General features: G+C 40.0%; 3 protein-coding genes and 1 non-coding gene across 6 annotated transcripts; 2 read left to right on the forward strand and 2 right to left on the reverse strand.

Moving 5' to 3' along the window:
* Positions 1-2444: 2444 nt before the first annotated feature.
* On the forward strand, positions 2445-27243 carry LOC140465869 (phosphoethanolamine/phosphocholine phosphatase-like). The gene is made up of 2 exons (XM_072561739.1): positions 2445-2538; positions 20951-27243. The coding sequence occupies exons 1-2, from the start codon at positions 2527-2529 to the stop codon at positions 21716-21718; spliced, it is 780 nt and encodes a 259-aa protein (XP_072417840.1). The 5' UTR covers positions 2445-2526; the 3' UTR covers positions 21719-27243.
* Positions 27244-52447: 25204 nt separating this feature from the next.
* eftud2 (elongation factor Tu GTP binding domain containing 2) lies at positions 52448-102967 on the forward strand. Of its 2 annotated transcripts, XM_072561741.1 has the most exons (29): positions 52448-52520; positions 52591-52654; positions 55527-55634; positions 58375-58534; positions 59767-59845; positions 60405-60480; positions 60732-60797; positions 62292-62327; positions 62406-62496; positions 67390-67472; positions 69556-69722; positions 70764-70888; positions 73448-73511; positions 76139-76229; positions 76772-76907; positions 77668-77795; positions 78319-78512; positions 80264-80375; positions 86253-86393; positions 89418-89519; positions 89642-89724; positions 93581-93667; positions 93908-94034; positions 94997-95084; positions 97862-97980; positions 98317-98411; positions 99260-99413; positions 100243-100350; positions 102652-102967. In XM_072561741.1, the coding sequence occupies exons 3-29, from the start codon at positions 55536-55538 to the stop codon at positions 102745-102747; spliced, it is 2907 nt and encodes a 968-aa protein (XP_072417842.1). In that variant the 5' UTR covers positions 52448-52520; positions 52591-52654; positions 55527-55535; the 3' UTR covers positions 102748-102967. The 2 variants fall into 2 exon arrangements, with proteins under 2 accessions (XP_072417842.1, XP_072417841.1); XM_072561740.1 differs by lacking the exons at positions 52448-52520; positions 52591-52654 and adding an exon at positions 53795-53813.
* On the reverse strand, positions 63371-63444 carry trnas-gcu (transfer RNA serine (anticodon GCU)). The gene has a single exon. It is a non-coding gene; the product is annotated as a tRNA-Ser (tRNA).
* A 148-nt stretch (positions 102968-103115) lies between the features above and the next one.
* On the reverse strand, positions 103116-112143 carry LOC140465871 (HIG1 domain family member 1A, mitochondrial-like). 2 transcript variants are annotated; one of them, XM_072561742.1, is made up of 4 exons: positions 112023-112143; positions 106074-106175; positions 104919-105053; positions 103116-103394 (listed from the first exon to the last, which is right to left on the reverse strand). In XM_072561742.1, exons 2-4 carry the CDS (start codon positions 106165-106167, stop codon positions 103330-103332), a joined length of 294 nt encoding a protein of 97 aa, XP_072417843.1. In that variant the 5' UTR covers positions 106168-106175; positions 112023-112143; the 3' UTR covers positions 103116-103329. The 2 variants fall into 2 exon arrangements, with proteins under 2 accessions (XP_072417843.1, XP_072417844.1); XM_072561743.1 differs by lacking the exon at positions 112023-112143 and having other exon boundaries at positions 106074-106202.
* Positions 112144-144179: the final 32036 nt, after the last annotated feature.

A 144179-nucleotide genomic window follows, 5' to 3' on the forward strand; every position in this document is an offset into this window, starting at 1 on the left:
GGAGAAGCAAAGCTGTTCCAACTAGGGCCACAAAGTAACCACTTGACCTCTGGCTGCCTTAACATATGAGCTTCCTTGATCATGGCCTCTCTTTCCAATACTAGAGACTGTGTTCCAACAGCACCCTGACCACAGCTTCCTATCACCAGTGTTCTCTGCTGCTTCCTGTCTAAGGTGTCAAATTTGCCATTGCCTGGGCAAGAGGTGGATCTAATATGCTAATAGGAATCTGATTGAAATATGCAGGATCTCTTCCACAGTTGACTGTGGATGCTAATCTTAACCTGCAGTCTGAAAGTATCAGGACCGTTGTATGTGGGTGAAAACTACACTTCTTGGTTTGAGCTCCTTTTGGCTAAGGCTTGTATGAGAAGTAATGAGTATAACTGTACTATAATGCATGCTATATAGGCCCTGCAAGCTCAAATGTACTTCAGTAATTTCAGTGATCATGAATGGGGCACAGTTACAGGCTGCTAACATTGTGAGCTGGAGATATAAACTGCTTTGGGTGTAATGATATCCAGGTGTGAGCAACATTGTGTCTTGGACTTAAGTGACAAAGTCACATTCATTTCGCACAAGTACCAGACAAAGGGAAAGTATGCCATGAGGACAATGTAAACATTCTGCAAATGCATAGAGATACTGTAGTTTGCATTAGTTTGCAAAGCACAGAGCAGGGTAGCAAATGCCATGTAGCATAGAGAAAAAAAAATTCACTCATGGGTCCTGGGTGTCACTGGCTGGGCCAGCATTTATTGCCCATCCTTAGTTGCCTTTGAGAAGGTGCTGGTGAGCTGTCTACCTGAACCAATCTGTCCATGTACTAATAGTGGAGCAAAATGTCATTAGGTAAGGAATTTTAGGACTTTGACACTGAAAAAACAGCAATATTTCCAAGTCAGGGTAAGTGAGTGCGAGGGTAAGAACTTACAGGTGATGGTGTTCCCACTATCTGCTGCCCTTGTTCTTCTAGGTGGACATGGTTCATGGGTTTGTAAGGTGTTGTCTCAGGATCTTTGGCAAATTTCTGCAGTGCATTTTGTAGATGGTAACCTGCTGCTACCGAGCATTGGTTGTGCAGAGAGTGAATGTTCATGATGTGGTACCAATCAGGTGGGTTCCTTTGTCCTGGATGGCGTCAACACTCTTGAGTGTTGTTGGAGCAGCACTCACCCAAGGTAAGTGGGGAGTACTCTGCCACATTCCTGACTTGTGTTCGTAATCTTGGTGTACATATTATTTTGTCAATATGTTGTGGAGCAATAATTCATCTTGGATTTAAAGTGAGTCATATTTTTACGAGACAAAAATATATGACTTTAGAGAAATAATACTTGACAACAGAAGAGCATTCAATCATTAACATGTTCTTTCCAAAATGTGAGATCTGATCACTTTGATAAGGGAAAATAATTTTGGAGTTTGATGTAAATTGTGAGAAATCAGCATATGTTGGCAATCAGAGTTTTGGATGTCCCGTACAAGAAATACAAAGCTGCTAAGGAGGTATGGTAAATAATTAAAGAAAATTGTATATATTTTCTAATTAATTGGTTTCTGCGTTGTTATTATATACCTCTGGAGTAAGTGGTAATTGAACTCAGAGCTCCTAGCTCAGACAAAGGGTCAATACCACTGCACCACAAGGAAAATTCTATGTTAGCTTTCCAACAAGGGAGTTAGAGTAAAAGAACAAGGAAATCTTACTGCAATTGTATAGGAATTTATTACGACCATATCTGGACTACCAATATAGTCCCTATATCACAGGAAGGAAATATTAGCAGGGCTTTTGCCCGAAACGTCGATTTCGAAGCTACTTGGATGCTGCCTGAACTGCTGTGCTCTTCCAGCACCACTAATCCTCTATCTAAGGTTGATTGGCGTTGTCCTATGAGGAGAGAAGAAGTAGATTGGGCCTATTTTTATACGTTTAGGAAAATGGGAACAGGCCCCATTGGTTTTGAGAGGGCTTGACTGTGGATGCTGAGAGAAAGTGAGGGCTGCAGATGCTGGAGATCAGAGTCGAGAGTGTGGTGCTGGAAAAGCACAGCAGGTCAGGCAGCATCCGAGGGGCAGGAGAATCGACGTTGCGGGCAGGAACCCTTCCTTCATCAGGAGTGAAGATGCTGACAGGTTGTTTCCCCTAGCTGGAGAAACCTGGAATCACGGTGCTTAGTCTCTGCTTGAAGGTGAGGGGTGTGAGACGTCAATGTCTGTTTCTCTCCCCACAGATGCTGAATTTCTCTGGGTTTGTTCAAGCGGCTGTGGGCTTAAGTGATGAGTCAAAGGGAAGGATTGTCTGTAACAAACCCGCACCCCGCGGTAGCTCCACCTTCTGTCCCCAAGTCACTTGTCTCTCAGTTGTTGGGATTCCTATTGGTTATGTTCCTGGGCGCGTCACAAAAGAAAACCCCGCCTCCTGAAATAAGCAGTTTCCTCGAACCCGCTTCCTGGAAGTATCACTGTTACATCTTTGACAGGCGCTCGGTGCAAGAGGTTAGGTCAGAGGAACCTTCCATGCCAGTGTATGTATGTTCTCTCCCTCTCCCTCTCCCTATTCAATCGCCGTGGTTTCACACATTTCTTTTGAATACGCGGTAAGGAAATGTCTCTGCTCCGCGGGAGGTAGGAGCAAGCGGAGATCTCACTGTTCAATTCAAACTGTTTTCCTTTGTGTCAATGACACTCCAGCTGAGGTGCTTTTCTTTATATAAAAAAACAGAAAGGATTTTTCACCCGAATCTCATCAGTTTGGTTTTGCTGGGCTGAAGGATTGGCCGGTAGAGATATTTGTTGGCAGATTTGAAGGTCAGTTCCCAGAACAGTGGATGCGGGGTGTGGGAAGATGTTTAAAGTTTCTATCTTCAAGGTTAACAGAATTCCTGCATTGACGTTCATTTGTGTAACAGTTACAATGATTCCGCGCAAATTCTCCCCATCCATCGGAAGCTTTTTAACGAATGACATAAACGAGTGAATTGGTGAAGTATTCCGGTCGCGCCTTCTTCTGCCTTCTCCCTTCCACTGCCTGACAATTTATCACAAAGACAAACTGGAAGGAAGCTGCAATGTCAGTCGCGGATTCTGAGAGGCAGACTGCGCAGATGCCAGCTCAATGCTCAATGTGAAGGATTCCCCCACGGCGACAAGCCGGTTCCGGGCTTTTAATGTTTTAGAAACAAAACCTCCCCACGATTCCGCGGTACTCACACCAGAGTTGGGCTGTTGATTTGATGCTGAGTGGAGTGAGTGATAGAACAGGCCATTTGGCCCATCCAGTCCACACCGACCTTTCAAAGGCATTTCACCCAGACCCACCTCCCGTATCCCTGTAACCCTCCAGTTCCCATAGCTAATCCACCTAGCATGTCCACTGTGGGCAATTTAGCATTCCCAATCCACCTAACCTGCACATCCTTGGACTGCGGGAGGAAACTCACGCAGACACGGGGAGATTGCGCAAACTGCATAGCAAGCAGTCAGTCGTTCAAGGGTGGAATCAAACCCAGGTCCTTGGCACTTTGAGGAGCTGTGTTAGTCATTAAGTCACCATGTCACCCTTTTTGTTGTCGATGTCAAATCTTCCCCCAATCCCAGCACCCTTTTGCACTGAACCCTCACTTTATTCGAAACAGCTGTAGGATAATTCTTCAATAATCCATTTGTGTATTTCTCTAATCTCTAGCAATTTATTTCCAGTAACATAAGGAGCTGTGCTCCAGGTGGATACGTTCCTGTGTAATTTCAAGCAGTCCACTAAATGTCAATTAGAATTGTAGTGCATAACTTTCTTCCATAGAAAGGGAAGAATCCATGGAATTTTTGGTTATAAAAAAGAATTAACATAAGTGTCCACATATATCATAATATATGAAGTAGTCGGCACTGATGAAAAAAGACATTGATCAAAGCTTTTTGTCTTTCATTCATCTGGACGATTTGCAAGAAACACCAATGTAAAAGCGAAACAAAAATCCAGTGTGAGAAGAGAATTACCTTCTGTGTCAAAACGTTGCCCCTCAGACCCATTTTAAATCTTTTTCTTATCACTGTATGTTGACTGATGGTTAACTACCAAGCTTCCTTTAAATATATACTAGCCAAGTTGACTCTTGGTTAGTCATGGCATTGCCCTGGGAAATGAGCCAGAGAATTACTACCAGTATTTTGTTGAAACGTGCTCAGTTTGTACACATTGTTTCTGCTTCAAAAGAACAGGGCCCTGCATAATATTTCCACTGACATGCTGTGTCAGTGACTTGAAAACACAGATTATAGATAATAGGTGAAAAGACCTGGAGGAAAATGAAGCATAAAAAGTTTTTATTGTATAAGTTGTTAAGAATTGGAACACGCTACCTGAAAATGATAGAATAAAAAGATTTAATAGTGGTGTTCAAAAAAAGTCTATACATACTTTAACGTATTCTATAAATAAAAAGGGAAACAATAGGTTTATGAATCTAAATGAATAGCCCTCAAAGATCTGACAATTATTATGGTCAGAATGGACTCCTGTGCCATAAGATTTTGCATTAATGGTTTTATATCTATTCTGGAAGTGAAGCTTGCATTGCTCAACTTCAATTTGACGGAAACAAAACAAGAAATTGCTGGAAAAACTCAGCAGTCTGAACTCCACTTCTGAAGAAATGTCACTGGTCCCGAAATGTTAACTCTGCTTTCTCTCCACAGATGCTGCTAGACCTATTGTTTTTTTTCAATAGTTTCTGTTTTTGTTTATGATTTCCACCACCCACAGTTCTTTGTTTTTGAGTTTTAACTATTTGTGAGACAGTTAATCTTCAGTAGTTAGAATTAACTGTCTGCTGCTTTGGTGTGGTTGGATTGTTATGTTGCCTTGTGCAACACTCCTGCTCAATAAGACAGTTTGATGACTTTGTGAAGTTTGTACAGTCATAAAAAGTTACTTTGTTGACAAAATCCCAGGGATGAACAAACCGAGGTTTTAACAATGATTCCCCCACACTATAAACTGCAACAAAATAATCTAAACCAGTGTTTTCTTTTAAAAACATTAATTTATTGCTCACTTTTAGTGTGTTTGAATGCTTTCAAGAAGGTGTTCCATTTATTTCAGTGCCACACCCTTAACGTGGAATTAGCCTGTGTTATTTGCATAGAACCAGAAACAACAGAACTGTTGATTTATTGTTCCCTGTTGCGGCTGTACAGGACATTGGTGAGGCCACTTTTGGAACATTGTGTGCAATTCTGGGCTCCTATCGGAAGGATGTTGTGAAACCTGAAAGGGTTCAGAAAAGATTTACAAGGATGTTGCCAGGTTTGGAGGGTTCGAGCTACAGGGAGCAGTTGAATACGCTGGGGCTGTTTTCCCTGGAGCGTCGGAGGCTGACGGGTGACGTTAGAGGTTTATAAAATCATGAGGGGCATGGATAGGGTAAATGGACAAATTCGTTTCCCTGGGGTCGGGGAGTCCAGAACTAGAGGGCATAGGTTTAGGGTGAGAGGGGAAAAGATATAAAAGAGACCTAAGGGGCAACGTTTTCATGCAGAGGGTGGTATGTGTATGGAATGAGCTGCCAGAGGAAGTGGTGAAGGCTAATACAATTGCAACACTTAAAAGGCATCTGAATGGGTATATGAATAGGAAGGGTTTGGAGGGATATGGGCCGGGTACTGGCAAGTGGGACTAGATTAGGGTGGTATATCTGGTTGGCATGAACGAGTTGGACCAAAGGGTCTGTTTCTTTGCTGTACATCTCTATGACCCTATGTTTAGTTTTAAAACTGTCCTGTAGAATATGAAGCAAGTGTTTGACTTCATTCTGTAGCTCCAGCCACTGCTAACATTAGCAGTGGGAATCTTAATGCTGTCTAGTATACTCAGAGCTCCATCTTGAATATATTCCTTGCTCTGGAGTCCCTCCTCACTGTAATAACTTTTTATTCTTTTTTGTTTGATTTTGTTATAAGAAGTTTATCATTCTATTTGACATTTAGAATGGCATCTTCCTCAAGGTACCTTGAAGAAAAGGTATCCTCCTAGCTGGGTTTCTTGTCATCTATAAAATGCAAGAAACCTGATCGGCAAACTCACCCAGGAGCCAAAGATCTCATCAATTCCAAATGTGCGAAGCTGTCAAATAATTATTGTGACACTTCTTGTCTATGGCAATAGCTCCTCTTTTCATTCTCCTAAAGTCGAGAAAAACTAGAATGACCCCGAAAAAATAGGTAATGGAGTCAGCACTGCATTAATGTATACCTAATTTCCCTCAAACGTTATCTGAATAATACCATGAAATTGTTCATCTTGGAGGCAATATTTGTCAATATCCTTAAGAAATTGAACCCTCCCCATGCAATTGTTTAGCAGTTCATTATGTGCAAAGAACTTACTGTGGCAAGTCTCAAAATCAGGAAGTGCCATAAAATTTAATTATCTTATTACACACAGAAGACATGCAATTTTATCCTGATTTTTGATGAACTACATTTAGAAATGATCTTTGTGCTTTTGCTGAAATTATGGAGATAAGGCAGGTCTCTCTCTATCATTGTTCTGGACTCATTCCCAAGTCTTCTGGCAAAATAGTTTGGCAACAATCCATAAAACTGCTAAAGAAAGGTTCTTTCTTGAACGTATACATAGTCCTCTTTAGATTTTCCAAGATGAATGGCAGATTATGTAGATATCAGTATCTTCCACAAATATTGATGCCTACATGTGACTAAAACATTTTCTGTGATGAGCCATAACAGGGTTGCTTTATGTGGCATAAAATTTTCTTGAAGAGTAAAAAAGCCACAAGTACTGGAAGTCACCAACTTGAAACTATTGCAATCAGTTGAAATTTCTTTTTACTCTGGGTATTGAAGGTTTTACACAACAAAATGTTGGTTCCTTCCTCTTTGATTTGGAGATGCTGCTGTTGGACTGGGGTGTACAAATTTAAAAATCTCACAACACCAGGTTATAGTCCAACAGGTTTAATTGGAAGCACTACCTTTTGGAGCGACGCTCCTTCATCAGGATCTGATAAACCACAACCACCTGATGAAGGAGCAGCGCTCCGAAAGCTAGTGCTTCCAAATAAACCTGTAGGACTATAGCATGGTGTTATGTGATTTTAACTTCCTCTTTGAGTCATTGATGGACTAATCCTATGTTCATTAATTTTCTTTCTTTATTTTACTTTATGCTTTAAAGTCCCAGTTGAATTGATAAATAAATTAATTGAGAAGCAGCTGGAACACTTAAGGTAGGTTATGAAATGTAGTAATTGGTCAACATTGACTTTGACCTGAGAGTTTTTGTTCTAACTGTAGGCAATTGTTTTAGTGTACTGTTGTGCTACAGATTGTAGACTCAAAACAATGTGGTGAGCAAACCTGACTAGCAGTCACTTGCATTGAAGTCTACTTCTCAGTCAGATGATTTTTAATATTTGGATGATTGTCTTTGCCTAGCATGAAAAGGGAAGATTAAATATTTCCCAGATTATCCAATGAATTGTGTTTCCTCCACATGGTTATAGACTCCAAATAGCCCCTGAAGGCTCTGCTATATCTCTTCCCTATAAAGAACTAGAAATACAGGCACATTATGCATTTTTAGTTCAAACCAGTGGCATTTTGGATGATCATTGATTTAAAAAGTAATGGTATAAAAGCACTGTTAATATTGTTTGTAAGAAGGTTAAACTACAGAATTAAAATTGATGGTCTGTGATGGATGGTGCTACTGGAAATAAATAAAATATCACCAGTCAGTTTCTTTATTTCTACATTTTTTTCTGTATTCTATGTTTTAACAATTCACATTATTCCTACTGCAAGATTACTGTGCTTGTTCAAAAGCATCACACACAACACAAGGGAGAGGCAAAGAGTTGGCCACCTAGCCATGTCTGAATGAATAGCTGCGCAGGTTGGAGCTCAGACCATTGACAGTTTGTGTGTTTGTCAGTTTGAGAGATGGAGACCTGGGGGCCTCGTTACTATCTGATCACAGGAGTAAATGTCAGGTGGTCACAGGGAACAAAGCACTCACTCATGTTGACCTGACGTCAGTAACGATTGACATATAATCACTTAAAACACTCTCTTGCCTGAACAGTTCTAAATTATGCCATTTGTCTCCCACAAGACCTGCAAGTGTCTGACAAGAGAATGAGGGTTACTGTAGAATCCTAGATTCCCTACAGTGTGGAAGCAGGCTCTTTGGCCCATCAAGTCCACACCAAAGAACATCTCATCCAGACCCATCCCCCTACCCTATCCCTGTAACGCTGCATTTCCCATGGCTAACCGACGTAGCCTCCACGTCCCTGGACACTATAGACAATTTAGCATGGCCAATCCACCTAACCCACACATGTTTGGACTATGGGAGGGGACTGGAGCACCCAGAGGAAATCCACGCAGACACTGAGAATGTGCAAACTCCACACATACAATTGCCCGAGGATGGAATTGAACCTGGTCCCTGGTGCAAGCCAATGTGTCATCCATCTTTTTCTCACATCACGTTTTAAGCATTGCTAATTGCAGTTATGTTCTTGCCTTGCTTTCACTGTAAAATTTGACCCAGTGAAATTGTTAAAATTAAATAGTAAAAGCTATGTTAACATCATTGTAATTGACCATTTAATCATGTCGAAAGTGACAAGGTTCTTCTCCCAAGGGAGTTCCTGTCACACACACCCTGATGCATTGCAATTAAATGTAAAGATTGGCTCTGCCATATCATCTTTGATGGAAATTTTTTTGCGCATCAACCCCCACCCTCGCTACTCTCTTACATACATTCACACACATTAATGTTTGCCCCAAGAGAAAGGGAAACATCCATTTGATGTGTTGCTTTTGATCAGAGCTATTACAAATTCCCTGTGGCTGATATTTCCATTTCACTCAGAGCATAGAAATGTTGTCAGGTTGTATTTCCAACATCCACTCAGCTGATTGTGTCACACATAAGCTACTTTCTTTAAGTTCCCTAATAAAGGGTTGCCAGTAGTCAGTAAATGACCCAGTTCTGGTATGTTAAGCCTACTTATTCTTTCAAGTAAAGCATTGTTTAAAATTAGTACTGCGTCAATTTAGTGTTTAGATCCCGATAAGCAAGTTAGTATACTAAGTCAACTCTAGTCAATTATTTTCTGCCAATGTTGGTGAACTTTACTTAGTGCAATGCTAAACAAATTCTTCCTGACCTTTCCGCCCCCACCCCACTCCAGCCTATCACCCTCACCTTGACCTCCTTCCACCTATCGCATTCCCAATGCCCCTCCCCCAAGTCCCTCCTCCCTACCTTTTATCTTAGCCTGCTGGACACACTTTCCTCATTCCTGAAGAAGGGCTAATGCCCGAAACGTCGATCCTCCTGCTCCCTGGATGCTGCCTAACCTGCTGCGCTTTTCCAGCAACACATTTTCAGCTCTGATCTCCAGCATCTGCAGTCCTCACTTTCTTTTCTAAACAACTTCTGACCTAGTAGGTTGGCCTTTATGCAATTGAAGCCTCTGGTTCAAGATGCATCAGTGTCTGAGGAAAACTGGTGCTGGAAGCTCCTGATGAAGGAACAATATTGACATATATCTTATTGCTTATTGTTTTGCTGAGTCATTAATTCATAGGTTTATGATGCAAAGTGATGTCAATAGCATGGGTTCAATCTCCACACTGGCTGACACTGCCGTGAAGGACTCTCCTTTTCAAAGTATCCCCTCTCTTGAGGCATGATGACCCTCAGGTTAAACCAACCTCAATTGTCTCCCTCTAATGAGAGAGCAGCCCCATGGTCTGCTGGGAGTGTGGCGAATTTACCTTTCATACTCCACATAAGCCACCTTATGCCATAATTGCCTCTTCTTATCCTGCTCTCACATCTCTTGATTCCTTTTCCCCTTTATGGATGCATGAAGCTGTTCTTTAATTACTATTACAATCACTGCATTCTTTTTACTCTTTTAAAGATTTACTCTTAAATTATTTCTTTAAACTGTCAGCTGCTCTTATTGCATCATTCTGGTCACTCGCACAAGTAGAATCAGTTTCCCCCCCATCCATCCTCTTGAACTCTATAAATGTAATGAATTACCCCAGTCCTCTAGTAAGTATTGACATTCTCATAGAAATGGTCTCCAACCTCTTCAATCTTGCCTGACAGTTGTGCCCTCCAAATTCTACTAACATTTTTGTAAATTTTTTCCATATTCTCGCAAGTTTTTCAGTATCTTTTCTGCAGCAAAGAGACCAGGACACTTTATAAAACTCCACAGGTGGTCTAAACAAGGTTATTAACAGCACTTTTCTAGTTTTGCATTCTATTCTTATAAACCTTAGTACTTTGGCTCATCTCCGAGCCTGATCAACTTTGTTAGTTCTTTTAACAGTTTATGCACAGAATCTTAGGTATCTCTGCTCCTCTACCCCATTTATCTTCTTACCTTCTAATGAATAAGTAACCCTCTTATTTCTCCTATGAAAATAACAGTTCTTTTGAAATAATTAAAAGAATATATTTCCTCTATCAAGCACCAATTCAACTTGCAAGCTGTAAGATCCTTTTCTCTTCCTGTGTGGTTCTTTCAAAGGCTACTTTCATTTTCTAGCAAGCAACATCAACTGTTAATTGGGAAAGAGCACCAACACTTTATAAGAAAGATCAGGGTCTGGCTAACACTTTTTAAAACAATGTCACCAATTTTTAAAATCCAAGAAAGAACAGGGGTTGTTTTTTTTATTGCTTGTGATGATACTATGCCTTTGAGATCTATTTTTAATCTTTTTTTTAAGGGAGGTCTTAAGACAGAGGCGCCAAACAATCTGTGCAAAGTCACTTGAGTAAACAGTTTGTGAGGCCTTGAGGTCTTTTTTTAAAGATGGAACGATCCAAGCAGCCTAAATGGGTATAGTCAAGCTCCCACAGATCCAGGATTTTTGGGGTTTTGTTTTAGTTTTTTAGTCGCAGTTGCTGCTGGGATCTTAAAGATGTGGAAGCTGTTTTTTCATCTTTCGGTCACAGTTAAAAGCTGGGGTTCTCCTCCTACCATGAGAGTTGCGTGTGAAACAATCTGGTTTTCTGAATTTTCCTTTGTTAAAAGGCTGTTTATTGAATGTTACTATATTGGATCAGTTAGTTACTGTATCTATTATTTGATAAATCATTTCAATAGTGTTACAGCTAAGCCAATTTTCTTTATTTTCTTCTTTTTGTTATTTTTTAACTATGTCGTAGAGTCATAGATGTGTACAGCATGGAAACGGACCCTTCGGTCCAACCCGTCCATGCCGACCAGATGTTCCAGCCCAATCTAGTCCCACCTGCCAGCATCCGGCCCATATCCCTCCAAACCCTTCCTATTCATACACCCATCCAAATGCCTCTTAAATATTGCAATTATACCAGCCTCCACCACTTCCTCTGGCAGCTCATTCCATACATGTACCACCCTCTGAGTGAAAAGGTTGCCCCTTCGGTCTCTTTCATATCTTTCCCCTCTCACTCTAAACCAATGCCCTCTAGGTCTGGACTCCCCCACCCCAGGGAAAAGACTTTGTCTATTTATCCTATCCATGCTCCTCATAATTTTGTAAACCTCTATAAGGTCACCCCTCAGCTTCCGATGCTCCAGGTGTATGAATAAAGTGTGTTTTGCTTCAAATCTAGTAGTTTGACCAGTTGAATTGCATCTGGAACACAACACTTCACATTTGAAATAAAAGTTTAGGGTCTAGACCATCTTAATATATTTTGAGTGGGTTTGGTCTGGTCTATAATATACTGCACCAAGAGATGAGTGATTTCGACACTATGAACAAGGACAAGATAAGGTGAAGTTTATTATAGCTCTAGATATATGACTTGTTGCTAATAGTAGTTATATTAATTATGATGTTCAATTGATCATTAGGAATTGATCAACCATGTGGATTAATTTATTTAAAACAGTAAAACACATTATAAGTTATAAAACAGACATTACAACAAGCCAACTGATTCCAGTGTTTGCAACATCGTACATTTACACAGTACATGGAACCTTTCAAAATGACTTATCTTAAAGGAAAGGTACATATATACCATTCACACCCGCTCCTTTTTTCAATAGAGCTGTTTACAATAAAAGTAAATGTTTGTTTATATATCCAGATTTTGGGAGAGTGGTATCATCTGGAGGTATTGTGGATTTTCAGAGTCACAGTGTTATTATTGCTTGTGTTGTCATGTTTTTCTTTCATGGATTGTAGTTGCTCTTCCAGAAGGTTCTGAGCCTGACACACTATTGCCAGACTTTGCTCCAGATTAGCTATTTACTTATCTTTTTTCTCAAGCTGTTTTGAATGGTTCCTATCTTCTTGACTGTTATTGGTTTGTTTGTTAAGAGCTTCGAGCTTCTGGTTTAACCATGAACTAATTTAATTCTTCTGTTGATCAAATATATTTTTCCCATTGGTAACCTACTCTAATAACTGTCTGGCCTCTTAACGTTTTTCTTTTCTTTTTGTTTTCTTTGAAATCTGGAGCTCTCCTACCTGCCATGTCAGTCATTAGTTTCCTCTAAGTCCTACTCAAGTAGTTCCATTAAGGCATCATTGCTGGCATTTATTTATGAAAAGACTTTCAGCTCATTGTGTGGGCACTGCCTCTTTACGTTTTGTAGGTCTGTCGTTTTCCCCAATGCTTTTTCTTTGCTTTGAGCTCAAGCCAACGTTTCAATAAATGTTCCTGCTGAGCCTGAGCTGTTTCCTGTAAACTAATAATATTTTTATTGAATTGATGATTCAAAACTTGGAGTTCAACCTGCTTTCTTTATTTCTCCTCCTGGGCTCAATTCATTTTGTGAGTTGAGCAGAGATATCTGATATCAAGATGGTGTTCTCAAGTTTGGATTAAACCTGAGTTAGTTCAGAGTTTTCCCCTTGAGCTTTCATTTCTCTCTACATGTCAGAGAGTTGAGATTTTAGCTCCACTAATTCAACAGGAAGTGAAGTGTTCGTTCTTCTTTCTTCTTTCATTCTGCATGTGTTTCCTGAATAATCTGCAATGGTTTCTGTTGTATCTCTGATTCCATAGCGTGTTACAAGTAGGAGGTAACACGTGTTGGTGTATCTGCCTGTCTCTATTATCTGATATCTGGGTGGTTTGACAGTACTTTCCAATACAAATGATCCAGTACATGAAATTGGTAACCCCTGACATGCTGCATGTTTTACCTTTACTGATTTTTGTCTCTTGTCTTGAGAGTATATGTTGTTTATAATTCGCAGATATAATATATGGTCACTTGTGCCTATGTCAATAAGTTAGTAATAAACAATCATTGGTTTTCTGAGGACAGTTAATTAGAATTATTGCCAAAGTTCAAATAGTGTAATGATATTGATGTCTTCTAGGAGATTGACAGTGTGATACATGTACATGCCACTCTTTGTCTCCATGTGTATATTTTCGAGTTCTAATATGCAGGTCACTTCATCTCTATACATCCAGTGAGATGCCAGATGGTCTTTACTATATATTGAAGATAGTCCTTGTGCATGGTTTGTTTGGGTTGGCATATCGCTTTTTGTAGCTGCATCAGCCTTTTCCTTAGTGCACTGCCTTTCTAATGTATCTTGTAAAAATGATCAAAAGCTGGATATTTCCATGGTGTACGCAACTTTCACGTGTTGTTACATGTGGGAGTTCTAGTGATTGTGTCAAGCATCAAGTTTGTAATTAGTGACTTGTAAGCTTTGTCAATCTGTGAGGATTGCTTCATACTTATGTTCGTGCTTCACTAGTTCTTCGACACTATAGTTGTTTTTCTGGCAAAGCTTTTTGAAAAACATCCATGTGTATGGATGTGGTCACCATTTTGAAAATTCTGCTTGCTCACTTATCATCTAAAAGATCACAACATGATTTTTCTTGCATCTGCTTATCAAAGTAGATATGGATTCTGTAGCCTTGTGTTTAAGAGGCATGAATTTTAATCAATTGATGTGCAAGTTTAATCTGACTCTGAATTGATCTTCTAACATGTCCCGTATCTTCTGGGGTGTCTTAACTCTTCAGCTATTAATCCTGATAAGTTAAAAGTGTGGAGACTTTCATTCCTGATTGTTAAGCAAATCTTAATAGTTTGCTATTTTTCTGTATTAGACATACGTGAATTTAGACACCATAGATCTGAACAAACTTGAAATATCCTTAATTCTATTAGGAGGTTTGCTGTGTCCAATTTAAACAAAGGAATTTTATTCTGAGAATTCCAAGACTAGTACAAGAGAAAGCCATAGCTAGTGAGAATTAGCAGAAGAGTAAGAAACAGGGAGAATACTGTTTGGTTTGGAAATGATCCGGCAAGTAAGGTACCAATGAGGAATTAATAAAATGTGGCATTGGTGGGAGATGAGTAGAAGTCATTGCAGAGAGCCCAACAAAAGAATGAGAATAAAGAAGAACTCCCTTACTATTTATAACAATCTAATCAATTTAATATTTGGTACACTCACTACCTTTTATTATTACAGTAAAATCCAACAATAACTAATTAACCAACTTTACAAAATTAACAACTGCGCTAATCACTGAAGTACACCACAAAGCAAAGCTCAAATTCAAACAAAGATAATTTCTTCAGAAGCATGTATTGGCTGACTTAGTTGGTAAAAATATGTCAGTCAGTATTTCGTCGGGAAAAGTATGTCAGTCAGTACAGTATTTGGCTTTCTCAGTTTGCAACTCTCCATATATTTCTGTCATCATTTTCTGTCTCAGTTGATGTCTGCTTGTCTCGTTCTTATTGTCAATGGAGAACTTCAGTGATCTAATGAATGCATGTCAATACTGGTCATTGGCTAGTGATCTGTGACTACCTGAGGTGATGTTGTGTTCTACAGGATAGTATGGATAGTAATGACCTCTGTAATTTCCGAGACAGTGATGCAGACAAATGACTTGTGGCTTCAGGTCTTTCAGTAGATTTCAGAGATGATCTGCAACACTCTGCCTTCTGAAGCAAAACTCTTCAAAAGGGGTCCTGACATGATCTGTAGTGTCTGTATATCCTTGAGGAGAAGGAATAGGTAGTTCCTTTCCTTAGTTTGAACTAATTTTGATATTTCTCCGCTTCTTTTATGATGGTAAACATAGATTTGGTGCTAGGAAAAGCCATACTTGCTGCTGAAATACAATAGCTGTAGATGGACGAGAAGTCAATAAAGCTGGATTCTTGGCATTTGCCATAAATTGGAATGGCCTCCATTTTAAAAAGAAATGCTTGCTTCAGGATGACATAATGGTTGCATGTTTTGCTGTAGTTTATTTATGATCCTGTTTCAGCAGCTGGTAGTTGGAAGATGTGCAATATTTTACTTTTATGAGGATAATAACATGTTTTGGATTGTGCCTTTAACGTGAAGTAAAATGAAAGGGACCGACCTGTTCTGAAATCTGGCTGAAACTAAGCTTGGGTGATTTTATTTGTTAGAAATTGAAGGTGACTAAATTTGTTTTCCTGAGAAATAGATGCAGGGTCTTTATACTTAAGAGTTAATGGCAGCAGCTGCTGTGCTTATTGTGTGGATTGAATGAGCGTCTTCAAGGTCACAGAAGCTAGGTAAGCATGTCTGGTTGCAAGCAGTTATGCTTTACGCTGTCCATTTAGTTTCAAGGTGAGAATTGGACTCTTGAAGATAGCTAATCAATATTTCTACCTGGATATAAGGCCCATGTGTTTCATGTTGCCTTTGGAGATGAGCCTTGAAAGGGGAATGGTCCACATTATCCCTGAATTACTCAAAATATTAATCTGCCAGAATTCTAAGAGAGAGCTGCAATTTGAAGCAGGATGCTGTGGTTCGACAAGCAGGAATGCAGATGGGCGCTTACACTCTCTTATTTAAAAGACCGAGTTGATAGGGAGTTGAAATGATACTGGAAGATGGACCTGGCTTCATTCAAACTTACTTTTCATGACTTCAGACAAAAAAATCTGCCCTGATCAATGCAATTGGATAGGAGTTTTAAAAGTTTTTTTTCCTGTAATTGAATTAAAATATTGATATATTACAGTGATAGCCCAGTGCACTTTATACTAATACAATGGACCACAAAAAAAAAGCTATTTATAACAAGAGAATCCAGTCTTGTGAGTAACCTGATTTTAAATAAATAACAGAACATTATTTTAAAATAACTGTATATAAAATGTATATATTTAAAAATTTAAAGCTTGCGAAATGGTGCCTGTCCGTTTCAACAAAAATGCAGATTAATTTTAAGAACCCCCTTGAAGATCCATGAGTGAGTAGAATTTTGAGGGAAGAGGGGTTAGAACGTGATTTAATTCACTCTGAGTTTGGGGCTAGTTTTGTGGGGTGAATCAGCTTCTGGCACTTTTTTTAAAAAATAGTGCAAAAGCTAACAAATTTATTTTATGTTGATGATACTTTCCACTTAAAGTTCAATCATTTTTCTGTGCTTCTTTCCAACTTCAGTGAGGGCACAAGCCAGCAGAAAGCTTTAGCCTTGTGAACAGGCTGACTTGCACATTTAGTTACGTAATAATAACTGCACTTTTAAAGGGCTAACACATGGGTAACACTTTTTGAGACCTTTCTAAGACATATTAAGATCTTATGTCAAAATGTTTTTCTTTCTAGATAAGATACAGATTGACTTGAGGACATGTTATAATCTTAGATGAAAAATGTAGCTGGAAAATTGTAGCCATTTTACATTGGCTGGGGTGGCACGGTGGCTCAGTGGTTAGCAATGCTGCCTCACAGCACCAGGGTCTGAGGTTCGATTCAACCTCAGGCGACTGTTTGTGTGGAGTTTGCACATTCTCCCCGTGTCTGCGTGGGTTTCCTCCGGGTGTTCGAGTTTCCTCCCACACTCCAAAGATGTGCAGGTTAGGTGGATTGGCCACGCTAAATTGCCCATAGTGTTAGGTGCATTAGTCAGAGGGGAATGGCTCTGGGTAGGTTGCTCTTCGGAGGGTCGGTGTAGACTTGTTGGGCCAAAGAGCCTGTTTCCACGGTGTAGGGAATCTAATCTAATCTAAATCACTGATCCTCCTCAACCTCCCATAACTTAGAATGAGTTGATAGGCAACTCTCCCATGATATTGCCGATACTTACCAAAGGAATCTTCTTTAAATCCATATCTATCAAATTAGGTGCTGCCAATTCTTGCAAAGAAAAGAACAAAGCACTTTCCACTTACTTTGATCAGTGAATGGTCAGTGAACTATGGCAACAGCAAGGGTGTTAAGAGGAGTAGGGAAGAGAATAAAATTATATTTTTTCTTTGCCTTCTTCCAATATAAAGAGAATAAAACTGCAGTGCAAATAAATGAAGAAAAATTGTGGCAACTGCACTGAACTCATCAGATCAAACCAGCATGCTTCCCAACTACTTAATTGGAAGGCAGACTTCTCAAAAAAATGTTTTCCTCCTGTTTTGTAGAACTGTGGTTACACGTTGAAGGTAACGGCAATAAAATGGGATTATAACCCACTTGTTTCAACTAAAGGCTAGGACACCAATTATACCATTTTTCTTGCCTGAACTGCTTTCTTTTAAAAAGAATTGCCTAAAATAAATTTGGAGCTGTAAGACAAAATATGACATTTTTAGATAGAATACTGGGCAAATTGCCAAATGTCTCTGGGAGAATGCATAATTTGTGGACACAATGAATAAAATATTTGTTGTGAATTTATGTAGTAATGGAGAAGAAAATAACTATGAACTGTTGTGTTTTTTATGTCATTAACAAAATATTGTCAGTAAACCACTTATTAAATAGGCATAGAATTGAGACAATTTTATCAATCATGATTCCTTCTACTTTTTTTGAAAAAAAAGACTCCTAATAACACAAGAATAGCAATTTGTTGCCTCACTATATTGAAAACAAAAAGCAACCATAGAAACTATTCATGAATCAAAGGAGTTATGTGGAATCATTATGTAGCAATACCACTCCAAGTTGATTTAGAGCATGATCTTTTATTTTAGAATAAACAGTTGAAACTGTAAGTACAGCACAGAGATCAGTATTTTATATCCACAAAAGAACATGGCTCTAACTAATTTGATGTTTTTTAGGCTTTTTTTCATGTAATGCAATCTAACTGGAAAAGGTTGGAAATCAAACCGAAATGTTGAGGATCTACGTGTTAGCCCAAAGCAACTTGTCTGACACTCAGACTGGGGTGATTTTTCTCCTTTGGATATAGTCAACAATCTGGGCACACTCAGGACTAGTGCTAATTTTTCAATGTGCAATTGTGGCTTCGACTTCCACTCAATGTCACTAGCATCGCCACAAACATTACCATCTTCCATGAATTAATATAATTGAGCAGAGTTTTAGATGGTAATTTTTATTTTCATCATCTCTTAAAACATAATTTTTGTAATAAGCACTACTTAGTCTGTATTAATAAAATAGCACAAGGTTTTCATTATTACTTTAAGTGTCTATTCGGCAAGCAGTGAGTAACCTGATTTAAGGAACTAAAAATACATTTCCATATTGAATGTGGTTGTACATTAAATTGTAAATTGCAACAGCAATGAATAAAATTTGTGCCCGCTGTCAATAAAAAAGAACAAAAATAATTAAATGTAAACCTTATAGCTTTTCTGGATTGTTGGGTAATACAGCTATTGTTTTCAATATCCGTCAATACTCAATTTCCAGCTATTGACTTCATCCTTCTTCCTGGCAGCTGCTTGAGGTGATACCAGACTAGTCACAACCTTGGAGTCATGTTGAACCGCAAATACTATCATTTAAGACTGCATGCTTCCATCTCCATAACATTGCTCAATTTTAGACCCTACCTCAGATCCTCTGCTGCTGAAACCCTTGTTCCTGCCATTGTTCACTTTAGACATGTAAAGTCAGTATGCTTCAGGTGATCACTCACATGTTACCATTCATAAATGTGAGCTCATCCAATATTCTGCTGCTTGTTTCTTAACCCGTACCAAGTTCTGTTCACCCATCATACATACCACGTGTGTTAACCTATATTTAGCTTCTGGTCAAGCAACACCTTAACTTTAAAATTCTCATCCTTATTTTCAAATCTCTCCAAAGTCCCAACTTTTCTTATCTCTAAAGCCCTGTCTGTCCAACAACTCTTCAAGTCAGATATTTTTCATAAGTCTGTTCAGAGATGTGTTGTCACACGTCTGGAGCAGATGGGACTTGAACCTAGGCCTCCTGATTCACAGGTAGGGATACTACCAATGTGCCACAAGCACCCAATCATCCAAGGCACCTCTCATCCCTTAATCCTGGCCTCCTTGAGCTTTCCAGTCTTTAATTGCTGCACCATTAGTGATTCCCTCTGCATCTGTCCTAAAGTCTGGCGTTCCCTTCCGACATTGTTTTCACCTCTTTACCTCACTTCCTCCTTCAAGATATTTCATAAACTGATATCAATATATATAAAAATCATTGTATGTCTAATGAGGCATAGACAGCAAAGGACTTTGATATTTACAAGGATTTTAGTGCAAATATTAGCTTCCACCTTTCCCTGTGCAGAAACCAACACCCACTGGAAAAACGCAGTTCTTAAATAAAAAAGTGTAATGAGTATTAATTGCTGTCAATGACGCAGTAGTAGTGTTCCTACTTTGGGACCAGGTAGCCTGGGTTCAAATTTCACCTGCTGCAGAGATAACATCTATGAATAGGTTGATTCAAAAAATATCTATTTGAGCCCTAAAGGCTCCTGCATTTCTGATTCTGACAGAAGGCTACTTAAAATCTCCCTGCTTGTGTTTGATTATCTGACCTAATGTACCTGTAAAGTGACTTGGACCATATATTGTGTGTGTGTGTATGCATACATAAAGTCATTGTGTTATTTTTCTACTCTCTGCAATTTAAAAAAAAATGTAATATTTACTGTGTTTTGAACTTCAGAGCAGATTTACCATTGTGACTTATCAACAGTTTTATCAAAAATTCTACTTAAAAAATATTTTTAAGCCAAATGGCCATTTCTTTTTAATTGGTGGGGGTTGGGGGGAGTGGGGGGAGGTGGTGGAAAAGTGCAATGATTACAGTGACGGCCTATTGGATCTCATTGACCATGAGATCCTTGATTGGGGTTGTAATATGGGTCAATCAGGGAACCCTGGCTGATAGATATAAACAGGATTCAGAGAGTCTGCTCATTCCAGGTACTGGCTTTTAGCTGGCTGGTCAGAGTCCATTTACTGTGCACAAGTAAATAAAAGATGACTTAATGACAGGATACCAAGCAATGTGCTGTTATTTCAGAAAGGCAATGAAGGACGATTAGTCTCAAAAATATGTTTCCTTTGTTAATTTTTGCCTCTGCTGTGTCCCTTCTACTAAAGTGTTGATACTGCTCGCTTGCCATAAATAGTTGCAAGAGGACTGGATGGTAAGATGTTGGCAGAACAATATATTATTGTTTCAATGTGCCAGACCAGCTAAAAAGTGCTGAAAATAACATGATATGTGGTTGCAGTTTGAAAGTATCAGAATCAACCGGTTTGTTGAATGGGCTATTACACCTGGGTCTCTGCTCAGGTGCACGTAAATGATTCCTTGACACAATTTGAAGAGCGTGGATATTTACCGGGAAAATATTTATCCATCAACCAACAACAGCAAACAGATCGACCTATTGCCTGTGCAAATTAGCTCTTATATTTGTTTCCAATAAACAATACTAAAGTGGACTTAAACATGAATTTATTGCCTGGAAACAACATTGGAACATCCAGAGTAGAAAAATGGCACTGTCTAAATGCAAGGTCTTCATTGTTTCTTATATTTGATTCGTAATTAAGGACAGTAAATGGGAAACGTGACCCAGCACCACTGACACAACACATGATAATAGCCTTTTGACATTCTCTTAACAAATTAAATGCATTTTTGTTTGTTTGTTTTGCAGAAGCATTTTACCTGTTATCTGATAACTCTACATAGTAAAATGAAAAAGTTTCTGATTGTATTTGATTTTGATGAAACCATCATTCAACACAACTCTGATTATGTCATCCTCAAATGTAATCCTGACCAAAATCTTCCAGAAGAATTGCTGCAACCTCCTGAGGATGGACGCTGGACTGAGCATACGAGCAAGATCCTCCGGTACCTGTGTGGAAAGGGTGTCAAGGAAGAAAGCATGAGAAAGATTCTAGCTGAAACTCCACTAACTAAAGAGATGCTAACCCTATTTCAGTTTCTTAGAGAGTCTTCAGATTTATTTGAATGCATTATTATCTCCGATGCGAACACCTTTTTTATTAATAGCATTCTTCAAGCAAATGGCATAAGCAATGTATTCCAGAAAATATACACAAATCCTGCATGCCGTGACAGCACAAACACGTTTGTGATAAATCCTTACCATTCCCACCTGTGTCAGGAGTGCCCCAACAACATGTGCAAAAGACAGATCCTGCACGATCACTTGGAAGAACGCAGTGAAGAAGTTGAATTTGAGAAGATCTTCTACGTTGGTGATGGCAACAATGACTTCTGCCCATCCATAGTCTTGACAGCAACAGATGTCGTCTTTCCAAGGAAGAACTACCCTTTGCATCGGTTGATCTCCGAGATTAAAATGGCAGAACCCTCTGCATTTCAAGCTCAAGTGGTTCCATGGGAGTCTGCAGAAGATATACTGCTTTTCCTTCAAGATTGCGCAGGGCAATAGTACCACTCACAAATTCACGAAAGAGCTTCAAGAAGATTTTCCGTTTTATGGTTGCAACTTAAATGCTCTTTGGGAAGAAATAGAGTAAATTTGACAGTTAACATGCATGATTTCAATGCTTACTGAAATAATCAGGGCCTAACAGTTATTTTCCACACCCAATATTACTAGTAATTTTATGTACAGTAACATTTGTGACCAATGCTAAATGTGGATTGCCTTTGAAACCAATGCACCTGTTCTTGTTATATATAGATTACTGGGAGCTGTTTGTCTAATTATTTGTGGAGAGAGATTGTATCAGGACATGGTGGTATTGTTTCAAGGATATGTCACTGTACTTTCAAATCTCAAGGAGCTCTGTTTTAAAAAATGATAGATACAATCTGGAACATGTTTATGTATTCAGCTTTACAAACCTATTCATCACAGATTAATATAGCCATCTTATATCAGTGTGTGGTAATTATTATAATCTTTCCTGAATATGGAATGTTGAAAGGGGTACAATATTTAGATTTCTGAAGGGGAAAATATAAAATATAATTCTTCAATTTCCATTTCTATAATTTGTTAACTCAAACATTAAGTTTCCTCCGTCCAAAACTAAATGCAAAAACTATTTGAAATACCCAAATAAGGAATCACCTCAGAAATGCCAGTGAGATGCTTTAATTAAATAGTGGATGGGTAACCATTAGGGATTTGGGATTACTGGTGTATAATTCAAAGATTTTAAGCTTTCTATCGCATTCCTTGTTTGAACGGGACTTGTCACAAAATGTTTGGAGACAGAGGAGGCCATTCAGTCCACCATGTCTCTGTCTGCATAAAAAGCCTGTTCAGCCTCCTCCTGTTTCCCAGCTTTCAATCCATAATATGGCAGGTTACAGGATTTCACGTGAATGTCCAGGTACTTATTACATGCTACAAGAGGTTTAGATTTATTGTCATCACATGTACTCACGAGTACAATGAAAAGTTTACAACTCTCCACTTATGGTGTCTTCTTAGGTACAAGGTACCTACATGCACTACCTTTGGCACAAAGCAGAAAAATATTATACACTCTTCATTGTACTCTGGTACTTTTGTATTTGAGTACACATGACAAAAAAGTCAACAGTAAAAAAAAAGCCTCAATGTTTAAAGTTACAGTTCTTCTTACTGAAAATTAGAAAAACAAAGAAATATAGTTAAAAGTTCAACACCACAGTCCATAAGTGCCTGGCCATTCTGGGCTCGCTTTCTTCATGAGGCTTGACCTCCCCCTATATGTCCCCTACATTTAAGTCCAAGTGATTGATATGTAAGGGAAACAAAAGGACCTAGTTCTGTGCTCTTCTGAGAAGAGTTTTCCAGCCACAAATAAAATCTTGCTGCTTTAAATCTAGTTTAGTTTCACTAAACGTTAATCTAAACAAGTACTAGACTGGATAATGACTTGCATGACATTCAATTGTATTACAACAGAAATAAATAGAGTATCAGAAAATTTTCAAATTTTTATCAAGCTTGCTGATGCGTTATATGGAAAAGAAACAATTAGATAATTCTGCTGATTCAAAAGAAATTAACTGAGAAATTCTGCAAGACCTTTATGGAAAATGCTAAAATCAGGGAACATAACACCTGGAAGTTGCATTGGAAAGGAAATATTACTAATAAATTATTTAAAGAACATGAACTGCACTGTGCTGCTACTCTGGTGTCAGTACGTAATGTATACCAATGACACTGGATCTGAACTCGAAGTACGAAAATGTCTTGAATTGTACTGATGTCTTCTGCTAAAATAAAACAATCAGTCAAAGTTCAGACATTAAAATAGTTTTGCTCTTTAACTGCAGCTGTAAAATATAGTACTCCATATATATCTTCCAGGGATTGATGTATTTTAAGTTATTTAAAATGATAATTTCACCAGATATGCAGAGCACTACATTGTCAGAGCCAAGAGTTACACTGCAGGGTGAAAGTGTGTGAATACAACAAGACTAAAACTAGTTAGTTTGAAATAATTGTGAAGATGTATGTGCATTCTTTGGCAGTTGGTCTTAGTATCTTAAAATACTGCTATTGTTCATCTGATACCCTGTGTTACTCATTACTCACTGAGGTGCAAAATTTGTCACTGCGTAAATTGGACAGTAATCCTTTTTACCCTCTGTCCAATTTTCTTCCCCAATCCTGAAGAGGGGAGAGAGATAAATTGATAACATTTGAGAAGTTAATAAAGGAAATCCCTCCACAGAAAAGGCCCATTATAAATAAAACCATAAATAGTTACGATGGTAATCTGACTGCTGTGGGAAAACAATGTTGTCATGGAAACCTATGTTTGAGATAATAGCGATAAAATTATATGCATTCTTTTCATTTCTGAGAGACTGATGCATCCACGTCCAGCCAGGCTCAATGAATTTTAATCCAAGCCAAGTTAACATAATTCAGATCCCTCTGAACTTTTTTTGGGGTCCAAGCTTTGTCCTGAAATTGTTTAACACCTTTTTATAAACACGTATGTCTTGTATCATCTTTTCAAGCATCCGTCAGCTCACAGAACTGAGATTTAGAGAAATACATTGAAAGTGAAATGATTCATTTGGTTTTGTCATACTAACCAAAACAGCTCCTGGAATGTTGTGATCTTTATGGTTTACTCTTCTGGGAAGGCCTGCATGGTCATCTTGGAGTAGCATGGATGTGGCCTCAGTGCAATTAGAACCTGCTATGGGATAGAGACCCTGAATGTAAAAACTACAGCATGTCATTGCCCTACATCTCAGGAAGCAGCAGAGTTAATTTGGCTATAGCTACATGACACATTTATTTCTTGATTAAACTGTTTTATTGTTGATTTGTCAGGTTTATTTATTGACCATAGCTGATAAACAATTTATCGTTATTAGAAATTTTAATTCAGGAAATTATTTCTGTGGCTTAAGGGAGCAAACTGTGCCACTACAGGTTTTTACCTTAGACAATGAATGAGAAAAGAATATGAGAATTTAGTTCCTGTTGCAGAACTTTGCGCCTCTCCTACCCCCCTGCCCCTGCTGCCAAGCTTCTTGAATTTCTTTTATAGATACATCAAGGAAATGAGTGCTAAAGTATAACGTGGAGTGGACAAAGTTAAAAATCACACAACATCAAGTTATAAACCTGTTGGACTATAACTCGGTGTTGTAATTTTTAAGTTTGTGCTAAATTATGACACAGTTTTCAATATTATTATGTTTTCCACCATTCTTGTCTTTGCAGATATCAAATACAGGCCCATTTAATGCTAAAATGCAAAAGAGTGTTGCACTAAATTGTCCGTTTAGAGATGGATTCAGTGGGTCACAGGCTTAACTACCAATGATGGGATGGGCGAGGAGAACAGAATGCTCAAGGAGGAATTATTATGTTCCCCTACTTAGGAATTCACAATTCCTAGTCCATCAGTTTTGAATTTTTGGTGCTGTTCATGTAAACTTCCCAGTCAGATAACTAGATTTTAACACAGTTGCTGTCATGCTATGATTACAAGTTGTTGTAGTTAAATTACTTTCAAAGGATCTCTGATGATCTGTTGTCTGAGTGGAAGGGAGTCCTTTAGGAGACTTAGTAGATGGAGTTTTATTTGGATAAATGCAAGCTATTGTAGGACTTATACAGTTATAAATAGGGCCTTGGCTGATGTTGAAGAACAGAGAGACCGAGAGGTTGAGGTACAACATTTTTTGAAGTTTCCATCAAACATAGATAGGATGGTTAAGAAGGTGTTCAGCAAACATTTGTCTTCATTGCTTCGACCATTGAGTATAGGAGTTGGGACATTATTTTGAGGTTGTACGGGACATTGGTGAGGTCTCTCCTGGAGTACTCTGCCTAGTTCTGGTCACCCTGTTATAGGAAGGATATTATTAAGCTGCAGAGGGTTCAGAGGTGATTTACCAGGTTGCTACTAGGAATGAAGGGTTTAAATGAAAAGTAAATGTCGGACAGTAGGCTGGGCCTTTTTTCACTGGAACACAGGGGATTGAAGGGTAACCTTAGAGATTAACAAAATCATGATGAATAAAGATAAGATGAATGCCAGGTTTCTTTTTCCTTAGATGGAGGATTTCAAGACTAGGAGGCATCTTTTTAAGGTGACAGGAGAAAGCTTGAAAAAAGACAAGGGGCAATTTTTTTCACATAGCGAGTGTTTCATATAGAATGAAATTCGAGAAAGTAGCAGATGTGGGTATGCTTACAACATTTAAAAAAACATTTAGATAAGTACACGAATAAGAAATGTTTGTTGAGGAGGGGATATGGGCCAAGCTCAGGGAGGTGGGTCCAGTTATGGTCGGCATGGACTGGTTGGACCAAAGGGTCTGTTTCTGTGCTGTATGACCTATGAATGGCTGAATCCCTTGTTTTAAAAATCCTTGAAATGAAGTGCAGGTACAAATTTATTAAAGATTCCCTCTTTGATTACAACAGAGAGCTAACACATAATTACATTTGAGGGCCAGTGTAGGTGAGGACAAATTTACTCACACTGGCCAAATTACACACTCTTCAGCTTCCTGGTTCCCCTGAAACTCAGAATGCATTGAGAGTGTAATGCATATATTTGCAGAAATGTGCTTTTTAAAAATTTCTTACAGGAAAATTTGTTTTGCACTGTCTAACAGTTTGAGGGGGCTTGAGTCCATCTTGATCTAGTAAGAAAACAAATTAATTTTCGTGGTGGTGGTTCTGCTAAAACATACATTTTGTTTTTTAAAGTTGTGCCGATTCCACCTCCTATTCAATGAATCTCAGCGGAGGCAGTGCAATCAAACCAAAATGCAACTTGGTTTTATTCTAGAATAATTTTCACTTCAATGATATAGATTGTGCAGCTGTGAGTAATAATTTAGCACGTAGTTTCTATGATGGTAATAAAAGGTTGTAATATTTTCTCTTTGCACAATAAACTGACATTGGGGGACCACTCAAGTTGTCTGGTTTAATAGCTTGCGTTTGTAAACAGTATATGATAGTTCCAACCTTGTGACAATCATTTGCTTTTCATTGGTTATTAATACCATCTGAAAAATTGAAATAGAAATAGATGTGTGTATTATTGCAAACTTGAAGATAGAATTTTACTTTTAACTGTGCAACCCTTAGCTAGACACAGTAAAAATGAACACTTGCTTGTATTTTTGTTATAATCTTTACCTTTTAGCTTGCTTTAAAAACTAAATATAAAGTAGATATCAACAAATCAATTTGAAATGTGTGCTTCTGGGTAACTCTGAAGTTCACAAGTTAGATGTGGATTTCCTTGATAATTTTTTTTGGCATTTCTTTGTGGCTTGGCTTATTTCCACAATATGGGCAAAGTTCACTTTTGCTACAGCCATAATAATTTATCTAAAATTATAACTTGTGTTGTTAGCTTTGAAACAGTTGAGCAGTTAAGCTGTATTAGAATTTATTGTGAATATAATTTGAATTGTTTGGAAAAACTTAAATTAAACCACAGTTGATTTAACTTCAAATTGATTTCATTTCAGAATTTTTAAGTAATGCACAACTTTGTCAGCCAGTCTATAAATTAAGGAAAACATTTTAATCTGTGTATGTGTGATTCTTACCTTCATATACATTTATATATGGCAAAATTTACAAATGGCGATGAGATAAATGATAATATCTAGTGATCCTGTGGGTGAAGTGCACTTATGATGAGTGCTAGAAGAGGACACAACTGGACTTGCTGATTCTCATTATCAAAAAATTGAATGTGGCGATGACCATTTGGGCCAAGAGGGGGAGGGTGATTGGTGACCAGGCACTACCGCCCAGTGAGACCTCCTTTAGAAGAATCTTTTTTAAAAAAATTGTGATATTTGGAAAAATAAACTATTGCAATGTAAAACATTTTTATATTAGGCTTTCAAATTGCCAAAGAATTCACATTGTGTATTGTATTCTTAAATATCTGATACAAAATGCTCTAAATTTTAAATAGGAAGAACTGGGATGCTGCGGAGGCACTTTAACCATTAAGATGTAATAAAGTTTAGAATATGGCTGCAATTAAATTATTCTACAGTTTAGCAGTAATTAATTCTGGCACTGTATGTAAGTGTAACTTTTTTGTTGACTATTGCTTAGATTGATGCAACAGACATTATTAAAATTATAATCGGAAAAATCACTAGAAGTTATAGAATAATTTAGTAAACCGAGGCACTGATGTGGAGATCATCTCAATGTGTAAAGCAACTGAAGAATTAGTTCATAAATTATGAATGAAATTTAATGCTAATGCGAAAGAGGAAAAGGTTCTATGGAAATCTCAAATGATTTGTTGTTTTGGTATTATGTTGATAATGATCCCTGTCTAACTGATGTCAATAAATCTATTGGAACAAAATGGGACTCCATTCTGATCTGCTTTATGTAAAGCATTTCTGTTGCTTTTTTCTTATGCTCTTATTTCCTTCTTCTTGTGCTTCTCTTCCATACTACATGGTATGTAATCTTTCCTACCCTCAGCAGTAGTCACATTAAACTATGGCTTCTTCAGTGCTAGATGCTCATAGGGGGTCCTTAAGTTTTTCATTTCAGTATAATTTGAGAAAGCATTCAGCCTTCAAGCTTTATTTGGATTGAAACTGGAATAACTCCATAGAGGCTAATATCCCATTACCAATTATCCTTGACACTAATATTAGCTCCCTAGGAGCCAGCTCTCTGAGTGAACAGAACCTCTGACAGCCCTGTTTATTTTTTAAAAATCTTTTTTTCTTTTTTTTAATTAACCTCCCACTACTGCCTAAATGTGGTAGTGCTTATTCTTTCCCCAGCATCCATGTTGTGTGTGTGCAGGTGAGACAGTCCTGTTTATTTTTTTTCTGTTCTTTTTTTTAAACGTAGACAGTGTCTTTGCCACTGAGCCAGCTCCCTCAGAACCAGTTCTCAGAGTGAACAGAACCTCTGACATTTCTGTGTTTTTTTTTCAGAGCCAGCTCTGAGTAAGCAGGATGTTGGACATTTCTGATATTTTTATTTTTGTCTTTTTTTTAACCCCCACACTACCGCCTAACTGCAGTAGTGCTTATTTATTCCCCAGCACCCATGTTGTGTGTGTGCAGGTGAGACAGGCCTGTCTATTTTTTTTCTTTCTTTTTTGTCTTAATCTAGTCAAAATGCCTGATAGGGTTTCCCTGTTCCTTGAATTGCCTAGTAAAAACCAATAGCGTCTCAAATTTTGGCTCTTAATACCAAAAAAGCTGCCGGTCCACAAGCTGTCAGGAAAATTATTCATTGCTTTTCATCTGCCCCAACATCATTTGCCCAGAAAAACATAATGGCGTCTTTCCACATACTGGGCCCAGTCTTTGATGGCAGGGTCAAATGAGTCAAGCTTCTCAGATAACAGCATGATGCCAGAATTGCTTACTCCAACTCAAAGATGACTGTTGTAAATGAATTTCTTCAGTAGCATGCTTGTTTCTCATTGCAACTGCAATAACTCCACGGGGACCAGTATTCCGTCACCATGTCACCCTTTGTTTACACATGACAGGGGATCTGATTGAAACGTATAGGCTTATGAAAGGACTGGACACTCTGGCAGGAGGGAACATATTTCCGTTGATGGGGGAGTGCCGAACCAGAGGACACAACTTAAAAATACGGGGTAGACCATTTAGGACAGAGATGAGGAGAAACTACTTCACCCAGTGAGTGGTGGCTGTGTGGAATGCTCTGCCCCAGAGGGCAGTGGAGGCCCAGTCTCTGGAATCTTTTAAGAAAGAATTGGATAGAGCTCTTAAAGATAGTGGAGTCAAGGGGTATGGAGATAAGGCTGGAACAGGATACTGATTAGGAATGATCAGCCATGATCATATTGAATGGCGGTGCAGGCTCGAAGGGCAGAATGGCCTACTCCTGCATCTATTGTCTATTGTCTATTGACAAGTCCTTGACACTGATCCAGCTCCCTCAGAGCTAGGTCTTGGAATGAACAGAGCCTCTGACATTTCAGTTTTTTTTCTTTTTCTTAACAGGATGTCTGACCCTCCTGTTTATTTTTTTTTATTTACCCCCACACTACTGCCTAATTGCAGTAGTGCTTATTTATTCCCCAGCACCCATGTTGTGTGTGTGCAGGTGATACAGGCCTATTTTCTTTTTTTGCCCTTGACTCTAGTCCTGCTCCCTCAGAGCCAGCTCTCAGAGTGAACAGAATGTCTGAAATGCCTTTTTTTCCCTTTTCTGACCTTTCTGTTTGTTTTTTCTGTTTTTTTCCTTTTTAAAATTTTTTTTTTCTTTCCTTTACCCCCACACTACCGCCTAACTGCAGTAGTGCTTATTTTTTCCCCAGCACCCATTTTGTGTGTGTGCAGGTGATACAGTCCTGTTTTCTTTTTTTGTTTTCACTCCAGACCTCTCGTGATTGTGAATAGTTCAAATCAGATCTCCTCTTAGCATTTTTATTTCCACGAACAGTCGCAGCTGCTCCAATATATCTTGAGAACTGAAATTCCCTCAGAAATAACTCCACAGAGGCCAGTATCCTGTCACCAAGTCAACCTTTATTTACACATGGAGAGTCCTTGACACTGATCCAGCTCCCTCAGAGCCAGCTCTCAGAGTGAACAGAACCTCTGACACTCCTGTTTTTTTTTGACACTCTTGTTTTTTTTAATAATTTTTTTCCCCCACACTATTGCCTAACTGCGGTAGTACTTATTTTTTCCCCAGCACCCATGTTGTGTGTGTGCAGGTGATACAGTCCTGTTTTTCTTCTATTTATTTATTTATATATTTTTTCCTTTTTTTTTCCTTTTTTTTAACCCCCATACTACCGCCTAACCGCGGTAGTGCTTATTTTTTCCCCAGCACCCATGTTGTGTGTGTGCAGGTGTGAGACACAGTGAAAGACACAAGGTGCTCGAGTCTTTATTCAGTTACAGTCCTGCTTATATCTGTCAGCCAGGGCTTTCTGAACCAGATTAACAGCCTCATTCAGGGAACTTGTATTCTGTGAGGTCCACCTGGCTGATCTCTCCATCTCTCTCCCTCCTCTGAGTCTGAGGATATAGGCCAGTTCTTTTTGTTTTGTAGCTCCTCCTAGGATGGTTTAGCACGAGGTCAAGTTCCTCCAACTCTGTCTCGGATACACAAAAATAGCTCACTTCTTGCGCCCAGAGTATCACAGAAGAAATTCTTTCTCTCCTTCAGTGGTATAAGCATAGAGGTGGCAATGTCCACTTGAAATTCCAAAATATCTTCAATGCTTTTGGAGAGGGAGAACTCAGATTCTGAACAGTCACGGAGGCAATCAGGGAATCAGGTGTGTTTCGCTCCCACACCATTTGTGAGGTTGCAGCTTTTCATATGGTCAATGTGTTTGTTCAGGACCGTCACACCTCCTCAAACCTCAGACATCAGTGGACCTGACCTCACGTCGACTGTACCTCTCATCCATGCAGGGCCATTTCCGTGGTTCCTACATCAAAGTTTGACAAGCAAACTGTCTCTCGCTTAGCAGAATTTTGTGTCCGGCGTTAGCATTCCTGATGCCGTTTCACCCACCCACTCCCAGCTCTGGGAAGATCAGATTTAACCTGCTGCTGAATCTTCTTCCATTTCGCAACATTGCTGGAGCTATACCTGTGCTTGCATATAAGGGGTTATCCTATAATCAAATAGGATTCAGGACAGTTTGGTATCTAGTGAAGCTATAGGCTGCCTTCAAATTTTGGACTGCTCTTTGCTTGACCATTGGATGATGGATAGTATGGAGCTGTCCTTATATGTTGAATACCATTCAACTTCAGCAAAAACTCAAACTTTCTGCTGGTAAACAATGACCCATTATCTATGACCAACAGTTCTGGGAGTCCACATATAGTAAAACATGCACGCAGTTGTCCCCGTATCTGAATGAACTCTATGCACATCCAGCCACTTTGAGTGGGCATCCACAATGAGCAAGAACAGTCTTTGCATTGTGGGGTTGCCATATTGCCGAATGGAAAAATCAAATACAAATATCAAAAGTGGACATCCATGAAATGCAGTGGGCTAACAACAGCAGCAAATTTGTATGCTATCACAACCCCATGATCCTGCATATCTCTCATTCTATCATTACCATAACGCCATTCTACCCAAAGTGGTTTAATTGGGAATGTACAAAAATACACTAGAAGCAGCATTATGTATCCTGAAAGTGCCCAACGCATAAAGCTATAAGACAGGACTACAGGCATGCTAAACAGTGGAAGTAGCATTCTGATCAGTTGTGATTCCACAACCATTTTATGGAAGCTCTACAGTTATGTCACATCCAATTTTGAATGGTGGTAAACACTGAAGTGAGTAACAGGAATGGGAAGCTCTTTAATGATGGTAAAGGATAAGGCTGAAGATTTCACAATCACCTGTGGCCAGAAGTGCCAAATCCATTGTGTCCATTTCCTGAGGTGCCCACCCTTTCAGATCTGCAATGCCCTCTGATGTTCAGTTTAGCTTCTGCTAGGACCACTGAGATCCAAACCTCATTAAAGCCTTGGTCTGAAGACTGGGAAGAGCTTAATTCCATCACCATAACAAGAGTGACAATTTTTGACATCAAAAGTTTACACTTAACCAGGTACAGCATCAGGATGTCCCAGTAAAATAAAAGTGAGTGGGGATCAGGAGAAAAATATCTATTCATTAGTTGGATTTGTAATAGTTCAAAGCTAGATGGTTGTGATCATCTTAGCTCCAGAACATCATTGCAGGACTTCCTCAGGATGTTGTCCTAGGCCCTACAGTCTTTGGCTGCTTCAATGTTCTGCCCAGTAAGAAAAGGTCAGAAATGATGATTGCATGGTGTACAATTCCATTTATAATTGCTCAGACAAAAATGAAGTCAGCAAGGCCTGAATGCAGCAAAAGTGCTGAATGTAGGTTTGCTCGCTGAGCTGGGCAGTTCATTTTCAGATGTTTTGTCACCATATTAGGTAACATCATCAGTGCTTCATCCAGAGTGAGTTCAGTGAGCAAACCTACATCCGGAACCTCAACCTGAGCTCCAAATCTTCTCAAAACTTGCTCACAGCAAAAGTGGGATAACATTGGCTGACAGGTATGTTATTAGCCAAATATCAGTGACACCTTGCGTTTATTTGTAACTTGTGCCTATAATGTATATGCAATTAGTGAATCAAGTAGAAGGCAAAATATCCTCTTTACATTTAATGGCATTAGTACCTCTGATTCTCCCTTTATCAACATCCTAGGGGGTCATCAGTGACCAGAAAAATAATGTCAGCCACATTTGTGTTTTTGTTGGCTAAGTAAGGAGATCAGACGCTGAGTATCCTTAAACAAGTTACTCATCTCCTGATTCCCAAAGTATGATGGAATACTCCCCATTAGTTTGGGATGAGTGCAGTTCCCACAAGACTCAAACAGATCAACAACATCCAAGACAAGCAGTCCAATTAATTTGACAACTCAAACACTTCTTCTGCAGCCTGGCACACCGTGGATCAGATGTGTACTGTCTACAAAATGATCTTTTTTTTTACTAACTTGTGAGATGTGGGTGTTACTGGCTAGCCAGCATTTTGGCCTGTTCACACTTGTCCTTGAGAAGCTGATGGCAAGTGCGAGATGTTGTGTTATAGCTTATCTTTATTAACTTACTCACCAGCTCGTTATACTTCACTGCATTTTCACACCTTATCAGCCCTTGCTATAAGCAGTGTTTACCTCTGAATAAGTGGTTCATACAGAACAGTACCATCTCCATCAAGTCTCTATGAAACATTATAATATTAATCAGCCCTTACCAACCATCTCCTGGATCTGAATAGATTCCCCAATTAGTAAATATCTGTTAAATATCTTTTAACCGGGCCATTATCCCTTTAAGAAACTAACTGACAAAACAGCACTTCCATGAAATGGCATGAATGAATGAAACTCATACCATCAAATAGTAAATAAATCTCACAACCCAGCTGCAGTAATCAATTTATTCTTTTATTAAGTATAGGTACAATTTCTAATTTATTTAGAGCATGTAGGGCTGGTATTTTTACTAACATTACATAACTTAAAAGACAAAAGGACTAACCCCTCCTAATTTTGCACGTGTTCCGGACAAACACTCTTAATCCCATCAGAAGTAGGAGCCATAATTTAGTATGTTATAACCCATCTTCTGCCTCCTAGGACAGAAGCCTATCAAACCTTTGTGTATTATAGATTAAAAATGTCACACCATAGAAATGAGAATCTTAATATAAGTAAGAACTGTATTTCAGGATTCTATGTCGCCTCAAACTTGTGCTGTGATTGCTGAATAAAAAAGGTTATTTTCGCTGTTCACCGATTCCAGTTGTTATTTGAACACAATACCACACCAGCTACCTTCTTGCTGCAGTCCACGTGCTGCAAGTAAATCCGAAATGCCATCATGGAAGGAATAACAGGATTTTGATCCAGCGAAAGTGAAGGTATGGCAATATATTTCCAATTCAGGATGGTGAGTGGATTGAGGGGAACTTGCAGGTGCTGGTGTTCCCATGTATCTACTGCCCTTGTGGTTCCAGATGTAAGTAGTCATGGGTTTGGAAAATGCTGATTTAAGGATCTTTGTCAAATTTCTGAAGTGTATCTTTTAGATAGTACAGACTGCTGCAATTAAGTATTGGTGAATGCTCGTGGATGTGGTGCCAATCAAGTGGGCTGCTTTGTCCTGGATGATTTCAAGTATTGTTGGAGATACACTGATCCAGGCAAGCTGGGAGTATTCCATCACACTCCTGAGTTGTGCCTTGTAGATGGTGGACAGGTTTTGGGGAATCAGGAGGTGAGTTACTTACTGCAATATATCTAGCCTCCGACCAGCTCTTGTAGCCACTGTGTTTATACGGAAAGTCCCTGTTGTGTTTCTGATTAATGGTAATCCCCAGAATGTTGATAGTACTGTACCAGCTCACCAAGATTTCTTCAAGAGCACCTCCCAAACTTGATACCTTCAACACTGGTTTGAACACGTTGATATGTGGGTTCCATGGGTAGCCAGTCTTCTTAGTAACTAATAATCATCACCTCAGTAGCACATAGGATGTGACTGAAGAGTTGTCCAAGAACATGTATACAAATTCCTCCACTGTACTGAAGCATAGGAAAGACATTTTGTTTGAGACCCCAGAAATTTCTTAGTCCTTGTTTACTGAGAGACACCAACAATGTAGACAATTGTTGTAGACAATGCCGACACGGCAGAGCTTTCTGATTCTTGTGTTCTTGAGCAAATGATCAGTTGCAGCTTGTGTGCTGCCAAATTAAACACCCTTAAGGTGGAAAGTATTAGAACTGTCATAACCTCGTTAATATGTTGTGCTTCAACATTAGCACGGCCTGCCATACAAACTGACCATAACTCAAAACAAGTTGAAGGATTCTTGTGTTTGTGATTTGGAAGTGGATCAGAGGAATCTTAATACATTGCATCGAGAACTGAAGAGTCAAGTAGCACAGGATCTACTTCTGGAAACATGAACCTGGGCCTGATAATATGTCATTCAGTCTTCTTAGTAGGAAACTTTAATCGACAGAAGAAGCAATGGAAACTTTTCATTAAATGTCATTCAATCTTCTTTAGATGAATAGTCACTTTCTTGTAGCGGCTGAGATACAGCCCCACCAAATGGAAGCCTCATGATCTGGGCACGGCACTACCGCAACAAGATGGAAAGTGGTAATTATCTTGGAATATCTTCAATCTAAGATGGAACATCTGGTAGCTGGTATTGAAGACCAAGTTGAACATGTTTGCCAATCTGATAGAGGTTTATAAATTCATGAGGGGCATGGATAGCTAAATAGACAGGGTCTTTTCTCTGAGCTGGAGGGGTCCGGAACTAGAGGGCATATGTTTAGGGTAAGAGAGGTAAGATTTAGAAGGGACCTAAGGGGCAACTTTTTCAAACCGAGGGTGGTGTGTCTATGGAATGAGCTGCCAGAAGAAGTGGTGGAGACTGGTACAATTATAACATTTAAAAGGCATCTTATGCATATATGAATTGGAAGCGTTTAGAGGGATATGGGCCAAGTGCTGGCAAATGGGACTAGATTAGGTTAGGATATCTGGTCGGCACGGACAAGTTGGACCAAAGCCTCTCTTCCAGCACCACTAATCCAGAATCTGGTTTCCAGCATCTGCAGTCATTGTTTTTACCAAGTTGGACCAAAGCGTCTGTTTACATGTGTACATCTCAGTGACTCTATGACTGTATAATTCAACAAGGATCTGTTCTGACTTTTTAATAACTCTACCATTGTAGGTAAGTCTTGCCTCAAAACTACCTTTAACCAAAACGTTATGGCTTGCAGATCCTAGATCTTGACTTTTGATGGCCCAATACAATATAAAGCCACTTTAAGCTGTCAGGACTCAATAATAACAGCTCCTGAATTCAGAAAAAAAATTAGTATCAACATTTTTGTCTTTCAAAATTATAGATCAATAATGCTTTGCCCAACCGATTATCTTGTGTTGTGGGGCCAACAATACTCACTTGACCAATGAAGATTATAATTTCCATCTGCATCTTGTTCAATTTGATTTACTTTCCATTCCTCTGGAGGTGATGAATGTGATATTCTTTCAACAGTTGATCAATGTTGTAAAGTTGCTGAAGGTGGTTATCTCTGCCCTCGAATAGTAAATAGGATCCCTACAGTGTGGAAGCAGGCTATTGGCCCATCGAGTCCAAACCAACCCTCCAAAGAACATCTCACTCAGCCTCACCCATTCCCTATAACCATGCACTTCCCTGAATACCATGGATAATTTACCATGGCCAATCTACCGAACCTGCGCACCTTAGGATGGTGGGAAGAAACCGGAGTACCTAGAGAAAACACACACAGACACTGGGAGATGAAAGGAAGGGAAGAACTTAAGACAATCATATTCACTGAGAAAATTATTAGAAATAAAAGCTGACAAGTTCCCAAGTCCTAATCCTAGGGTCTTAAAAGATGTGGCTGCTGAAATAGTAAATGTATGAGTTTTAATTTTCCAAACTCTTTTATTCAAGAAAGGCAGGAGACAGAGAGCAGGAAACCACAGATCAATTAGCTTAACATCTATAACAGGTAAAATGCTGGAATATTTTATTGAAGAAGATATTGCAGGGCATCTAGAAAGCCACACTACAATCAGGCATAGTAGACAGGGTTTTCTGAGAGAGAAAAATCACATTTGCTAACTCATTCCATTTTTTGAGAATGCAACAGGTATTGTGGATAAAGGGCAACCTACAAATGTGCTATACTCACTCACTGACAGACGGGGACAGGGTTTCAACCTTGAGTCAAACTGATCCCAGCATTGTGCTTTGTGCCCAGTGTGCATCATTCACTGGCTCACCCTTTCTAAGTCAGTCCTTGCACAATAATAAATCAGGGGTATACAACTGAGTATTTGAAAGAATGGTGCACCTGTGGATGACACTGCAGAAACTTTGATATGGTCTCCCAACACGATCAGTTTTTGGGATCCCTACCTAGACGGAACACATGCATACAAAAAAAATTATGACTTATATAAGCATCAAGGGCTGCTGGTACTGCTTGAAAAAATGTTGATGTTTCATTAATATCTTGCTAGATAAGGATTTCTTCAGCAATGACGTCCACTGCATATAAGAAAGTACAGGCTTTGGGGGGGTATGTCTGCTTCAAATGGAGAGATGAGGTGACCAGTAGAACTATGCCCTCCATATTTCCCAATCATGTGCTCATATCAAACGTTCATCTACATCAAAGGATTTCTGAACCTTCTGTCTTCTGGCTGGCACAGACAGGCTGCCACTTCTGCATATGCCTCATTTTACCTCACTAGGGGTAAGACTTTGAGTATTTCACCTCACTTTGAAGAAGCCATCAAGCCACTACCTTCGGGAAATCTGAGAATTTTCATGTTCAATCTTTCCTTATTGTTCTTCACATTCTTCTGAGAAAACAGCACCATCTCCCTAACACCAATATCACTGTTACCATGCTTAATGGGCATTGATACATGTACAGGCCAGACTTCCCTTTTAAGCTATGTTTATAATATACATCACAGTAATGCAATGGAACAACAGACTCTGAACTGCAAAGGGTACATCTCTCACTAAAACACTAACACGTGTCAATTGAGGTCACAGTAGCATACAAAGTAGGAACAGGAGTAGGCCTTTTGGCTTCTTGAGTCTGCTCCAACATTCAAAAACATCATGGCTGATCTGATTACTTCACATTTCTGCATAGCTGTAATAAGTTTTCACCACTTACTTACTTATCAAGTTGCTTGAAGTTCTTTTAAACACCACTGGGTACACGCCTGGCCTACCCAATTCCTCTTAAGACATTCCCTTCTAGGTATTAGTCCAGTAAGAATGCTCTGAACTGCTTCCAATACACTTGCATCCTTCCTTAAACAAGGTAACCAATACGATGGACAGTACTCCAGAAGTTGTCTTACCAATGCTCTATATAGCTGAAGCATAACCTACTTTTGTTTTCAATTCCCTTGCAATAAACAGTAACTTTCTGTTCACTTTCCTAATTACTTGGTATACCTAAATACTAATGTTTTGCCATTCATTCATGAGCACACCCAGATCATTCTGCTTCTTATAGCTCTGCAATTTTGCACCATTTATATGCTTTCTCATTCTTCCTGACAAAATGTATAATTTCATTTTCTCACATTAAACTTCATTTACCTGATCTTTGCCCACCTACGTAACCCCTCTATTCCTTTTTGTAGCCTGATATCCTCTTGACAAGTTATTTTCCTATCTTTGTGTCATCAGAAAATTTAATAACCATACCTTCAATCTCTTCATCCACATCATTTCTATAAATTGTAAAATGTTCATCACTGCTAGCCTCTGTGTAATCATTAAAACCAATCACTACAGCAGGGATATGGGCAGAAGGTGTGTGCAAATGCCACAAACTCCAATTTCCTCTCCAAGTGAAATACTAACCTGACTTGAATGTATGCTGCTATTCTTATGGTATTGCTGATTCAAAATACTGCAATTCTTGAAGCAGTACTGAGGGAGTACCTTCACTACATGAACTACACCAGCTGAAGAAACAGTTTATCATATTTCTCACAGAAAGCTAAAGATCAATGTAATATTAGTTTTGCCAATGATGTGCAATGATCACTAGTTCAAAATTGATGCATGTAGATCAGCAAGAATGGGAGTAGAGTCACAGTTGCACAGCATGGAAACAGACCCTTTGTTCCAACCAGTCCATGCTGACCATAATCCCAAACTAAAGTAGTCCCACCTACCTGCACTTGGCCCACATCCCTCCAGATCTTTCTTATTCATATACTTATCCGAATGTCTTTCAAACATGTAACTATACCCTCATCCACCATTTCCTCTAGAAGTTCACTCCACACATGAACCACTCTGTGTAAAAGTCTTGCTCCTTGTGTCTTTTTAAAATCTTTCTTCTCTCACCTTAAAAATATGCCTCCAAGTCTTGAAATCCTCCATCATAGCGAAAAGAACCTGCCATTCAGCTTATCTATATTAGTCATAATTTTAACAACCTCTATAAGGTCACCCCTCATCCTCCTGCGTCCCAGCCTATCCAGCCTCTCCCTATAACTCACACCTTCTATTCCTGGCAAATCCTGGTAAATCCTTTCTGAACTCCCTCCAGCTTGATAATATCGTTTCTATAACAGGGTGACCAGAACCGGACACAGTACTCCACAAGAAGCTTCACCAACAGCTTCACCAACCTCAACATGACTTCACAACTCTTATACTCAAAGTTCAGGGCAATGAAGGCAAGTGTTTTAAATGCTTTCTTAACCACTCGGTCTACACATGATGCAAACTTCAAAGAATTATGTATCCGGACCCCTAGGTCTCTCTGATATACAACATTACCCAAGGCCCTGATTTTAATGGTGTAAGTCCTGCCATTGTTCGCTTTACCAAAATGTAATACATTGCATTTATCCAAATTAAACTCCAGCTGCCACTCCTCAGCCCACTAACCCAATTGATGAAGATCTCTTTGTAATCTTAGATAATCTTCTTCTCTGTCCACTACACAATCAATTTTGGTGTCACCTGCAAACTAACTAACCATGCTTTTTATATTCTCATCTTAATCATTTATATAAATGACAAACAAAAGAGGATCCAGAACCGATCCCTGTATAGCTATGATGGTAGCAGGTCTCCAGTCTGGGAAACAACTCTCCACCATCACTCTCTGTCTCCTGCTATAAAGCCAATTTTGTATCCAATTGGCAATCTCACCCTGAATCCCATGTGATCTAACTTTACTAATTAGTCGGCCATGCAGAACCTTGTCAAAGGTTTTACTAACATCCAAATAAACAACATCTACTGCTCTGCCCTCATCAATTTTTTTGGTTACTTCCACAAAAATTCAATCAAGTGTGTGAGACATGATTTCCCTTACACAAAGCCATGCTGACTATCCCTAATCATTCCTTGCCTCTCCAAATGAAAATAAATCCTATCTTTCAGAATCATCTCCAAAAAGGTACCCACCATCGAAGTCAGACTCACAGGTCCCTAATTCCCGCCTTCTCTTTACATCCCTTTTTAAACAAAGGCACAACATTACTGTAATGAAATGAGCAAGTAGAACTAAATACCAAAGCGGTAAGGTGTTTGATGAGTAATGGAGGATGTTAAGCAATCTAGAGAACCTAAACAAGATTGGTGGTGTCAAACATGTATGTGAATATTTAAGTAACAAATGGGCCAAGGTAGGATTGGAAACAAGTGATATATTGGACAGTCATAGGGTGTATTGTTCATGATGGAGTATGCAGAGTGAGCTCAGAACCTTATTTGTGAGCATTCTGGTTCAGTTTAAGGTAGTAGCTAGTTGAGGGAGCTAATGATGGAGGTTCTTGTTTCTAAACATTTGACCGAAGGAAGTTACAATACACCCAAGCAAGTAACAAAGGTTGCTTGCTCTTGCACTATTTGATCTTGTCAACAGTTTTTATCAGATGATACCAACAATAATCACAGTATGAACAAAAATTAATTAAGAAAACATAAGTATAAGCACAAATCAACACATGCATCTTTTCTGTACCTCTAGTCAGCAGTTACTGAGTAACCAGGAAATCAAGCGTCTGAAAGGTCATTTCAGAATTTACCAGACTTTTAAGGGGATGGAAAAGTTAAAAGAAGAATGCTAGCAAGCTGAATTGACAGGCTGACATAAATTAACACTCATAAAATACAAGTTTAGCATTATGTCAAGAAATATTTAGTCAGAGAAAAAGTGCTCTATATATGATTTGTAGGATAAGTAATGGATGTAAAATTCCTGTCAGATTTTAAAAAATAATTAGATGCTGCAAAGGATTTCCTCGAATTTACAGCACTGAAACAGGCCATTCCAACAACTGATCTGTGCCAGCCTTTATAATCTATTTGGGCTTCATTTGACTCTATCATTTATAGAGTCATAGAGATGTACAGCATGGAAACAGACCCTTCGATGCAACTCGTCCATGCTAAGCAGATATCGTAATCTAATCTAGTCCCATTTGCCAGCACTTAGCCCATATCCCTCCAAACTCTTCCTATTCATATACCTATCCAGGTAAATGTTGTTAATTGTACCAGCCTCCACCACTTTCTCTGGCAGCTCATTTTATATTTTTCCCTTCTCATCCTAAACCTATGCCCTCTTGTTCTGGATTCCCCCACCCCAGGGAAAAGATGTTGTCTATTTGTCCTATCCATGTCCGTCATGATTTTATAAACCTCTATAAGGTCACCCTTCAGCCTCTGACGTTCCAGGGAAAACAGCCCCAGCCTATTCAACCTCTCCCTATAGCTCAAATCCTGTAACCCTGGCAACATCCTTGTACATCTTTTCTGAACCCTTCTCCGTCCAGTCTTTGGGTAAAGGAGAAGGTTGCTTTTTCTCATCTACAACCCCCTTTTGATCTGTGGAATCTTGCAGAGTCCAAATGGCAAGTAGACCTCCTGTTATCATGTAGATGTACCATGCAGGAAACACACAGAAAAGAACTGGGGATAATCCTTACCTTATCCATTATTAGAACTTTGCAATTTTCCTTTTAAATTAAAATGCCTTGTAATGGAGGCTCCTTCCTTTTGGATGGCACATAAAGCAAATTACATAGGTTTTCACTAGATGAAATGAGAATCAGTGGTGATCTGTTTGCTTTATGATTTATTTTGTAACACAGAGCTTGTGAGTGTTTCTTTAAATTTTGTTGCTCTGTACTTTGGGCTAAGCTTTTTTTCCTTTTCTATATATATATTTGGATTTAAGTTGTTTGATGAATGATAGGATTAACATAATGATGACTAGCCTTTATACGTCACTAACTGAGAACAAGGATGGTCTTGAGCGTGTGAATTTAATCAAACTTACATATGGTAAGATTTTATTACACCCTCTCACATTGTCAGCCAGCAAAAGCATATGATAGAACATGTTTCAAAATGTTATAAAAAGCTCCATTGTAACAACCAGGACCAAAGTCACATGATTTTCCACAATTACAAAGATGAGAATGCGTCAAAGACAAAATTTTTCACAACTATAAAGAAATAAATAGAGCTGTGTTTATTTATTACAATGCACCATTTAGGAACACATCCATTATTAACAACTTTCAATGAGTAGACCCATCTGTGAATTTCTCTTGATCTATAGTGCCTCAAATGAATCGATTTGATATGTTGACAAACCTAAAAATCAGTAATTGTTTTTGTTCCATCTGAGTAGGGCTCTTATGTAATAAACCCATGACTAATGTAAATGTTTGATGGTTCCTGAGTTGCATACAAATGTGGTACACGTGAAAAGTTATGGGGGTTCAAGGGCAGATGAGACATACTGAAGCTCTTGAGGGCAACCCTGTTCTTGAAATTAAATAACTAGAGAAGAGTTTGTGATCACGGAGAAGTGGTTATAGTACAGTGATAACGTTACTGGACTATTAATCCAGAACCCCAAACTAATGATCTGGGGACACAGGTTGGAATCCCACCACAGCAGATGGAATTCATTAAAAATCTGGAATTAAAAGCAAACCATGTAACTACTGCTGATTGCCATAACAGCTGAGCAGGCCTACAGTGATAGACTGCAGGGAAGAACATCTACCGGCTTTAACCAATCTGGCCTACATGTGAGTCCAGACCCACACCTATGTGGTTGACTCTTAAATGCCCTCTGTAATGGCCATGAAGCCATTCATTTTAAAGTCATGTAGGCACGGGTAATGAATGCTGACCTTATCAGTGATGCCCACATCCCATAAGTGAAAACAAAATCAAGTAAATTTTGTGTGATAGCAAAAGAAATAAACCAGACTTATCTTACTTCCTGGGAGAAAGTGAGGACTGCAGATGCTGGAGTACCAGAGTTGAAAAACGTGGTGCTGGAAAAACACAGCAGGCCAGGCAGCATCCGAGGAGCAGGAGAATCAACATTTGGGGCATAAGCCCTTCTTTAGGAATCCTGAAGAAGGGCTTATGCCTGAAACATCGATTCTTCTGCTCCTCGGATGCCGCCTGGCCTGCTGTGTTTCTCCAGCACCACATTTTGATGATGCTGAATAGTGCATTGGTGAAACATGCCCAGAGCACTACTACGATTCACCTGACCGGCACATTTTTTTTTTGGAGTGTGGGAGGAAACCGGAGCACCCGGAGGAAACCCACGCAGACACGGGGAGAACGTGCAAACTCCACACAGTCAGTCGCCTGAGGCGGGAATTGAACCCGGGTCTCCGGCGCTGTGAGGCAGCAGTGCTAACCACTGCGCCACCGTGCCGCCCACGATTCTAGTACTAGAACATAAGGATACTTAAAGCAAACATTCCTGATGAAAAGCTCATGCTCAAAACGTTGAGTCTCTTCAGACACTGCCTGACCGGCTGTGCTTTTCCAGCACCACACCTTTTGACAACCCAAAACAAAGCCAACAAAAGCAATATCCCTGGTATAGAGATGTGCTAGTGTTTATCGGGCCATAAAAAAGACACAGAGTCATACAGTCATAGAGATGTACAGCACAGAAACAGGCCCTTCGTTCAAACTGTCCATGCCAACCAGATATCCGAATCTAATCTAGTCACATTTGCCAGCACATGGTCCATATCCTTCTAAATCTTTCCTATTCATATACCTATCCAGATGCCTTTTAAATGTTGTAATTGTCCCAGCCTCCAACACTTTCTCTGACAGCTCATTCCTTACATGCACTATCCTTTACATGAAAAAGTTGCCCCTTAGGTACCTTTTCAATCTTTCCCTTCTCACCCTAAACCTATGGCCTCTAGTTCTGGACTCCTCCAACCCAGAGAAAAGACCTTATCTATTTACCCTATCCCTGCCCTCATGATTGTATAAATCTCTATAATGCCAGCACTTAACCTCTGACACGCCAGGGAAAACAGCCCCAGCCTATTCAGCCTCTCCCTATAGCTCAAACCCTCCAACCCTGGCAACATCCTTGTGAAACTTGAAAGGGTTCAGAAAAGATTTACAACATCATTCCTAAAGAGGGAGATCAGAATTGCACACAATATTCCAAAAGTGGCCTAACCGATGTCCTGTACATCCACAACATGACCTTCTAACTCCTATGCTGAATGCCCTGACCATTACAGGAAAGCATATTGAATGCCTTCTTCACTATCCTATCTACCTGAGAATTATGAATCTTCACTCCAAGGTCTCGTTGTTCAGTAATATCCCTTGGACCTTACCATTAAGTGCAGAAGTCCTGCCCTTTTCAAAATGCAGCACCTCACATTTATCTAAACTAAACTCCATCTGCCACTGTTCGGTCCATTGGCCCATCTGATCAAGATCCCATTGTAATCTGAGATAACCTTCTTTGCTGTCCACTACACCTCCAATTTTGGGGTCATCTGCAAATTTACTAACTATACCTCCTATGTTCACATGCAAATCATTTATATAAATGACAGAACGCAGTGGACCCAGCACCGATCCTTGTGGCACACCACCGCTGGTCACAGGCCACCACTCTGAAAAAACAACCCTCCACCACAACCTTCTGTATTCTACCTTCGAGCCAGTTCTGTATCCAAATGGCTAGCTCTTCTTGTATTCCATGTGATCTAACCTTGCTAATCAGTCTACCATGAGGAACCTTGCCAAACGCCTTACTGAAGTGCCATATAGATCATTTCCACTGCTCCGCCCTCATCAATCCTCTTTGTTATTTCTTAAAAATACTCAATGAAGTTAGTGAGACATGTTTTCCCATGCACAAAGCCATAATGAGTCTTCCTCATCAGTCCTTGCCTACCCAAATACATGCAAATCCTGTTCATCAGCATTCCTTCAGGATTTCACAGAGAATAATAGGAATAGGAATTAGCCAATTCGCCCCTGAAGCCTATTCCACAAGTGAACTGCAATATTGTTAAGGCTCTTGATTACAACAAAGCTGAATATATTTCATCCTTTCTTGCCAGATTAAACAGATGGAACTGCTTCATAAGGATTTTCTGCTTCCGAATGACGCACATTCTGTATGCAACCTGTTCTGTTTGTGGAACATGTCAACTCTGAGGAAAAGGAATTCAACTCCCTTAACATCCAGCTGGAAATCAATGCATCATACAGTTCAATACCTGATCTTCTGGCACCAGACATAATGCCTTCATTCTGTGGCAGTTCACCATGCCATCTGCATTTCAGCCATCACTCTAAATCAAAGAGGCACAACTGGGCAACAAGGGCTACCCTTCGATGACCATGACTCAAGGCTCTGGGACACAATCCTCTCAAATAGGCAGCATGCACATAATGAAAGTCAAGAATGAGAATTATCTTAGAATGTTATTTCTAGATGTGCCTGGCCAGTTTGACAAAAATCACAGTTTGAAATATATGAAAAGTATCACTGAGTATTTCATTACAAACAAGATAATCAACAGGAAGAACAATTTGGCAGAGGATTGCCAGTTGACCTCAAAATGAATGTAGAAAATGACTAGCTGCTTTTGTGGAATATTATTATGCCTATTTCAGAAGAAAGAAACTGCAGTGGACTACAAGTTTGTCTTTTGTTTGAATTTATCTTGTGATGAGCTCTTCAGTATTGATTTTTGAGAAATCTTACTGTAATGAGGATATTCTCAATGTACAATTGATTTAATCTTTGGATCCTGTAATTTATAAGATCTACTTTATGTTACATATTGCAATAATTTTGAATATTTATAAGTATTTTAACATGCAGCATCTTAAAAATATTTAACTGGATGGTAATTTGTGTATCTTATCCAACAATCTCCTTAAGTTATCTTTTCCAAATGGTTGTGACAGAAAGTGATCCATGTGTGTACATTCCTGTGCTTAGCCTGACTTTGAAAAGAGGTAGGAAAAAGTGAAGACGACAGATGCTTTTGATCAGAGTCAAAAAGTGTGGTGCTGGAAAAGCACAGCCTGTCAAGTAGCATCCGAGAAGCAGGAAAGTCGACGTTTCGAGCATAAGCTTTTCATCAGGAATGACCTGATCAGCTGTGCTTTTCCAGTGCCATACTTTTTGACTTTGGGAAGAGGTATTTTGGCAGAGTCTGAAAACAAAAAATGCTGGAAATCACAACGGGTCAGGCAGCAAATGTGGAGTGACAGAAAGCTAACGTTTTGCGTCTAACAAATGCTTCATCAGAGCTAATGTCAAATGTGGAGGGGGCAGCATTTCTGCAATAGTGTGGAGTTTGAATGCTGGAAGAGAAGGGGTTCTGATAGTGCAGATTAAGCGGTTGTAATGTGAGAATCATCTCTGATCACTTAACTGCGCTATCAGCACCTGTTCTCCCCCAGTAGTTCACCCCCACATTACTGCATAGATGCTGCCCCCCCCACGTTTTAGATAAGCTCAAATGAAGAGTCATTTAGACTCAAAACATGAGCTTTCTCTTACCCAACGTTTGCTGCCTGACCCACTGTGATTTCCAGCATTTTTTTTTGTTTTCCGACACTACCAAAGTACCTCTTTCCAAAGTCAGGCCAAGCACAAGAATGTACACACATGGATCACTTTCTGTTATGATCATTTGTAAAAGATAACTAAAATAAATTGTTGGATAAGATATACAAGTTGCTATACAGTCAGCTTCACATCAGCTTTGATGAACAGTTATCTAGATTCAAAACATTAGCTTGGTCCATCTTCACGAATGCTGCCTGACCCATTGTGATTTCCAGCATGTTTTTTTTGTTTTCAGTATACATTTCAGCATCTGCAGCAATTTTCTCCTATTATGGCAGAGTTTCTCGACCTGAAAGGCTAGGACAAGATTCAACAGTTTCTGTCAATGCTCATCCTGATCATCTCTGTAATGCTCGACTCCGAGTTGTACAGGATGTTCTAAGGGACACAAACTGAGACAACAATCGCTGGAGAACCATCACTTAGTGAATGACTATCTTTGACCTGTTTGAAACTTTATTGGTCTATCAGTGAGTGTAAGTCGATGTCAATGACTAAGTGTCACAGATTGGCACTTCGCAAGATCTATGACTGTGCACTTTGTGGCTTGAACTAAAGGTTGGTGCAGCCACAAATACTGAGTTGGGTGATTGACACACCTGGTTCATTAATGTCCTTTAGGGAACAAAGTCTGCTGTTCCTACCCGGTCTGGTCTACATATGACTCCGGAGTCGTAGTAAAATAGTTGACTGTCAACAACACCCTGAATGGTTTTGCAAGTCACTCAGTTTCAAGGGCAATTACATATGACCAATAAATGGGACTTTGTAGCAAAGCCCGCATCAGTGAAAGAACAGAGGAAAAAAAAGTCCTGCAATTTATGGAATCATCCTGTAATTTAACGTTTTGACCTGTGTCCTAGTTATTGGTTCCGCAGGATACCATTTATCTTGTATTTTATGAGCAGTGAATGGGAGATTGCTTTACCTCTTGCCACCTTTGGTGTCTGAACCAGTACATGTACTACCATCAACCTACCCAGCCAGGAGGATGGCCAAAGCATGACTTTCCAGTGATGAGGGACATCTTTCTGCCCTGCTTTATAAATGGTAACTCATAGGTTGGAATTCACATATCTTATTAGGAGTGAGCATGTCTAAATGAGCTCTGGCAGGACCAAGGTTGGAGGGAGTAGTGGGTGCTGAAACTGAATGAGTGAATGGGGGAGAGGTTGGGTGAGCAAAGGGACTTCACTGAATCTTTGAATATAACAGCAAACATAAGATCATTTGAGTTGCATCAAATGAGGTGTGGCAATCTATTCAGATTGCAGCTCCACAACTGTATTCCTTTTTTTCCCCCAAGGTACTCCACATTTTTGCCCGGACTTCCAAATTGGTTCATTTGAGAAATGTGGCATGTAAACGATCTGGAAGTCTTCCATCATCGTGTGGGATCAGTGCTGTAGACCAAACCATATCCTCTACTTATTGCTGTAATCCAGCGTTTAAAGGTCCCAAAGCATTTGGACAAGCCACAGAGAGAAAGTCGATGTATAAGGTAGGTGGGTGATGAGATAGGATGACAGATGGTTAGGTGAGGGAGTCAAGTGGTGAAGGCAGTGGGACAGAGAAGTATTGATTGGGGTCAGTTCAGGTCTGACTCCACTTCAGAGTTGGGACTTTTATGCAGGGTTCCAGACATTAGGTTAATTAGAGTCAGAGATGTACAGCCTGGAAACAGACCCTTTGGTTCAACTCGTCCAGGCTGACCAGATATCCCAACCCAATCTAGTCCCACCTGCCTGCACCCGGCCCATATCCCTCCAAACCCTTCCTATTCATACACCCATCCAAATACCTCTTAAATGTTGTAATTGTACCAGCCTCCACCACTTCTCCTGGAAGCTCATTCCATACATGTACCACCCTCTGTGTGAAAAAGTTGCCCCTTAGGTCTCTTTTATATCTTTCCTCTCTCACCCTAAACCTATGCCCTCTAGTTCTGGACTCTCCGACCCCAGGGAAAAGACTTTGTCTATTTATCCTATCCATGCCCCTCATAATTTTGTAAACCTCTATAAGGTCAATTGCCCACCACCGACATCAGGCTTACCGGTCTATAGTTCCCTGGCTTGTCCTTACCACCCTTCTTAAACAGTGGCACCACATTAGCCAACCTCCAGTCTTCCGGCACCTCACCTGTGACTATCGATGATACAAATATCTCAGCAAGAGGCCCAGCAATCATTCTCTAGCTTCCCACAGAGTACACCTCATCAGGTCCTGGGGATTTATCCACCTTTATGCGTTTCAAGACATCCAGCACTTCCTCCTCTGTAATGTGGACATTTTTCAAGGTGTCACCATCTATTTCCCTACAGTCTATATCTTCCATATCCTTTTCCACAGTAAATACTGATGCAAAATACTTGTTTAGTATCTCCCTCACTTTCTGCGGCTCCACACAAAGGCCATCTTGCTGATCTTTGAGGGCCCCTATTTTCTCCCTGGTTACCCTTTTGTTCTTAACGTATTTGTAAAAACCCTTTTAATTCTCCTTAATTCTATTTGCCAAAGCTATCTCATGCCCTCTTTTTGCCCTCCTGATTTCCCTCTTAAGTATGTTCCTACTGCCTTTATACTCTTCTAAGGATTCATTTGCTCTATCCTGTCTATACCTGACATATGCTTCCTTCTTTTTCTTAACCAAACCCTCAATTTCTTTAGTCATCCAGCATTCCCTATACCTACCAGCCTTTCCTTTCACCCTAACAGGAATATACTTTCTCTGGATTCTCGTTATCTGATTTCTGAAGATTTCTCATTTTCCAGCAGTACCTTTACCTGCGAACATCTGCCCCCAATCAGCTTTCAAAAGTTCTTGCCTAATACCGTCAAAATTGGCCTTTCTCCAATTTAGAACTTCAACTTTTAGATCTGGTCTATCCTTTTCCATCACTATTTTAAATCTAATAGAATTATGGTCGCTGGCCCCAAAGTGCTCCCCCACTGACACCTCAGTCACCTGCCCTGCCTTATTTCCCAAGAGTAAGTCAAGTTTTGCACCTTCTCTGGTAGGTACATCCATACACTGAATCAGAAAGATTTTTTGTACACACTTAACAAATTCCTCTCCATCTAAACCCTTAACACTATGGCAGTCCCAGTCGATGTTTGGAAAGTTAAAATCCCCTACCATAACCACCCTATTGTTCTTACAGATAGCTGAGATTTCCTTACAAATTTATTTCTCAATTTCCCTCTGACTATTAGGAGGTCTATAATACAATCCCAATAAGGTGATTATCCATTTCTTATTTCTCAATTCCACCTAAATACTTCCCTGGATGTATTTCCAGGAATATCCTCCCTCAGCACAGCTGTAATGCTATCCCTTATCAAAAATGCCACTCCCAATCCTCTTTTGCCTCCCTTTCTATCCTTCCTTCTGCACTTGTATCCTGGAACATTAAGCTGCCAGTCCTGCCCATCCCTGAGCCATGTTTCTGTAATTGCTATGATATCCCAGTCCCATGTTCCGAACCATGGCCTGAGTTCATCTGCCTTCCTTGTTAGGCCCCTTGCATTGAAATAAATGTTTTAATTTATTAGTCCTACCTTGTCCCTGCCTGCCCTGACTGAATGACTCACTTCTGTTCTCAACTGTATCAGCCTCAGATTGACCTCTTTGCTCACTATCTCCCTTGGTCCCACCCCGTCACCTTATTAGTTTAAATCCTCCCGAGCAGCCCCAGTAAATTTCCCTGCCAGTATATTAGTCCCCTTCCAATTTAGGTGCAATCCATCCTTCTTGTACAGGTCACACCTATCCCAAAAGAGATTCCAATGGTCCAAAAATGTGAATCCTTCTCCCATACACCAGCTCCTCAGCCATGCATTCATCTGCTCTATCTTCCTATTCTTGCCCTCACTAGCTCACAGCACCAGGAGTAATCTCGAGGACCTCTTTTTTAAATTCCTGCCTAACTCTCTGTAATCTCTCTTCAGACTCTCAACCTTTTCCCTTCCTACATCGTTGGTTGCAATGTGGACAATGACCTCTTGCTGGCCTCTCTCCCCTGTGAGAACATTCTGCACCCTCTTGAGACATCCTTGAACCTGGCACCAGGGAAGTAACACACCATTCTGTCTATACCTCAGACTAGAGAATCCCCTAACACAATTGATCTCTTGGAACCCAACATACCCCTCATTGCATTAGAGCCAGTCTCAATACCAGACTCTTGGCTGTTTGTCTACTCTCCCCCGATAATCCACCCCCCCCCCTACAATTTCCAAAACAGCATACCTGTTTGAAATGGGCATAGCCACAAAAGACTCCTGCACTAGCTGCCTAGTTCTCTTACCTTTCCTAGAGTTAACCCATCTATGTGACGGTATCTGAGACATCCTCCCCTTCCCCCCCCCCAATAACTGCCATCCATCACATACTGTTTTTGTTGCAAATTCCTCATTGCTTTTAGCTGTCTATCCAACCGATCCATTCGATCTGATAAGATTCACAACCACTAGCATTTATGGTAGATATAATCTGCTGTAATCCTTAACTCTCTTTAAACTCCCACATCTGACAGGAAGCACATATCACTCTACTAAAGGCATTTTTGCTCCTTCTAAGCTTGGCCTTCTGAACATTTTCAATGTGCTTCTTTTATGTATTGTGCTCCAATGACTACTTTACAATTGGAAGATCCATGCCTTTTTAAAACTTTCATGGGACGAGTGTGTTCTGGCAAGGCTAGAATTTGTTCCCCATCCTTATTCGGCCTTGAACTCAGTGCTTTGCTGGGCCATTTCAGAGACAGTTAAGAATCAACTGGCACTCTATGGATCTGGATTTGCATAGACTACATACATCAGGTGATGAGGGTACATTTCCTCTCTGAACGAATATCTGTGAACCAGATTTTTTTTTAACAAGAAAAGGAAATTGTTTTATGGTCACTATTACTGAGCCTAAATTTTAATTCAAACTTTCCCTGATTCCTGCCAAGCTTGGACTAGTATCTGTGTCATTCACTCATCACCTGCTCTACTCACAAGTAGGGTATGACTGGTGTCTAAAGGCCTCTATGGTATACAAAGGGGCTACTACTGTGCAAATAATTCCTTGTGTTAAGATAATTTTACATCAACCTGTCAGAGATCTGGAGCAGGTGGGACCTGTCTTGTAGCCCGGAGGCAGGATTATACTGAGTGCTGCATTTGGACGAAAGCACATGTGCATTCACTGTGGCAGTTACCTAGCATAGGCTAATTTTGATCCATCAGTCTCTCGTTTATGTGCTGAGCATGCTTTTGCTGCACCACTCTGTTCCTGTCATTTTGAACTGGACTATGCCTCAAATCACTAAATAGATGTTGAAAGAAAAACAATAATGTTCTTTATGCAATATTTGAATTGAAATTAATATCTATGGAGTTGGAGGGGGGAAACATTTTTTTCTCTGACAAGAGATTCTAATTCTTAATACAACAGGAACTCTGTGCAGGAAGGTTCTGTTGCTGGTCATGGTGTTACAGCCTGAAGTTTGCTCCTACCTTTCATTTAAAGCTTGATGAACCTTTTCTTTTATTAATGCCTGACAGCATAACAGGAGAATTATTTGAAGACCTTTCTGGCGCAATTGTTTCTGTCTTTGGAGACAGGCGGCTGCCCGGGACAAGGTTGGGGTCTTTCCTGAGTCAGTGTCGCGCGGTTGCCATGCAGTCGCGCTTCTTCGTCTGAGCGAGGTTTAGAGAGAGAGAGAGAGAGCGGGATTAAACCCGGAGTCAAAACTGGGAGAGAGCGGGATTAAACCCGGAGTCAAAACTGGGAGAGAGCGGGATTAAACCCGGAGTCAAAACTGGGAGAGAGCGGGATTAAACCCGGAGTCGAATGTAAGTCTAGCGAGTATCAGAGCTCGAGTTTTGAAGATTGAGCAGGTTCTCCCCCCCGCCCCCCATCATCGAGGCTGCTACCTTTTGGGCCTCCTTCCTCCGAAGTGCTGTCTGATTAAGCAGTTCTGTACATACCATTATTATTATTACAGATACAGAATGTAGATACTTTCTAATTAACTTACTCAGAGATGTTAATACACATCTCTCTCTCTCTCTAGAGCAGCTGGGATTTGAACCCAAGCCATCCAGGCTCAGACATAGGATCACTACAATTGTGTGACAGGAATCCCCCACTAACCTGTATAAACATTGTCCAGTGTTCATGCAGAGAGAAGAGTCTTGTGTTTCTCTGTGAAATCCTTGCTTTATTTATAAAGGCCTGCATTATAAAAGCCAAGGGAGTCATGCAAAATCTCTCCGATTGGGCCATAGTGAGAATATTTTGTCTGCTCAGTTCATAGTACTGTGCTCTAGAAGACATTGGAAAGGATACAGAACTGACTAGTGTAGATTTTTTTAAAAAATCTATGTGCTGGGGAAGTTGTAGCATTTGTGGGGAGAGTAACCATGTAATTTTATTTGGTTCACAAAGAAAATTCATTTTGGACTTAATGTTAACTTTGCTTCTTTCTGCATAGATATTGGTAGATCTGCTGATTTTCTCCAGCACTTTGTTTTTTATTTCAGACCTTCAAAATCTTGAATATTTTGCTTTTACAACAATGAAGAATTGAAATTAATTAGACACGAGAAACAAGGGTTACTCTTCTTAGAGCTCAGAAATTTAAGAGGAGATTTGATGAGAGCATAATTAATTAATTTGGTAAGAATAAAGAATAAGAAACGCTGTGTTATGGTTGTGTTCGCCAAGCTGGGAATTTGTGTTGCAGACGTTTCGTCCGCCACTACAAATGCCGAAGGAAAGATCACAGAAGTGCTTCACAGGAGGCTCCCAAGCACTGAGGATGTCACCTTGACACGCGGACGAAACCTCTGCAACGCAAATTCCCAGCTCGGCGAACACAACCACAACAACGAGCACCCGAGCTACAAATCTTCTCTCAAACTTTGAATAAGAAGCTCTTTTCAGAGGAAGAGGATGAGTAACCAAGGACATGGATATAATAATAGTGATTTGAGGAAACACATTTTAAAAGCAAGTTTTTGTGATCAGGAATGTAAGGGTACTAAAAGCATATTCATCAGGGCTATGGGGCAAAGTAAGATGATGAAAACTCTTTGGATAACTCTACCAAAGAACCAGCATAGGCTTGATGGGCCAAATTCTCACTGAAATACAGAATATTTTCATGTTAATTTTGCACCAATTTGATGCATACTGCTTGAAACTCATCTTGTCTCAGAGTTTAAAAAGTCAAATTGTCAGTTCTAGAAATCTGAAGCAAAGTTTCAAATCGTATATTGTTTTTGTATATTAATAGCTACCACTGTCCAAATTTTTCGTTGTCTGCTCTGATACCTCAGTTTGTATGACTGTCTAATTTTGTTTGATATCGCTCCTGTAAAGTGTCTTTGGACATTTTTTTATTTCATTAGAATTATTTCATTAAAACCTCGTTGTTCTCTAAAATTTAGATAATGCATCCTGTTTTAGAAGCTGCATGTTCTGTTACTTTGTTTCCCTCAATTTTGGTTTCCTATTTTAGGATCTGATAAAATTATCTAGACCTGAAGCATTCCAAGTTTTTTGCCTTTCAAATTTGTGTATTTATTAGTATTCACATGTCAAGAAAAAGACTGACTGGTTACCTTTGAACTACACTTTAGTAGTGACAGGAGAGCTCTAATTGCATCCATCAGTTTCTTTGGGAAAGTGAGGACTGCAGATGCTGGAGATCAGGAGAAAGTGAGGACTGCAGACGCTGGAGATCAGAGCTGAAAATGTGTTGCTGGAAAAGCGTAGCAGGTCAAGGAGAAAGTGAGGACTGCAAATGCTGGAGATCATCTTCTGCCTAGGAACCCTCCAACCACAAGGGATGAACTCGGATTTCTCCAGTTTCCTCATTTCCCCTCCCCCCACCTTGTCTCAGTCCCAACCCTCGAACTTAGCATCACTTTCCTCACCTGCAATCTTCTTCCTGACCTCTCCACCCCCACCCCCACCCCCACCCCCACCCCGGCCTATCACCCTCACCTTAACCTCCTTCCACCTATCGCATTTCCAACACCCCTCCCCCAAGTCCCTCCTCCCTACCTTTTATCTTAGCCTGCTTGGCATACTCTCCTCATTACTGAAGAAGGGCTTATGCCCAAAATATCGATTCTCCTGCTCCTTGGTTGCTGCCTGACCTGCTGCACTTTTCCAGCAACACATTTTCAGCTCCGTCAGTTTCTTGTTTATATTCTGAAAAACTAAATATTTCCCTCTTATTTACTAATCTGTTACCCTTGCTATATAGCATTGATTTTATTAATATACATTTTATGTGGGGTTTGTTGAATACTAGGAAAAATTAAGGTAGAAGAACCTCCTCCACAGTTTCTGAATAAGATATAAACCAGGACCTTGAATTATCCTTATGGTATTAGGATAAAGGGCTTAATGGATACCTCTGAATTGTTTCCTCCCTAGTAGTTTAGTAGAAGAATTAATCCACTTATTAAAAATGCATTAATGCCATCTCATGCATAGAGTTATTTCAGAAGAACTTGTTATGTATTAACATACTATAATTCTGCAATGTATTTTGATCCCCATGCTGATACAGGCACAATGGTCAAAATTATGGCCTTGTAATTTACATGTGCTCTATCATTCAAAATGTAATTCAGCTGATCAAAATAGTAAAAGTGTTTTAATGCATGTCTAGAAATGCATCCATAAATTTAACTTATCTTTCTATTTCAGACTTCTATCATGGATACGGACTTGTATGATGAATTTGGTAACTATATTGGACCAGAATTGGACTCTGATGAGGAAGATGGGATAGCTAGGGATGATGATGTGGATGAGGTGAGGTTATGTTCATTGATAGACTTTAAGCCCAAATAGCTTCACAACTTTATTTGAAATTTATCTTGACAATGCAAAAATAAAATAAAAAACAAAGTTATTAAAATCATAACATATATGCTTTTAATTCATGTTTTGCCAGTTGAAAGAAATTGCTATTGAATTTACATCATGCAATTTATTATTTTTTAAGCTATAAAACATTTATCTGATGCCTGTTGGAATACTTTAAAACTACCAACCTTACTCCAAAACTGTCTGATTCCCTGGTCCCTGGCCTTTTTAAAAAATAAGCACAGTTCGCACAGCTTCAATCCTTTTCCATGTACACTGTAGTCAAATATACCGTTAATTTCTGGAGGTGAGGAAATCAACTGCAAATTGATTTGCTGTTTTAAAACATGGAAGGTTCTTCAATACTGTTTTAATGGACGAAAGATGTTAAGTAACAAGTGCTTAAACTACTGGATTTCACTTTGCAGAGTGTTAGAATTTTCATAATATTGCACTTCATCTGCTTGGTTATTGGATGTTTTAAAATTACCGCTTTTGATTGAAAGGAATTGGAGTTTCAGTTTTCTTGTGTTCTTTTCATGTTTTGGTCCAGCTGCATCATTGACCTGAACTTTGTAGTCAAACCTTAGAGTGCTTTCTACAAAGGCTGAGTGACATCTGCAGAGTATTTATTTTTCTCAACAACAGTTTAAATCTCTTGTTGAGTCAGGGAGATGTCTTGGCATGCAGCAGTGGTGACGCCAACAACCAATCATGTTAAAGTATACATACACACAAAAAGGAAGTTAAAACCACTTAAATCCTTGCATTTTACATTTTCAGTGCAATAAATGAGTTTGACTTGATTATGAGAGAAACCATGAGATAAACTTCTAAAAGATGTTTTGTTTTAAAAATATAGAATTTTGTTTTTGATTGAATAAATTTGGTATTCTACAAATACAAAATCAGTTATCATAAAGTGAGAATATTTAGTAGTGATTATGCAGTTGAACCTTGCTAACAAGTGAGACAGTCAAAACTTTTCATCATGCACTCATTAAGACTGGGTCCTGATAAGTGCAAGAGAAAAAACTTCAAGTATGTGTCTCTTTTTGTACAAAAATTAAAGCATTGCAGTTATTTAGTTACAAAGTGAGTGCACCAAAACGTAAGTGTACCTCATTTAGCGTTTTCAACAATGGAAGTTCTTATCAATTTGATTGATTTCAGTTGGATTGCTCAACAGCACAATTTCAGGAGAAGAAATCTTTGCTAGATTTCCAAACTGTTTGATGTATGTGTTTACTTGTGCAGTTATTGCTCATTTGGGTGGAGTAATGACGTCAATATCTTAACTGCTTTAACAGCATTACCATCGCAAAATCTGGATTAATAATTTTAATATGCTGTAACCACAATAAAGTTAAGCCTTGTGGTAGGCTAGTTTATTTGGTTAAATGGCTGGTATGTGGTTGAGAATAATACCAACCACATAGCTTCATTTCCCAATCTGGCTGAGATACATTTGGCTCTTGTCCCTGAGAGTGGCAGGCAATGGCAGATTACCAGTGACGAAAAACTGAAGAAAATGGCTCAGAGGAAAGCATCAGTACACCATAAGCCAAGGCTCTGGTTTCCAGCCAAAGCATGTATGACTAAGTGAAAATTAATCAAGTCTTTTAGGGATTAATATCCTTTGATGCTATTGTTCTTTGAAGTACCAAGTACACTACTTGTGCAAAACAATTTTTAGATTGCATTTCCTCTACTCCTGCTGTTATGATCACATCAGAGACCGATAACTTTGAAAAATATATGTGAGCTTCCAATCGATGACTAACAGGACCACATGACAAGGTTTCAAATTTTAAGACTTTTATATCAAAATCTGAAAGCTACATTGAATAAACACTGTTTCTGTTTCAACTTATACTGTAAACTACAGAAAAGATTCTGTATTTAATATTTACAATGACTGGAAATTCCCTGTTAAGCTTGTACTTTACTCTATCCCCTAAGTGGACACTTCTCTAGGAAACAGTCCAAATCTATTCTTAAATTCTCAATCCCTCTTTCTAACCAAGTCTAATTGAATCTTCCAGATATGTTTAAACTCTCCTAAACTTCATGTCTTCAAATCAGAGCACAAGCTCCCATCCACATCCTGCAAGAGGCTTTCTGACTCTATTTTACTCTCAAACTTGTGCTCGCTCAGGAAAAAAAGCCCACCTATGTCCATAGCAACTTGAGTCACATTTCTCATAGTCACATGAGTCTTGTAGTTAAATAGAAATGTTGATTAGTTACTCTCTCGATCTCCAATATATCAGGAAATTAAGCAGCTTTAAAGTGCAAGTTTACAAAAGCAGCCATTCCTAACACATTCCTGAAGCTTGGAAATTAATTGTCTGTCCGTTGTCAGCAAGCTTGTTCAGATTGTCATTAGGTTGTGAAAAGCTTGCACTTTCTTGACTGAAACACAGCACAGATCTCTCTTTCAATCCACCCTTATTCTTTAGCAATGAAGCCACCAACTTCGTTGTTGGCACAATTCAGGTTACATGGTCCTTTCAGTCATTCCTCTTACCTTAAACATAAGGAGGCATTCCTTACAAATGCACAAGCATTTTTAATATATTTTTGCATCCATGTTTGCAATCATAAAGTGGAGTGGAGATTTTCAAAGTTGTTGCATTATTGTACCAAGAACTCTTTTAAAAGTGCTTTTAATTTGACTAATTAGGAGGACGATGATGAAGAAGAAGCTGGAGATCAGGATGATGATAATGTTGGAATGGAAGTGGTGTTGCATGAAGATAAGAAGTATTATCCCACAGCAGAAGAGGTGTATGGACCTGAGGTAGAGACAATTGTCCAAGAAGAGGATACTCAACCTCTCACAGGTAAAGTGATACAAGTGAATTAATGTGAAATGCACGGGCTTTGGGTTACTCTTCTCCAAACCCCTTGCTTTACTCTTAAGGACTACATAATTGTTTACAACTGGTTCTCAGCTCTCTACTTCCAGACTTTTCAGCACACTATACAAAACAAGTCTTTGCCTGGTTAACTGATTTTATTTGATAGATTTAACTTAATGGGAAACTGCTTTCCCAAGAAAAATCAATATAATCTGGGCTTTGTCTGGAAATGCCAAGCCTTAAAAATGCAATATAATTTAGGTTGCTTAAGTTAATCATGATCATAAAGTTGTTTACTGCTTTTAATGCAAGGTGATGGTGATGGGTTAGGGTCACATTTTGGTTACTTTTTGAATAGCTAGTAACATAATTTCAGTCGGAAATATTTGATTACCCTTAACCCTAAATGTCACTTTTTTAAAAAAATATGCTAAGTAAAATTGAATATAACTTAAAGCCTAAATATAGATAGATAAAGTTGGTGACCTTTGGTTATCTCACCTGAACTGGAATTTAATATTCACTATAATTTCACAAGGTGAATTAACCAATCTTTAACAGTTTTGTTGCAATGTAAATATGCACAGACTTTATTTAAGTACACAGTTATGTGCAGCACGCTTCTTAGCATCTGATGTGAAATATTTGAATAAGCTCTTTTATACTGTTCATTTCAGTTTTGCAGGTGACGAAGCTGTAATCAACAGATAAAGTAAATGTTGCATGTATAGAAAGTTCCCTTAGTCATGTACATGTTTTAGTAGTAATAAGTTAATCCACTAAGTATAATTCACATGGAAATTGTAAGGTAGTTAATTAGAACTATCAAAGTGTTTTGGGGTAATTTTGCATCTTAAGAGCTACTGGTGTGGAGGGGTATCATCTGTGAAAGAACAAGCTTGCATTTATAAAGCACCTTTCACAATCCCAAGAAGTCATTTAGCACTTTTTAAAGTTAAGTCACTATTTTAGTGTAGTGGCCTGAAACTGGTTTGTGTGTTAGAGTTTTGGCTGGAGAAAAACAGTAGTAATAATCCACAAAGGAAATCTGTGATTGATATAAACTGAAATAGATATAGAATCATCTTTGATCATGCCCCTTTAACTCTCACAAAACGAATAAGTTTAACAGATTTCAAAATAAATAAATAATTGGTTTTCCTGATGAAATATGTTTTGAATGCAATCACCCAATTCTAATTTTCAACTTTCAGAACCAATCATTAAACCTGTCAAGAAAAAGAAGTTTACGTTGATGGAGCAGGAGTTACCAGAAACAGTATATGATATGGAGTAAGTAAACAGTTTTGTCATTCCCTAGATGGTGACTTAAAAGCAAATAAAGCACGTCATCATTGATTGTTCTCATCTTTAGGTATGATGCTACTACATGTAGAATACTTATCTCTTGTGCCCTAAAAGAATGTCCTAAATGTTACCCAGAACAACTTGCTACATGGCTATGAAGATTTCCATTTTCTGCACCAACCACTGTGTACTCTTCAACCAATATTGCCTTTTTCTTTCTATCTTGATTTCAGGATGATAAAATGTTATGTGCAAATGACCACTAGAACTTGGTGTCTATTCATAGACATATACAGTGCAGTAATCTTCTGCTTATAGCTTCATTGAGGCTCAGAATTCAGAGTTAAAAGGTTCCCAGTTCCTTAAAAAGCTCTTTGAACATATACTATTTTGGGTATACCAACCAAATAGAATTCAATGCAAGCCACTTTTTCTTAAATAAGCATATGATGAGTGTTTTTTTTTAACAATCATTTGCATGTTTGATGATCCAAAAAAATAGAAATGTTTGTATGAATCATCGCATCTATTTTTTGAATTTCAGGTTTCTTGCAGATTTAATGGACAATTCTGAACTTATTCGAAACATTACTCTCTGTGGGCATTTGCATCATGGGAAGGTATGGAAAAGATATGTGAAGATATTGTGTCAGTTCTAGAAAATGATTTGGAATTTACTTTCATTGTGGGATAAAAATCAAAGCTACAAAGTAGACTGCCTTTGTGATTGTTGTCTTGTGAAAGTGCTGATATTGATAAAGTCAGATTGAATATTTGTTATTTTGACTGGTTGTAATGTAAAAGAAGTTGTAGAAGTCAATTTTAAGTGAAATGTTGTTCTGTAATCTACATTTTGCATTTTTTCTTTCAGACAAATTTTGTTGATTGCTTAATTGAACAGACTCACCCAGAGATTCGTAAAAAGGATGACAGAGATGTAAGCACCATAGTATCTATTTCCTTAATATTGTGTATTTATCTAGGGATGAGAAAGTGAGACAGGCCGCCTACTTGCGGAACGTTTCAGAGAACACCTCTGGGACACCCGGACCAACCAACCCAGCCACCCCGTGGCTCAACACTCCAACTCCCCTCCCACTCCACCAAGGACGTGCAGGTCCTTGGACTCCTCCATCGCCAGACCATAGCAACACGACGGCTGGAGGAAAAGCGCCTCAACTTCCGCCTAGGAACCCTCCAACCACAAGGGATGAACTCGGATTTCTCCGGTTTCCTCATTTCCCCTCCCCCCACCTTGTCTCAGTCAAATCCCTCGAACTCAGCACCGCCTTCCTAACCTGCAATCTTCTTCCTGACCTCTCCGTCCTCACCCCTACTCCAGCCTATCACCGTCACCTTGACCTCCTTCTACCTATCGCATTTCCAAACCCTTCCCCCAAGTCCCTCCTCCCTACCTTTTATCTTCGCCTGCTGGACACCCTTTCCTCATTCCTGAAGAAGGGCTCATGCCCGAAACATCGATTCTCCTGTTCCTTGGATGCTGCCTGACCTGCTGCGCTTTTCCAGCAACATATTTTCAGCTATTTATCTAGGGAACCTTATTGATAATTACATCAGTCCCAGTTGTATTTGTATTCACTTAACCAATAGCAATATTATTTAGTGCTTTTTAATTCTTTCAAGCTTTTCACTAAAAAGAAAGAAACAATAAGAAAAATCCATAAAGAAAAGATTCAACATTTGTTATATTGATCGATTGTTGGGATACTTGGTTGTTTTAATTCTGTTTGAAATCATAGTTTTTTTTACTAATCTTTAATTTTTTTTTAAAGTTCCAATTTAAAAGAAAATAGTAAATCTCCACTGCATAAATACTATGTTGAAAATTGATCTATTGAATATCTTAGTATATTAAGACTATTAAGTCTTAAGAATACCGTATGGCCAGATATTTGCTTGTTGCCAGGCATGTCAAAGTCAAACTGACAACTTCAATGGCATAGATAGAAATAATGCTGACCCACACAGCCTGCAGTGATAGTTGAATAAGCTGATTGGGTGGAGAAGAGAAAGTAATTTGAGGACAGAAAATCAAAGTAAAATAATGTAAGGTGCAGCCATTTATTTTTCCCTGGAGGAGACAATTCAAGCGTAGTCTGAATGCGACACCAGCAGCTTACCAGAACAGAAAGCCCATTGCAGAGTTGGGCGAAGAAGTACAAACGCGTAGGAACTCTGATATTTTGGTTTGGTATCATGAAATTATTTATAACTAGTTCCACTGGACTTTAATACGTTGAGGTCCAACATAATTTTTTTTTTGTTTCTGTAACCAAATGATTGCATTATCTGATTGAGTGTCAATAAAAAAAAAAGCATGAGGTAGGAGCATGAATAGATCTGAACTCAAGGTTGCTCCAGCTTTTAGTAAGATCATGATTTACCTTAAGTTGTATTTTCTTGTTTACAGCTTCGCTACACTGATATACTTTTCACGGAGCAGGAGGTACGTTGCATTTTATTTTAATTTATTGGAGTTCTTGAAAATACTCTTGGGTAATTTTTGTATTTTTTTTCTTCCAAGAGGGGAGTAGGTATAAAGAGTACACCAGTCACAATGGTACTTCCAGATTCTAAGGGCAAATCCTACCTCTTCAACATCATAGATACTCCAGGTGTGTACTTTGAATTCAATTCAAATGTTTAGTAGATTGTTACTCCCCATGTATAGATTATGCAGCGTACGCTTCTGAGCTGATGTAGATAAAGTGGTTTTCTTTCAGCTATTTTCTTGATTCTAAATATATAAATTGCCAACAACAATTTTGACTACATCATTGGCCTACAGGAAAATATACTTGCAACCAGCCACCTTAATCAACCATGGCTGACTAGGGAAGTCAGGGATAGCATGAAAGCATATGATGTGGCGAAGGGCAGTGGGAAAAGAGAGGATTGGGAAGCTTACAAAGACCACTAGAGGGCAACAAAAAAAGAAATAAGGGGGGAGAAGGTTAAATATGATGGGAAGCTAGCCAGTAGTGTAAAGGAGGACTGTGAGAGTTTATATATATATAAAGGGCAAAAGAGAGGCAAACGTGGACATTGGGCAGCTTTTTTTTAGATTAGATTCAATTCCCTACAGTGTGGAAACAGGCCCTGCGGCCCAACAAGTCCACACCAACCCTCCAAAGAGCAACCCACCCAGATCCATTCCCCTACATTTACCCCTAACTAACGCACCTAACACTACGGGCAATTTAGCATGGCCAATTCACCTGACCTGCACATCTTTGGATTGTGGGAGGAAACCGGAGCTCCCGGAGGAAACCCACGCAGACACGGGGAGAATGTGCAAACTCCACACAGTCAGTTGCTCGAGGCTGGAATTGAATTTGGGACCCTGGTGCTGTAAGGCAGCAGTGCTAACCACTGAGCCACCGTACCACCTATAAGAAGATTTCCGTTTGGGGAACATTTTCCTGACACCATTAAAAATCCGCGCCTTCACAGCCAAGAAAGCGGTTGGAGCTAGAACAACAACTACTATGTCCCTGGGTGGTTTCGAACTACCAACCTTTCGGTTAGCAGCCGAACGTGCTGACCGATTGCGCCACAGAGACGGGCTGGACAATGGCGCTGGAGAGATAATAGTGGGGAACAAGGAAATGGCTGAGAAACTGAATACTTACTTTGAGTCAGTCTTCCCAAAAATTCAAGAGAGTGAGGGGGCAGAGCTGAGGGGCCATCACTAAGGAGAAGGTGCTATAAAAACTGAATGACCTGAAGGTGTATAAATCATCTGGACGAGATGGACTACTCCCCAGAGTTCTAAGCTGAAGAGATAGTGGAGGTGTTATTGGTAATCTTTCAGGAATCGCTAGAATCAGTGAGGGGCCTAGAGGACTGGAAAATCGCTAACATGACATCCTTGTTTAAAAGGTGGTAAGGCAAAAGATGGAAAAATTACAGACCAATTAGCTTAACCTCAGCCATGGGTAAGATCCTGGAATCCATTGTGAAGGATGAGATTTCTGAATACTTGGAAGTGTATAGTAAAAAAGGGCAAAGTCAGCAAGGTTTCATCAAGGGGAGTTCATGCCTAACAAATCTGCTGGAATTCTTTGAGGAAGTAACGAGCAGGTTAGACCAAGGAGGACCAGTGGATGTTATCTACCTGGACTTCAGGTGCTGCACAGAAGGCTACTGAGTAAGATAAGGGCCTATGGTATGAAAGGCAAGGTGCTAGCACGGATAGAAGCTTGGCTGTCTGACAGAAAGCAGTGAGTGGTGGGCGGCACGGTGGCACAGTGGTTAGCACTGCTGCCTCACAGCGCCAGAGACCCGGGTTCAATTCCCGCCTCAGGCGACTAACTGTGTGGAGTTTGCACGTTCTCCCCGTGTCTGCGTGGGTTTCCTCCAGGTGCTCCGGTTTCCTCCCACAGTCCAAAAATGTGCAGGTCAGGTAAATTGGCCACGCTAAATTTCCCGTAGTGTTAGGTAGGGAGTAAATGTAGGGGTATGGGTGGGTTGCGCTTCGGCGGGGCGGTGTGGACTTGTTGGGCCGAAGGGCCTGTTTCCACACTGTAAGTAATCTTAAAAAAAAGCATCCTTCTCAGATACAGCTGGTGACAAGTGGTGTTCTGCAAGGCTCCGTGTTGGGACCACAACTTTTCACTTCATACAACTGACAATCTAGATGAAGGAACTGAGAGCATTCTGGCTAATTTTGCTGATGATACAAAGATAGGTAGAGCAGCCAGTAGCACCAAGGAGGCAGAGAGGCTGCAGAAGGATTTGGACAGGTTAGGAGAGTGGACAAAGAAGTGGCAGATGGAGCACAACGTGGGAAAGTGTGAGGTCATGCACTTTGGTAGGAAGAAGAGAGGCATGGACTATTTTCTAAATGGGGAGAAAATTCAGAAATCTGAAGTGCAGAGAGACTTGGGAGTTCTAGTCCAGGATTCTCTCAAGGTAAACTGGCAGGTTGAGTCAGTAATTAGGAAGGCAAATTCAGTGATGGCATTTATTTTGAGAAGATTTGAATATAAAAGCAGGAACGTACTTCTGAAGCTCTATAACACTCTGGTCAGGCCATATTTGGATTGTTGTGCGCAGTTTTGGGCTCCATATCTCAAAAGAATGTACTGGTCTGAGAGTGTGTTCTGAAGAGATTCACGAAAATGGTCCCAGGAATGAAAAGCTTAATATATGAGGAAAGTTTGAGGACTCTGCATTTATACTTGATGGAAACAAGAAGGATGAGGGAGGATCTAATTGGAACAAACCGGATACTGAATGGCCTGTACAGATTGGATGTTGGGAAGATGTTTCCATTGGTAGGAGAAACTGGAGCCTGAGGGCATAGCCTTAGTGTAAAGGGAAGACCTTTTTAGAACAGAGATAAGGAGAAACGTCTTCAGCCAGAGAGTGGTGAATCAATGGAATTCATTGCCACAGAAGACTATGGAGGCCAGGTCATTAAGTATATTTAAGATAGAGATAGATAGGTTCTTGAGTATCAAGGGCTACAGGGAGAAAGCCAGAGAATGGGACTGAGAAACCATCAACCATGATTGAATGGTGGAGCAGACTCTAGGGCTGAATGGCCTAATTTCTGCTCATAGAACATAGAACAGTACAGCAAAGTAGAGGCCCTTCGGCCTTCAATGTTGTGCTGACCTATCCTACTCAAAGATCAAACTAACCTATATACCCTTCAATGTACTATCTTCCATTTGCTTATCCAAGAGTCGCTTAAATGCCCCTAGTGTATCTGACTCTACTACCACCGCTGGCAGTGCATTCCATGCACCCACCATTCCCGATGTCTTATGGTCTTAATCAGATGGGTTCAAATGGTTAACATCTTCATTGAAAGTTTAAAAACTGAGAAGTTTCATGTAAATCCATCCAAGATTACCAATAAGTGCGATTTTAGTGCACTCATTCACGTTTTTCGTATCCGTAGATTAAACCAAGAACTCAGCTGGAATATATTTAGACACAGTTTATCGAGTGAGTCATATGCAATTTGTGCATTATTTGTCAGGCTTGTCATTGGACAACTACTTGAATGAAATCTTAGATTTTCACAAGTTTCTTTGTTATTTTTAAAAATTGTGTTAATAAATATAAATATAACTATATATTTTCAATGTGGTGCTGGAAAAACACAGCAGGCCAGGCAGCATCCGAGGAGCAGGAGAATCGACGTTTTGGGCATCCCACATTTTTCAACTCTGGTACTCCAGCATCTGCAGTCCTCACTTTCTCCTATATATTTTCGATGACAAGTTCACACCTTAGAGATGGAATTCTTCTCCAATGCTTTGTCCTCCCACCCCAACACACACAAACGAAGTTGTATCAAGACACTATTCAAAAGGGCCACAACACACTGCAGTACACCAGAACTGCAAAAAGAGGAAGAAGAACACCTATACAATGTATTCGACAAAAACAAATACCCCTGCAATTTCATCAACAGATGCCTAAGGGAAAGACAACGGAACGAGGACATGCTGCAACCCAAAGGACTAGCCACACTACCATACATCAGGAGCATTTCCGAACTGATAGCCAGACTACTGAGACCACTAGGACTCATAACAGCACACAAACCAACAGCCAGTCTCGGACAACAATTCACCAGAATGAAGGACCCAATACCCAGCATGAGCAAAACCAATGTAGTGTACAAAATCCCATGCAAGGACTGCACAAAACACAACATAGGACAAACAGGAAGACAGCTAACGTTCCGCATCCATGAACACCAACTAGCCACGAAACGACACGACCAGCTATCCTTAGTAGCCACACATGCAGATGACAAGCAACATGAATTCGACTGGGACAATACTACTATTATAGGGCAAGCCAAACAGAGAACAGCCAGGGAATTCCTAGAGGCATGGCACTCATCCACAGATTCTATCAACAAACACATCGACCTGGACCCGATATACCGGCCACTGCAACGGACAGCTGGAACTGACAACCGGAAGCGGCAGAGACAAGCCACTTTAAATGCCAGAGGAAACATCACAGAAGCGCTTCACAGGAGGCTCCCAAGCACTGAGGATGTCACCTAGACAGGGGACGAAACGTTTGCAACACAAATTCCCAGCTTGGCGAACAGAACCACAACAACGAGCACCTGAGCTACAAATCTTCTCCCAAACTTTGAAACATAAAATTTTTAGGGGGCTTATTAGAGTAGAAGTTGTTTCCGTTGTGGGTAAGTCTTGGACCAGAAGGCATAACCTCAGAATAAGGTGTTGCTGATATGAGGTAGAGGAGATGAGATGATGAGGAATTTCTTCTTTCAGAGGATATTGAAGGAAATTTGTTTTGACAGCATTCAAGGACAACTATTTATTGCAGAGAGCTATCAAGGCTGAGTCGATACTTAAGGCTAAGATATACAAATTTTTAATCAGGATTCAAAGCAGGAAAGTGGAGTTGAGAATGATCTCCATGAATGCCAGAGCAGACTCAGTAAGCTGAGTGGCCTCGCTGTGCTCCTACATCTTATGGTCCAAATGTTGTTTCTTTCCATTTAGGTCATGTAAACTTCTCTGATGAGGTTACAGCCGGTTTCAGGATCTCTGATGGCATGGTGCTTTTCATTGATGCAGCAGAGGGGGTAAGTGGGTTCAGTAGACCAAAATGAAAAGGATTTTTTTTTGGACAATTCTGAGAGTGAAGACGGTTTCAAGGTCCATTTATGTTTAATTTGGACATAAAGATTTGCTAAAAATAAGTTTCTTGCAGATTCTGCAGTCTTTAGTTGCCTTGAATTTTAAAACAAAAGTCCTAAGATTTGACAGTAAATTGATATTCTGTACATAGAAGTGAAAAATATATGACTATGTAAAGGCTTTTTTTAAAGGTTAGATGGATTTCTGATATTAAAAATGTACATTTTCACGTTGAAAAGAGATCTCTTCTGAGATTCAAGAAAATGTTCTATAGATTCAGTTCCTGCGGATTGGAGGGTGGCTAATGTTGTTCCACTTTTTAAGAAAGCAGGAAGAGAGAAAACAAGAGAATTATAGACCAGTTAGTCTGACCTCAGTGGTGGGGAAAAATGTTGGAGTCAATTATAAAGGACGAAATTACGACACATCTGGATAGCAGAAACAGGATAGGTCAGAGTCAGCTGGATTTATGAAGGGGAAATCATGCTTGACTAATCTTCTGGAATTTTTTGAGGATGTAACTCTGAAGATGGACAAGGGAGATCCAGTGTATGTAGTATACCTGGACTTTCAGAAAGCTTTTGATAAAGTCCCACATAGGAGGCTAGTGAGCAAAATTAGGGCACATGGTATTAGGGGCAAAATACTGACATGGATTGAAAATTGGTAGGCTGACAGGAAACAGAGTAGTGATAAACGCAGAATGGCAGATGGTGACCAGTGGGGTACTGCAGGGATCAGTGCTGGGACCGCAGCTTTTTACAATGTAAGCCAATGATATAGATGAAGGTATTAAAAGTAATATTAGCAAATTTGCTGATGACACAAAGCTGGGTGGCAGGGTGAAATGTGAGGAGGATGTTAGGAGAATACAGGGTGACCTGGACAGGCGAGGTGAGTGGACGGATGCATGGCAGATGCAGTTTAATGTGGATAAATGTGTGGTTATCCACTTTGGTGGTAAGAACAGGAAGGCAGATTACTACCTAAATGGAGTCAAGTCAGGTAAAGGGGCAGTACAACGAGATCTAGGTGTTCTTGTACATCAGTCAATGAAAGCAAGCATGCAGATACAGCAGGCAGTGAAGAAAGCTTATAGCATGCTGGCCTTCATAACAAGTGGAATTGCGTATACAAGCAAAGAGGTCCTTCTGCAGCTGTACAGGGCCCTGGTGAGACTGCACCTGGACTATTGTGCGCAGTTTTGGTCTCCAAATTTGAGGAAAGACATTCTGGCTATTGAGGGAGTGCAGCGTAAGTTCATGAGGTCAATTCCCGGAATGGCGGGACTATCTTATGCCGAAAGATTGGAGCAACTGGGCTTATATACGCTTGAGTTTAGAAAACTGAGATGGGATCTGATTGAGACGTATAAGATTATTAAAGGATTGAACACTCTGGAGGCAGGACGCATGTTTCCGCTGATGGGTGAGTCCCGAACCAGAGGACACAGTTTAAAAATAAGGGGTAGGCCACTTAGAACAGAGTTGAGGAGAAACTTCTTCACCAAAGAGTGGTGGGTGTATGGAATACTCTGCCCCAGAAGGCTTGTGGAGGCTAAGTCTCTGGATACTTTCAAGAAAGAGTTGGATAGAGCTCTTAAGGATAGTGGAATCAAGGGTTATAGGGATAAGGCAGGAACAGGATACTGATTATGGATGATCAGCCATGATCATAATGAATGGTGGTGCTGGCTTGAAGGGCAGAATGACCTACTCCTGCACCTATTGTCTATTGTATATTTCAAGGGACATTAAGAATAAGTCAGAGGATGATTTTGTTTTTCATCTGACACATACGATATGTGGGCAAAGTAAACTAAACATGGATGGCTGCAGAAAATGGGAAAGTCACTCACCACTTGATTATAAATATTTACCTTGAATTATGTAGGAAGGACCTTCTAAAAGCATTTGAACAAGGATATAGCTATTATATATCAGACTGTATGTTTATTCAATGCTGTTTCAGTGCTTTTAAAAATGTGCTGAGTATATAATGTATTTTCTTTCTTTTGTAAACTTCCAGGTAATGCTGAATACAGAGAGATTGATTAAACATGCAGTACAGGAGAAGCTAGCTGTCACTGTTTGTATCAATAAAATAGACAGACTCATTCTGGAGCTAAAGCTGCCTCCAACTGATGCATATTACAAACTACGTCACATTGTGGATGAAGTTAATGGATTGCTTAGGTAGACCATCATTTCTGTTTTAAAAATATATTTCTTAAATAAAATTATATATTTTTTCTACATTATTGAGGGGATTTAGTTTTTGTTATATTTTCAAAGTCTTCATAGTTTTAACCAAATCTACTTTCTTTTGTTTTTGGCCAGATTTGATTTCTTAATATTTGTGTGAACTGAAAAAAAGCTGAGTCAGTGAAACATGAAGGGTATGTGCTATAAACTGTCTCAGCAAATGCTCAGTGCACACAGTGAAATTGCAAATTCATCCCTTGTTATCTGCTTTTGTTTCAAGATGAGTCAAATTAAAGGAAATGTTATTTTAGTTTTAAGAGCACAATATTTGCATATTTGACCATGTATGAATTATGGACATATTCATCCAAATGTCTCCAAAGGCACTATTGATCCTGTTTTAACATTACCACCTCACAGAGCCTGAATTAGTGTTAAAGCTACCTCTGACCACCCTCCTTGAATTATTGTTTACCTAAATCCTGCTTTTTCCTCAAAACATCCTTCCTTCTATGTTGGCTCCTGGGAGAATATGAGAAGTGACTGACTAAATGTGGATTGATGTATGTTTTTGGTTTGGCAACATTTCTGGGACAGGCTAAGCTCCTTGTATACAGAATTGAAGAAATTGTGAGTGGCTTGCCAATACAATGTATTGTGGGCAAACAGCACTGCAGTCTTGACAAAAGCAATTACCACAAGTAGAACTAAATTAGGGATTGTATAATGTTTTGCAAGTAAAACCTAGTAACTAGTTTAAGAGAAGCATTGTCAGAGGCCTAATTTAGGGTTTCTGCTTTTTTTGGTTAATAAGAATATATTCTGTAATGCACATGGATTACAGAAATTATGGTTTGAGAGGAGACTCTTTGCCTGTTGCTGCTGTGTAGGTGCCTGTTTTCCAGCTGGAGCTAGCAACTCTAATCTCCTTTATCTACCTTTTAGAGAAACTCAAACTGAACAGGAAATAATACAACTCTTGTTTAAATATATTTAATGGCTCCTTTTTTCTCTCTCTCTCTCTGCCTGTAGTGTCTATTCAACAGATGAAAACCTGATTGTTTCCCCTCTGTTGGGCAATGTTTGCTTTGCTAGTTCTCAATACAGTATTTGCTTCACCCTGGGATCCTTTGCCAAGATTTATGCTGATACATATGGTGAGCATTAGTTATAATTAAAGATGACAGAACATCTGGCACTTAATGTACATCCTTTGTAACACCAGTCTGCACGTGGTGGTCTGCTTTGTTCATTTAGCATAAGTTGGACACATTGACAGACAATACAGTGTGTTCCTATATGAAATGTAAGACTTGGATAACATGAGCATACTTAAGTTACTTTATGCATGTTCACAATCGCAACTAAAAAGATTAACACAGGTCTTCATCAGAAACAATCTAGTATATATAAGTGTAGAATGGCTTCTTAAACACACCATTGATCAGAACTAATCATGAATAGTGTGGAAATGTTCCCTGAAGAAAAATATACTGACCTTGGAAGGCATCCAACAGCAATTCATCAGGGTTGATACTTGAGACGAAGGAACATCCCTATGATGATAGATTTGTTACTATATTTCTCATAGATGAAGCATTTAAAATAACAAAGTTCTCCCTTTAGAACAAGGATGCAACATCTCAGAACTGAAAGATAACAAGATAAGGAAAGATTAAGCAGAACAGGGTTCTGTTCTTGGAAAAGAGAACAGTGATTAAAGGTGACCTTTATAGAAATCTGTGTAAAATGATTTGATTGAGTAGATATACAAAAGGCCTTTTTACTTATTAGGGAGCCCAAACCTTAGTAACTGTAAATATGAACTGGTCCTCAGTAAATGTAATAGAGACATTCAAGGGTGTTCTTTAACTCAAAGAGTGGTGTAATTGTGGACCTCACTGTCATAAAGAGTGATTGAGTCAAATTGTATGCATGCATTAAAGGAAAAACTGAATAAATTCATGAAGGAAAGAATGGAAGGTTATGGAAGGTTATGTTGGTTAATTAAAGAGGGCCAGAAGAGGTTCATGAGGAGTAGGAACGCCAGTTTAACTAATTGGATCAAATGGCCCAGTTCTATAAATATGTGGATTATCTTAATCTACTTGTAATCCAATTTAGTTTCTCCCAATATCTCCTCTGACAAATCAAGTATTGATATTAATTAGTATTAATATCACTACTGCCCTCTGTAAGAACAGAAAATGTGCAAAGATATGCAGGTTAGGTGGATTGGCTGTGCTGAATTGCCCCATTATGTTCAGGGATGTGTTGGTTAGGTGGGTAAGTTGTGGTAAGTGTGGGGTTACAGAGGTAAGATGGGGGTCTGGGTCTGTGTTGGATACTCTTCAGTTTGTTGTTGCAGATTCAAAAGGCCAAATGGCCTCTTATTGCATATTTCAGTTAAGTAATGGCTATTCATATAATTCACTGCTAATTTCCTGCAATATCTCCATATCCCTTGATATTATTTTTGCAGTTTTTGCAGCTGTTAAATCTAGCTGTCTTTAGAGGTGCCAGTTGATTGTGAATTGACTGCTTCCTCTGAGGGTCTGTACACCAGGGGATACAAATCTGGCTTCCTAAAATCAGAGGATACGAATTGCATGGGTACTCTATAGTGCACAACTTTAAATATGTACTCCACTGATGTGGATATGCTGTTCAGGAGAGTTGGCGGGCATATACTGTTCTTTTTTGTGGTTAGTTTAGGTGCAGAGATTGCAAACAAATTAGCTGCTTCCATATCCCTTTGATATCAAAGTTTTAAAGGCATAAATTAGAAATTCTGCATTTAACATGTTTTATATATAGTACTACAAATAAAGGGATTTCCTTTGATCATTCAAATCACAGAGCTAGCATGTAGGCTTCCAAATCATGAAATCCCAGCAAATAAACTGAACAGAACGAGGAAAGCATCGTGACCTGGAACCAGAGGCTAGTTCTAATATAGTCTCAGTATTGTTGCTAAGCACTTCAAAAACAATCATGTTCTCTGAGGAAAATAAAATTGCATAAAATTGCAAGAATTTCTCGCCCAGAATTTTTTATGTGAACCTAAAAATAAACCTGCATCATAAACACTTTAAAGGGGAGAAGTTGTATCTATTCATAACACCTTTTCAAGTGCTCTAACAACTTTCCAATCCCACCTGATATATTGTGTAAACTATGCGAACATCCTGATATCAGGTACACTCTTTCTTTTTAACCTACAATCCACTTAAGGTGCAACTTTTCAGTGCATGCAAGAAAGTGAATATGTAGAGTGAACGACAACATTGTTCCACTTGTTTTGCTTTGTTGCTTTTTCTGTCACACGGCATCAAATATTGTTTTCATCCAATCACACATGCATTCCCAACTAACTCTACAGTTTAGTGATTTCCTTCTCAGCTTCCCATGACATGACATAACTCTCTCATTCTTCTTTGAACCCGATTCTACTGCAATGGACTAATTCCCTGTTCCATCTCTAACTGCCATGATACATCCACCAATGTGCACACAGTGGCTGTACATAGCGGAAAGTGAGACAATAGTAGAGAGAAGGTTTTGTATATACACTAAGATGAAAAATTAGACAAAGGTCAAAACCAAAAATACTGAGTATTAATTGCAAAGAATAGAGAATTGCTGCAGTTACTGTCCAAAATGTGCAGTTTTGTTTTAAAAACATTTCTCAATTTTTATGTTCTTTTTCTTTACAGGGGACATTAACTATATGGAGTTTGCAAAGCGTCTGTGGGGTGACATTTACTTTAACCCAAAAACGTAAGTTTGAACCCCTCATTTTGGTTCAAACCTTGTGATCCTAATACCAAAAGAAAGCTGATCTATGTTATAGCCATTTTTATAAAAATTTATGCTTGTCAAAGTGAAAGATATTGGTGGTGGGAAACGGACTTTATCTCTTTCTAGGAAATGGGGTCAGTTATGATACAGATGAATAAAATATTCCATTTGCTGTTCCATCACCAAGCCCTAGACATGGAAGGGTAACATCTGATTCTCTGGATGTGGGCATCACTTAGACATTCAGCAGCTGGAAACTGTTCAGAAGAGATTTATCAGGATGTTTGAGTTACATAGATAGGCTTGATAAGCTGGGACATTTTTCACTGGAGCATAGGGGTTTGAGACGCGCCCTAATACAAGTTTATAAAGTGATGAGTGATACAGTTAAAGTTAACGGTAGTTGCCCTTCCCTACGTTGCGGGATTTCAAGACTAGGGGTCACATTTTTAAGGTGAGAGGGGAGAGATTTAAAAAAGACACGAGAGGCAAATGTTTTACATGGAAGGTGGTTTGCGTGGAGAATAAACTTGCTGAGGAGGTGGATGTGGCTACAATTAGGATGTTTAAAAGACATTTGGATAAGGACATGAATAGGAAAGGTTTGGCACGATATGGGCCAGGGGCAGGCAGATGGGACTAGTTTAATCACGGACTGGTTGGACTGAAGGGTCTGTTTCTGTGCTGTGTGACTCTTATGACAAGCTTTTTTGAAGGAGTGATGAGCCTCTTGAATCCCTGCAGTCTATATGCTGATGGTTTTCCCACAGTGCTGTTAGTAAGAAGTTTGAAGATTTCGATCCAGAGACATTGAATGCTGATGTTCAAGTTGGAATACAAAAAGAATTTAGCCATTGAGCCCATCATGTTTGCTCCAACATTCAATCATGGCTGATATGTTTTCTCAACCCAATCCTCCTGCCTTCTCCCCACAACCTTTGATCCCCTTACTAATCAAGAACCTATCTATCTGTCTTAAATACACCAAAGACTTGGCCACCACATCCTTCAATAGTAATGAATTTCACAAATTCGCCATCTTCTGGTTGAAAAAATTCTTCCTCATCTCCGTTCTAAAGTGTCATCTCTTGGCTCTGTGCCATCATGTTTTAGTATTTCCTACCAGTGGAAACATCTTTATTTCGACTCTGTCCAGGCCTATTTGGATTCTGTAAGTTTCATTGCTATTCCCATTCATCCCTGTAAATTCCTTTGAGTACAGACCCGAATCTTGAACCGCTCCTCATGTGACAAGGTCTTTATTCCCAAGATCGTTCTTGTAAACCTCTTCTGGGCACCCTCCAAGGCCAGAACATCCTCCTTTAGATATGGGGCCCAGAAGTGTGCACAAAATTGCAAATGCGATGTGACCAGAGTCTTATTCAGCTTTAGCAGTATATCCCTGCTCTTGTATTGTCACTTCCTTGAAATCAATGCTAACATTGGATTTGCTTTCCTAACTGCCAACTGAACCTGTATGTCAATCTTGAGGTGGGACTCCTGAGTCCTTTTATGCGTCAGATTTCTGAAGCCTTTCCCCATTTAGAAGGTAGTCTCTGAGTTTATTCTTTCGACCAAAGTGTACAAGCTCACACTTTCCCACATTCTATTCTATCTGCCACTTAATTGCCCACTCTCCTAGTAAATCCTCTGCAGCCTCCCACTTCCTTAACACGACTGAACCCACCATCTATCTTAATTTCATCTGCAAACTTAGCAACAACGCCATCAGTCCCTTTATCTGGATCATTAATATATAACATGAATAGTTGTGATCCCAACACTGGCCCCTACGGAATTCTGGTAGTCACCAGATGTACGTGACTTTAAGCTTTTTGAAACCCTGCAGCTCTTGTTGCTGTAGATAGGCAAGATCAAAGCCTTGGATATTGCAAAGGAGCCTTGATGAGGGGTTGCAACATCACAAATGTAGGTAGTATGTACTGCAATAGTTGTAGATAGTGGGTCAGTTAAGGAGACTGTTTTATTCTGGTAGTGTTTATTTTTCTTGCATTTTGATAGAGTTACACACATCCAGGTAAAAGTTAACCTCTCATTAATTTCAAGAATTATAGTAGATACAATTTACAAATGAATACAGATTTGAAAAACGTGAAACATCTTACCGTAAAAACAGTGGATTACCTTCTACATGGCTTAAGCATCTGTGCAGTATCCAACTTTCCATAATCAATACCACTGAAGGCATATCAGTCAAGCACCAGAAATGTGAAATGACCTGTTCTTAAACAATGTGAGGATGCCTTTGTATTACAAGTACAACCTTAAAATGAAGCAGTTTTACTTTGGAGCTACATTGCCAATGCAGTACAAATGTAACCTGAATTTCGAGTCAGAACTCAACCTGCCACTAAGCTAGAATCGCAGTGACTTCTCTCCAGTGTCAGTTTTGACTTTACATTTTAACATCAACACGAAACAGTGGCTCCTCATCAGTGCCAAATTTGGAATGTAAGTGCACTCTAGGCAATTTGCCCTGCACTCCACTGGGACATTTTCCAGAGGCTAGCTGTGTAACATTAAGCTAAGTGTTTCTTAAAGTTTGATTTCCAGCTGATGAACGCAAAAATATATTCTTGTTGCAGACGGAAGTTTACTAAGAAGGCACCGACCAGCAATTCTCAGAGAAGTTTTGTAGAGTTCATTCTGGAACCTGTTTACAAGATTCTTTCTCAGGTAACAATAGCAAAACAGTTGTTGACACACTACATGGTGTATACGTTTATTATACTAACTTAATAGACAGTAAAAAGTTGATAGAGTTTCACAGCAATAATTTAATCCAAGTTAAAATCTTACAGATGCTGGAAGTCTGAACAAAACAAAGGTGAACTGTTGTGATCTCTTCACAGCCATTAGTTGACTTATTTCAATTTACTTAAACCCTATTATGCCCCTTCCCCCACCCCCCGAAAAAACTTTTTCATATCCTATTTATAATTGTTTAACTCAACCTCTGATATGAAAAAATGTGAATGATTAACTGTGTTCCATCACAAAACCACATGATGAGACATTTGTTTATTAGCTGCAACTGGACACCCAAAAATGTTTGACCACATACATGCTTGATTTTGTTTGCAGTTCAGGAAACCCTTTCTGTGGGAGTGAGTCAAGGAAAAAATGTTTCTTGTGTTTTCATACAAGTTTATAAATCAAGAATGTAGATTTTCATTCTGCTGAGAAACTTATTAAAGCTTTCTACTTGCAATGCACAGGTTGTTGGTGATGTAGACACCACTCTGCCACGTACATTAGATGAGCTTGGTATTCATTTGACAAAGGAGGAATTAAAGCTCAACATCAGGCCATTGCTGCGGCTCGTCTGCAAGAAATTTTTTGGTGACTTTACAGGTAATTTAATGCTCAGCTTCTAAAGATTGCAGGAAGTGTTGCATATTTCTTGTTAGCTTGATGCTTGGTGTGCAATGAAAACTGAATGTGCTCAAAATTTAGAAGAAAATAGAAAATTAAGGAAGGAGAGTCTGCATTAACTGGGTGAAACGTTTTTTTTAAAAGAGTGGCCTCATTCTCAAAACTGCTTGAAGAGAGTATATATGATATATAAGTGGAAAAGACTCCTCCAAATATTATATTTTGTACTCTGGGTTTCATGGAAGAGCACACAAAGAGGTGCTTTAAAGGGACATGGCTAAGGTGAATATTTTAGAATTTTAATTCTGCATTTTAATATGAAGAAAACCCTAGACTGTTCATAAATCAAGCTGTCGGAAATGAGCTTGAAAAACTTAAATTTGTTTTATTCACAATATTTTCAAGTTTATTAACTGCAATGGTTCATGCGTAATTTCTATCATTGGTTAGTCGTAAAGATTTGACTGCAGTATCATAATTTGTAACTTATTATGACAATCTTTTACCTAGTATTTACTGAATTACATTTATCCATTCAATCTCTTTTAGAACCTGATTATAAAAAAAGATAATCCAAAAATGAGAATATATGATTCAGTTCAGTGGATTTAAGGCATTCTGTTTTAGTGTGGATATAGTAGGCTGTCTTTATGGAAGAGGTAGTGTACAAAATTTCCTGTTACTACTTGATCTTATCTTTACTTACTAATCCTCAATAGCCAGTGTAATTTTTCTACAGGGTTGGTAGATATGTGTGTGCAACACATCCCATCCCCACAGTCCGGTGCAAGGAATAAAATTGAACATACATATACAGGTAGCCTGGATTTGGATCTTGGCGAAACTATGCTTGAATGTGATCCTGATGTAAGTGAAGTTTTCTTTTAAAACAATTTTTTAAAAGCTTTTACTGGTCATGTTTTTTTTAGTCTGTATAATCCAATAATGATGCAACCAATAACCTGATCCATGCTGATCACCTGAAAATGCCAGGGGCTAACACCACTTTTTGGTATCTAATGCCAGCTCAATGGAGAGATTAAGAGTTTGAAGTATTTTCTTGGTGGTATTTCATCTGCTGTAGAGAGTTAACTGCTATGATATTTGTTTTCTTGACCAATGTTTCATTTTGTCTGTTTACTGTAACTTGGTATGACGGTGGAACCCCTTCCATACAATCCCCAGTGTGGAAATAGGCCCTTCGGCCTAACAAGTCCACAACAACCCTCCGAAGAACAACCCACCTAGACCCACTCCCTCACCCCACTATCCTATATTTACCCCTGACTATGCACTAACCTACACATACCTGAACATACTATGGGCAAGTTAGTATAGCCAATTCATCTAACCTGCGCATCTTTGGATTGTATTTTTTGTTATTGCACAGGGCCCTTTGATGTGCCACACCACTAAGATGTACAGCACAGAGGATGGAGTACAATTCCATGCATTTGGTAGGGTGTTGAGTGGAACCATTCATGCTGGGCAGCCAGTGAAAGTACTTGGAGAGAACTACACACTGGAGGATGAAGAAGATTCACAAATTTGCACAGTGGGTAGGCTGTGGATTTCGGTTGCAAGGTGCTTATTCAAAGTGTTTCTACTAATTAGTTTGGCTGCGAATTTGAATGAAGTGGATAACAGTTTCCATTCTAGATCTACAGTCTGCTTTCTAGATGATATGAAGTTATGTATAGTGAGCATCCTAAGAGACCTGGGGTTCAGGTGCGTAGATCTTTTAACATGTCACAAACAGGTGCAGAAAATAAGCAAGAAAGTTCATGGAATGCTGGCCAGACTATTCAGAACAGAGGGTGGTGCAGAGGAACCTCGATTATCCAAATGAGATGGGCAGGACAACAAGTTGTCTATGAAGTCTGCTCCCCTTTCAGGAGACTAGGCAGCAGTACACCATGGGCTACTCCTGTTCCTATGTTCCTATCGCCACTGTTGCATTAAAACAAACATATTGTTTGTTAGACAGTTCCCCCCCCCCCCCCCAAAAAAAAGCCAGATATGTGATATTAGTCACTACTCTTGAAAATTGTTTCCATTGCTCTTCTTTGTAAAGGGAGTAAAGTTAGTTAACTTGTTATGCCCCAATTTATTTGGTTGTTATATCTATCACGTTTATTACTTTGCCTGATACAGTGGATGGATTGCACATTGGCTCCCATGTAGAAATCTGTTGGATGCTAAATAATTCACAGGACCTTGTCCAAGTTATTATTTTCTTGCTGTTTCTATTGATTCTTCATAGAATACAGCATTACCTATCTGACAAGGTGGTTACCGTGACCAGATATTTGATAATTCCATTGAGGCATTTATTAAGAATTGACTGAGTGACATAACTGGTGGTTTTAGCATAATAAAAGAGCTGGAGGTACTTCACATATATTATGCAATGATACTTGATCCACATAAGGTGACAGTAGAATAGATGACCAAATGTTTAGTCAAGGAATTAAGTGTCAAAGAGAAAAGAGAAGTACAGTGGCAAGATGCCCAAGTTTAAAGATGGAATTTTCCTTCTAGACTTTCAATTCAATGAAAATACTGGGCTCAACAGTACCTCCCTTTGATGCCCTGGACAGGATTAGAAATGTATCTTGGTCATGGTGGGTACTTATCCATGGCCTTGATGTGCAGCACAGTCTTTCAGTGCTCCAAAATCTAAAACTGATTACAACATAACAAGTGAAGAATGCGTCAGTATGGTGCCTCCCACTGTTAAACTGTGTTACCTGAGCTTCCAATTCACTAAGGCAGCTTCAGGCCAATCCATATCGAACACTGTGCTCGAAAAATTCAGCTTCTATTTTGAGAGTTACGAAAAATGTCAACAGGGCCAGCTGAGAAAATTTGCAATAGTGTAAAACAATTAACATCATTATAAATTAGCCAATTCATCTAAGTATACAAATTAGGAGCAGAATTAAGCCACTTGGTGTCTCAAGCATGTATTGTCATTCAATAAGATCATGATCTAAGCATTCTAAAAGAAGAAATCAGTTCACCCTATCAACCTATTTTAATGTAGCTTTTGAAGATAGTTCCTGGATCTGAATCTTTGCCAAAACTAATTGTTTCTTCCTTAGTCCATGCCCTATCTGTGTACAAATCATTGAAATCAGTACATTTGATTTTTAAACATATTGTTTGTAGATAAATAGAACAAGAAACAGGTAACAGTATTAAGCAGCATAATTGCATATCTGATTGGTTAAAATACAAAAATAGATTCATCATTGATTTACATAATTATAAATTTATTAAATCCCTCACTGTATTCTCCTCTAACCTAAAAATGTTATGGTTTATCCTTCAAGGTATCATATAGAGGTTAACAGAGTTCCAGCTGGTAACTGGGTACTCATAGAAGGAGTAGACCAACCCATTGTAAAGACAGCAACCATCACAGAACCAAGAGGCAATGATGAGGTAAAGCACATCACTGTCATTAAAGATAGCATCTGAAATTGAGTTTTTTCAAGAATGAAGGCTCAGTGGTTAGCACTGCTGCCTCACAGCACCAGGGTCCCAGGTTCAATTCCAGCCTCGGGCAACTGTCTGTGTGGAGTTTGCACATTCTCCCTGTGTCTGCGTGAGTTTCCTCTGGGTGCTCTGGTTTCCTCCCACAGTCCAAAGATGTGAAGGTCAGATGAATTGGCCACGTTAAATTGCCCATAGTGTTAGGTGCATTAGTCAGAGGGAGGTGGATTGCTCTTCGGAGGGTCGATGTGGACTTGTTGGGTCAAAGGGCCTGTTTCCACACTGTAGGGAACCTAATCTAATAAACTATAATAAAATATTTTTTGTAGATCTTGAGACAAAAACAACAGCATGTAGATTAGATTAGATTCCCTACATTATGGAAACAGGCCCTTCGTCAGCCCAGTAAGTCCACACCAACCCTCCGAAGAAAAACCCTATATTTACCCCTGACTAATGCACCAAACACTAGGGGGAGTTTAGCCTGGCCAATTCACCTGACCTGCACATCTTCAAACTATGGGAAGAAACCAGAGCACCTGGTGGTGACCCACACAGATGCAGGGAGAATGTGCAAACTCCATACAGTCATCCAGGCAGGAATCGAACCCGGGTCCCTAGTGCTAGGAGGCAGCAGTGCTAACCACTGAGCCACCATACTACCCCATGTCTGTGTTATGATTTACTGGTGTTTGCCATGGAACTGATCAGTTAATTGATTGCTTAAAATTTGCAGTCACTGGTAAACAGATAAATCTTAAAAAAGAAATGCCCTGACATGCAATGCAGTGGGAGTAAACTTCTGTAGAGATTCTATTGATTGTTAAATGTAAAATTCATAGGAAAATCACAGGCACAGCTCAAAAGAAAATTAAATAGTATTTGGGTTATTTCTGGGAAGAAAGTTCTAAAACTTGAAGATATATGAGCAGAATTAGGCTATTCAGCCCATTGAGTCTGTTTCACCATTCAATCATGGCTGATATGCTTCTCAACCCCCTTTTCCTGCCTTCTCCCTTTATCCCCATACTGATCAAGAATCTATCCACTTCTGTTTTAAAAACAATTAATGACTTGGGATTTTCCAGCCGTCTGTGACAATGAATTCCACAGATTCACCATCCTCTGGCTGAAGAAATACCTCCTTATCTCGGTTCTAAAGACTCAGGTCCTAGTCTTTCCTGCTAGTGGAAATATTTTCTCCATGTCCACTCTACCTAGGCCTCTAGATATTCTGTAAGTTTCAATGAGATCCCTATTCTTCCTCAAGTACAGACCAGAGTCCTTGTGTGACAAGCTCTTCATTCCAGGGATCATTCTTGTGAACTTCTTCGGGACCCCCTCCAAGCCTCCTTAATATGGGGCCCAAATTATAGCTTTAAATTAACGGGTGGTAGGTATAGGACAAATGTTAGGGGTAGATTCTTTACTCAGCGAGTCGTGAGTTCATGGAATGCCCTGCCAGTAGCAGTGGTGGACTCTCCCTCTTTATGGGCATTTAAACGGGCATTGGACAAGCATTTGGAGGTTATTGGGCTAGTGTAGGTTAGGTAGGCTTGGATCGGCGCAACATTGAGGGCCAAAGGGCCTGTACTGCGCTGTATTTTTCTATGTTCTATGTTCTAAAAATACTCATAATACTCCAAATACAGTATGACGAGAGCTTTATATGGCTTCAGCAGTACATTTCTGCTCCTGAATTCCACCTCTCTTGACATGAGTGTGTACATTGCATTTGTCTTTCTAACTGTCAACTGAACCTTATGTTAACCTTAAGAGAATCCTAAATTAACATTCCAGAGTTCCTGTGTTCTTCAGATTTCCAAAGCCTTTTCCCAATTAGAAAATAGTCTATGCCTCTAATCTTCCTACCAAAGTGCACAATCTCAATACTTACCCACATTGTTTTTCATCTGCCACTTCTTTGTGCACTCTCCTAACAAGTCCTTCTACAGTCTCCCCTCTTCCTCAGTACCACCTGTCCCTCCACCTATCTTTGTATCATCTGGAAATTTAACAACAAGACCCTCCATTCCTTTGTCCAAATCATTAATGTTGAACATGAATAGTTGCGATCCCACCACTGAGCCTGCAGAATTCCACTAATTACTGGCTGCCATCCTGTGAAAAACTCCTTTATCTCCATTCTCTGCCTTCTGCCAGACAGCCAATCCTCTATCCATGCCAGTACCTTGCTCCTAACACCATGTGCTCTTATTTAGCAGCCTCTTGTGCAACACCTTCCTTATAAGTGGTCGTCTTGAAATCGAAATAGAGCACATCCACTGCTTTTCCTTTGTCTGACTTGGTAGTTACCTCCTCAAAGAATTCTAATAGATTTGTCAGACTTGACCTCCCTTGACGAAGAGGTGCTGATTTAGCCCTATTTTACCATGCACATCCAAGTATTCCAGTCTCATCTTTAATAATGGACTCTAAAATTTTACCAAAGTCTGAGGTCAGGCTAATCAGCCTATAATTTCCTGTTTTCCTGCCTCCCTACCCTCTTAAGCAGGTGTGTTATCTTGGCCATTTTCCAGTCCCCCTAGACCATCCCCGACTCCAGTGATTTGGAATGCTGCATAAAATTCTGGGCACCCTTGTATAGGAAGGATGTTCTTAAACTTAAGAGGGTGCAAAAAAGATTTACAAGGATGTTGATGAGACTGGAGGCTTTGAGCTATAGGGAGAGGCTGAACAGATTACGGCTTTTTTCCCTGGAGCATCAGGGTCTGAGAGGTTACCTTTATACGGTTTACAAAATCATGAGGGGCATGGGGAGGATGTATAACCAAAGTCTTTTTCCAAGGATGGAGGAGTCCAAAATTAGAGGATACAGTTTTAAGGTAAGAAGACAAGATTTAAAAGGGACCTAAGGGATAACATTTTCAGGCAATGTGATGCATGTATGGAACAAGCTGCCAAAGGAAGTGGTTAAATTACAACATTTAAAAAGGCATCTGGATGAGTATATGAATAGGGAGAGTTTAGAGGGAAATGGGCCAAATGTTGGCAAATAAGACTAGGTCAAATTGGGATGTCTGGTCGGTGCAGATGATTTGGACCAGATGGTCTGTTTCTGTGTTTCTATGACTCTGTGGTTCATCAAAGATCACCACTAATGCTATCACAATCTCCTTGGCTATTTCTTCAAAACTCTGGAGTGCAATCCATTTAGTCCATGTGATCTATCCACATTTAGACTGTTCAGCTTCCTTAGCACCTCCCCCTTAATGATAGTCGTTACATTCACCTCTACCCCCAACTGTCTTGAAGTTTTGGTTTGGTGCTAGTGTCTTCACTATGAACTGACACAAACTACCTATATAGATCCTCTGCCATTTATTTTCTCCCCATTATTATTTCTCTAGCCTCATTATCCAGCAGTTAAATGTCCACTTTTGCCACTCTCTTAATTTTTTTATTTATGTAAAATTTCTCTTGCAGTTTTTCTTTATATATTACTAGCTAACTTATCCTCATTCCATATTCTCCTCCCTTATTCCTTTTTTAGTTTTTCTCTTTAATTTTAAAGGCTTCCAACTAATCTTCACCACATTGCGTGCTTTTTCTTTTTCTTTAATGTTGTCTCTAACTTCTGTTGTCAGTCGTGGTTACCTTCTCCTCCTTTTAATATGTTTCTTCATCCTTGGGATGAATTTCTGCGGCGTTTCCCAAATAAGCCCTCAAAATTCCTGCCATTGCTGTTCCGCTGTCTTCCCTGCTAGGCTACATTTCAAGCAACTCTGGCCAGCGCTTCCATCATGTCTTTGTAGTTACTTTTACTTAATTAATATACCATTATATCTGATTTCAGTTTCTCTCTCTCAAAGTGCAGGGTGCATCCTGTCTTATTATGTTCCCTGCCCCTTCAGCATTTCCTTCACCTTAAGCTCCCTAATCAAGTCTGCCTCATTACACATCACCAAATCCAGAATTGCCTGTTCTCTAGTGAGCTTTACAACAAGCTGCTCTAAAATACCATCTCTCTGACATTTCATGAATTCCTTTTCATGAGATCAGCTCCCAACCTGATTTTCCCTGTCCACCTACGTATTGAAGTCCGTCATGTTTACAATAATAGTGCTTTTCTATTTCTTGTTTTATTAGTGAGTTTTGAGAAGATTTGTAGCTCAGGTTGAGGTTCTGGATGTAGGTTTGCTTGCTGAGCTAAAAGGTTCATTTCCAGATGTTTCGTCACCCTACTAGGTAACATTTCCAGTTGGCCTCCAGGTGAAGCACTGTTGATAATTCCTGTTTTCTATTTATAGGTTTAGGTTTCTTTGGGTTGGTGATGTCATTTCCTGTGGTGTAGTCATTTCCTGTTCTTTTTCTCAGGGAGTGGTAGATGGGGTCTAACTCAATGTGTTAGAGTCCAACTGGAAATGACTCCCCCACAGGAAATGATATCACCAACCCGAAGAAACCCAAACATATAAATAGAAAGTAGGAATTATCAGCAGTGCATCGCCTGGAGGCCAACTAAAAATGTTACCTATAGAGTGACGAAACGTCTGGAAATGAACCTTACAGCTCAGTGAGCAAACCTACATCCTGTTCCTGCTTTATTATCTTCCACTCATTCAGTTTGGAGGCCTTTGTATAACTCCTATTCATGTCTTTTTCCTTTACGGTTCCTGAACTCTGCCCACACAGATTCTATGCTTTCCAACTCTATATCATTACTTGTATTGATTTAATTTCATTTTCTTACAAACAAGTCAACCCTACCTTTCTGCCCATCTGCCTGTCCTTTTGATAAGACACATATCCTTGGATATTTCGTTCCCAGGACTGATCCCTTTTGCAGACATGTCTCTGTGGTATCAACAACATCATACCTGTGAATTTGAATCTTTTCTACAAGCTTATTTACTTTCTCTCTTGTACTGCATGCATTTATGTACAGCACTCTCAGCCCTGCATTGATTGTCCCCTTCTCATAGTCGTCCCCTTATCTAGTGTGCCTGAAATTAGATTCATAATTTTCATGCTCTCTGTCCTATTATTTGTTCTAGAAAGTTTAATAACCTCTACTGAGTCCTTCATCTTTAGGTTTTTCCATGAAACTGAACCCCCTCCCTGGACTCGTGTCCCAGTATGATTCAGGTGGAGCCCTTCCCATTGGAATAGCTCCCTCCTTCTCAGGTACTGGTGCTCGTCCCATAATTTCAAACTAGTTTCACCCAACACCAGTCTTTGAGCCACACATTTTGCCTTATTAATCTTGTTGACCTTGTGCCATTTAACTCATGGCTCAAGTAGTATTCCAGAGATTATTACCTTGTTGATCCAGTTGCTAATTTAGCTCCAAGATGCTCATATTCTCTCAGCAGAACCTCTTCCCTCTTTCTACCTGCATCATTTTTACCAATATTGTCCACGACAACTGGATCTTTCCCCTCCCACTCCAAGTTCCTCTGCAGCCCAGACGAACTATCCTAAACCAGGCAACACAGCCTTTGGGACATTCAAAACTGGCCAGAAAGATGTATCTGTTCCCCTGACTATACTATCCATGATTACAACTACATTTCTCTTTTCTCCCCTCTTTTGAATGGCTTCACGTACGTGGTGCTATAGTCTGTTTGTTCATTCTGCCAATACCCCTACTCATCCACATAGAGCAAAGAGCTCAAACCTGTTAGACAAGCTGAGGCTCCTTCAGCACTACCTCCTGGATCTCTCTACTGGCCTTGCTTGTAGTCACACCTTCCTGTCCCTACCACTATCTGAATTCAAGGTTGGCCTTGCTTTAATATACCAAGTTTTTCATGTTTCAGACGCAGAAATTAATGCCTTGCTCATGGTCATGTCTAATTTCAGGCTCAGATCTTCAGGCCTCTCAAGTTTAATACAGCATCTGTCATTAAAATTGCTGTGGAACCTGTCAACCCATCTGAGCTTCCGAAGATGTTGGATGGTTTAAGAAAGGTTAACAAAAGCTACCCATCACTAACTACTAAGGTATGAATACAAATAACATTGCAGAAAAGTTTTTTTTATATACTCAAAGAAAAGTTTTGCATTTATATCATTTAAGGAATAGGAATATTCCATATTGGCCATTGGTGTATGTATGTTCAGCAAGTTCAAGGCTCATCTTTCGTATGAACTCAGCTTTTTTTCCAAACTCTGGAGCACACAAGCATTTTACAGCCATTAAAATATGTTTTGAAGTATAGGTGCTGATGTAGTGTATGAAATGTGGCAGCAGATTATGCACAATAAAGACCCACAGATAGCAATAAGATGCTGATAAGATGATCTGATTTCTGTGACGTGAGAGAGAAGTATTGGCCCAAACAACAAAGTAAAGTTCCCTGCTCTTCGCAGTGATGTTATTGGATCTTCAAAGTTTATGCAATAAGTCAGACCAGACTTCAGTTAATATCTCATCTTAAAAGCAGCACCCATGACAATACAACGCTCCCTCAATATTTAAGTGTAGGTTTTGCTCTCAAGGCTCTGGATTCAGTTGAACACACAATGTTCTGCTTCAGAGCAAGAGTTCTGTAGGTGATTCACTTGCTAATTTCAGGACCATGTTAACTATCCAAAGTCTTCATACTTTGAGCAGCATTATACTTTATTCTTTCTTGCCAGTGTTTGCAAGAAAATGCTGTTCTTTGAATATTGCATTGTGCAGAAGTGGTGGATCATGTAAATATAATGAGGTTTACCTCTGGATAAATGAAACACAAGGTGTGCTCAATTGAAGACTTTCTAACCCTATGAAGCAAAGATTTTTTTTTGTAGTTGAGAAATATTGACCTGCAAATAACTGAAGCATTTTGAGGTTGAATTGGTTTTTAAAAAAGCATTGCCTGTTTGAAATAAAATGTACGTACTGCATTAAATACTGCAGACTATTTGGAGACTGGAACATAGTTGAACTGGCAGTATTCTTCACAGTAGGTGGGAATAGGAATACTTTTTTTCTACAGTTTTCACTATTTGGTTACATTTGTACCCTACTCATTCAAGAGTGTTTATTTACAAAAAAAAATTGTTGGAAGCAACATTTTCCTTTCTTTTTCCTGGAGTACAGAAACAAGTTCCATCTTATGTTTGCTGTTGACGTCCTTGATTTTATGGTTGAATTTTTATCCTTTAAAATTTTGTAAATATAGCCTGTAATTTTTGGTCTGTGCTGTTCTCTAACAATTTGGAAAAATTATAAAATGGCAAAACTATTCAGTCCCTTTTTATAAAATAGTGTTGATTATTTTCATTGTCGAAGAGTGTGGTGCTGTAATTCCCGTTTATCAGTTAGTAAGGATTGAGATACTTCTGTCATCATTTACTTGACTTCGAGCATAGATGATGGAAAAGAGTGAAAAGTTATGAAGAAAACATTGAATATTTTAACTATTCTGGAAGGATTCATAAGTATTATATCTATTGAGCTCTAAGCATGTCACACAGAGTCCACAGAAAATCTTTTCCACTCTTAAAACTTATGGTAACAAAAATATTATTGCTGTCATCACAGAGTAAAGTGAGCAATTTTACTCTTTAGTCGAGAGTGTGTTGCTGGGAAAGCACAGCAGATCAGGCAGCAACCAAGGAGCAGGTGAATTGACGTTTCTGGCATAAGCCCTTCATCACGAATGAGGCTTGTGCGCTGGGGGACTGAGAGGTAAATGGGAGGGGGTGGGGTTGGGGGGAAAGTAGTTGAGAAAGCAATAGGTGGATGAAGGTGAGGAAGAAGGTGATAGGTCTGGAGGGCAGTGCTGAGTTGGAGACTTGGGACTCGGATAATGTGGGAGGAGGGGAAATGCGGAAGCTGTTGAAATCCACATTTACTCCGTGTGGTTGCAGGGTCCCAAGGCGGAATATGAGGCTTTCTTCCTCTAGGCATTGGTTGGTAACTGTTTGGCGGTGGAGGAAGCCCAGAACCTGCATGTCCTTGATGGAGTGGGAGAAGGAGTTAAAGTGTTCAGCTCCAGGGCAGTGGGGTTGTTGGGTGCACGTGTCCCAGAGATGTTCTGTGGAATGATCCACAAAAAGGTGTCCTGTCTCCCCAATGTAGAGGAGACCACACTGGGTGCAATGGCATTGGTAGAGGTACAGGTAAATTTCTGATGGATGTGGAAGGATCCCTTGGGGCCATGGACAGGGGTGAGGGGAGTGGTGTGGGTGCAGGTTTTGCACTTCCTGCAGTGGCAGGGGAAAGTGCTAGGAGTGGGGTGTGGGCTGGTAGGGGGAGGGTGGACCTGACGAGGGAGTCGAGGAGGGAATGATCTCTCCGGAGCGCTGATAGGGGTAGGGAGTGAAATATATCATTGGTGGTGGGGTCCATTTGGAGATGGTGGAAATGGTGAAGGATGATGCGTTGTATGCGGAGGTTGGTGGGTTGGAAGGTGAGGACCATGGGGGTTCTGTCCTTGTTGCGTTGGGAGGGGTAGGGTTGGTGCGTGACGTGGAGGAGATGTGCTGGAGGGCATCGTCAACCAGGTGGGAAGGGAAGTTGCGATCATGGAAGAAGAGGGCTGTTTGGGCGTCTTACACCACCAAACCAAAAACGCCTCATATTTTGCCTTGGGACCCTGCAACCACACAAAATAAATGTGGATTTCAACAGCTTGTGCATTTCCCTCCCCCTACATTATCCTAGTTCTAAGCCTCCAACTCGTCACTGCCCTCCAGACCTGTCCATCACTCTTCCCTCTGACCTATCACCTTCTCCCTCACCTTCATCCACCTATCGCTGTCTCAGCTACCTTTGCCCCAACCCCACCCCCGTCCCATTATTCTCTCATCCCTGGCCGAAAAGCCTCATTCCTGATTTTTAGATTTTAGATTCTCTACAGTGAAGGGCTTGTGCCCGAAACATCTATTTGCCTGCTCCTTGGATGCTGCCTGACCTGCTGTGCTTTCCCAGCAGCACACTGTTGACTCTGATCTGCAGTCCTCACTTCCTCCTAATTTTATTCTTTACCCTAACAATAATAACTATTCATTTATCTCTGCTTTCTCCCATGAAAGGTGGAAGAGTCTGGAGAGCATGTAATACTGGGGACTGGAGAACTTTATCTGGACTGTGTAATGCATGACCTTAGGAAGATGTATTCTGAAATTGATATAAAGGTAATTCTCCAAAATTGTGACTTCAAAACCTGTGTGTGGTTATTTATATTTCTTTATGGTAATACATGCTTCATGTAAAATTAATTGTTGCTGTCTTAGTAACTGTTATTTCCTTCCTGCAGGTAGCTGATCCTGTTGTAACATTCTGTGAAACTGTTGTGGAAACCTCATCTTTGAAATGTTTTGCAGAGACACCCAACAAAAAGTGAGTTTCTCACGTTACCTGCATGCCTCACGCTACCATGAAAACTACAGCTTTTAGTTTCCATTAAGTTGTAAAGCTGCAAGTGAATCATTTGTTCTAGCCACAAATCCATGTGTGAAACATCTATATTGTTTCTGAATTTTGTCTACACATTCTCTGCTGTTGTTTAATGACCGGTTGCTAAAGTTGTTTTAATCGATTTTCGCAAAATTCCCTTTTGTTAAGTGGTGGATTAGCAAAAACTGAACCTCTGCTGAATTTTCACCAAAAACCCATTTTACCAAAAGGTTGAAAGTTCATACTCGTTGTCTTTTTATGTCAGCGTTTGGAGTAGCCTGCTACGTTGACTTTGTACATTCCTGCACTTTGGTTTAGTTTGCTACAGAAAATAGACTGAGGTTTTGCAGGTTATACTTTTATAATTGTTACTGTCTTGTTATGGAAGATATGGAAGATGTTGTGGTTCTGTTCGCCGAGCTGGGAATTTGTGTTGCAGACGTTTCGTCCCCTGTCTAGGTGACATCCTCAGTGCATGGGAGCCTCCTGTGAAGCACTTCTGTGATATTTCATCTGGCATTTATAGTGGCTTGTCTCTGCTGCTTCCAGTTGTCAGTTCCAGCTGTCCGCTGCAGTGGCCGATATATTGGGTCCAGGTCGATGTGTTTATTGATAGAATCTGTGGATGAGTGCCATGCCTCTCGGAATTCCCTGGCTGTTCTCTGTTTGGCTTGCCCTATAATGGTAGTGGTGTCCCAGTCAAATTCATGTTGCTTGTCATCCGCGTGTGTGGTTATGAAGGACAGCTGGTCATGTCGTTTCGTGGCTAGTTGGTGTTCATGGATATGGATCGTTGGCTGTCTTCCTGTTGTCCTATGTAGTGTTTTGTGCAGTCCTTGCATGGGATTTTGTACACTACGTTGGTTTTGCTCATGCTGGGTATCGGGTCCTTTGTCCTGGTGAGTTGTTGTCTGAGAGTGGCTGTTGGTTAGTGTGCTGTTAATGAGTCCTAGTGGTCATAGTAGTCTGGCTGTCAGTTCAGAAATGCTCTTGATGTATGGTAACGTGGCTAGTCCTTTGGGTTGTGGCATGTCCTCATTCCGTTGTCTTTTCCTTGGGCATCTGTTGATGAAATTGCGGGGGTATCTGTTTTTGGCGAATACATTGTAGAGGTATTGTTCTTCCTCTTTTTGCAGTTCTGGTGTGCTGCAGTGTGTTGTGGCCCTTTTGAACAGTGTATTGATGCAACTTATTTTGTGTGTGTTGGGGTGGTTGCTTTTGTAGTTCAGGACTTGGTCTGTGTGTGTGGTTTTCCTGTACATCAACAAAACCCTAGCCACAGAAACAATAGCCAACCTGCTGGACATACAGAACAGACAACAAGACGGAGAACAGATTACAGAGGAGGAAGTGCTGGATGTCTTGAAACAGTTAAAAGTGGATAAATCCCCAGGACCTGATCAGGTGTACCCGAGAACTCTGTGGGTAGCTAGAGAAGTGATTGCTGGGCCTCTTGCTGAGGTATTTGTATCATCGATAGTGAGGTGCCGGAAGACTGGAGGTTGGCAAATGTGGTGCTACTGTTTAAGAAGGGCGGTAAAGACAAGCCAGGGAACTATAGACCGTTGAGCCTGACCTCGGTGGTGGGCAAGTTGTTGGACGGAATCCTGAAGGACAGGACGTACATGTATTTGGAAAGGCAAGGACTGATTCGGGATAGTCAACATGGCTTTGTGCGTGGGAAATCATGTCTCATAAACTTGAGGTTTTTGAAGAAGTAACAAAGAAGATTGATGAGGGCAGAGCAGTAAATGTGATCTATATGGGCTTCAGTAAGGCGTTCGACAGGGTTCCCCTCGGGAGACTGATTAGCAAGGTTAGATCTCATGGAATACAGGGAGAACTAGCCATTTGGATACAGAACTGGCTCAAAGGTAGAAGAAGGTGGTGGTGGAGGGTTGTTTTTCACACTGGAGGCCTGTGACCAGTGGAGTGCCACAATGATCGGTGCTGGGCCCTCTACTTTTTGCCATTTACATAAATGATTTGGATGCGAGCATAAGAGGTACAGTTAGTAAGTTTGAAGATGACACCAAAATTGGAGGTGTAGTGGACAGCGAAGAGGGTTACCTCAGATTACAACAGGATCTGGGCCAGATGGGCCAGTGGGCTGAGAAGTGCAGATGGAGTTTAATTCAGATAATTGTGAGGTGCTGCATTTTGGGAAAGCAAGTCTTAGCAGGACTTATACACTTAATGATAAGCTCCTAGAGAGTGTTGCTGAACAAAGAGACCTTGGAGTGCAGGTTCATAGCTCCTTGAAAGTGGAGTCACAGGTAGATAGGACAGTGAAAAATGCGTTTGGTATGCTTTCCTTTATTGGTCAGAGTATTGAGTACAGGAGTTGGGAGATCATGTTGCAGCTGTACAGGACATTGGTTAGGCCACTGTTGGAATATTGCGTGCAGTCCTGGTCTCCTTCCTATCGGAAAGGTGTGAAACTTGAAAGAGTTCAGAAAAGATTTACAAGGATGTTGCCAGGGTTGGAAGATCTGAACTACACGGAGAGGCTGAACAGGCTGGGGCTGTTTTCCCTGGAGTGTCGGAGGCTGAGGGGTGACCTTATAGAGGTTTACAAAATTATGAGAGGCATGGATTGGATAAATAGGCAAAGTCTTTTCCCTGGGGTGGGGGGGGGGGGTGGGGGGGGGGAGAGTCCAGAACTATAGGGCATAGGTTTAGGGTGAGAGGAGAAAGATATAAAAGAGACGTAAGGGGCAACTTTTTCACGCAGAGGGTGGTACATGTATGGAATGAGCTGCCAGAGGATGTGGTGGAGGCTGGTACAATTGCAGCATTTAAGAGGCATTTGGATGGGTATATGAATAGGAAGGGTTTGGAGGGATATGGTCCGGGTGCTGGCAGGTGTGACTAGATTGGGTTGGGATATCTGGTCAGCATGGATGGGTTGGACCAAAGGGTCTGTTTCCATGCTGTACATCTCTATGACTCTCTAAACAAACCTAATGATTTTAGGTCGAAAAAGTTAGATTTTATAAATAGCTGCAATTGTTTATTCCTGCAATTCAAACCTTTTCTAAAAGAAAGTGATAATTGATGAATAATTTCACTGCCTCAGTCCACTATTTAATGCCTGATCTTTTGCTATAACATACATATCTCATCCAGCTTTCAAACAGTGCAGTCTTAAAATGTGCCGAATGTGATTGAGTTTGTGTATGTGGAAACAATTGCATTCACACATGCTTTCTTGCTTTCATTCTTCCTTCTCCATTGTTACCTGTAAATAGGCAATTGAGGGGAGATTTTGAGGAACTGATGATAGTAAACAAAGAGAGGAGAGAAAGACTAACAAGAACATTCTATGACCTTAGGTTTGACTTTGAAGGACACATTTATACCCGCAGGCTTTGATTCTGTGTCTAAATAGATAATTAGGTTTTTTAGTTTAACAATTTTTGTTCATCTTTGTTTATAATCTTGATCTACAGCAAAGTTCTATGCTGAATTTCTTCAAATTTAATAGGATATTTTAAGGTTCAATCTTATTCTGTTTTAATTCTAAAATAGAAACTGATGTACATGTAAAATAACTTGATTGAGGGAAAACAGATTGGCACTTGGTAATTCCTGTGCTGCCCTAATACCTAGCCTGCAACAGCATTATTGGAAATCCGAGGGCACATTATGGATTTGGTTACAACTGATAGTAGATATTGGGAGGTGAGGAGAATAGTGGGGAGATAATAGTTTAGAGTAAGGCTTAAAAGAAAATCTGTGAACCTTAGCACATAAAACATACCCCAAATATGATGTTTTTCCTCTTTCTTCCCAAAAGGAATAAGATCACAATGATTGCAGAACCCCTAGAGAAAGGTTTAGCAGAAGATATTGAGAATGAAGTTGTCCAAATTACCTGGAACAGGTATGAAATGCATAACTGCCAATTGGGTATGTAATTATTTGTAATGTTGATGTGGTGTATTTGTAAATAGCACATTGTGAAGTAACCAGATATACTTTGAACTTTGCAGCTAAGTGATAGAAACATTTTGGCATAATTTGTTTGCAAAGCAGAACTTGAATTATGTACATTGTTATTTTAATGCAGCAAATTGGCCTTTAAAGCTATGTAATTAAACTTTTTTTTTGTACCCAACTACAGGAAAAAACTGGGTGAATTTTTCCAGACAAAGTATGATTGGGATTTATTGGCTGCCCGTTCCATTTGGGCCTTTGGACCTGACACAACAGGCCCAAACATTTTGGTTGATGATACATTGCCATCAGAGGTAAATGTGTAAAAACGAAAGTACTTTTCACAACAGCTCTGTTATTTGTTACAAATCATTTCCATGAAAATGTAAAGTTAAAAATGAACTAATTCTGCTCAAGTTCAGTGTTTAAAAAAATGCATAAATCTCGAACTGCTTGAAGCCACATTAAGCCTTCCTGGTGTGTTTATGAGAAGTAAATTCCAGTGTAGCATCTGTTGTACACTAATTACATTTCAACCATCTTCCAAAGCCACCTTATCAACATATTTTGAGTATTTTTAACATGAGCATTTTTCATACTTGTAATTTGGAAAGTATTTGATCACAGAATTGTTAAATGCAGAAGGTGGCCACTTGACCAATATTTGCACCAGTGTTTTGAGTTAGTACCAAACTTCTGCCTTTTCCCATAACCCTGCACACTTTAAAAAATGATCCAGCATCTTCTTGAAGGCCTGAATTAAACCTCCATCCTCCTGATGGTAATATCTCATTCTTGGAGATATTTGTTTTAAGTTCTAACTTCCAGTTACCTTTTTGGGTTTTAGCTACTAAGCTTTACTGCTTCGTTGTTGAATTTACAATAAATATTTTTTGGGTTTTGCAAGAAGATTGAATTGATGTTGTTCTGTTATTTGGATCCTTAATCCATACACAGTCATAGAAGGAATGTTACAGTATCCAGGTACTGATCAAAAGGAAAGGCAGAGACTGAAACAGCTATGCTTCACTGGCAAGGTGTTAAACCTCACAGACAATATCAAAATTTTAAGATTTAACATGATTTGGGCCTAAAAGTAAATAATCCATTAGTTAGCTAGCATGGCAGCTGATATTAGCTCACTCATTCTGGAGCTGGGGAAGTCACACCAAGTTTTACTACTTTGCTGTAAATATTTAACTTAATAAACTTAGTAATCTGAATGAGCCTACATTAGACTAACCTGTATATTGTTTTTAAACTGGTCCTCTTATAGGTGGATAAAGCACTTTTAGGTTATGTGAAAGACAGCATCGTCCAGGGATTCCAGTGGGGAACTCGAGAAGGACCACTTTGTGATGAGCGTATGTATTGACAAGCAAGCAATAAAAGCAATATGCGTAATATTTTAGTAACTGGTAGAATCACTTTTTAAAATTCGTGATAAGTTATAAAGATATTGTTAATACGCAATATAAAACAATTGCAGATGATGGAAATCTGAAACATAATATGCTGAAATTCTCCCTATAGATGCTGCCAGACCTGCTTAGTTTTACCAGCAATTTGTTTTAACTTTGATCTTTGTCTTGTTACAGTAATGTTGTTGTGTTAGTCAGCCTAATAAACGTTAGTGTATAAATTTAATTGATCCCTCATATGTTCCATTGTTTGTTTCTGTCACAATTTGATGTACTTTGCTCACTTATTCGTATCTGGCTCTCATAACTCCATTGCATATCATTGCTTTGGTGAGCTATATGGCAAAAATAATCCAGAGTGATTTTATTTAAGTGAATCATTGCATTTGAGTGTTGATAATCTGGAGCTCTGTGATGATCTATGATTAGAGTCATACCTAGCACAAAAGAAAGTGGTTGTGGTCATTAGGATAATCATCTCAGCTACTACGGAAGTTATTCAGGTAGTGTCCAAGGCCGAACCATCCCAACTGTTTCATCAATGATCTTTCCTCCATTGTAAGGTCAGAAGTGGGATTTTGGCTGATGATCACACAGTATTCAGCAGCATTTTCAACTCCTCAGATACTGAAGCAGTCCCTTTTTCATGCAATAAGACCTGGACAGCATTCAATCTTGGGCTAATAAGTGGCAAATAACATTCATGCCACATAAGTGCCAGGCCACAGTCATCTCCAACAAGCAAAATTCTAACCAATGCCACTTTATACTTATTAGTATTATTATTGCTGAATCCCTCATTATGTAAATCCTGGGGTTTACAATTGACCAGAAACTGAATAGGACCAACTGTACAAATACTGTGGCCACAGGTCAAATCAAAGGCTGGAAATTCTGCTGGAAGTAACTTTAGTTTCTGACTTCACAGCTTATACTTCCTCTACTAGGCACAGTTCAGAAGTGTGCTGAAATACTCTCTATTTACTTGGATGAGTGCAGCTCCTATAACATTCAAAGAAAACGTGCCACCCAGGTTAAAGCAGCCCATTTGATTGGCACCCCCATCTGCCACCTTCAGCATTCATCCCCTACACCGTTGACACACAATGACAGCAGTGTGAACCATCTATAAGATGCACTGGAACAGCTCAAGCAAGCCTCTTTTGACTGCACCTTTCAATCTTACAATCTCAACTACATAAAAGGACATTGGCATCAGATACATGGGAGTGCCACCAGCAGCAAGCTCTTTTTCAACATACATACCATCTTGACTTGAAATTATTTTGCTGTGCCTTCATGGCAGTGGGTCAAAATCCTGAGAGTCCCTCAGCACTGCGGCTATTCCTCTGCTTTATTCATGAAGGTAGCTCACCATCGTTTTCTCCAGGGCATTTAAGGATGGGCAATAAATGCTGGCTAATCCAACAACCCTATGAATGAATACAACGCACAATATTCTCATCCTGAAGTGGGAAGAGGCATGGTTGGATGTGAAGTCACACTAACATTCCCCTATAATTCCATGAAGAAAAGAGATTTCTCGCTTCCCTGAGAGGTTAGAGCGTTTGAAAAGGAGTCATTATATAACTCCTCAGAGTGACAATGGTAGGAAACAAACTTTGACTGCAACTGAAAAGTTGCACTGAGAAATCTAATACTTTAATTTTATTATTGCCATATGGGCAAGGTGCAGTGAAAAGTATTGTTTTGTGTGCTAACCAGACAAATCATACCTCATGTAAGTACATCAAGGTAATAGAACAGAATGCACAATATAGTATTACAGTTGTGGAAATGGTGCAGAGAAAGATCTCTTCACAAGTCTGATAACAGCATAGAGTCACAGAGATGTACAGCATGGAAACAGACCCCTCGGTCCAACTCGTCCATGCCGACCTGACATCCCAACCCAATTTAGTCCCACCTACCAGCACTCGGCCCATATCCCTCCAAACCCTTCCTATTCATATACCCATCCAAATGCCTTTTAAATTTAGAACTGTTGGCAGGTGCATTTCTTCACACAGAATAATCAACAGTTACATATAAAGTACTGAAACTGCAAATTATTGAGAGCCAGTGGATGCTGTCGTGTGGGGTCTTTAGGATCACTCTAAATTGGTGATCTTCATTTAGTGGAATGGCCTTACTCAGTTTAATCAGGTTATTAAAACTTGTTTAATGCATCTCGTAATAGATAATGGAAAATATGCTTGCATTCTATCAAAGCTAATGGAAAGATTACAGTGTAGCACTTTTGTGTGTAAATGTGATAATCATTTTTGTGTACCAATAGGTGTCACAAACAATCAAAAGATAAATAGTTAATCCTACATTACAGTATTGATTGAAGGGATGTTAACTAGACAGTAAGAATTTTTTATTCCTCTTCTGATCATGATTATTTATCATCCGCTGTGGCAAATAAAGCATCAGTTTAAAATCACATTGAAAGGATGAAAACTCTGCAAAAGCAGTATTTTGCTGTTTACTGACTCAGTCAGATGCAGACTGATACTTCTGTAGATGCTTTGGTTTCACTTAACCCAATAATCCAGAATTGTATCCTTTATTTGCAAATGTATAGAAGTATGATTTAACAAACCTTCCAAACTTTCTTCAGAAAGGAGCAAGTGCTTTGCATCTCCAATTTGAAATTAATATGGTATTAAAATTAGAATTATCATAAATGTATCTTGGATTTTGTATCTTCACAGCAATACGCAATGTGAAATTCAAGATACTTGATGCGGTAATAGCTCAGGAGCCGTTGCACAGAGGTGGAGGACAAATTATTCCTACAGCCAGACGAGTAGTGTATTCAGCTTTCCTAATGGTAAGAGTTTTGCTCTAACATTTTGTGTCCTTTAACAGTCCATTGTTACGGTGCATCATTTCCTAATTTATTAAGTGAAATGACGAAAGTATTAAAAACTTTGTTTTACCGTACAAAATATTTTGGTGTATATTTGTCTATGTATATTTTTAAATAAATTTCTGTTTGTTATTTTTCATGTTCTTTAACCATTCAGCACACTAAATTTTAACAAATTTATTCAGATCAACAATTTTTTTGCTGCAACTTTTGAATTGTAAGATACCTTTCTAAATACAGTTTCTCTGTTCTGTGATATACAAGTAGGTTTGCTAATAAAAGAATGCTTTCTTATAGGCCACACCTCGTCTGATGGAGCCTTATTACTTTGTGGAGGTGCAGGCACCAGCAGACTGTGTTTCAGCAGTTTATACAGTCTTGGCTAGAAGGAGGTACGCAGATTAATTCTATCCACGTCAGGTTTAAGCTTTATCTTGGATTTTAGATAGCACAAATGTACTATAGTATTCTGTGAAAATGTTGCAATACTGGCTGTGGGCAGAAGGAAGCAGCAAAATTAAAATTAAGGGAATGCTTTACCCCTGTTCAGTTTTATTTAAATACATTTTAGAATCACATATTGCCTGTTTAAACGAAGGAACTCTTAGTTCTTTTAGTTTTGAATATATTCTGCAATACACTGTGCCATTTTTAAAAAAAAGTAGGCATATCGATGGCATTACGTATGGTGTAATCTGGTAAATTAAAGTGATTTTGGATCAATTGCGAATCAAATCCTAGCAGTAAGGTTAGGATTTATTGACCTCGCTTTAAAAATGTGCCTCTTCACATGCTCCTTTGGAGCAAGAATTAGGTCTCAAAGATCAGCCTCCAATTTGGGGAATAAAAGAGGATTGAAAAGACCTAACCACTTAATGCTAAGTTGGAGCTCCATAGCAGCCACTTCTGGTTTGGAGCTTGCAACTTCAGAATCTCATCTCATGGTCCCTTGTGACCCACTGCTTGACAAACCCTGGACTAGATAGTCAATCATGGAATCATGGCAGTACAGAGACTACAATGGCTTCATAAATTTTCAAGCAGGAATTGCATTGGAGATATTTCAGTACTCTAATTAAGATAGCAACTTAGCACACAATTATAAAAGCTCAAAGGAGCTCTCTGGTCAGAATTTGTTATGCAAAGAATTTTTACACTGACATTTATTGTCCAGTGCAGACTGGATAATGTAAACATGCAAGCGTGAACATTAGTTTCTCTGCAATTTTTTTATTTACAGAGGCCATGTGACACAGGATGCACCAATCCCAGGTTCTCCACTTTATACAATCAAAGCATTTGTACCAGCTATTGATTCATTTGGCTTTGAGACAGACCTGCGGACACACACACAGGGGCAAGCTTTCTCTCTCTCAGTCTTCCACCATTGGCAGGTGAGAATTTTACTTTCAGAAACAAACAACTGCTGTGTATTAATTAGAAAACATCTCATCCGTTGTGTTGCTCAAATCTTTAATCAGTCAGCTGCTATCAGATGTTAACATGGCATGGTGGTGAACTTGGAGTCAAAAGCTGGTGGGTTCAAGTTTCACTCCAGGACATGGACATCCAATAGGTTGCCATGTCTGTTTAATACAACAGAATATGAAATTGTTACTGTTTGGAATATGGTGTCCCTACATATCAGTGGCTGAATATGCTTTCCAAATCATTTATTTTCTTTGAAATATCCGAGGATGTGAAAGCCACTTAGAGAATACTGCTTTCTGTAAATAGCTACATCATATGTACAGGTGAAAGTGCAGTTTTCCTATTGATAGCAGTGTTATTCAACATAAAAATCACCATTTTTCTAATCTAATTATTATGAGGTGCATTTGGAATTGGGAAATAGAAAGCTGGTGTGAGTGCTTTTTTTAAGAAAGCACGACCAGAAAGTTGTTGGGTGGTCATAAAAATTCTCAAATAGTTTCCTAGTGTTCTCTTAGTTTAAAAAAATGTATGATTCCATTCCCATGTCAACAGGCTTGTGTCTTGTCAGCTCTCTGAAGACATTAAGTTGTATTAAATTCTCAGCAACTAAATGCTGACCTTGGCCATGATGTCCAAATCCTGGGAATGACTGTTTTAAGTGTTATAACAATTAATTCCATTTAAATGAAATACCAAGTAAAATGTTCTGAAATTTTAAATTATTTTCAGAGACTGGAGGAATAATTGTTAGCTGTAATTACTTAATAAGATTTGTGGTTCTGTGAATAGATTGTACCTGGTGATCCCTTGGATAAAAGTATCATTATCAGACCCTTGGAACCACAACCTGCACCTCATCTGGCCAGAGAATTCATGATCAAAACAAGGAGGAGAAAGGTAATCAAATATCTATTCCAGAACTTTTGGTACCAGTAGACACGAAACATCAATCTATTCTGCACGGTATTATTTCCTCAGCAATATAGGCCAGTTAAGCTTTGTTGAAATATATGTGCCATTTTTTCAATGTGGCCTATCAAGTTACCTATTTGATTGCAAACCAACACAAGATATCTATGATTATTAATTACAGTGAGACTCTTAAACTCTTGGTCCATCTAACCTCTCAAACATTCAGTTTTATGAGTTTTGAAATTTTGCTAACTTTTAGATTGACATCTTGGACTGTTGGCTTGAAGTTTAAATGGGTGGCATAACTAGAGGTGATGAAAGATCTTATAAATCACAATGAGCATGTGAGACAGCAGACCACAGAAGTTCCACATTTCCTGTTAGATTCTGAAGAATCTGATTATTGCATATTTTGACAGTGTGGAAATAATGTTTTGTACATATTGCTCAGTCTAGTTCATTACTTCAACCTCCTGCCAATAGGAAAACTTCTTAAAACTAGCCAGTGGTTGAAGTAACTACAGAAATTTCAGAACACATAACAAGTATTTGATTATTCTGAAGAGAGATGATTTGTATGTAAAGACATCCCTAGAGACAGAATCACAATAAATGAAGACGTGGGCAGAACATCTATCCATTAAATGTCTTTGGTGCAAATTGAATAAACAGAGGTTTTATTCCCTGTGCTTTATTTTTCATATACTAGATTCCAAGCCTATATTCTGCTTCTCTGCCACTATTCTTACCTTTACTTCTCCTTCTTTTCTGATCTGTTCCAGTTCTGGTCTCCCTACTATAGGAAAGATGTTGTGAAACTTGAAAGGGTTCAGAAAAGATTTACAAGGATGTTGCCAGGGTTGGAGAGTTTGAACTATAGGGAGAGGCTCAATAGGTAGGGGTTATTTCCCTGGAGCATCAGAGGCTGAGGGGTGACCTTATAGAAGTTTATAAAATCATGAGAGATATGGATAGGGTGAATAACCAAAGTGTTTTCTCCAGGTTAGTAGAATGCATAGGTTTAAGGGGAATGATTTAAAAGGAACCTTTTCATGCAGAGGGTGGTGCGTGTATGGAATGAGCTACCAGAGGAAGTGGTGGAGGCTGGTACAATTACAACAGTTAAAAGGATCTGGATGGGTATATGAATAGGAAGGGTTGAGAGGGATATGGGCCAAGTTCTTCTAAACGGGACTAGATTAGGATATTTAGTCAGTATGGACGAGTTGGACTGAAGGGTCTATTTCCATGCTGCCCAGCCCTATGATTCTATATCAGAGCTTAATTCTAATGGGAGAAAATTAATTGTATTAGCAATTCTCTTCAAACATTAAAAAATGTTTGACTATTGAAAATTGTGCAAACTTAAAAGTGTAAATGTTTATTGGAATATATTGCTTTAGTAATTGGAGAGAGCCATGGAATGAGAATACAGTTAATGCTACCTACAGTAATTTGCTTTCTACCAGACAGCTGTCCTTTTCAGCATGGAGTTCTAAATCTGTTGCAGCCTGGGTTTGGGCCTTGATCTTCCAGTACAAGGTTCTGAGGTGGCTTGACAGTGTAGATGCTGAGAAGATATTTCCACCACTGGGGGAGTCTCAAACTACAGAATGAAAGGATACCCATTGAAGACTGAGATGTAAAGGAATTTCTAGAGGGCATGCAATAGGTTTCAGAACTATCCTCCACATTCAAGGAGAAAGAGAAAAAAAAACAATATGATTTTCTGATCCCTCCTCTCAAGACTTTGAATATCTTGCCTGCCCAACTTTTAGCAATTTAAAATAAATGCACGGCCATGCAAAGGTAATGACACTAGTATATTTTAATTTTTCAAGCCCTTGATAGCCTTCTTATGATATATCAATGTAATGGCAAGCAATTTCTAGGGCTGGACTTTGTGTCAAAACTGAAGAAACATGCCAACTTCTATTCTCTAATTTGCCCGTGTAGCTTTGGGAGTTAAGCCATTGTACTGTAATTTGAATCCGATCTTTTATAACATCACAACAAATAAAGTTCCTGAAACTGTCATACCCACATAGTACTATGCAGAAATTACATTTGCTGGCTTTTGTTTTCAGTTCACGTCTTAAAAAAGTGGCATCTAATTTTACGTTAAAACTGTCATTTCGTGATTCCCAACCTACATAATGCCACTAAGTGAAATTATTCAGTGAATTTTTTTGGAGATTACTTTGTATTGCCTCTTAGTATTTGAGATATTAAGTGTATCAGGTAGAAATAAATCTTAATAAGTGTTGCTACTTCCTTTATTAACAGGGCCTCAGTGAAGATGTCAGTATCAGCAAATTTTTCGATGATCCCATGTTGCTGGAACTTGCAAAGCAGGATGTGGTTCTCAATTATCCCTTATAACGAAAGCAGCAGTTTCTGCAAGTAAGGACCAACTACTTGCATCCCTCACAGGACTCTGTACGTTGTATGCTCAGTCACACTGATGGCATCAGCTGAAATCGTACAATATGGAATGAATAAGCCTGAATGTGAGCTGATCTGAACTTTATATTTTAGCTTTGCAGGTGAATTGTTTTTAATAGAATACATCCCAAAATAAAAAAAAAGCTCTGTTTTCCAATTGAGTTGATTGGATTTTTCTTAAAAAATATCGAATTGGTGTGCTATCCAGGTGGATTTCGCATAGGTTTGACTTTGTGAGCAAGTTTTTAGTTTTACATGGTGTTCATGTATGCTGTGCATAAAAATCAGACTCCAAACAAAATTACTTAACCTTTTGTACTTTGCCTTTGTTTATTAATGAACAGAAAATTCTCAGTGCAAAGAAAAGCCAGTGTGCAAAATACGAAACTGCCAACCTTTGGAAAAATACATTTCATGTCAAACCATTTGTGAGGATGTCATTGCTTCAAGACATCTCAATACCAAGTGAGATATTAATAATAATACATAAATATATGCAGCATAACACAGTGAGGAGATTTACTTAGAGAGATTTGCTTCTCTTGGCTTCACCACATATTCTTTGTACATGGAATACAGGACACCTGCAAAGACAGTTGAGAACAAGACATGAACTCAGTTGTTTGACTTCGATGCTGAGTTTAGAAAATGGATACATGTACTAAGAACATAAAAATTATGTGCCTTAATTGTGGAATACCATAAATATGCCACAACTGTTAAAGGCAAGTGTCCCATGTGTTCAGTTGGCACGATTTAACCGATTCAACTAAATAGTCATGTTGAATGCTAAATGTTAACTCTGTTTCTCTTTGTATTTGTATCTGTATCACAGATACTGTCAGACCTGCTGAGTTTCTCCAGCATTTTTTTTTGTGTTTCAGAAAGCAGTTGAAATGGTTACAGTGAAAGAAATTCCTACTGACATCAATTATGAACATCTAGTTCCAGAACAAGGTTTAGCTGGCTCATCAATGAGCTGAACAAATTAGTGCTTTGGAAGAAATGCACAAAAATATGAAATTGTGCAATTGGATTTATTTCTAAAATTTCCACAGCTATTGTACCAAGCCAAGGTTCTCTAATAATTCATCCTTAATTCTGTTTGTTGTATAATCTGTAAAATATAATCGAAGTACTACTTTTAACTATTGCAGTTGACCCATATTCATTAATGCAGATAGAAATGAGTTTGGGCTCACCTTAGCCTTTTATGGAAAAAAGAGGTCCGTAATCAAACCAGCAAACATAAAGTTAGTTCTGTATAGTCAATACTAACACTGGGATCATTTAACTCTCACTTTCAAGTCAGACAGTACAGAAAAGGCCTTTTGGCACACCAGGTTTATATGACCAAAATTATGCTAATTTCTTGCACTAGGCACATACTCTTGACTGTTATGGCACCTCAAGTGGTCAAACAAGATTTCTTATTACATTGTGAGCTTACCTGCCTCAACTAACCTCCCAGGCAGTGCACTCTAAATCCCCACTACTTCTGGGTGATAAAAGATTTTCCTAAATCCCCTCAGAGCTTTCTGCATTTCACTTTATGCCCCCAAGTTATTGATCCTTCAACTTAGGGGCACAGCTGCTCTATTCACCTAGTCCAGCTCCTCAATGTTTATATACTTCTATCAATACCCATTCCATCCTCTCTGCTGTAAAGAAATCAGCCCAAGCTTATCCAGATGTTCTTCAGAGCAGAAATGCACCATCCCAGGCAACATCCTGGTGAATGTCCGTTGCAATGATATCTTTCCTATAGTCTCATGACCAGAAACTGCACACACTACTCCAGCTGTGGCCTAACCAAAGCTCTGTTCAGCTGCAACATGGCCTTCCTGCTCTTGGAAACAACTCCATGCCTGATAAAGGCAAGTGTCTCACATGCCGCCTTAAATACCCTATTTAACAAGCATCCCAAGATCCTTCCATTACTCTGAGCTTCCTCGTGTGTGAGTTCAAGTGCTGATTGCTTTTCTGGAATCAGCTTTATTCACCTTAGAGCAATTTTTGAATGGTCGTGAGAAGCTTTTAATTTTTATTTTTAATACGTTTTCCTTCCTGCTAACACATTCAATTTCGCTGAAAACCAAAACACTTACCGAAGGTCACAGCTCCCACTACACATGCCTGTGCAGCCACACGGGTGTGTATAAGGTGCACAGACATTTTGGTGTTCCCTCTGGTTCGCAGTTTATAAAGTCCCAATCCAACTATTGCTGCAAATCCAGTCACGCCTGTAGTGAATGTTAATTTTAGTTTTAGTTCTTCATGCAAATTACTTCTGTTGTTGCAAGTCCATTGCTAACCCAGAATTCTGCCAATTCATCTGTCTGAAAACATTTCTACTGAGAGATTAGCAGGTGCTATTCAGAATAAATTCAACCCAATTGTAAGTTTACATTGTCCATTAATGTATTGGTTGGAGCTGTACCTATCACCTCCATCCCCACTCCCATTCACCTATTGTACTCTTTGCTACCTTCTCCCCAGCCCACCACCCCCCTGCCATTTATCTCTCCACCTGGAGGCTCCCTGCCTCTATTCCTGATGAAGGGCTTTTTTCCAAACGTCAATTTTCCTGCTCCTCGGATGCTGCCTGACCTGCTGTGTTTTTCCAGCACCATGCTGATCTAAACTCTGGGTTCCACCATCTGCAGTCCTCACTTTGGCCTGGAGGTGTAATAGGCTGACACAGCACTGACAAGCTGTATAATGCTGGTATGGGGGAAGATCTATACAAGTACCCAATCCCACTAATGCTTTCCATGTGGCATCAAGCAGTGCAGTACCTTATTTCTTAGATGAAAGCAGACAAAAAATTAAATTAGATCTCACTGAAGAGCAGATTTTTAAATTAGACAATGCCTTTCATATATCGTGCAAACTTCTGCACAAAGTCAGTTACAGTACTCGATTGAAAATCATAATTGAGGTTCAAAAGGAACAGAGTCTTACAATGTTTCATATACTGTTAAATACTGAAGAAATTGATTGCAATTTTAATGTGTTTTATGTTCACCATATTCCCCTTCTAATTGGCACTCCTAAATGTCACATTTTCTTAACCATTTATAATTGAAACATAAATTTCAGATGTTTACATTTATTAACTATTTTATTTTTTGATCAAAATAATCATTTTCCTTAATATCACTCTAAAGTTGGTGCATATTTTTTAATTTATTGAAATAGAAACCATACTAATAAGCCATTTGTACACAGAGTTAACCTTTGCATTACCTACAGAAACTCACCTATTGGAACAAAAGGTGACTCTTTGGACTTGTCAATCAGTTTTGAAGCTGGGCTCTGAGTCTTGGAACTCCATGGGGTGGTATCTGTGGACATGTTCACTACTGCAGCAGTAAATAACAATCCATCTTAGTGCACTATATTAAATGGAATGATTTATACTTTCAAAAACATACATGTCTAATCTGGATTTATTTACACCACCTAAATTTCTGGAATTTTTACAAATCTTTATGCCAAACTCCAAGGAGAAAATGTTCACATTTTAGAGTTTATGTAAGCACAGTCATTAGATACATTGCTAATGATTTTTCTATCACCCTTTCAAGATCATTTTATGAAACGTCTCATTAGCTCTTCTAATGAATACTCGTAGTTCTTGTAATTGAAACAGTACAGTAATTCAGAGGGGTCAGGTCTGCAGTTTATACATTTAAGGCTAACTATGAATTGTGCTAGAAGAACTCCATCTATTTAATTAAATTTCTTCTCATTCAAAGAGGGTAACCTGAACTCAAGCTGCATTTCTGCCTAATAAAAAAACTGGGAACAGGAATAGGCTATTTGGACCGGCTTGGCCATGTTCGATCATCCAACTCAATACCTTGTTCCCACTTTTGCCACATACCCTTAGATTCTTTTAACAAAAGGAATTATATCTATCATTTTGGAAACACTATGTTTTGGCTTCAGCAGTGGTCTATGCAAGAGAATTCCACATGGCTTGCCACTCTCAATTTCTTCTCATTTCAGTCATAAAAGGCCTACATTGTATCCTTAGTGTGATGATGCTGCTCCTTTAACAAGTTTATGTTGTCCTTGTTTTTTTTTCTCAGAGCGGTCATAAAGACATAGACTCTAAGAGATCTAGGTTTGAAGAGTTTTAGGGCCAGTGTGAGTATAGCTACCAGATACTGCCTCAGTCAAAGGGCTTTCAAATTTAGAAAAAAAATTGTACAATGAAAGGGGAGTGGCCAGTTCTCTCAGCTCAGCTTTTCTCTGGTTTGGTGTGGGTTCAGTTGTGAAGCTGCTGGACCCAAAGAAGCAGGTCCATGCTGATCCTCTCTCTCCTGTAAGACCCTGATTTTACCTTTTGTGCCAAGGGGTGTTTATGAGCATTGTTGCAAGTATTTGGAACAGCATCATTAAATTGAGGTAATCTGTTGGGTTTTTGGATAGGTTAAGTTATTCTTTATTCTGTTTCTCTTGTTTGTGTTTCATTTGGTAATCTTGTAAATAAATTCTGTTTTGTTTAAAACTAAGTGGTTTGACCAGCTGCATCTCCCTCCTGAAATTTCCACTTTACATCTGCTTAAAATGGCTAGCAAAGTTAGGATCTGGGCTACATCCTCAAAATGGTTTGAGAGGGTCTAGCCTGATCCTTAACATTAGACTTTGACTGCTGGTTCTGGAATCCGCAGTCATCAGAAATATCCTTCCAATATTTGCTCTGTCTAGTCCTGTTAGAATTTTATTGGTTTTGTGCAATCTCTCCTCATTCCTCTAAACTCTAGGGAACATAGTCCTAACCAATCCAGTTTGTCATCATATATCAGTCCTGCCATCCCAGGAATCTGTCTGGTAAACATTTGTTGCACTGCCTCCATAGCCAGAACATCCATCTTCAGATAAGGAGACCAAAACTGCACCCAGTGTTGCAGGTGTAGTCTTGTCAAGGCCCTGTAATTGCAGCAAGTCATCTCTGCTTCTGTACTCAAGTGCTCTTGCTATGAAGGCCAACATATTATTTGCTTTCTTTACCGCCTGCTGCACCTGCATGCTTACTTTTAGCAACTGGTGTATAAGGACACATGGGTCTCAATGCACCTCCCCCTTTACAAATCTATCGCCATTCAGATAATCTGTCTTGTTTTTGCTACATTTATCCATATTATACTTCATCTGTCATGCATTTGCCTACTCACCAACTTATCCAAATCACACTGAAGCATCTCTGCATCATGGTCACCCTCCCGCCCAACTTTGTGTTGACTGCAAACTTTATCATTAATAGATTTTGAATAGCTGGGGTCCCAGTACTGATCCCTGCTGTACCTACTAGACACTAGTTTATTCCTACTCTGTTTCCTGTCTGCCAGCCAGTTCTATGTCCATGTCAGTACTCTACTCCAATCCCATGTGCTTTTGTTTTACATGCTAATTTCTTATGGGAGATCTTGTCGAATGCCTTCTGAAAGTTCAAGTATTCACTGGTTCCTTCTTGTAACCTCTACAAGTTACATCCTTGAAAAATGCCAGTAAAATTGTCGAGCATGATTTCATTTTCATAAATCCAAGTTGACACTGTGCAATTCTGTCACTGTTCCAAGTGCTCTGCTATTAAATCTTTTATACTGGACCCTAGAACTTTCCCTACTATACTGATGCCAGGCTAACCAGTGTATAATTCCCTGTTTTCCCTTTGCCTCCTTTATTCAATATGCTACCCCTCCAATCTATAGGAACTGATTCAGCGTCTATAGAATCTTGAAAAAAGACCATAAATGCAGCCACTATTTCTAGGACCATTTCCTTAAGTACTCTGGGATGTAGATTATTGGATCCTGGGGATTTGGCAGCCTTTAATCCCATCAGTTTCCCTACTAGTACTGATTTCCAGCAGCTGTGAAGGAATGGCAATTTATTTCCAAGTTAGTCTCATTCGAGCGGGTGTTCCTCAACATTTTTAGGTCTTTTGTCCTCTTTTGTGAAGGCCAAACTAAAATATGCCATATTTGCTCCCCATTTTAATTTCTCTGATTTCTGATTTTGATGAACCTACATTTGTCTTCACTAATCATTTTCTCTTTGCTTTTCACCCTTTTGCCCAGCAAGAATCTATCTCTGCTTTTAAACTATTCAAGGACTCTGCTTCTACCACTTTAAGGAAGCATTCCAAAGACCCTTGAGCCACACGGACAGCCCCTAATTTTAAACATTGATCCCGAGTTCTAGATCCTCCCATAAGAAGAAACATCCTCTGCAAATCTATCCTGTCAATGCTCATCAGGAGCTTGTATCTTTCAATCAAGTTGCCTCCTACTTTTCTAAATGCTAGCAGATATAATTCTTTCCTCACAAGGCACCCACCTCAAGTACGTCTAGACAGAACTGTCTCCGGCCTTCCTTAATAAGGTGACTAATGCTGTGCACAGTATTCCAGATTTTGACTCAAAAGTGTCCTGTTCAGCTGAAGCATAACTTCCCTACTTTTGTACTCAATGTCTCTTGCAATAAATTAGAACAGTCTATTAGCTTTCCTAAATGGTTATTTAATTATATAATACTTTGGGATGCTAAGAGAAAAGTAACATCTTTGCTAACGTCCCAATCAATGACTGTCTTCAATAAATGAAGGTAACCATTTCCCTTTGGGTACTATCTTTTCTGAATCACTTATTGTCAACATTCTGACTGTCACCACTAATTACAATCTTAACTGGCTGTACAATATGAATACTGTAGAAGGCTCTTGCAATGCAGTGGTAAATTTGAGACCTTTGTTCAAGTCCAGTCCGAACCACAGGTGTGTTATAACACACCTGAACAGGTTGATTAAAAATTATTTATGAATACTGTGGTTACAGAAGTAGGAAAGGGGCTCATTGTTCTTTGGTAAGCAAGTCACTTCCTGATTCTGCAGAGCTTGCCCAACATCAGGGCAGAAAGTGGATTATGACATAACACTTTTCACTTGGCTGGATGAGTGCAGCTTCAACATTCAAGAAACTTAAGACAATTTGGCCAACTTTGACGAATTCCAACAAAACCAGAATTGGGATGTAACTCTCCACTGATTGGAGTCATCTTGGCACATATAAATGCGGATGTGGTTGTTGGAGGTCAGTTATCAAAGCTCTAGGACATCTCTGCAGCACTTCCTCATGGTAATGCCCATGGCTCAACTATCTTTAACTGCTTCATCAGTGACCTTCCCTTCATCATAAGGTCAAAAGTGGGGATGTTTGCCAATGATTGCACAATGTTCAGCACTACTCGTGACTGCTGAGTTAATGAAGTAGACCAAATTCAAATATAACAAGATCTGGACAATATCCATACTTAGGCTGACAAATGGTAAATAACATTTTTCCACACAAATGCTGTGCAATCACCATTTCCAATGAGACAATATAACCACTGCCTTCAACATTCGGTGGCGTTACCATTCACTGAAACCCTGACTATTGACATCCTAGGGGTTAGCATTGCTCAGAAACTCAGTTGGACTCACCATATATTACAGTGGCCACAAAAGCAGGTCAGAGGCTAGGAATACTGCGAGGAGAAAGTAAGGACTGCAGATGCTGGAGATCAGAGCTGAAAATGTGTTGCTGGAAAAGCACAGCAGGTCAGGCAGCCTCCAAGGAACGGGAGAATCGACGTTTCGGGCATAAGCCCTTCCTGAAGAAGCCACTTCCCACTTGCCTGGGTGAAGGCACCTTCAATAACACTTAAGAAGTTTGACACCATCCAGGACAAAGCAACCATATCCACAATGTATTCCTTCCACCGCCAACACTCTGTAGCGTGTGAACTATCTACAAGATGCATTGCAAAATTTCACCAAAGATCCTTAGATGGCACTTGCAACATGACCACTTCCACTAGAAGGACAAGTGCAGCAGATACATGGAACACCACACCCTGCAAGTGACTGGCGATATAAATTCTGTGTTCTATAATTCTGCCCCACTAGCTACCTGATGAAGGAGCAGCGCTCCGAAAGCTTGTACTTCCAAATAAATGGTGTTGTGTGATTTTTAACTTTGGAAACACATTGCCATTCCTTCAGAGTTGCTGGGTTAAAATCCTGGAATTCTGTCCCTAAGAGCATTGTGGGTCTACCCACAGCACGCTGACTGCAGTGGTTTGAGAAGGCAGCTCACCAGCACTTCAAGGGCAATTACAGATGGGCACTAAATGCTGGCCAGCCATTTCCCAGGAGTGAATAAAACATTGTCCAGCATCTTTAGTAACAATGACCGCAGTGTGTAGTGTCTGCTAGACATATTGCAGCAACTCACAAAGACTTATTTAGAACATCTGTCGCCTAGAAAACACCAACTGCAGGTCATACAGCATGCAGAGTTGGATATATTTCACCCTTCTCTTCATAATTTGGTCCAAATTCTGGAGCTTGCTAACTCAGTGCTGATAGAACACCTTAACACACACACACTGCAGCAGCTGAAAGACTGGCTCAACATCACCATCCAAAGGTCAATGTATCCTGGTCTTGCAGGAACACCCAAATTACAGGAATAAGAAAAAATAAATCTAGCTGGAAGTAATGCTAAGATTGAAGAACATCACTATAACATTGATTTAATTTGTTATTCATACAGGATTAAAGTACATCAGTAGGTTGGACAGCACAATTCTCAAATTACCATGAGACAGTATTTTGCAGAATTGTTTTATATGTGCTCTTTGCTAAGTATAGCTCTAGCTCACACAGAGTAGGACGCCTGGATCATTAGATTAGATTACTTACAGTGTGGAAACAGGCCCTTCGGCCCAACAAGTCCACACCGCCCCGCCGAAGCGTAACCCACCCATACCCCTACATCTACATTTTACCCCTTACCTAACTAACACTACGGACAATTTAGCATGGCCAATTCACCTGGCCTGCACATCTTTGATCGTTGGTCAGGCAGCCAACGATCTGCACATGGCTGATCGTTTTCTCGCACCGAGGGATGTCCTGAGGTTACAGCAGACGGCGTAATCCCGTTTTGACAGTGGTCGGGGCGAGCTCCAAACTGACCCACCTTCAGCTGTTGCACTAACCATTCAATCCGGCCCAAGGCCCACTTCTGACGTTTTTACAATCCATCAGATTTCAAAAGCCGCTGTTTAAGTGACTTTCACAACCTACAAGCTACCCTGAATCGATCAACAATGTCTTAAACATTAAATACCAGTTTAATCTTTGCAGACATTACCTTATTCGGAAATCAGCCCTGCTTAGAAAAAGCGGTGCTACTGCTCCACTTGTTACAGTCAAGCTACTTAGTGCATTTCCGGGTTGGACAGATTTACAAGAAGCCGATGATGGAAAATCGATGTCTTAATGAGATATCGTAAATGTTTGATTGCGCCAGAGTTCAGCGAAAAACCTGCTAAAGGATGGGTTGAATTGAGGAACTTGGTGTTGTTAAGACCGGCTTCTGAAGTTGACGCTGCAATGTTGACATTGTGTGCTTTGCATTTTGTAAATGATTATTGCATCGCCTCTTGTATACAAAAGGCAATTCTGCTGATTACGCAAGTGAACTTGGTCTTTAATTTGTGTAGAAATCGTGTTGTACTATTTTATACGGAGGATGTTGATCAGAATTGCAGAACAAATTGGGTGCGAATGATTTGTGCAGGTCAGGTAGTTCGTGCCTCTTTAAGGAAAACGGAAAGTGCTGGAAAGATTCGGCACATCAACGCCTGTGGGGAAAAAAAAGAGTTCATTTTTCAGGTATTGGTGATCCTAGGCAGCTTCTCCCCAACCTTATAGGTGCAAAATTACTGCAGATGCTGGAATCTGTGCAGAAAACAACAAAATGCTGGAAATCACAACAGGTCAGGCAGCATCCATGGAGAGAGAGAGAGCAAGCTAACCTATCAAGTCAAGATGACTCTTCATCAGAGCTCATCAGGTCTTGCAAAGCCTAACCACAACCATCCCAAGGGACATGATCAGCGACGCCTGCAATCAGTTCTCCTCCCAGCCACCCTTCATCCTGACATGGTTCAATATTCCTGAACTCCTGGACTCTCCACCCTAACTGCAGTGTGGATGCACCTGCATTGAACAGAATGCCATGGATGAAACAAGCATTTCACCGTCACCTTCTCCACTGCAGTGAGGGACGAACAATAAACAGTATGTGCAGGTGATTATTGTGGTTTAGTGTTAGTCCCACCAGCCTTAGACAAACCATGAACAAACATATTAAAAAGGCTCTTTGAAGAATCATCACAACCTGAGACAAATCTCTTTTCTGACCTGCTGAGTATTTCCAGTGCCTTGTTTTTATTTCAGATTTCAGCAGCAGCAGTTTGGTTTTGGTTTTAATAATGATGGCCCAATGGTATTATTGCTCGACTGTTAATTCAGAGACCCAGGTAATGTTCTGGGTTCAAATTCTGTCGTGGCAGATAGTAGAATTTGAATTCAGTAAAAATTTGGAAATAAAGTCAAATGATGACCATGAATCGATTGTTAGAAAAAATTCTACTCATTCACTAATGTCCTTTAGGGAAGGAATTGCCATCTTTACCTGGTCTGGCCTGACTCCAGAACTACAGCAATATGGTTGCTTCATAACTGCCCTTTGGCAACTTGGGGTGGGCAATAAATGCTGGCCTAGCCAGCAATAGCCACATCCTTTGAATGAATTTTTAAGAATAAAATTGAGTGTTTTAGTGATTGGAAGTAGAGTAGACTGTCATTGTTGATTGCCTCATCCTCCTTCTCTTGGTCATCACATCCTTCAGACCACCCTCCCTCAGTATGTAAGGATTTACTGCATCCCATGCAGGTCATGAGAGCGATTATGATCAGTTTATGAGATGTGACCAGGCTGCCCATTTCTTAATCCCCTCAGTTGGCCACAACAAAGATTTTTTAGCACACAGTTATGTAAGTTAATTTACCTGCAGTGCCATTCAAAATGAAGGAGCCGATTACAAGGTTAGCGAAAGAAAAGAATTCTATTACTTACTAACCCTGAGAACACGACACAAATACACATATATCATTTTAATGGAGAGAACGTCTTGTACAAAAGGAAAGATCAAGAATAAAACATTTTCAAAAATGCCTAGATTTAATCTGGGACCACAGCTATTTCATTGATGATTTGTATTCTTGGCAGTGGTGAAAGTTTTAGACATAGAGTCAGAGTTTTACAGCATGGAAACACACCCTTTGGTCCAACACATCCACTGCAACTAGATGCTCTAAATTAATCAAGTCCCATTTGTCAGCATTTTGACCATAGCCCTCTAAACCCTTCCTGTTTATGCATCCATCCAGATGCCTTTTAAATGATGTCATTGTCCCAGCCTCCATCACTTCCACTGGCAGCTCATTCCAAACGTGCACCACCATCTTGATATTCTCAGCAAATTGATGTTTTGTGCAATTTGCCTTTAACCAGCTGTGGTTTTCTGAGAAGCTAAGACATAAACCAGTTGAGAAAGAGCCTTGTGGTTCTGCTGTTATGAAGCCATCATTCATTCATTATTAAGTTTTTTAAGGAGCAGGAGGTTGGGGGGGCTTTGAGGAACAATTCTTCATGCAGTAGGTTGTAGATACCTGGAATTCACTGCCAAGAAGGTGATTGAAATGGGAATCCTCAAGGCATTTAAGAACTATTTAGATACACACTTGAAATGTCACCTTGTGCTTCCAAATAAACCTGTTGGTGTTGTGTGGTTTTTAACACTTGAAATGTCACTGCATACAAGGCTCCAAGCCAATTGCTGGGAAATGTGATTGGAATTGATGACTGGCATGAACACGAACGGCTAAAAGGACTCTTTACACGCTGTTAAAACTTTGTGATTCTTTATCTCTTTGTGCCAAAAAGCTGATGCCTGAAATATAATTTCATTGTGTATTCATGTGTCTAAACCTTTGTTTTCCAAGCTGGATAATCTGCAGGTGACTTTTTTTTTCAAAAATATACTTTATTCATAAAATATTTTGATGGTCTGTACAGTTGGTCATGCTATACATATGTAAATACTCCATACAGAGATCAGAATTTATCATTTGTATGTACAGGTCTGTACGTTTATCAATCACATATCAATATATTTAGCTGAGGCATCAGCAGAGCCCAAATGACTGCGTGGGCCCCTGTTCTTCTTAGGCAGGCAAATGTTACACAGTGATCTTTCCTCACTGTGCCTTGGCGGCAGCTTCCCCAAGCTTCAGCGCGTCCCTCAACACGTAGTCCTGGACCTTGGAATGTGCCAATCTGCAACACTCAGTCGGGGTCAACTCCTTCAGCTGGAAGATCAACAGGTTTCGGACCAAGGACACCCAGAGGGCGTCCTTCACCGAGTTGATGATCCTCCAGGCACAGTTGATGTTCGTCTCGGTGTGCGTCCCGGGGAACAGACTGTAGAGCATGCTGTCCCGCGTCATGGAGGTGCTCGGGATGAACCTCGACAAACACCACTGCATTCCTCTCCAGACCTCTTCTGCATAGGCACATTCCAGAAGGAGGTGTGTGACAGTCTCGTTTCCCCCCCCCGCCGCTGCTTCGAGGGCAGCGTGCAGTACGGGAGAGAGTCCGGGCGTGCAGGCAGAGCCCTTCTCACCACCAGCCAAGACATGTCTTGGTGCCTGTTGGAAAGTTCTGGCGATGAGGCATTCTGCCAAATGACTTTGACAGTCTGCTTAGGGAACCGCTCATTGGGTCTGTCCTCTCCTTTTCTCGAAGGGTCTCAAGGAAACTACGTGCTGACCACTTCCTGATGGACTTATGGTCAAAGGTGTTTTTCTTCATAAACTCCTCCACGAAGGACAGGTGATATGGAACGGTCCAACTACTCGGAGTGTTCCGCGGCAGCGAGGCCAGGCCCATCCTTCGCAACACCGGGGACAGGTAGAATCTCAGTACGTAGTGACACTTGATGTTTGCATACCGGGCATCCACACACAGCTTGATGCAGCCACACACAAAGGTGGCCATCACGGTGAGGACGGCATTGGGTGTATTTTGCCCCCGTTGCCCAGATCTTTATAAATCAAGTCCTTTCGGACCCGGTCCATCTTTGATGTCCATATAAATTGGAAGATGGCCCGGGTGACTGCAGCGGCACAGGTTCTGGGAATAGACCAGACCTGTGCCACGTATAACAGCAATGACAGTGCCTCACACCTGATGACCAGGTTTTTCCCCGCGATGGAGAGAGACTGTAGCTTCCATCTGCCCAGTTTCTGCCTCACTTTGCTGATACACACCTCCCAAGACTTGGCGCACACCCCAGCCCCTCTCTCAGGGGGATATCTGTACACTGACTGGTGTCCCTCAGTTTGTTTGTTGTTCACAAGCTCTTTAATTTTGAAATAATGAACCAGGACAATGTATGACAGGATCTTTAACCTGATTATTGCTGCTGATAGGAAGAATTTTATGATATAAAATGGGAAAAAAAATCATAAAGTAGTCAGTCCAAGGATGCCGCCATCCAGTTTTTCTGAAGCCCAGAACAGTAACAGTAAATATATTGAAACTTCCCTTCTCATATTTCAGTAAGTCAGTATTTTTTCATTAACTATATTTGTTTCTTATTTTCTATTTCTGTGTATTAGTCAATCAACCTCATTGGAGTCGTTACAAACACAACACTTTTTTTCATTACTGTCTCCTCTCTTTCAGTAAAAATTGAAATGAACTCGTGGTCAGATTTATTTTTCTATTCTGATATATTATCAATAGGATTGTGTCTTACTTCTTTCAAATTCTGTCAGTCAATTTTCTCCAATCATTTTGTCTTCTGAGGCTTCTCAAGTTAATGAAAATGCCAGATGTTCTTCAATGATTCTTCCTAATTTACAATGCTCATATATATCTCCTGTTACAACTAGTCCCCGAATGATGTTACCCAACTTATTACAGTTTCAGCTGGGATACAACAAATTGTCAAACTGCCAGTTAATGAGGGATGAACTGATTCCCCTGAGTTACTTATCCACTCCTTGGTCGCAACAAGGTGAACTTATGAATAACACCCTTCCTTATGGATGCCCTTCTCCCAGACTAAATGAATTTATGTTTTAAAAGGAGCCAGTCTAAACAGGTTTTTCTCTAAAAAGAAACCCAAGCTTATCCAGCCTCTCCCTACCTAATCTGCTCTATCACAGGCAACACCCTGGTGGAGTTTCTTTGGATCTCCAACGGTGTAATCATATCCATCCTACAGTGCAGTGATTAGAACTGCACACAATACTCCAGCTGTGGACTAACCAAAGAGCTGTACAGTTCAATATAATCTTCAGGCTTTTATAATATATGCCACAATCAGGGCAAATGTTCTGTATGCCTTCATAATTACCCTATAAACCTGTCCTGCCATCTTCAGGAATCTGTAGACAAGCTCCTCGAGATACCTCTGTTCCTCCAAACTTCATTGTAGCATCCTTGCTCCATGCATCTCTGATTTCCTGCTTAATACCATCCATTACCTCACCACTACTTTTTGGAGGCCTATAGACAACTGGGACTAGTGTTTTCCAACCCTTGTTTGCTTCTTAGCATTATGCACACATATTCTGTATATAGATTTCCCACACCTATATTCTTTCTCATTGGTGCACTGATTTCATCTTTCATTAATAATGCCACCTCAGCTACTTTTGTCTAGCCTGTCCTTCTGAAAGATGAATAAACTTGAATGCTCATTTCCCAGACATGGTCACCCTGCACAGGGTCCTCATTTCACCTGCCCCTCTCAGTGATGCTGTCTGTCTGTGAGAGAGCCCTCACCTCCCTCGCTCCTCACAGTGATGCTGTCTGTCTGTGAGAGAGCCCTCACCTCCCTCGCTCCTCTCAGTGATGCTGTCTGTCTATCACAGGGCCGTCACCTCCCTCGCTCCTCTCAGTGATGCTGTCTGTCAGTCACAGGGCCCTCACCTCCCTCGCTCCTCTCAGTGATGCTGTCTGTCTATCACAGAGCCCTCACCTCCCTCGCTCCTCTCAGTGATGCTGTCTGTCAGTCAGAGGGCCCTCATCTCCCTCGCTCCTCTCAGTGATGCTGTCTGTCAGTCACAGGGCCCTCACCTCCCTCGCTCCTCTCAGTGATGCTAACTGCTGTATCAGAGTCCTCATCTCACCTGCTCTCTCTCTCTCTCCCTCAGCCACTATATTTACATCCATAGTCATTTATTACACTGTGGAAATTCTCTTTTAAAAATAAGTACATGTTGGAAATTAAAGTTTGATAGTCTGTAGATGATGCTCCTAGACTTTATACTGGTGCTCACTGAAGAAGACATGAGAATGTGTATCGGGTATAAGCAGGCAGGGAAAGAGTTAAGTTCAGAGTTTTGTGAAACGAGATTCAGCTGAGCATGACTCAGACCAGATAAGAGCTTATAGTTAACAACGGGGTTTAATGGGTTAACAAGGTGGAAAAGTATTCATCATGTAGAGCTGTTTAACAATATTGGAAGCATTCTGTACACAAGGTCAGCTAACAAGGCGAAAAGTATCCATTATATGAATCAAGTTAACAAGGTTAAGAACATTCATTGTATAACAATAAAAGGCATGTCCTCTGCTATTGATACTCACTGATTGTAATGGTCACCCAATCAATATGTACATTGCCTTATCTGGATGCTCCTTCCTATAAAATGACTATGTAGTTCATTGAGAAACTGCTATTGCAGAGAAGACCGTGAACTCATGTCTCTGTGCACAAGGGCGATCATTCTCTCTCCCTCCAGGGCCCGGAATAAAGATGAAGGAAGTAAAACTACGTTGCATCTCTGAGCGTTTTGCTTCAATTGGGGAGGGGGTGGTGGGCAACGGGATGGCAGGCAGATTGCATGTTTCTCTAATGAAGTAAAATATCACATTAGACAACCCAGTTTGTAGAATGTAATGATGCAGGGCTAACTCTTTATTGAACAGTAGTTTATATTGGACATAATACAGGATACAAACTGTATATTCTTCATATTTTTGACAGGTCCAGAAACACAATATTGACAAGCCATATGATTCGGGTTGATCTCCAAATTCTTCAGTGGAAGAAAGATGGACACACAAGCAAGTTAAACTGTTCAGTAAAATGCAAGTCTAAGCACAAAACCTTCAAAGTAAAATCATGAAATTGACTTGACACATTTTGCTTCCCATTAATATAATTAAACAGTGATGGACTAATCAAGGTATCGCAAGATTACTTCTCTTGAGCTGACAGCACACTGCTTGTGAAAAGGCATTTGTGATCATTGCAGGGCATTGTTGGACCATTATACTACAATACACTAACAATCTTCGGTTCAATCCCCTGGATGTCAGAAAAACTTTGTAAATTAATTACCTTTCTAAGCATGTTTAATTCCACTACTGCACAAATTCCATTTGTTATTAAAGGGATTAAGGGATATGGGCAAATGTGTGTACAAGGTGTCAGAATCATAAAATCCCTACAGTGTGGGAGCAGGCCATTTGGCCTATCAAGTCCACACCGACCCAACCCCCTACTTTCTCCCTGTAGCCTCACATACTGAATGGCTAACCCACTTAGCCTGCACATCCTTGGACACTACGGGCAATTTAGCACGGCCAGTCTACCTAACCTGCATATATTTGGACGGCAGGAGGAAACCTATGCAGACACAGGGGCAGTGTGCAAACTCCACAGAGACAGGGCCAAAGTAAGGACTGCAAATGCTGGAGATTAGAGTTGAGAGGTGTGGTGCTGGAAAAGCACAGTAGTACCTGATGAAGGGCATTTGCCTGAAACGTTGATTCTCCTCCTCCTCGAATGCTGCCTGACCTGCTGTGCTTTTCCAGCACCACACTCTTGACTCCACAGAGACAGTTGCCTGAGGATTGAATCAAGCCCAGGTCCCTGCCACCATGCCACCCCAGTATTTATTTACTAACATGGTATCTACATCCACAATTTCATATCCTATCAATCTTTAATTGACCCGGTCATTTTATTAACTAATTTTTTACTATTCATATATTTCTGTGGTTTTTGGATTCACCCCTCTCTCATGTGCGGCACTGAATATTTCTGTTTGATTCACACCTTCATAACACTGAGGTGAATTTCACAGCCTTCTGTACTTTCTGAAGAATCAAGACTATCGTACTGAATTAATATGAAAAATATATCTTGATTCTGCATGTTTTTGCGAGCACTGCTCAGTAGGAGTCACTGTATAATGGATTAGTGGTGCTGGAAGAGCACAGCAGTTCAGGCAGCATCCAACGAGCAGCGAAATCGACGTTTCAGGCAAAAGCCCTTCATCAGGAACGTCAATTTCGCTGCTCGTTGGATGCTGCCTGAACTGCTGTGCTCTTCCAGCACCACTAATCCAGTATTTGGTTTTCAGCATCTGCAGTCATTGTTTTTACCGTCACTGTATAATGGTCTAAAATTTTGAGAATGTTGCCTCAACCTGTACAGTGGCTTGATTATCATTGAATTACAGCAAAAAAACAAATTTCCCCTGAAGTGCATTCATGGTGTGTGCCTCAGCTATTCCTCCTGGTCATGGGATCCGTCCTTTAAGATATAAAGGATCCTCCTGAAGTCCTAATGGTGATGTATTGTGGCCTATCTTATATTTATGGCCTTTGTTTTGATCTCCCCAGCAAGAAGAAACACAAATGGAGGACCTTCATCCCTGTCTATCAGATGGTCTGTGGAATGTAGGAGAATTGGTCAGTCAATCGGATTTTCATTTTTCATAAAATTATGTTGCTTACGCTCCTTACAATTGAACACCATATGGAGCAAATGTCCCAGGATCTGATCAACTACAATGAAAATCAATAGAGGCCTTCTCGAGGATGATAGTGGGTGTGTAGACTGAATTCAGCTTGTGTAAGATCCCTCTCACATTCCCATTGTCAGTTAATGGAAGAACGTGATAAAATACATGATATAATGAATACAGAAACATCCATCGTAATGTTTAGCGTGCACAGCCACATGATTTGCTGTAACTGCAAAGAGGTGAATTGTGTCAAAGTCAAAAAAAAAAATTTACAAGCATATAGAAATAAGTAGAGCTGTGTTTAGCTGCTACAATGCACCATTTAGGAACAAGTCCATTATTAACAAACTTCAATGAGTCGAATTGTTTTTGATTCTTTTCTTACTTGTTTTGATCTGCTGCTGACCTATGCATCAATAATTTAGTTGTTGATTGTGTTGAGCTTTTACGCAATAAACTCAAAACTATTGCAATAAGTGCTTGATTGTTCCTTAGTTGCACAGGCACTGGAAATGTGGGACAAAACAAATGTTAAACCTTTTAGAAATATCTTGTCTCTTTCAAAGTTAAAAATCACACAACACCAGGTTATAGTTCAACAGGTTTATTTGGAAGCATTCGCTTTCGGCACACTACTCCTTTATCAGATGGTTGTGGAGTACAGGATTTATAGCAAAAGTTTACAGTGTGATGTAACTAAAATTATATATTGAAAAATTCCTGGATTGTTTGTTCAGTCTCATCTTTTAGAATGAACATGTTGGTTTCAGTTCTTTCATATGTAAATCACAGACCTTTTTTAAAGTTACATTCTCAAGTGAACTTTAACAATTGGTTTGGAGATGCTGGTGTTGGACTGGGGTGTACAAAGTTAAAAATCACACCACACCAGGTTATAGTCCAACAGGTTTAATTGGAAGCACATTAGCTTTTGGAGCGTTGCTCCCTCATCACCTGATGAAGGAGTGACACTCCGAAAGCTAGTGCTTCCAATTAAACCTGATGGACTATACCCTGGTGTGGTGTGATTTTTAACTTTTAACAATTGGTGTCATGTCGGCCCAGATAATGTTTTGAAGGTCTGAGGTGCCCTGTGTGAGACTGTCTGTGTCACAATGTCCAGACTGATTCTAATCTAAAAAACAGATTAACAGAATCTTACGTGGATTCATGCAGTTTTTGTGCAAAATAAAATGCAATTCTGCAAATACAAATTCACCCCACAAACTTATATGTGTATGCATGTGGGTGTGTGTGTGGTGGGGGGAGTTATGAGTGTCTGTGAGAGAGTTTGTGTAAGCGTATGTGTGTGAGTATGAATGTAAAGGGGTAGAAGTCTGTGAGAGGGTGGGTGTGAGTGTGGGAGTGTTTGAGAGAGAGCTTGTGTATGAGAGAGGATATACATGAGTGTATGGGTCTGTAGGAGTGTGTGTGTTTGTGTAGTGCAGAGGGGTCACCTACAGTGTGAATGAATCCAAGATCCCAGTTGAGGTCATCCCCATGGGTACCGAACTTGACTATCAGCCTCTGCTCGGCCATTTTGCTTTGTTGCCTGTTCCGAAGTCCGCCTTGGAGGACGATCACCCAAAGGTCCGTGGTCGAATGTCCCATACTGCTGAAGTGTTTTCTGACTGGGAGGGAACACTCCTGTCTGTTGATTGTTGTGCAGTGCCCATTCATCCATTGTCATAGCCTCTGCTCGGACTCGCCAATGTACCATGCCTCAGGGCATTCCTTGCCTGCAGCGTATGAGATAGACAACATTGGCTGAGTCACATGAGTACCTGCTCTGTACGTGGTGGGAGGTGGCCCCCACGTGTAGTGGTGGTATCCGTGTCGACACTCTGACACGTCTTGGAGTGCCTACCGTGATAGGGTTGTATGGTGTTGTCCTGAAAGTCGGGCAGTTTGCTATGAACAATGATCTGTTTGAGGTTTGGTGGTTATTTAAAGGCGAGAAATGGAGGCATGGGGAAGGTCTTGGTGAGGTGCTCATCCTCATTAATAATGTGTTGCAGGCTGCGAAGAACAGGGTGTAGTTTTTCAGCTCCTGGGAAGTGCTAGACAACAAAGGGTACCCTGTTGGTTGCAGCACATGTCTATCTCCTGAGCAAGTCATTATGGTTCCTCACAGCGTCATGTTGGAACTGGTGGGCGATGAGTTGACCACAATGTTTTCACCTTTGACAGCCAGTTCTTAATCCAGACACACGGAACAGCCGTGGGGACCAAATTTGCACCCAATATGCCAACATTTTCATACACAAGTTTGAACAAGACTTCTTCTGTACACAGGACTTCCAACCAACACTATATACCAGGTGAATTGATCATGCTTTCTTCCTCTGGACTCACGGTGAGGAGTGACTGAAAAAACTACATAGTGATATCAACGAATTTCATCCAACCATCAAACTCAGCATGGACTACTCTCATTCTTCAATATATAATTTCAGTTAAATCACACTGTAAAACTTTGCTATAAATTCTGTGTCTTATGATCTTATACTCCACAACCACCTGATGAAGGAGCAACACTCTGAAAGCTAGTGCTTTCAAATAAACCTGTTGGACTATAACCTGGTGTTATGGGATTTTTAAATTTGCACACCTCAGTCCAATGCTGGCATCTCCAAATCTTGACTGTTTCAGCTCTTGGATATCCTCCTGCCTCACTCCACCAGTGACAGAAATACTAACCATTGCCCCAAACCTATTGTGTTTTGCTAGTTATCTTCCCCACTGGACAGGATTTCAGCTGTTTGTTACCTGCCTCTGCACTGTCTACCATAATGAGTGTACAAGCATCCTATGGGCCCTTAATTACAGATTATGTGATTTATTCAGATAATTCTTTTCTTTTGTTACTGAGGCTGAAAATTCACATGATTCACACAGTCCCCATAAATAACTCAATACAATTATTCTGAGAATTCAAACTAAGCAACAGATAGAAAAAAAATGTGACTTAATACTGATGAGCATAGGAATGATTAACAAGATAAATAATGCCGCAGGCAGCATAACCAACCTAAAATGCAGCCTCTGTTTTGATTGAGTCAATAGCACAAAATTTTTAAAGATTAAAAATTATAATCCAAAATCCAAGGCTATTTATAATTAAAGTTGAATCTCATAATTGCAATTATCAATTAAGTTTCTGATTTAATCACAAAGCTCATCCTCTGAGATCACATGTAGATTTGGTAAATGCTTTGCAGAAAACCTTTGCTGAATCACCTTAGTGGCTCTGTGCTTGACATGTTATAGTAATTCGCCTCCATCTTGCTCCCATTCTCCCATTCCCTCCTGCAATGTTATAATGAAACTCAATATAAGCTTGAGTACCATAATTTTGTTTAGCCTCTTAATAGCCTTCAACATTGAGTCTAACAATTTCAGATCTTACCCTCTACCCTCTCATACATTTTCCTTTTTTCTTCCAAAAATTTGGTTTTGCTGTCTCGTGTTACTCTTTCTTTGCTTTTGGACACCTGCTGTTCACCCATGACCCATTACCCTTTGCACATTTTGTTTGCTTCTTTAAAAGCAAAGAAGTGCAGTTGCTAGTGATCAGAAACAAAAACAGAAAATGCTGGAGAAACTCAGCAAGTATGGCAGCATCTGAGGTGAAAGTGAGGACTGCAGATGCTGGAGATTAGAGTCAAGATTGGAGTGGTGCTGGAAAAGCACAGCAGGTCAGGCAGTATCCGAGGAGCAGGAAAATCGACGTTTTGGGCAGGAGCCCTTCATCAGGAATGAGGTTGGATGCTTAGGGAATGGAGAGATAAGTGGGAGGAGGGTGAGGCTGGGGAGAAGGTAGCTGGGAGTGCAATAGGTGGATGAAGGAAGGGGTAAAGGTTATAAGTCGGAGAGGACGGTGGAGCAGATGGATGCGAAGGAAGATTGACAGGTGGGGCAGATCATGAGGATGGTGCTGAGCTGGAAGTTTGGAACTGGGGTAAGGTGGGGGAAGGGGAGATAAGGAAACTGGTGAAGTCCACATTGATGCCCTGGGATTGAAGAGTTCCGAGGCAGAAGATGATGTGTTCTTCCTCTAGGTGTCAGGTGGTAAGGGAGTGGCGGTGGAGGAGGCCCAGGACCTCCCCACTCTGCCAAGGAAATGCAGGTCCTGGGCCTCCTCCACTCCCTCCCGACACCTGGAGGAAGAACGCCTCATCTACTGCCTCAGAACACTTCAACACCAGGGCATCAATGTGGACTCCACCAGTTTCCTCATCTCCCCTCCCCCGACCTTATACCAGTTCCAACCTTCCAGCTCAGCACCGTCCTCATGACCTATTCCACCTGTCAATCTTCCTTCCCACCTATCTGCTCCACCCTCCTCTCCGACCTATCACCTTTACCCCCTTCCTCCATCCATTTATTGCACTCCCAGCTACCTTCTCCCCAGCCCCACCCCCCTCCCATTTATCTCTCCACCCCCGAGGCATCCAGCCCCATTCCTGATGAAGTGCTCCTGCCCAAAACGTCGATTTTCCTGCTCCTCGGATGCTGCCTGACCTGTTGTGCTTTTCCAGCACCACTCTGATCTTGACTCTAATCTCCAGCATCTGCAGTCCTCACTTTCACCTGTGTTGGTTTTACTTCTTAATACTAGACTCTCCCGCCCTTTCTGTTTGTATTTCTTTTTGGTCCTTCATTTGTTCCATTAGCATTTGCTTTGTTCTAGGACTAGCAACCCTTTTTCTCTCATGCTTTGCACCATATCACCGATTGTCCATTTTGTTCTTTTTTTCTGGTCTGCTCCCTCTCACTTGCACATAACCTATTACATCTCTAAAATTTCCATTTCTGATGAAAAGCCATCAACTTTAAACACTAACTGTTTCCCTCTTCCTAATTGCTGCCTGGCTTGCTGAATATATGCAGTATTTCCTGTTGCTTCCTATAACTTGTAAACAATAATTTAAAGATGCAATGTATCTGAAAGAGTGACCTGAGACCATTCTTGTCATATTAGTATTGGTTTGAGTGCTTGATGTGTCCCGTTCCAAATGATATCACAACCTTTCTAAATCATTGTTTCATCAAAGATGATGAAACTCTGCACAGATTGGATCAAGTTCCCTCGTGCTATGAAGAAGATACCAAACAAAAACTAATAAGATTGCTGGAAGTTTCTAGAACAAAGCCATTAAAAAGATGTTGGCACTTAATTAGATTACTTACAGTGTGGAAACAGGCCCTTTGGCCCAACAAGTCCACGTTGACCCACCAAAGCACCACCCACCCAGACCCATTGCCCTGCATTTACCCCTTCACCTAACACTACGGGCAATTTAGCATCTTTTGATTGTGGGAGGAAACCAGAGCACCCGGATGAAACCCACGCAGACACAGGGAGAACATGCAAACTCCACACAGACAGTCACCTGAGGCAGGAATTGAACCCCGGTCTCTGGCACTGTGAGGCAGCAGTGCTAACCACCGAACCACCATGCTGCCCTTGTGCTCAGTGTTTCACCTCAATCATGGCAAAACTGGCTGTGATATGCTCTAATGTTAAAGACAAATCTTTTAGAACTCTTCTTTTAGGACAGAAGTTAACTTGGTCAACTTTAGCATGGTTAATTCTTTCAAAGGCTTTCATGATGCTTGATTTGGGCCCAAACAAAATCCATGAGAGACCATTTCAATGGAATAAAGTAAAATTAGAGAATTCATATGAGTTAACAGTCATAACCTGATAATGCAAATAATTTCAATAAAAATTATAAAAACTTAAAAGGATAAATGTTTTCAGCAAATTAATTGGGGTAGCAGAGCCCATAATTTCTTCTTGGCCTTAAATAGTGATAGTGAAAAGAGAGAAACCACAGAGGAGAGAAAAATTCCTTTTCTGTCTTAGAAACAAAGCTATTGCTGTTGCGTGTTCACAGGACATCAACAATGGAGCTCCACCAAAAGAATTCATGGCGTGGCTGAGATCAGGAGTTAAGCTTTACAATGATAGCCTGATGAATCAGCCTCAACGGTCGAAAAAGGGAAATATGGAGCTATGAGGGAGCAACTGGCCAAAGTTCAATGGTATAATACCTTAACAGGGAAGACCGTGGAGGAACAATGGCAGATATTTCTGTGTATAATGCAGAAGATGCAGGATCAGTTCATTCCTAAAAGGAAGAAAGATCCCAGGAGGAGACATGGGCGGCCGTGGCTGACAAGGGAAGTAAAGAAGCATATAAGGTTAAAAGAGAAAAAGTATAACTTAGCGAAGATAAGCGGGAAAACGGAGGACTGGGAAGCTTTTAAAGAACAACAGAGGATTAGTAAGAAGGAAATACGCAGAGAAAAAATGAGGTACGAAGGTAAACTGGCCAAGAATATAAAGGAGGATAGTAAAAGCTTTTTTAGGTATGTCCAAGGCAAAAAAATGGTTAGGACAAAAATTGGGCCCTTGAAGACGGAAGCAGGGGAATATATTACTGGGAACGAAGAAATGGCAGAGGAATTAAATGAGTACTTCAGATCTGTGTTCACTGGGGAAGACACAAGCAATCTCCCTGAGGTAACAGTGGCTGAAGGACCTGAACTTAAGGGAATTTCTATTTGCCAGGATTTGGTGTTGGAGAGACTGTTAGGTCTGAAGGTTGATAAGTCTCCGGGACCTGATGGCCTGCATCCCAGGGTACTGAAGGAGGTGGCTCGGGAAATCGTGGATGCGCTGGTGATTATTTTCCAGAGTTCAATAGAATCGGGGTTGATTCCTGAGGATTGGAGGGCGGCTAATGTTGTGCCACTTTTTAAGAAGGGTGGGCGGGAGAAAGCAGGAAATTATAGACCAGTTAGTCTGACCTCAGTGGTGGGAAAGATGCTGGAGTCTATTATAAAGGATGAAATTACGGCACATCTGGATAATAGTAACAGGATAGGACAGAGTCAGCATGGATTTATGAAGGGGAAATCATGCTTGACTAATCTTCTTGAATTTTTTGAGGATGTAACTCGGAAGATGGACGAGGGAGATCCAGTGGATGTAGTGTACCTGGACTTTCAGAAAGCTTTTGATAAAGTCCCACACAAGAGGTTAGTGAGTAAAATTAGGGCGCACGGGATTGGGGGCAAAGTACTAGATTGGATAGAGAATTGGTTGGCTAATAGGAAACAAAGGGTAGTGATTAACGGCTCCATTTCGAAATGGCAGGCAGTGACCAGTGGGGTACCGCAGGGATCCGTGCTGGGACCGCAGCTTTTTACAATATATGTAAATGATATAGAAGATGGTATCAGCAATAACATTAGCAAATTTGCTGATGACACAAAGCTAGGTGGTAGGGTAAAATGTGATGAGGATGTTAGGGGATTACAGGGTGACCTGGACAAGTTAGGTGAGTGGGCAGATGCATGGCAGATGCAGTTTAATGTGGATAAATGTCTGGTTATCCACTTTGGTGGCAAGAACAGGAAGGCAGATTACTACCTCAATGGTATCAAATTAGGTAAAGGGGCTGTTCAGAGAGATCTGGGTGTTCTTGTCCACCAGTCAATGAAGGCAAGCATGCAGGTACAGCAGGTCGTGAAGAAGGCTAATAGCATGCTGGCCTTCATAACAAGAGGGATTGAGTATAGAAGCAAAGAGGTGCTTCTGCAGCTGTACAGGGCCCTGGTGAGACCACACCTGGAGTACTGTGTACAGTTCTGGTCTCCAAATTTGAGGAAAGACATTCTGGCTATTGAGGGAGTGCAGCGTAGGTTCACGAGGTCAATTCCTGGAATGGCAGGATTGCCTTACACGGAAAGACTGAAGCGACTGGGCTTGTATACCCTTGAGTTTAGAAGACTGAGAGGGGATCTGATTGAAACGTATAGGCTTATGAAAGGATTGGACACTCTGGCAGGAGGGAACATATTTCCGTTGATGGGGGAGTGCCGAACCAGAGGACACAACTTAAAAATACGGGGTAGACCATTTAGGACAGAGATGAGGAGAAACTACTTCACCCAGAGAGTGGTGGCTGTGTGGAATGCTCTGCCCCAGAGGGCAGTGGAGGCCCAGTCTCTGGATTCTTTTAAGAAAGAATTGGATAGAGCTCTTAAAGATAGTGGAGTCAAGGGGTACGGAGATAAGGCTGGAACAGGATACTAATTAGGAATGATCAGCCATGATCATATTGAATGGCGGTGCAGGCTCGAAGGGCAGAATGGCCTACTCCTGCATCTATTGTCTATTGTCTATTGTCTATTGTCTATTGAAAAATCAGAGTTAATTGTTAATTCCTCTAAGCTATGCTTTTCCATTAATGTTTATAACAACTCATTGCCAGTGGAATACAGAGTCCCTCTTTTATAATCTTCGTGCAGTTCCTGTGTTTAAACTGCCTGGTATTTATACATTTACAATGACATCAAATCATTATCATTTTCGGGAATTTACTTTAGTTATGCAATCCTTGTGTTCCAATTGCTGTAAAATCAGGGTAAACTTTTACACAAGGTACATAAAAAGTACTTTTTAACCAAAAGTCATGATGTTGATTTTTACATGAGGTTAACTTTTGCAAGAGTAAAGTAAGTATACCCCATAGTCACAAACATGGCAGCATTATTGAACAAGCGTAGAACTTGAAAATGATGTAACTGGTTCAAAATTATCTTGTGTACCTTCATATGGTGCTCCAGTTTGAGCCTAAACTATCAGTTCCAGGTTTTAACTACTTTTATTTCCTTAGAGCTGTCTGCTTTAAACAGTTAAATGCCTCAGTTAAAAGAATGTTGAAAGGAAATTAAGCCCCTTTGAGTTTGCTAATGCCAACTTTGGCCCCACTCCAATCACACAGTACTTTAACTGAATAGCCATCAAACTTGTACCATTAGGGGAAAGGGGTAACATAGTGTGGTGTTAATGCCAATGTCTATGGACAAGTAATCCAGAACCCTCATCTAATGTTCTGGAGCCATGGTTTCAAATCTCACTACAGCGGATGTGAAATTTTAATTTAGTAACATCTGGAATAAACACTGCCAATTGTTGTGAAACATATCAAGCATGATTAAATGGAGTAGACTCGATGGACTGCATGGCCTTATTCACATCACATTCACTAATTTAATTATAATTACATGGCCTGACCTACTTGTGACTCCAAATTTGTGGCAAGATGATTAACGCTTAAGTGTTCTCTGGGCAATAAATGTTGGCCTCGCCCATGGAACCCAGTTCCCATGAACGAACAAAAGCACCAGATTAACCTATGGATAAAACTATAACCATCTGATTCAGAAATGAGTATGTTATTTGAGTTGGACAGCATTGGCAGGAGGTAGCATGACATGACCTTACCCCATGCATCGCTTCTCCTCCCATCACCCATACTTTTATAAATAATAAGGAGAAGTTTGCATGGAAAATAAAAATAAACACCTTTTAAAAATTATTCCTTTGGCTTCTCCTGGTTTGCTTGCAGTAATCAGTAGGAAGTCAACATTTAATAGAAGGCACTGAGACTATTTGGAAAGGTGGCAGTTCTGAAATATACTGCCTGGAGCAATGTGTTATTTCATTACCTATTACCTGTACTTTGTGATGCTGTGATACAGTTCAGCATAAAACTCATCATAAATACCTGGGTGTTTGGTTCTGCAATGACTTTAAGTCTTGATTACACACTGCACTTGACTAAAGTGCAGGTGCAAAGTGCTATGGCTATATTTTTTCAGAAACAATAAATACGCCCTTTGAATATTTAACAAGCACTATCCCTTTATACAAATTATAACTTGTGATAAATGTCAAAAACACTGACCATCCTGTCACAAATATCTGTAGTATCAAACAATTCCATTAAAAAAAACTTGCCAGTCTCAGGAGAAAAAAGAATGTAGCTGTGTTTCGATGAATGCTTTTGTAAACGTTGGTTTCTGCTGGAACCATGTAATATATCCTGGGCAGATTCACCACCATTAACCTTCTTTGCTTGTATTACTTTCAGTGACCCTAACATGTGGAGAAGGATGTCTACATGACGTCTTAGGCAGGAGATGGCACTGTCTTGATAACTATAACAAATGGATTTATTACATATTAATTACTAGTTCATTACATTACATCTAATACGCTGATAGTCTTCAGTGAGACATCAGACCCAACTTAAGGGTAAATACATGTTACTACTTTAGCATTAGTAACATGAGGGACAAGGACTAAAATATACTGGAGATGAGGGAAACCTAGTACAGCAACACAGACAGACACAGACACAGACATACACACACACGCAGTGCTTTTGTATTTCAGCAAAAGGATGCAACAGAGCACTACACTTCTTGATTTGGTCACAGTGTGTTCTGAAAACCTTCACTTGAACAAGTCAAAGAGGAATCAAGTTGCTTCAAGATGAACAGGAAATATTACAACATGACTCACCCAAGCTCTTCTTATGCAACAGACAGGAGTTAAAGCCGAGTCACTATTGTGGCCAGTTAACAGTACAGCTAATCACTGTCTCAGGTTGTCCACAATATTGGCAGTGTTCTCAGTGCAGGGCAGAGCTGTTCACAACAAAGATCATGACAATTTGACCTTGGTAACATCACCTTCCTCAGCACCTGCCCTGAACCCATGTGCTACATAATCACCCATTCCATCACCTCCCAGAATTAACTATTGTTTTCCTGGTTGGTCTCCCATCCTCCACACTGTACAACCCTCAGCACCTCTAAAGTTGTGATACAGTGGTAGATCCCCTACCTCTGAGCCTGGAGGCCTGGGTTCAAGTCCCACCTGTTGTAAAGGTGTGTTATTTCATTTCTGAACTGGCCAATTAGGAAAGAATCTACCACCCAACTTCAACAATGCACCGAGCCCCAATCACCTAGCAACACTGTACTTGCAGTACTAAATTGGCTGTGAGTCATAGAATCATACAACATCGATACAGACCCCTTGGTTCAGCTCATCTCTACCAACCAGGCATACCAATCTGACCTAGTCCCATTTGCCAGCATTTGGCCCATATCCCTGGAAAACCCTTCAAATTGTACCTGCTTCTACCACTTTATGTGGCAACTCCTTCCACATACACACTTCCTTCTATGAGAAAATGGTCCGTTTTAAGTCTTTTCTCTCGCACCTTAAACCTATATCCTCTGGTTTTGGACTCGCCCACTTTAAGAGAAGAGCTTGGTTACTCACCATATCTATATCCCTCATATAAACCTCTAAGGCCACCCTTTAGTCTGCGGAAAACAGCCCCAGCCTATTCAGCCCCTTCCTATAGCTCAAACCCTCAAGGCAACATCCTTGTAGATTTATCTGCATCCTCTCAAGTTTAGCAACATGCTTCCAATAGAATTGTACCAGTATTCTAAAAGTGGCCTTGCCAATGTCCTGTACATCCACAGTATGATGTCCCAACTCCTTTACTCAACATTCTGCCAGTGAAGACAAATTTGCCAACTGCTTCTATCACCACCTGTGACTCCATTTTCAAGGAATTATGTGCCTGCACCCCTGCATCTCATTGTTCGGCAACACTCCCTAGGGACCTACCATTAACTGTATAAATCTTAACCTGGTTTGCCTTACTAAAATGCAACATCTCACATTTATCTGAAATAAACTCCATCTTCCCCTCCTCGGCCCATTGGCCCATCTGACCAAGACCCCATTGTACTCTGAGATAATCTTTTTTGCTGACCACTACACCACCTATTTTGGTGTCATCTGCAAACTTACTTACCATATCTTCTACATTCACATCTAAATAGTTTATATAAATGACAAAAGGCAGTGGAACAGCACTTATCCTTGTGGCACATCACTGGTCACAGGCCTCCAGTCCAAAAAACAGATCAACACTAACCCTCCACCACCACCCTCTGTCTCCTACCTTCAAGCCAATTTTGTATCCAATTGGCTAGTTCCTCCTGGACATCCAGCATCTCATCTTCTGTCATACAAACTCTTTTCAATACATCACTGTTTATTTCCCAATACCCATGTCCTTTACTGAGGCAAAATTTTGGTTTAGAATCTCACCAATTTCCCGTAATATTAAAATTTTAATCCTTACATCCAAGTCATATAAATGTCTTGTTTCTGTCCATTTCTATAATTTTACCAACCTGGAACCATACCATAATGATTCTGGTTCCGATGGCATTAACAATTCCAAACTTTCTTGAATTTGTTTTATCAGATGCTTCTCTGTATTGAGGCTCCTGTGCATTCACCTTCCTGCCTCAGTAGGACCAACCTCTTGTGGTTGGGCTGCTGGCCAGCTAAGGGTCTTCCAACAATATGAACAACCTACCCCCAAATGCCCACAATCTTAATTAGATGCATAACCCAGAGGCAGGCAAGTGCTTGGGAGTGATATTTGATCCAGGGACCAAATTCCTGACACTTGCAGGATAATTGAGCCTAATTTTGCATTGGTACACTAGGTCTTACAGTGCATCTGATGTCATGATCCTGCGCTGATGAAAAAGAGGTGAATTGCTATTTCCAGGATAGAACATAGAACATAGAACAATACAACACAGTAGCAGGCCCTTTGGTTCACAAACTTGATGCCAAATTAAACTAATCTCTACTGCCTGCCCCTTGGTCCATATCCCTCCATTCCTTGTGTAAGCATGTGCTTATCTAAATATCTCTTAAATGCCCTGTCATATCTGCCTGCTCCACCACCCATGGCAACATGTTCCAGACTCCTACTACTCTCTGGGTAAAATACTTAGTTCACGCAGCTCCTTTGAACTTTCCTCCTTTCACCTTCAATGCTTGCCTCCAAGTTTTAGACATTTCAAATCTGGGAAAAAGATTCTGACCGCCAATTCTATCTATGCATCTCATACTTTTATAGATGCACAACCCTCATCTCCTCTACATTTTTGATACGGCAGTAGATCCCCTACCTCTGAACCTGGAGCCCACTCCAGCCTATCACCCTCACCTTAACCTTCTTCAACCTATCGCATTTCCAACGCCCCTCCCCCAAGTCCCTCCTCCCTACCTTTTATCTTAGCCTGACCTGCTGCGCTTTTCCAGCAACACATTTTCAGGCCTAGGTTCAAATCCCACCTGTCGCAAAGATGTGTTTTTTTCATTTCTGAACTGGCCAATTAGGAAAGGAAAGAATCTACCATCCAAATCCAACAATGCACAAAGCCCCACTCACTACTAAAATTGGCTGTGAGTCATAGAATCACACAGCATGTAAACAGATCCCTTGCTTCAACCCATCTCAACCAACCAGGCATACCAATCTGACCTCGCCCCATTTGCTAGCATTTGGCCCACATCCCTCTAAACCCTTCAAATTGTACCTGCCCCCACCACTTTGTGTGGCAGCTCGTTCCACATACGCACCACCTTCTGTGAAAAAGAAGTTACCCCTCAAGTCCTTTTAAAATCTTTTCTCTCTCACCTTAACCCTATATCCTCTGGTTTTGGACTCACCCACTTTAAAGAAACAACCTTGACTATTCACCCTATCCAAATCTCTCATGCTTTTAAAAACCTCTAAAGCCACCCCTTAGTCTGCGCAAAATAGCCCCAGCCTTTTCAGCCCCTTCCTATAGCTCAAACCCTCCAGTCCTGGCAACATCCTTGTAAATTTTTCTGCATCCTCTCAAGTTTAACAACATACTTCCAATAGAATTGTACCAGTATTCTAAAAGTGACCTTGCCAATGTCCTGTATAATTGGTCTTTAAAATTTTACTTTGCTCAAAAACTGCATGAATCTATGTAAGATTCTGTAAATCCGTTTTTTAGATTAGTATCAGTCTGACCATTATGGCACTGACAGCCTCACAGGGAAGCTCACACCTTCAATACATTATCTGGGCCAACATAACACCAATTGTTAAAGTTCACTTGAGAATGTAACTTTTAAAAAAGGTTTTGCGATTTACGTATGAAAGAACTGAAACCACCATGGTTATTCTAAAAGATGAGAGATTTAACAAACAATTCAGGTCTTTTTCAATATGTAAATTCATTACATCACCCTGTAAACTTTTGCTATAAATTCTGTGTCTTACAATCTTATTCTCCACAACTACCTGATAAAGGAACAGCGCTCTGAAAGCTATTGCTTCCAAATAAACTTGTTGGACTGTAACCTGGTGTTGTGTAATTTTTAACTTTGTTTTTTTTGTGTTGTTTCAATAATAGAGAAGACATTTCTACACTTTGCTAATTGGCCCATGGGTTAGTGAAAAATTGAAATGTAGCTATTCGCATGAAAAGCTTGGATTCCTCTGATGAATGGAAGCAAAGAACCAAATCCTTCAACAATTGAACTTCACCTTCTCCTCAATAGAACATGATGATATCCAAACCCATGGCCTTAAATATCTAGAAAGTTATTTCAGAATGGGAAAACCTTGTTTAAGTTCTCCTTGAAGATACCATTCCTTCATTGTCATAGTGTCAAAGTCCTGGAACTCTTTTCCCAACAGCACTGTGGGGTATCCCCACACCCTAAACTCTGCAACTATTCAAGAAGTTAGCTCAGCATCACTTTCTCCGATAACACTATATGGGAGGAGCTGTCAAAAGAGGTGGTGGAGGCTGGTACAATTACAGCATTCAAAAGGTATATAGATGGGTATATGAATAGGATAGGGTTTAGAGGGATATGGACCAAGTGCTGGCAATTGGTACTAGATTAATTTAGGATATCTGGAGATGGACCAAAGGGTCTGTTTCCATGCTGTATAACTCTATGACTGGATAAATACTGGCCAAGGCAGCAGTGCCCACATCTCAGAAAAAAAACAAAAATGTCTTCCATTTCAGCTGAAGCTTCCAGTTTTGTTATGCTCTGATATCAGTGACTTACAGTTGTAAATCATCATCAGGGTTTGTGCCTTTCTCAAAAACAAGGTGACCCAAAGCTCCACAAAAACAATTAATTAATTATCAGTCATTTTTTTGTTGAAGTCAACGGGATTGAAATATTTGCCATAGTATATAAATTAACTTTTACCCCCAATATGATAAATCCCAACCAACCAACCATCCAAGCTTGATTGAATTTTTCGAGGAGGTGACAAAGAGAATTTTTCAAGGAGGTGAAAGTACAGCAGTGGATGTTGTCTACACGAATTTCAGTAAGGCTTTCGCCAAGGTCCCTCATGAAAGGCCCATCAAGAAAATTAAGATGCATGGGATCCACGGTGACTTGTCGGCATGGACTCAGAATTGGCTTGCCTGTAGAAAGTAACAGATAGTGGTGGAAGGGTGTTTTTTGGACTGGAGGTCCATGACTAGTGATGCTTCTCAGGAATCCATACTGCAACCTTCGCTGTTTGTGATATATATCAATGATTTGGATTAAAATGCAGATGTGTGGGTTAGTAAATTTGCAGATGGTACAAAGATTGGTGGAGTTGTGGATAGTATGGAAGGTTATCAAAGGATACAGCAAGATATAGATCATTTGTAGATTTGAGCAGAGAAATGGCAGATGGGGTTTAATCCAGGTAAATGTGAGGTGTTGCACTTTGGGAGATCAAATGTTAATGAAAAGTATACAGTTAGTGTCAAGACCCTGAACAACATTGAAGGGCAGAGGGATTTTGGGGTTCAAGTCCATAGCTCCCTGGAAGTGGTCACACGTGGATAGACTGATGAAGAAAGCATGTGGCATGCTTACCTTCATTGGTTGGGGAATTGAGTACAAGAGTCAAGATGTCATGTTGCAGCTTTATAAGACTTTGTTTAGGCCACACTTACAGTCTTGTATTCAATTCTGGGCACCACATTACAGAAAGGATGTGAAGTCTTTGGAAAAGGTGCAGAAGAGGTTTACTAGGATGCTGCGTAGATTAGAGGGAGTGAGCTATAAGGAGAGGCGAGAAAAACTCGGGTTGTTTTCTCTGAAGCGACGGAGACAGAGGGGAGACTTGATAAAAATCTATAAAATTATGAGATGCATAGATAGAGTTAACGGGCAGAATCTTTTTCCCAGATTTGAAATGTCTAAAACTAGGAGGCAAGCATTGAAGGTGAAAGGAGGAAAGTTCAAAGGAGCTGCGTGAGCTAAGTATTTTACCAAGAGAGTAGTAGGAGTCTGGAACATGTTGCCATGGGTGGTGGAGCAGGCAGATATGACAGGGCATTTAAGAGATATTTAGATAAGCACATGCTTACACAAGGAATGGAGGGATATGGACCAAGGGGCAGGCAGTAGAGATTAGTTTAATTTGGCATCAAGTTTGTTAACCAAAGGGCCTGCTACTGTGTTGTATTGTTCTATGTTCTATGTTCTATCCTGGAAATAGCAATTCACCTCTTTTTCATTAGAGCAGGATCATGACATCAGATTCACTGTAAGACCTAGTCTATCAATGCAAAAATGGGCTCAATTATCCTGCAAGGGTCAGGAATTTGGTCACTGGATCAAATATCACTCCCAAGCACTTGCCTGCCTCTGGGTTATGCATCTAATTAAGATTGTGGGCATATGGGGGTAGGTTGTTCATATTGTTGGAAGACCCTTAGCTGGCCAGCAGCCCAACCACAAGAGGTTGGTCCTCCTGAGGCAGGAAGGTGAATGCACAGGAGCCTCAATACAGAGAAGCATCTGATAAAACAAATTCAAGAAAGTTTGGAATTGTTAATGCCATCGGAACCAGTATCATTATGGTATGGTTCCAGGTTGGTAAAATTATAGAAATGGACAGAAACAAGACATTTATATGACTTGGATGTAAGGATTAAAATTTTAATATTACGGGAAATTGGTGAGATTCTAAACCAAAATTTTGCCTCAGTAAAGGACATGGGTATTGGGAAATAAACAGTGATGTATTGAAAAGAGTTTGTATGACAGAAGATGAGATGCTGGATGTCCAGGAGGAACAAGCGATTGAGTACAAAATTGGCTTGAAGGTAGGAGACAGAGGGTGGTGGTGGAGGGTTAGTGTTGATCTGTTTTTTGGACTGGAGGCCTGTGACCAGTGATGTGCCACAAGGATAAGTGCTGTTCCACTGCCTTTTGTCATTTATATAAACTATTTAGATGTGAATGTAGAAGATATGGTAAGTAAGTTTGCAGATGACACCAAAATAGGTGGTGTAGTGGTCAGCAAAAAAGATTATCTCAGAGTACAATGGGGTCTTGGTCAGATGGGCCAATGGGCCGAGGAGGGGAAGATGGAGTTTATTTCAGATAAATGTGAGATGTTGCATTTTAGTAAGGCAAACCAGGTTAAGATTTATACAGTTAATGGTAGGTCCCTAGGGAGTGTTGCCGAACAATGAGATGCAGGGGTGCAGGCACATAATTTCTTGAAAGTGGAGCAGCAGATAAACATGGTGGTGAAGAAGGCAGTTGGCACATTTGCCTTCATTGGCAGAACGTTGAATATAGGAGTTGGGAAATCATATTGCGGATGTACAGGACATTGGTCTTTTTCCAGGTCTTTTTCAATATGTAATTTCAGTTCCATCACACTGTAAACTTTTGCCACAAATTCTGTGTCTTATGAACTTATACTCCACAACCACCTGAAGAAGGAGCAGCATTCCAAAAGCTTGGGCTTCCAAATAAACCTGTTGGTCTATAACTTTTAACTTTGTACACCCCAGTCGAACACCGGCATCTCCAAATCACAAAATAAAGTACATTTCGATAAACAAGATTCAAATGAGAAGTAATATTTATAAGCATATTATCTTTTCACAATATCTGAGTTAGAGAGATATCCGGCATTGCAACCATTACACCAAGGTGGTAGGCAATTCCCAGATGACCCAATACTGCTAAAACAATTGACCATCCCGAATGTGAATCACTGCTTATTTCCCCATACCTGCGCAGCCCAATAGCTTTCAGGGGAGAGATCAGGTCAGCTCCCTGCCAAAACGCCGTCAGAAGTCCAATAAGACCATTTTGACCTCAGGAAGCAACTCATTGCAACTTTAATGCAACTGCTGGGCATCAAGGTGAAATTCTCACTCGGCAGTGGCGAGTTGCCTATTAAGGGGAATTACTGCTCATTAACAAAATTATTAACTGCACTCCTTGCCTCATTAATACACAGCTTCCTATCTTACACAAGCCTTCAGGCAAACTCAATACCACCCTGTCCAGTAGGACCTCCAGGTTTCTGAAGGCAACATGGGTATTAATTTTCCATTCTCCAACATGTCCTGGGTAAATGTCAGGAACCATGTAGGACAGCTGCAAATCACCAGTGCTTGTCTGGGGGCAAATAGCCTTTTAAAGATGGCACCGGCACCAGCATCCAGATATTATCCAAGTGTTTTATTTCTAACTAGCATCAGTAAATCACAAAGTCTTTTCAGGCTGTTATATTGCATGCAATAGAGCATTCATTCATTTTATGAAAATAATGTATTACTCCACGCGATGCCTATGTTCCGAAGGCAGTACAGATGGAATGATATACTAGTTATATTCACACAAGTTGTCTTTGTCAAAAAAAATTACACTTTTCATTAAAGGATAAATATTTTCTAATTTTAAAGGACAGCAAGAGCATGGCCTAGGGTGGGTGTAGATTACATCACTGAGCGAGCCTATCAGTAGCAAAGTCTTGTGATTGGAGATGTATTTCTTTACAGAGTCTTTCCTTGTATTTTAAACACTGATCCACAGACTAAAATGGATCCTTGGATAACTGGACTTTGGCCAATAGACTATATGGTGGCCATCTTTGCCGTGGATGGTACACTGTAAATAAAAGGTGGAGGGAATGGATGGTTGATGGTGAATGGGATGTGGATGAAATAGGCATTAGCATCCTATGATTATGTCACTCCGACACAGTGATGTGCAATGTCTGACTCTCCCACCCTCTGCAAAGAAACCAGGTGGTGAAAATGTCCGAAATGGAAGTCAGCACGATAACCTGGTGACTCCAGTCCACCACCTACTCCTGTGGATTGCCATCAGTAACCAATGTCTCAGGGCATGCTCCATTGGCAGCAACCACATGGACACTGCCCAGCAGGACCTCCAGCTTCCTGCTGGCAAAGCAAGTGCCAATTACTGTCTGTCTAAGATGTCCAGAGGCAAACAGCGCAGGGTAGCTGTGGACTGCCAGCGGTTGACTGGGCACACAGCCAAGTTTTAAAGATGGTGCCTGTGCCAGGAATCCCTGGAAGTCCTGGCAGTGGGCAGTACTTCCTCCTGCAGCAAGTGGGTTGATGTGATGAGCGGGATACCATAGGAGCATGGTGCATAGGTAATGAGGTGAGTTTCGGATGAAAGCGCAAGAAACTGTTGAGGCCTTGCGGAGAGAAATCCTTCTCAAAACCTACCAAAGATAATGCATAGCCAATTTCTGGTAAAATTCAGCCGAAAGGCTTTTAAGGCATGGCTGGAAGGAGGAGACAAAGTTAGGGAGACGTAAGAGAGAAGGAAAAAGTGGGGACTGCAGATGCTGGAGATCAGAGTCAAAAAGGTGTGACACTGGAAAAGCACAGCAGGTCAGGCAGCAATAGGGGAGCAGAAGAGTCGATGTTTTGGGCATAAGCCCTTCATCAGGAATGACCTAGGAGAGAACTCAGGCAGTAAGTCATGAGGTTCCAATGTGAGTACTTGAAGCAATGGCTGCTAATGGCAGACTGACTAAAAATTGGTGATGTGTGAGACTTAGAATAGAATGTAATGCCAATATTTCAGAAGACTGTATGACAATCAGAATCCTCATGTTCAAATGACAATCCTAGTGTACTCAACCAATTCTTCCTTGTATTTAAGTAAATTTTGTGTAAGACCATAATAGTGCTGCATTTAAGACGCACAGTAAATAATATCCCTGAATCCATACATATATTCCTGATATCTACCAATCATTTCCTACAAATGGTGTGTTGATGAGCTGAAAGTCAATTTTCAGGACTACTGAATAGTTTAGATTTAAAAGCTTAAATCAAACAAAATAATTCACAATGGAAAAATTTTAGCAAAATCCAGGGATCAATTTTCTGTACAAACTGAAAATGCACTGTTCAGTTCATCAGTCCATAGATTCGTGGTGTTGTGGGGGTTAATTTCAGTTCAGTACTCCTCTGTTTATAAGAGCATCCTTCTCATTTGGAGTATCATCCCACTTGTATATAGAGGTCATGTGAAAACAAAATATATTGTATTCCCAAGGAGCTATTTGCATGAGAGTTTATCAAGAAGACAGGCAGCCAACAAGTCAAAGCATGAGGTCCCACATTGCAAAATCATAGTTTTGTAACTATCTGTGCTGAGGACTCTTTTAACAAAGGGAATAGCACACAGGGTCAAAAGTTGACACTTAATGTGCTTCAACTGAAAGAAACAAATCCACAGTGAGCAATTTGTAATAGTGTTAATTGTCAATGGGAAACTGAAACCAACATGTACTGGTGTTAAACATGTGTTGTGTAAATTTGAAATCAAGGACTGAAATGACTCCTATCGGAAGGATGTGATGAAACTTGAAAGGATTCAGAAAAGTTTTACAAGAATGTTGTCAAGGTTGGAGGATTTGAGCTATTGGGAGAGGTTGAATAGGCTGGGGCTGTTTTCCCTGGAGCGTCAGAGGCTGAGGGGTGACCTTATAGAAGTTTATAAAAGTATGAGGAGTATGGATAGGATAAATAGGCAAGGTTTCTTCCCTGGGGTCGGGGAGTCCAGAATTAGAGGGCATAGGTTTAGGGTGAGGGGGAAAGATATAAAAGAGACCTAAGGGGCAACATTTTCACGCAGACAGTGGTATGTGTATGGAATTGGTTGCCTGAGGAAGTGGTGGAGGCTGGAACAATTGCAACATTTAAAAGGCATCTGGATGGGTATATGAATAGAGAGGGTTTGGAGTTTATGGGGCGGGTGCTGACAGGTGGGACTAGATTGGGTTGGGATATCTGGTCGCATGGACGGGTTGGACCGAAGGGTCTGTTTCCGTGCTATACATCGCTATAACTCTATGACTCTGAAGAAAAGTGGAGTGGCGTCACTACCTGTGGGGGGAGTTTCTCATCTTTATTCTAATGTAAGTCTGTGTCCCAAATCGGCATTTATGCTGTAACTGCAGTCCTGGCAAAGAGTGAAACCATTTTTCACTGATAATGTAGTTTCAACTATAAGAGGCAAAAGCCCAGAACTGAAACAGTCCCTCAGATAAAAAAAAACAGTAGCCTTGTAGATATTTTTACATCACTCTGTTCAGAGATTATATTACACCCCTCTGAATGCTGGTCTCCTGGCTCAGACCTAGGGACATTACCGCTACACCATAAGAGCCCTTTACACTAGACCTGCATATTTATACGAGGGGCAGTAGGTACACTTATTCTATGTGATTCCATAAAAAATCCATATGGAATTCTAGAAACAGAATGCCACAACCCACTTCTGACTTTGGAAGTCAATCTCTGATACAGTCATTATTTGATAGGCTGTCCTTTAACCCAGATATGTTGGCAGTTAAATATAATCTGGTCAATTTGAGCATTAAAACCAAAAGGTTTTGCTGTATCATTTTTAGGTTGACTATGTATGCCCTCTACTGCCTATAATTAGTATTTTTTTCCTTCATGTTCGCATCTAAGGCACCTACATGCAGAAGACTGACTGTATTAAACGTCTTTTTGAACTTTTGTTTAAACATCTAGTACAAAGTTTGCAGGGAAAGGGGAAGGGTGCTCTCTGTAAACAGCACAGGAAAATACCGAAATATATTAAGACAGTGAAATGAGAGGACCTGAAAAACATGTCCTTCCTGAAAATAAATAAATTTGATAACTTGCATTAAACAAACAATTTCGGAACAAACTAATCACCAGTAATAGGCCGTGTAAATTGATGGAATTGATTATTAGAGGAAAATTTGAATATTGTATCTATCAGCAATAACTATATACTATGAGTCAACATGGTTTGAGAAAACAAAGATTGTATTTGATAAATCCCCTTGACTTCTAAGAAGAGTTGAATCCCAAGTAAAGTGTGAAAAGCCCTATGGTTTTCAAAAGATATTTTCCCCCACTTATCTTCCTTTGCCCATAAGAAGAATATTTTAACATTTTGTTTTTGAAAAATAAAGCACAGCTTTTCTATTATTTGCAGAAATCAAGCTTTTTCTAATACGTAGTTTGAAACAATATTAACTTATTTGAAACAAACAAAATGGAAGAGAACTTGTAAATATCTTCGATTCCTTTTATGCTGTGGCATATTAATCACCTTATTTTCTGCCTTTTTGTACAAAGTTCATATAACTTACATTGTTGAATTTGTGTTCACAACATTCTGTTCTGGAAAGTACTGAGCTGGATGTCTGCCTTGCCCAAAATGAGTGAAGATAAACAACTAGTGCATTTTTGCATTTAAGAAACCATAATATTTAACATGCTGCTTCCAATCTATCATTGTGTCATAATCTGTCAGGCCACCAAATTTACTACTGTTTGTAAGTACACAGATATTGTATACCTCTGGCCTTAAGTCCTACGGTCTTGTTTAACAGAAATTTGCTGAACAAATTAACCAGGTTCTCTCTGAACTGCTTTGAAATCCCACCTATTTGCATTTACTTGGCAGTTATTTACATATGTATGTGCATATTTTCATACGTACACATCCCATACCTGAATGCTTTTGTAATTTTCTCAGTCTCCTTTCTCCCTTCCTACTGTGAACATTGTTACCTTCTTGTGGGAGAAAGTGAGGACTGCAGATGCTGGAGATCAGAGCTGAAAATGTGTTGCTGGAAAAGTGCAGCAGGTCAGGCAGCATCCAAAGAACAGGAGAATCGACATGAAGAAGGGCTGATGCCCGAAACGTCGATTCTCCTGTTCCTTGGATGCTGCCTGACCTGCTGCGCTTTTCCAGCAACACATTTACAGCTACCTTCTTGTGGGGGTTTGGTTCTGTGAACTAGAGTTTTATAGAATTCTTACAGTGTGCAAACAGGTCACTTTGGCCCAAAAAGTCCACACAAACCCTCCAAAGAGTATCCCACCCAGATCCATTCCCCTATTACTCTACATTTCCCCTGACTAATGCACCTAGCCGACGCATCCCTGGACACTATGGGCAATTTAGTATGACCAATTCACCGAACCTGCACATCTTTGGACTGTGGGAGGAAGCTGGAGCACCCAGAGGAAACCCACACAGACAATGTACAGATTCCAGATGGACAGTCACCTAAGGCTGGAATCAAACCCAGATCCCTGATGCTGTGAGGCAGCAGTGCTAACAACCACTGTTATACTCAAGGTGCTCTGTACAAATAACATGACATGTGTCAACGCTATTGACTGTAGTGGTCATCAAAGCTGCACCTGAGTCTGACTTTGCCACAGATCTGTGAAAACGTATTTGCAAAATAATTAGCAAGACAACATGACCAGGAAGCTAGGGGTGCAACAGACTATTATGGAGCTGTTATTGCCGCCTGCCTAAAAATCTGCTAACTCTCTGCTTTTTCTGATCGATGTGGTTCCAGTTTACCAATAAATAGAATCATTGAATGCCTACAGTGTAGAAGCAGGCCATTCAGTCCATCAAGTCCACACAAGCCCTCTGAAGAGCATTCCACCCACATCCACCCTGTGGCTAACCCACCAAGCCTGTACAGCCCTGGGCATTATGTGGCAAGTTAGCATGGCCGATCCACCTAACGTGCACATCTTTGGACTG

The sequence above is a fragment of the Chiloscyllium punctatum genome, chromosome 42 (assembly GCF_047496795.1).
Source record: "Chiloscyllium punctatum isolate Juve2018m chromosome 42, sChiPun1.3, whole genome shotgun sequence".
Lineage (NCBI taxonomy): Eukaryota > Metazoa > Chordata > Chondrichthyes > Orectolobiformes > Hemiscylliidae > Chiloscyllium > Chiloscyllium punctatum.

Bases quoted from the DNA above. Each gene is read 5' to 3' on its own strand.
- eftud2 (XM_072561741.1), top strand. From the start codon at position 55,536: ATGGATACGGACTTGTATGATGAATTTGGTAACTATATTGGACCAGAA. The intron at 73,512-76,138 runs GTAAGTTTGAAC...TTCTTGTTGCAG, and splicing joins ATTTACTTTAACCCAAAAAC to ACGGAAGTTTACTAAGAAGG. The intron at 99,414-100,242 runs GTGAGAATTTTA...TTCTGTGAATAG, and splicing joins CAGTCTTCCACCATTGGCAG to ATTGTACCTGGTGATCCCTT.
- LOC140465871 (XM_072561742.1), bottom strand. From the start codon at position 106,167: ATGTCCACAGATACCACCCCATGGAGTTCCAAGACTCAGAGCCCAGCT. The intron at 105,054-106,073 runs GTGAGTTTCTGT...CATTCACTACAG, and splicing joins GTCACCTTTTGTTCCAATAG to GCGTGACTGGATTTGCAGCA. The intron at 103,395-104,918 runs GTAAGTGTTTTG...CTGTCTTTGCAG, and splicing joins AGTGGGAGCTGTGACCTTCG to GTGTCCTGTATTCCATGTAC.